General features: G+C 45.3%; 1 protein-coding gene across 2 annotated transcripts; it reads right to left on the bottom strand.

The window, feature by feature from the left end:
• Window positions 1-7112: 7112 nt before the first annotated feature.
• LOC125507971 (FBD-associated F-box protein At5g60610) lies at window positions 7113-9150 on the bottom strand. 2 transcript variants are annotated; one of them, XM_048672516.2, is made up of 3 exons: window positions 8007-9149; window positions 7770-7904; window positions 7113-7679 (listed from the first exon to the last, which is right to left on the bottom strand). In XM_048672516.2, the coding sequence occupies exons 1-3, from the start codon at window positions 8895-8897 to the stop codon at window positions 7323-7325; spliced, it is 1383 nt and encodes a 460-aa protein (XP_048528473.2). In that variant the 5' UTR covers window positions 8898-9149; the 3' UTR covers window positions 7113-7322. The 2 variants fall into 2 exon arrangements, with proteins under 2 accessions (XP_048528473.2, XP_048528472.2); XM_048672515.2 differs by having other exon boundaries at window positions 7770-9150.
• Between the last annotated feature and the right edge of the window lie 135029 nt (window positions 9151-144179).

The following is a 144179-nucleotide window of genomic DNA, read 5'->3' as shown; positions in this document are numbered from 1 at the left end:
ATCGCGAGGGTGTGAGATTGGTGAGTCCCCGTGACTCACAGATACTTCCAAACCAGCTTGCAGGTGCCGATGAGTTCATGCAGATGACGCAACCAAGCTTAGGAGGAGCTCGATGAAGATCTTGGCCTTTGTGTTGATCCCTTTCCAGTTGATCAGTAGTGGAGCCTAGTTGGGGTCGATCGGGGACCTTGTCGCTTTTGGGGTTCTTCTTTTATTTTGGTTCCGTAGTCGGACCTTGATTGTATTTGGATGTTGTAATGTTGTATTCATGTATTTGTGTGAAGTGGCGATTGTAAGCCAACTATGTATCTTTTCCCCTATTGTATTACATGGGTTGTTTGCGAAGATTACCTCACTTGCGACATTGCTTTCAATGCGGTTATGCCTCTAAGTCGTGCTTCGACACGTGGTAGATATAGCCGCATCGAGGGCGTTACAGAAGCTCTCCCTCGACACTCTGCAGGATCGTGAGTTCGTGGGACGTCACCAAGCTGAACGTGTGCAGATCGCGGAGGTGCCGTACTTTTGGTGCTAGGATCGGTCGATTGTGAAGACGTACGACTACATCAACCGCTTTGTCATAACGCTTCCAATTACGGTCTACGAGGGTACATAGACAACACTCTCCCTCTCGTTGCTATGCATCACCATGATCTTGCGTGTGCGTAGGATTTTTTTTGAAATTACTATGTTCCCCAACAATAGTATGGTACTGCTGCAACTACAAAGCCTGGTCAAGAAGGGTACTGCTGCACAAGAAGGCCCCTGCCAAGAGGGTGCCAACCTTAAAGGTCAGAGTCTCAACTGCTGAAACATCTAAGCCAACTGGAGAGGCTGCTGGAGAGGGAAAGAAGAGGAATGAGAGGGTCAAGAAGATAACTGCCAGAGTGCTTAGTAGATCCTCCATAATGAGAGAGTCAGAAGAAGATGAAGAGGATGCTGCACCAGCACCCAAGTCTCAGAAGCTCATGGGAGATGCAATCAAGTCAGGGGCTGCAACATCAAAGCCCAAAATTGCTCCCAAAGCAACAGCTCAAGCTCATAAGCCTTCTAAACCCAAGAGAAGCACCGGAAACATTCCTGCTGAAGAAAAGAACAAGGCACCAGTGCCTGAAGCTGAAGAAGAAGATGCAGAAACCCAAGTGCTGAGAAAACTGAAACCAAAGATTTCAGAACACAATGACACTCATCCAGTGGCTGAGGACATGAACATCAGAAAGGATGCAGGATTGAGACTTTGGAGGCAGTCTGATCCATATGTTGTAAGAAGGAGAACTACAGTGGACTATAGGTTCCACACCAAGGAACAACAAGATTTCTATGAGACCATTCTGCTTGACAAGAAGCCAATTGTCTGTGATATGAAATGGGTCGATTGGGAATTCATTGATGAGAATGAAGACTTCTTCCCAGGTAAACATGAAAGCTTCAAAGCTTGTGGAGTTGATGAGTTTGTGGGTCAAAAGTTGACCAAACGGAATGATGAACTCATTATGCAGTTCTACTCCACTACTCATTTCTATCCAGATGGCAGAATCATGTGGATGTCTGAAGGTACGAGGTACCAATCAACTATTGATGAATGGGCCAAGTTGATCAATGCCCCAGAAGAGCAAGAAGATGATCTGGATGTGTATGCCAAAAAGAAGAAGGACCACAACTTTATGGCAAACATGTATAAGGAGATCCCTGACAAAGCTTTGGAGACACACAAGTTTGGATCTGTGCACTATTTGTTGTCTGGTCTGCCTACTATGAACACCATCTTAAGGCATACTCTTTTACCCAAATCTGGAGATCACAAGATGATAAGAGGACACTCCATCAACTTGCTGCAAATCTTTGATGTACCACAAAAATTCAAGGTCATGAGTCTGATTGTGGAGACAATCAAGAGGATAGCTACTAACCAGAAAAGATCTTGTGGGTATGCTCCACGCATTCAGGTGCTCATTAACTCAAAGATGGGCACATGTACTTACTTGTTGGACAAGGAGCATTTACCCTTGCACCAAGATTTTGAAGATAACACAGTTGTGATGAATGAGAATGAACCTTCATCAGCACAAGCATAAGAGAAGAGAGCTAAGGCAAAGACAGAAAAGGCTGCAAGGATGCCAAGTGCTAAGGAAGCATCTCAGGTATTCTTAAAGAGCAAACAAGATCAGCTAGGTTATCTAATTCAGGCAACATTGAGGATTGAGAAGGGCTTGGCCACCCTGACCCAGAATTAGGAGAGCTTGGAAAGGATTGTTGAGACAAAATTGTATGATCTTGACCTCAAGGTGACTGAGATATAGAGTGCAGTCGAGCAGCTCTAGGAGGAAGCAGAGGAGAAGAGAGGGAATGCAACTACGGATTCTTTTCAGTGTGTGCCAAGGAGTCAGAGGTCAGCTGCAGTGCCAGTATCAGATACAAGAGCTACTTCATCTACACCAGCAGCGACAGCTTCAGTGCCACCTCCAGCAGCTGCTCCATCAGCTCCAACCACATCAACTGATGCCTTCGTCCTTGGAGTTCTCTCTACACCACCTCCCGAAGACCAAGCCTGAGAGACGCATAGCACTATGAATTTTCGAACTTTTTGGTAACTTGTTGCCAAAGGGGGAGAAATGTATAGATCATAGGCTTCGAGAGAGAGTGTTTTGCTCATGTGTCTCTCTTGCATTTTGGTTGAACTTTATTGTGTGCCTGTTTGATATTTTATGTCTATGTGAGATACTTGCATGATCATGTGTTTGATCACATGCTACTTTAATGTTTGCTTGGATGACATTATTCTTTATATTCTTATATGATTATTCACTTTGCTTGGTGATGAGTGCATGTTTTAATTTATATCATTTTGAGCGCTCCACCAAGATGTATGTGACATGGAAGAGTGACCCATGATCCTAATCGATTGTACATTTGCATTAAAAAGCAAATCTTAAATAGTGCACAAATTTAGGGAGAGCTCTTGCTTATCACATACTTCTCAAAGCGACGATGTATTTAAATCTTATTATCATTTGTCGAAGCTTTGATCTATATGTTGTCATCAATTACCAAAAAGAGGAAGATTGAAAGTGCCACTATCCCTGGGTGGTTTTGGTAATTATTAACAACATATAGCTCATTGAGCTAATGCTATTTCAAGATAAATATTTAAGGAAAGTTCAATGTTTGGCATGGCATGGATTAGGATTGTGGACCCCTCAAAATGCTAAGGACACATATTGGCTCAAGCTCAAGACTCTACATTTTACTTTTAGTGATCCAAGATCACATTGAGTCCATAGGAAAAGGCAATACTATTAAAAGGGGATGAGGTGTTGCTTAATGGCTTGCTTGCTCAAAATGCTTATTGATATGCTCCAAAAACCCTTAACCACCTTCTCATATCCACATATGTCCCAAACCAAAAATCAAACTCGGCCCCACCAAAAATGTTTCATCCGGCGCCACCGAGTTCACTTGAGATAGTCACTGCCACAAACCCTAGTCACTTCGGTCTCACCGATAGGGCTCTCGGTCTCACCGAGATGGGATTGCAAACTCTCTGTTTACCTTCGTAACGTTTCGATCCAACCAATATGAGCAATCGGTCCCACCGAGTTCGCAATGCAAACTCTTTGTTTCCCTTTCGTAACGTTTTGGTCTCACCGAAATGAGCGATTCGGTCCCATTGAGTTTTCCTAACCAACTCTCTGGTTAGCTTATTACCAAAATCGGTCCCACCGAGTTTGTGTAATCGGTCTCACCGAGATTACGTTATGCCCTAACCCTAATGAAATCAGTCCCACAGAGTTGACATGTCGGTCCCACCGAAAAACCTAACGCTCACATTTTGAACTAAATTGGTCTGAACGAGTTTTCTGATTCGGTCCCACCGAGTTTGGTAAATTGTGTCTAACGGTTAGATTTTGTGTGGAGGCTATATATACCCCTCCATCCTTACTTCATTAGTAAGGAGAGCCATCAGAACGTGCCTACACTTCAGCATTCATTTTCTGAGAGAGAACCACCTACTCATGTGTTGAGACCAAGATATTCCATTCCAACCATTTGACTCTTGATATCTAGCCTTCCCCAAGTTGCTTTCCACTCAAATCATCTTTCCACCAAATCCAAATCTGTGAGAGAGAGTTGAGTGTTGGGGAGACTATCATTTGAAGCACAAGAGCAAGGAGTTCAGCATCAACACACCGTCTATTACCTTTTGGAGAGTGGTGTCTCCTAAATTGGTTAGGTGTCACTTGGGAGCCTCCGTCAAGATTGTGAAGTTGAACCAAGGAGTTTGTACAAGCAAGGAGATCGCCTAGTTCGTGAAGATCTACCCTAGTGAGGCAAGTCCTTCATGGGCGATGGCCATGGTGGGATAGACAAGGTTGCTTCTTCGTGGACCCTTCGTGGGTGGAGTCATTCGTGGACTCGCGCAACCGTTACCCTTCGTGGGTTGAAGTCTCCATCAACGTGGATGTACGATAGCACCACCTATCAGAACCACGCCAAAAATCTCCTTGTCTACATTGCGTTTACTCCCTCCAAACTCCTTCCTTTACCTTCATGTGCAATGTTTTACATTCCGCTGCTATACTCTTAGACTTGCATGTGTAGGTTGATTGCTTGACTTGTGCTAAGTTGTTAAAATCTGCCAAGACTTAAAATTGGGAAAAGGCTAGATTTTTATTTAGTCAAGTAGTTAATCACCCTCCTTTAGACAAACTTTCAATCCTACACCAGGCTTCTCGGTTTCCTTTTTTAGCATTGCATGAGAGTTGATGGTTCCAACCGTACAAATGCACCTACCCAAGGATTGAAATCACACATACAAAATAATAGCCTAAGGCCCCGTTTGGATGTTTGTTTTGAGACTCGGATTTTGGAATTGGTGTTGGGCCTCCCGAATATGACTATTTTGATGGCCTCTAAATTGAGATGTCGAAATGAATCTCAATACCAACCGATATTGAGAAACACTACCATATTGCTTCTTCTTGAGCTTCCGTTGATTTTTCCCTTGAAGAGGAAAGGGTGATGTAGCAAAGTAGAGATAAGTATTTCCCTCAGTTAAGAACCAAGGTATCAATACAGTAGGAGATACAAGCAAGTCTCTAATATATGCACCTATACAAACAATCAAACACTTGCACCCAATGCGATAAAGGGGTTGTCAATCCCTTCACTGTCACTTGCAAAGGTGAGATCTGATAGAGATAAGATATAAAAAAATACTAAAACATAAAACAAAATAAAAGTAAATAAATTTCAACAAGATATTTTTGGTATTTTTGGTTTATAGATCTGAAAATATATGATGAAAAATAGACCTGAGGGCCATAGGTTTCACTAGAGGCTTCTACATTTTTATACATCAGGACATTTTTTGATACACATTTTACATTTTTGAAATAGATGATTACAATTTTAAAAATTGTGTTTGATAACTACCTTTTCCATACACAATCTACATTTTAAGCATATATCAGGAACATATTTTTTAATTATATGTTTTTATGTTAAGAATTTTTAATACACGTCCTACATTTTTTGTGCACACCAAGAACCATTTTTTTTGACCCGTAACATTTTCTAAAGAATTTTTTAATATAGATTTTCAACAATTTCCTATAATATGTATGACCCTGTCGGCCTCGCTCAGGCCAAAGAGGACCTTTTAGGTCTTCCTTAGGCTTGCACACTCATCAGCGGAATCGTAATCAGCATCGGCGCCCTTCGATGATGCTACACTCTTACTTAATCTACCATTCTTTGAGCTTTCACAACCCTTCGATCTGTTATGAGCTTTTTTGCTTGGCATAAAGTCATCGTCGCCGCTCTCACTTTCTTCTACGGCCACCCCTGTCAGATGCAACATGAGCCTTGCCTCAGTCCTGACCTCGTTTGCTTGGCATAAAGTCATCGCCGTCTTCACTCACTTTCTTTGAGCTTGCGCCACTCCTCACCGATGCTGCACTCTATCGTGGTGCTCGCTCAGCTGGTATAGGGCTCCAGAGAGACTTCATCCACCAAAAGTTGAAGATATTCTTGTTAAAAAATTCCGTGTCCTCGAGGTATCTCTGGAAAATACAAATAACAATGAAACAAAATTAGAATGACGAACAAATGGTCTAACTAGGTGCAATCTGAAATATCAATTACCTTAACATGGTCATCATATTGCTTCTGCTGAAATTTTATTTTTGGACACTCGGTAAGAACAGGTGATCCAAAACCCCGGCTTTCATGTATTTGAGTTTAACAATCCAATCCCACCTTCCACGCAACCGGAAAAAATCTTGTTGAATTTCCTCTTGGTTCCTTTCATGGAGCTTCTCTGGGAGCCCGGGCCTCAAAAAACACTTATCCAACTCTGTCATATGGCTATCATTACTAACTAATTCTTCAAAACGCACACCTCCCAAACTAGGCATCTGCATTCATGCAACATTGCACAAAATCAAATGAGACATCAGTGGAGTAAAACCACAGGGTGAGTGGCTTGGTGAAGTCATCAACAATTAACCAGGTCTTATATTGTAGGGCAGAGGGAGTGGCAGCTAAGATCGACGGCGTAGACATACACCTGCCTTGTTTAAATGACACAAGGTATCATAGTCATATATATAAGCATACAATCAAGAGGTCTCGAGCCTGCTGTTTCTGTCATGGCTCAGATCAAATCAGGTGCAGATAGTATACATGACAAAGGTACATTGCATGGAACCATTTGAGTATCTTCTGAAGGATACAACAAATGATGATCTGCAGCGGCTATTGAGAGTGTTTCAGAATCATCCAAATCCTGCTGCTAACAGTAATCTATCTACAACATATTGTTTCAGTTTTTAAACAAAGTTCCAATTTAGCAGCAAGTCTTCAGATTTCTCATCTCGAGCATATAATGAGTTCGAAAATATGTGCCAAGTATTACTCAGATAATGGTATTCAAAATCATTACAACAATCAGCAGAGTTGAACTTTAATGGTAAGATTTACATTCAGCATAGAGTTCAGTGATTCACTGTTGAGCAAACGATAACTTCAACAGCACTATTCAGGGAAATCAGGCAAGTATTCAGTGTTGACAGGCAACAAGAAAGAGACTCGGAGAACAATGCCATAAAACATAATGTGAAATAACACCAACACCGGAGTTAATGTAAACTAGCACAGGGTTGCAAACATGTGGCCCGTCTGACAAAAGTATCATAAACAATAGTCTCTCGAATTCTACTAAGGTACCAGATGATACAAACTCAAAAGGTACTACAAACACGCTAACCACTCAGGTTTGACAACACACAAAATGAAATAGGCCAACCGGCGAGAACAAGTAGCTACATATGTGCAAATGGATCAGTTAAATCCAAATCACCGATATGCTTGATATCATAAGAACTGCGGACACAACTACCAGTTCTAAAATGAAACTGAGCATCTCTGGAAACCCTGTTCTCTAGCTCAAGCTTCCTGCGTTGTTTTGCCAAGAACTTCTCATTGTTATTCCTGGTTGTGATGCCAAGTGTCACTGACTCTAGCACTTTCGCATTCAATACAAAGAATGTAAGAAAGTTAATTTGCGACTTCTTCCCCCGGTATAGTTGTAACACTAACGTCTTCAGACTCATGTCAAAACATTTTAACAGATTCCGGTGTTTACGACGCCACAAATTCCCCGGTCTTGATTGAAATGACTGAAATAACATACACAAATAATCAAATCAACAAGTTCAGACCAAAAGTAGATCAAAAAGGTTGCTGAACTATCAATGAAGAAACATCACCTGAATGTACAACTTCTCCAAGCACGGAAAGCATCTCATCAATTCAATAACAGTATCCAAACTAAGATTGTGCATATCAAGAGCCAAAATCTTGACAGTTTGTACCACTGTTATCAGGTTATCAACACACAATCCCTTTATCAAGTATGAAAGCCACAATATTAGGCCAGTGCACAGGTCAGGTGATAGGCAATTTTTCTGCGCATAGAAATGCAACTGAGAAGCCATAGGACATACCTGAATAACAGTGGAGCCAATCATGAGTCTGGACAATTCACCTGACCTGCACTTATCACTAATGAAGCCTAAAGTCTCCAGTTTAGGAGCTGCGAGTACGGCTACCTGCAGAATACTGCCCCTCTCAAAGAGCAGCCTCACAAGACAAGGAGCTTTCTCAATGACGATTTGTTCAAGCAGCAGTGACTCTATCCGTATCCCATATTCTCTCACAGCCATGCATCTAATAGTTGGGGAGTTTATTCGGATGCGGCGGAAGCCAGAGCACATGTCAATCAGCAAGCACTCGAGAGCTGGGCACCCGGCAATCAGGCTATGCAGCGAGCTCTCCGAGATCATGACATTTACAAGACCGAGCTGCTTAAGCAAGGGGAAGTGAAGGTGGAGCTCATGGAAGTTGACGTCCGAGAGGTTGCATCCACCAATGTTGGCAACACGGAGGGTGGGCGAGAAGCGGAGGATCAATGCCCGCTGTGGTTTCTCTAACAGATGGTTGATGAAATCAAGCTCCTCAAGGTTGTCCAGAGCGGCGGATCGGAGGCAAGCTTCCACGGTGTCTGCTGGTATCCAGTGGATGCAGGTGTTGATGTAGAGACGACGGCCGGGTCCCCGGTGGGAGGAAAGGATGCGGGAGACGACGTCGGAGCGGACTTCATTCCTGCCGGCGGTGAGCTCACGGCAGTCGAGATTAAGAGGGGCGGAGAGCCAGAGGTCGCGCCACCGGGACGCGAGGATTCGGGTGCGGGCGCCTTCCTTGGTGGGGAGGAGGGAGATGATGTCGCCGAGCACGGCGTCGGGGAGGGCGCTGATGTAGTCGGCGCATCCTCCGTCTTCTTCCACACCGGGCGAGGCCGATCTCCTCCGCTTCGGGCTAGGACCCGCCGCATCCATTTGCACGAGGCGCACGGGAGGCTAGGGTTTGCTTCAGTCGAGACTCGAGGGGGTCAGTGTTGGGGGAGAAGGAGCGCGTGGGGGCTCCAGGCATGCGGATAGGAGTCGTCGGAGCCGGCCGAGCAAGGGAGGAAGAAGTGGGAGGCGGGGGTGTGGAGGCCGCCCGCCGGCGGTCTGCTTGGGTGGAAACGGAAGGGGACGGGCGAGAGTAGTCGAGAGGCGGAGAGGAACGGGCCCGCTTCACTGGAAAGGCCCAAAACATGCATTTCTCTTCTGATTACCAGTAAGCGTCTCGATCAATATTCTTTTCAGCGATACACCTACTGCGACAAATATTTAAAGATCGAATGAAAAATTCACAGAAATTGAAAATAATAGTCATCATATACAACTCGTTATGATGTCATTTGGGTAACAATGAAAAGTAGTACCCAGGATACACCTACTGGAAGGTCGATAGCGCACGTCCTTTTTCTTCGAGAATACGTCAATAGCGTATCATTCAGCTGTGCATCAAAGGGGATAGCTCACGATAGCCACGTTGTTTGCTTTTGTTTCACTGGTAGGCTTTTCTTCCCATACACGTTTCTTTCTTTTTTGTCTTTCTGTCTCTTTCGTTTTTCCTCCTCTCAACTAGGTTGCGGCAGCCGCCGCCGCCGCCCCATCGCCCCTCTGGCGCTGCCGACCGGAGAAAGGCCTGCTTCTCCTCAGGGTCTTCACTTTTATGGCTAATCCGATAGGAAGGGCGGCGCTGCTCCTCCCCCGACAGCAAGGCGGGTGTCCCGCGCGCTCGCCAGCGAGGGAGAGGCCGCCACCTCTCCTCACCTCCTCCCAGGTTCCCAGCTCGAGCGCCACCGTGAGCTCACCGGAGGCCAGCGCGGCCGTGCCGCCCACCGACTCGGAGCCGCCGCCGCCGCCGTGGGAGCCCGTCGGCGGGGCGCGCGTCGATCTGCCGCCCAACCCGGAGGACGCGCTCGAGGTGTTCGTCGACGGCCATACCGTGCGGATCCCCAATGGCTTCTCCGTTCTCCAGGCCCGTGAGGTCGCGACATCGACATCCCACGCTTCTGCTACCACTACCGCCTCTCCATCCAAGCATGGCGAGCCTCCCCCTCCGAGGTCCTGGCTGCTGGCCTCCTAGCACGGTGGACCTCCCCCATCTTCATTCTCTGATTTAGAGGCTGCAGCTTCCGACACTCCGATCTTCTGCAGCGGCTGGCGGTCGTGTCAACTCACTGCTTATCTCGTCCATCTCCAAGCCTCCAATATGGTAAGTCCTCAATTCCTCTTCCTCAGTTCCTCATGTTGTCAATCTATCGTGGTTAGATTGAGTTTCAAAAAGGAAAAGCCTTGTGTTGACTGAGATTCAAAATGAAATGGAAAAAGCTTGGTTCAATTTTGGTTGACGTGGTTCCTTACATGTATTCATGGGTAGATATAACTTAAATGTATGTTTGTTTTTTTACAATAGCAGGCTAGCAAGATATATTTATCAGGATCAGTGCCTAATATGCATTATGGATGTTTAAATTTGATTGTCGCTGGGTGCTGTAGCATGTAGACTGAAGTCTGAAATGTTGTTCTTATGTATTTTGGGTGACGAATTTGATGCTTATGTTAAATTTTTGGGGGTTTCTTGGGGGAAGAAAATAGTGGAAGTTAATTTATTGGCATCAGTTAGCAGTTAGCACTGCTGGTTTAGGATCTTCATCGTGAACGTCTTTAGCTAATGGCTTTGCTATTTGATCATGGGGAGAGTGCCAGAGAGCATAATATTAGGCTTCTTCTTGGGATAATAATAGTAACATGAGTTTGATCTTATTTGCATGGCAAATGATGAGTGCAAGGAAGGAAAGGTGCACATGATCAACGCTGAAGATGTCTTCAAGGCGCTCTATGAGATTGAGTTCCCAGAGTTTGTTGAGCCCCTGAGAACTGCATTGTAAGGTCAGTGTTGTTGTCTACTTGTCTCCATTCTGTTAGTCTGTTACTCTTGCTCAGTTGTGTCCATCAAAGATACATTCTTTGGGTTTAGATGCTGCATGGATAAGTAACTCTATGTGACAATGCAAATGAAGGTGAAGTGGCAAAGTCCGTTGATTATTAGTGAGAATCTGGGAGCATAAATAGATAGAAGTTGCTAACAACAATGGAATTTTATTGTCTCTTTATATCCTTATGAACGAGGGGTTGTGTGAATTTTGAAATTCCTTTGGCTGTAGAGAATAGCTATTGTATTTACACACAATTGTTATAAAATGGGAGGATAAATAAATAGTGAACAACAATGCAATTCTATTGGCTCTATATCCTTATGAATGTGGTATTACATTAATTTCGGATTCCTTCGCCTGTGGCGAGTAGCTTTTGTATTAGGACACAATTGTGATAAAAGAACATTCAGATTTATTCTATTGCACTCAACTCTTTCTGCAATTTCAAAAGCAAAAAATGAAGCCTGGAGCATAATGGAGGAAACTAGATAAAAAACAGTACCGCAGGAGCAAAACGGTGCAACGGATGATGCCAACGTGGATGAAGATTAACTTCTTTGACCTTGTGGTAGGCTGAATCCGAATCACATTAATGGGTGACCTTTCTCGTGATCCTTTTTCTGAAACCATTAGACAATGACTTAGACTGACATTTTGGTAGTTGTGTAAGCTGAAACATGATGCTAAGCTGAACAATTACTGTCTTTTTTCTTTGCATGAGATCACATTTTGGTAGTTGCAAAGCCTAAACCATGATGCTTTTTGTTGCTTCTGTAGTCTCTAAGGAAGTTGTAAGATAATGTACTTAAGCTAAGTTTCTTCTGTTTCAATAAAACACAGGTTGGTAGTTTCATAACTTGAACCATGATGTTTTCTTGCCACTGCTGTAGTCTCTAATGGAATTGCGAGATAATTTAGTTAAGATAATCTCATTGGTCTGCATTACTCTCAAAAAATCAGAAGAGCCATTTAGAAAAGGTAGGGTACTATTATACATTGATCATGTAATGTATAGATTAAGACACAACTAACAAAAAATATAATTGTGACACTTCAGACTTGCAGAGTTTTTTGTTGTTGAAATTTCGTCCACATGAGGTCGTCCTCCTCTCTGGTTTTGCTGATTCCGACGGCGTCGGCTAGACCTACAGGTTCTCGCCCTCTCACCCTGATCTGCACTTCCTGTGAGTTCCCTTTTATTTCGTCTCTCATCATCTCCACATGATTCTCGCATATCGTTGTATTAGCTTGAGTTTGTGGTACCTGCAATTTATACCGAAACTTAATCTTGAGGCCAGGATTCCATGCCCTTTTCACTTGAGCTGATTTACCGCTTAATATTTGATGTGTCATGCATTCTTTTGATTGAAATTTATATTTTTTTATGACGCCATTGGCAATTCAGTACCAATAATAGGAATTTACTTTGCAGGATATCTGTGGCATTTGTTCTTATTAGGGTGTCAATGCTGGCGATGAAAAGATTATTAATGCTCTTATTTGGGTGTCAATGCTGGAAGCTGCTCATGAGAAATGTAACTTGAAGGTCCTCTACAGTTCTATATTTTTAGAACTTTGGTTTTAATTAAGAACAATAGGAAGTGATTCCATGCTTGTACTTGACTTCATGTGCTTCCTTGGACTTGATATCTCCTGTTTTTATTGTGAGAGTAATTAGTCGCATTATATATCACAAGGAATTCTACTAACCATGTAAAAGTCATAATGACAAATTGAGTACAGATCTATCTGAATTGTTTTGGACACTAATGTTGTTTCTAAGGTTACATCTTCACCATCAGTCTTATCAAAGACAGGTTTCCTGTCAACTAGATACTTTTAACTTCTATAGATTATATCATGGTCGCAGAGAATAACTTCAATAATTATATCTTGTATTCATTTATAGTTGTGTAAAATGCTTGATTTTACCCCCTTTCTTGTGAAAAATGGTTTGCTTGCAGAATCTGCCCATTATTAAGAAAATGTCTTATGTTGATAGGTAAGTTCAAAGTTAGTTAGAGATATATCATTGCTACCTTTACCTCCTTGTACACCTCCTTTGATTTTGCATCCTATTACAGTTGTTGTTTAAATTTTGTAGCATGTTGACTTATACTGTTATACAATACAAGACATACTTACCAAAGATTTGATACACATGAGCTAATTGTGTGACCTCTTCCCTAACATTTTGACACACACAAGCTAATTCTGTAGCAGGAGCTAATTCTGTAGGATGACCTCTTCCCTAACATTTTGATACAAATGTTCACTTTCAGGTATAATATATCTATTCAATGTCGAGCCTCTGTCCCCCTCTTCCAAAAGTTTGCTTGATCGCGCCCGCGCCATGGCCGCCGAGCTCCTTTTTGCTCCACCCGCCAACCATATCGGCCGATGAGGCGGATTGCCTCAAGGCGGTGGACCATGGAGGCAAGGAGGTCATCCATGGTGTGTGCATCCCCGACATTCGCTCATATTTTCCTCCTCCGCTTCACGGACCCCGGGGACTCGGGCATGGCCGCCGCCACACCCCCGCTCCCGCTGACCTTGAACTGGCGGTTCTGTTTCAGTTTTGCGTTGTCTGATTTTGGTTCCGACGATTCTTGAGTAACCTGAATTCACTTCTTCCAAGGGGTGACAGTCAGCTGCTTGACATGAATTTTGACACTGTATGAGAGTCATCCTTTGCAACAACTGATAGCTATATTCTTGATACTAATCTATTACTGTATCAACAACATGAATGGATCAAATCAAAATCTTCTTTCAAGAGTAAATGGTGCTTCTGTTGCATCTTGAGAAAACAACAATTACAGTATTGATAAAGAAACCAACTCATCTGAGATTAAATCAGCAAATAAGGTAGCATGTCCTCTAATTAGGTTTTTGTTCTCCAAGTTTCTTTCAGCCAATTCTTTACCTTGTGCTTTCAGGTTTCAAACAATATTTATGGTTGTTCGGATGAAAAGAATTGGCAAGCATGATTTTCCTTGTCCTCTCAATAATATGATACAACAACCGAATAATTGTGCTCGTGAAACAAGAAAATGACCAAAAGCTAGCATCACAGTTTATGAACCTGACATGGGTGTCTATTTAACTTCTGATATGAGTTCTTTTGTTCGGCTATATTCTTCTGCAACAGTCACTACAGGAACAAATCATCTTGTTCTTCTTTTGGAAAGTTATATGGTCAACTGGTGCATATTTATTGATCTTTCAATTTGTTACCAGATACTTATGCCACTTCCGGCAAATCGTTTTCCGAAACTGAATCAAGTGAGATCAATACTGAGTACAAGAAGAAAAGAATTCCATTGGTTTCTACATCATTACTACTTTTACTGGGTGTGAAAGCGGCAAGTGTTCCTTCATGCCATTTTTTTTGCTTCCCATATTGTGGACTACTTTATTTCAGCAGAAACATTAGTTATTAACATCAACTTTTCCCATGTATTTTAAAACTAATTGATTTCCCTTCATCAAAAGCGAACAATTGAGGGCTCTTCTATTATCAAGCTGCTCATGTTTTGTGCCAAGAGTTGCAAGTTAACTTATTAATAATTGGATACAGGCATATCTTAGATTTTGAGATTGGACAAAATACTGAATCAAATGGTAACTAGAGGAAAACAATTGCTCCAGATACATCATCTTTTTCTTCACCTCATCTGGTCTTTCTTTGAGATGGCGTTGTCAAGATTACTCTTGCGCTATTTTTCTAGATCTTGCTATTTCTCTGCTTCTGTGCATGAACCAAAACATGTCCAGTATTTTGCATGCCTTTGCTTGCTATACTAATATGCAGGTTTTGTGAAATGATGAACAAGACCTCTTCTTTTCAAATTATATGCTAGAGAGTACTCATTGAATTTATAAAGATGAAGTGTTTGTAAAATTGCTTAATATCTTATGTCTTGCTTGTGCAGTTGAGGATGGTTCGGAGGGCACCAGGAGAGAGATCGTATCATATTTCCTGTCAGCTGTGCTCTGGATCTTCTCCTATTCATATAAGTAACAACACATTCCTATGAAGGAATTCATATAGCTTACATTTCATTGCATCTCCTTTGTCATTTTTAATTGGTTGCAAAAAATTGTTTCTAAGACAGGCCGGTTACTATAATTAATTGAAGCAGAGTTCTTGCTTGATAATTGATGGTGATGGTGTTATATTTTTAACCACTTCCGCTTATCTACACTGTCACGTTAATAACTACAGCAACTTGGTTAGTGCGCACAGCAACGCCTCAAGAGGCGCCACCAGGTGGCGTCCCAGCCACTAGTTAACGTACAAGAGATGCATGAGCTAGATGTGTGCATCCACACTCAGCCAACATCCCTTATAACACACACAAATTATTCTAAGGCTACTCTCTCACAAAATGCGTTAAACCATCAACTTTGACACCGGCTTGTCTTCATTGTTGTACTACTCTCAAGATGTCATCGGCCAACTCCGACGGGGTCCTCTACTGTGTCATCCTGTTAATCACACGCGCGTTTCGTTGTTTCTAGAGCTCCCAAGCAACCAACATGACAAAGGTATCGAAGCCCCTCTTCAAACCCCTAGCCACACTCCTCCTGGTCTCGATCCATCAATCCAGTAAAGTATCTTGTACATCCAGAGTCCTGATGCTCAAGTGTAGTGCATTGAAGCAAACGTGCCACACCTCTCGTGCATATCCACAGCGAACCAGAATATATTCTGCATTGTCTTCTTCCTGAAAGCACGTGTAGCAAGCCGAGGGGTGATCTTGAAGGCCATGCTTGGCACGGCGGTCCGACATCCACATACGGTGCTGGAAAACCAACCACACAAAGATCTTGCACTTGAGAAGTGCCCAACTCTTCCAGATGCAAGATGCATATGGGGCCCTGACATCGCCGAGGCAAAACCATTGATATGTCGAACTAGCCGAATACGAACCAGAGGGGTCGGCCGGCCAAGAGAAGGTATCCGGCGCACTGGTATCTCTCTGAACGGTACTAATAGCCAGATTGAGGTGCACTAGCTGTAGGTGACCCACAAAAGTGAGCTCCTCGACAACACCTTGTAGCCATCTTCCGTTGTCCATACCCTCCTTGACCGTACGTCTATTTCTGGTGCGCGTATCTACTAGAGCGTGAATCATCGGTGCTATGTCGGCCGCTGCAAATCCGTTGATCCAACGGTCCCTCCAGAATAAGACCTTAGTGCCCTCCCCTACCTCGATCTTGAACATATTACCAAAAACTGCTCGAGCATCCTTATCATCGATCATGTCCAGGCCCTGCCATGGTCTCTCCGGAACTGTGCGCTTCAGCCATTCCCACCTGACCCTAAGGGCAAGGCCCTGCAATTTTAGGTTTCTAATGCCAGGCCCACCGAAGCACGTCGGCTTGCATACCGCGCTCCAGGCTACCATGCATTGTCCTCCGGAGGCCTTCTCCTTACCTGCCCAGAAAACGCCCTCATCCATTTATCCAACTCTTCAAACACCCATGCCGGTGCGTCTGTGATCATGAAATGATGGATTGGTTTCGCAGCGACCATGGACTTTACCAACACTAGATGACCCGAACGCTGTAACAGGCCTCGTTGCCACTCGGGGGCACTCTTCTTCACTTTCTCCAGCATAGGCCGCCAGTCCGCCCTTTTGAGCTGATGTATGGCGAGCGCACGTCCTTTGCCTTCGCATCGCACCAAACTAGCCCATCCCCCTTCTTCCATCTCGTCTAGAACTAGCAACACAACATGCGTCGTCGCTGCAAAAGCATCACGGCCGCCGCCAGAGCAAAAAGCATCGCGGTCGCCACCGCTGAAGCTGCACCGCAGCATCTGAAGCCACTGTTGAGCACTACATTGCAGCACCAGAAGTCGCCGCGAGTGCTCCATTGCATCACCGAGCTCCAAGGCCACGGCAAGGGACGACTGGCGAGCGCTGCATCGCAGCCGGCGGCGGCGATGGTGCATCGCAGCATCTGAAGCCACCGGAGACCGCTCTGTTGCAGCACATGGAGCCGTCGCGAGCGTTCCATTGCAGCACCAAGCTGTGAGGCTGCAGCGAGGGACCACCGGCAAGCGGTCCATTGCAGTAGCTCTGAGATCCCCCCTCGACAAGCAGCAAATGGTGACCATGCAAATTGGCGAGCTCTTCCTTTGGTTGCAGCAGGAGCCACCTTCCTGAAGCACCGGCGGAGCACCAGCGACCCTCCGTCCGTTGCAGCAGCACCACGCAACCCCATTGCAGAGCCGGTGATCTCCTACAGCAGCGTTCGCTCCAGGCCTTGCAGCGGGCATCGCCTCCTTGAAGGAAATATGCCCTAGAGGCAATAATAAAGTTATTATTTATTTCCTTATTTCATGATAAATATTTATTATTCATGCTACAATTGTATTAACCAGAAACATGATACATGTGTGAATACATAGACAAACATAGTGTCACTAGTATGCCTCTACTTGACTAGCTCGTTGATCAAAGATGGTTATGTTTCCTAACCATAGACATGAGTTGTCATTTGATTAATGGGATCACATCATTAGGAGAATGATGTGATTGAGTTGACCCATTCCGTTAGATTAGCACTTGATCGTTTAGTTTATTGCTATTGCTTTCTTCATGACTTATACATGTTCCTATGACTATGAGATTATGCAACTCCCGTTTACCGGAGGAACACTTTGTGTGCTACCAAACGTAACAACGTAACTGGGTGATTATAAAGGTGCTCTACAAGTGTCTCCGAAGGTACTTGTTGAGTTGGCATATTTCGAGATTAGGATTTGTCACTCCGATTGTCGGAGAGGTATCTATGGGCCCACTCGGTTATACACATCACTATAAGCCTTGCAAACATTGTAACTAATGAGTTAGTTGCGGGATGATGTATTACGGAACGAGTAAAGAGACTTGCCGGTAATGAGATTGTAGCAACCAGACCTCAAACGGTCCGATCTCTGTGCTACAGTGTCATCCCTGGATCAGTAATGCCGACACACACAGTACTTGAAGGATTTATAACAGAGTTGCAATCACACACTTATTACAACGAGTGTCTCAAAAGAGAACTTATTACAAATAATATGGCTTAAGGCCATCTAATAACGATAACAGTGGAAGGCTTGGAAGATAAGTGAGTCCATCAACTCCAACGACATCACTGAGTATAGAACCACGACCTAAAGGCACCTTACTCGTCGTCTGAAAAGTCTGCAACATGAACGTTGCATCTCGAAAACGGGTCAGCACATGGAATATGCTGGCAATGTAACACATAGAAAGTAATGAAAGAATAAAGCTATACTACATGCATATATGGCTGGTGGAAAGCTCTATGGTTACAGTTTTTGCATGAAGCCAATTTTTCCCTACTGCAAAGGAATAAATTTTTATTTAACTATCATGGTGGTTGTTGAACATTGAGAAGATAGACATCCTCTCAATCCCAATTAAGCATTAAAATTGAAACCCAACAATATTAATTAAAGTAACATGATGAGATTCACATGATAATCCAAGTACTAGATACTCAAGACGTCCATAACCGGGGACACGACTAACCATGATTAGTTTATACACTCTGCAGAGGTTTGCGCACTTTTCCCCACAAGATCTCCTCCATTGCGATTCTCGCACTACATGATGTTTGAGAAACGGATGACCGAGACATAGTCTTTCAGAAGCGCTAGCACCTTACGATCGGGTAGACAGTACCAACCTACATCCCCTACATCTTCTAGTCTACCACCTACCACTGTAAGAGTTCGCACGACTTAGTCAACTATGCTAGAGCCCATAGTAGCTTGTGGCTGCACACGGAAGTTTCTAGTACGAATAATCTCATGATCCCTTTGAGCCTGGGTGGCGGTCCATAAAGAAAAACAGGCAATCGCTGGAATACCCAGGTGCCTCAGTCCACCCAGATGTGTGTTTAAGTTTCCACCTTAAATAAACCATTAATTTATCAATATCACACATGTCATGGATACACTTTCCCAATCCACGTCTATTAGCATAGCATGGCATAACAAGCAAACATAGAAGTAACTCCCAAGGGTTTGATAATGAAACAGGTAATAGGTACTACCTCATCTACTTCCCAAAACCCACATATTAATCAGATCCTAATCATGCAATTGTTTGAGGATTGATCTAATGCAATAAAAACTGGGTAGTAAAGAGGTATGATCAAAGTGTTACTTGCCTTGCTGATGATTCGCGAAACCTATAGATTCAAAGTAGCAAGCGGCGCACTCCGGGTACTCTATCGCAAACAAACAAGTATACAATAAGTACTCATCTAATGCATAGTTAAAACTCAAATAAGAGATCTAACCAGAAAGTTCAACTTAAGAACTCCGGTTTGCAAAAAGAATCAAATCGAACGAAGCAACGAAAGTCAAACGGCGAAAGAAACAAACTTCGTTTACTAATATGAATCTAAGTCAAATTTTACAGAAGCAAAATCTTGTTTGAGTAGGTTAAACGGAAAGAGGGTTTCGAGACGAAACTCCAGGCGCTTGAATCGCCTGATTCCGATAAATGGGCGAAAAGTTATACTAGAACGAAAATCGGATCAGAAATCGCGATCAGAAATAACCGTGGAAAAATCCGAGAAAAAGAAAAACTGACGAACAGATTAACGAACGAACGTTCGTTAACTGAAACTAAACGGCGAATTCGTCCGTTAAAACGAATGAACGGGCAAACACTCACTAAATAAATAAACCGAAAAAATGATCTATTTCTAAAAAAATGAATCTAGGGTTTTCTAGAAACAACCGGATCGGTTTCTTTAGAAAACCGGGGCGGCGGGGCGGCTACCTCGGCTCGGCTCCAGCGAGGCTCCGGCGGGGTTCTGGTGCGGCGGCGGGGCGGCGTGGGGTGGCGGGGCTGCGACGGATGCGGCTGCTGCTGCTATCGGCGGCGGGGCGGGTCGGGTGGCGGGGTGGGGAAGGCGGCGGTGGTATTTAAGAGGGGGGGGGGGTGGCGGCTTGGGGGAGGGGGCAAGGCGGCGGCGCGGAGGAGTCCGGCTCGGACTTGGAGTCTGGGTCGGTGGCGGTGCGGCGGCGCGGGCCAGCCTGGCTCGGCTGGCCTAGTCGGGCGTGGAGATTTTTTTAAATAATCACGCCGAACTAAGAAAAATCCTAGAAAAATAAATAAAAATCTAAAAATGCCAAAACAAATTTTCACCGTCTAAATAAAATATTTAGAATAATATGAACATTTTCTTGGCCCTAAAATGCAGTTTTGAAAAACGTGCAATTTTTCCCAAATTCAAATAAAATAGCAAAAACTTCAATATAAATCTGATTTGATTTTTTATTAAATCCTCAATATTTCTTTATTTTGGGAAAGTCATTTTATTCCCTCTCACTTATTTTTATTATAGAAATAATTGAAGATAAAATAAATAAAATCACTGATCCTATTTTCAAAATTTGTGAAAACTCAAATATGAAAATAACGAAATCCCCAACTCTCCCCGAGGGTCCTTGGGTTGCGTAGGAATTTCTAGGATCAAACCAAAGCAAGAAAATATGATATGCATTGATGATCTAGTGTATAACATTCCAAATTGAAATTTGGGATGTTACAAACCTACCCCCCTTAAGATGCATCTCGCCCTCGAGATTCGGGTTGGCTAGAAAATAGGTGAGGGTGGTCCTTCAGCAGATCTTCCTCTCGCTCCCAGGTGGCTTCATCCTTGGTGTGGTGGCTCCACTAAACTTTGCAAAACTTGATAACCTTGTTGCGGGTGACTCGGCTGGCATACTCAAGAATCTTGACTAGTTTCTCCGCACGGCGATGAAGGTGCCGCATGGGGCGGGCACGCCCGCAACAACAGTGCCAAGCTTGCACTGGAAGAACTCTCCCCACAGTTCAAGGGTGGGGAGGACGCCAAGAAAACCCTCACACAGGGTGACGAAGGCCGACAGCAGCATCACTGCGTTGGGAGTGAGGTGATGCGGATGGAGATGATAGAATTCGAGGAAGGACCGGAAGAACCCGCTCGCCGGCAGGCCGAAGCCGCGCAGGCAATGCGAGCGAAAGATTACCCGCTCGTCCTCTTCCGGTGCCGGCGAGATCTCCCTCTCCGACGCGAGACAGACCCGCACGTAGTCCGCGCCCGGCAGCCGCCGCGTCGGCGGAGAAAGTCGACGTGGTCATCGTGGACATTGGAGCCGTCCCAGGAGCTCGACAGCGCCATGAGAATGGCGCGGCGACGAGAAAGATGCGGCGACGGAGAGACACATGACCCTGCCGCGGCAAAGCAACGGCGAGCCAAGGAGGTTGGTGGAAGAGCCGGGCAGCGGCGGTGAGTTGTGGCGACAAAGAAGAAGAAATGGAAGGGACGGGGCGAGGGCGAGCGTGCGAGCGTTTGACGCTCCCCCTCCTCCCCCCTACTTATAAGCCTCGTACGACGAAGCCGAGGAGGCGAGGTATGGGGGAACGTGGGATTAACTGCGCCCACTCCCCCACGTCCTGAGCTTGTTGCGCTTCCACGGCGTGTGGCAACCGCCGCAGGGAGGTGCGCGGTCCGCCCGGGCCGCAGAAGATCCGAGCATGGGTCGTGGCCCGGTAGTGGCGGGCCCCGGACTGCGGCGGCGTCCCGTCGCGCGCGTGGGCTGGCAGGCCCGTCCAGCCACTGGGTGCCACGTGGCACGCGGGCGGCGGGCGGTCAGCCCGCAGCCTAACTCGCGCGCCGCTTGGTTCTCGCCCACGAACTTCGACGCCCTCCAGAAGACGACACACCTAATCAAAGTCTGCTCCGGCTCCTCAAGACATGAAGCTGTTTGATCTTCTCGACTCCTTTTTCTGCCTCGGAGCCCAACCAGCTTCGGGGACCACTGACGGAGTAAATGACCATGGGTAGCCTAGCCGGCTCCCCCTGGCACTTCATAAAAATTATAGGCCAATCGAGCCTTCAAGCTTCCAAGACGTGGGGCCGCCTTCCTCCAGCCAACTGCCCCTCAGGCCGGCTGTGCGAAGGCGACCTAGGCCTAAAAATCTCCAAGAAGAAAGCCCCGAGAGGGCCGGCTCCATGAAGCCGTCCACCAGAAGGCCGACTCCAAGAAGCCGCCCCCCCTCAGCAGGCGGCCCAGATCGTGCGCTCAAAATCTACACCCACATAACGGCGATGAGACGGGGCGTGGCAGCAGGGAAACCTGCCACCCCCGAATCCCGGAGCACGCCTGGCCACAGTACGCCGTACGGGCGGCCATCACCCGTTCGGCGCGGCACTGTTGCCATATTTCCATGATGTCACCCACGGCGAGCCGTCAGTATGACCCATGGGCGGCGGGTCCCATCCGTCATGGAGACACCCGAAGGCGGCCGGGCCACCCCCAGTCGGCCTGGGGTACGACCGATTCCCAGTAGCCGGCCAGTCCACTCCCTCGAAGGAGGCGCCCCATTAAGGAGATAAGACAAGGTAAGGCTACAATGATAAGCCGCCCGGCGGCGGCATTGTAGCCATGCTTGCCAAGATGAAGCCCTCGCCACTAAAGGCGGGGCCACAGTAACCAGCCCCCGACAGAGCCCTCGAGCGGTGGGGCCGGCTTGTCAACCAGAGGACCGGCAGCCGGCGGGGCCCACCAGTCGGCGGGCCCCACCAGTCGGCAAAGAAGCCGGTGGGCATAGACTCAGACGGCTGGGGCCCATGCCCAGTTGGATTACCATTGTACCCCTGGGGGGTAGGCCTATATATACCCCCAGGGCTCCCATGTAGGGAGATCTCTCTTTGGATAGTTTTTAGACACCACAAGGAGAAGAGGAGCGGGCTGGCCTTGCCCTCCTTCATCCTTTCACCGAACAGCTCAAGGAGCATCCTGTAGCTACCCGTCGAGATAGTGATCATGCGGAGACCCCGCAGAGTAGCATTAGGGGTGTTATCTCCACGGAGAGCCCTGAAGCTGGGTAAGATTCGCCGGCGTGCATGTCTTTGCCTTATCCCGTTTCCAGGCACCGGCGGTGTTTTATTGGCTCCCACAATGATAAGCCATCCATTGGCATATGTCGCACCAACCACCCGGCACTTACTAAAGTCATCCACATACTAGCCAACTGTCCGTCCTCCTTGGCGCAAGTTGCGAAACTCACGCTTCTTCATGGCCATAGCTCCTGCTGAAACATGGGTAGTACGGAAAGCCTGCTGAAACTGATCCCATGTGACAGTGTCGATAGGATAAGTGGCTGTGAAATTCTCCGACCATGATGCTGCTGGTCCATCCAACTGATGTGCGGCAAAGCGCACCTTCTCGGCATCAGTACATCCTGTAGTGGTTAACTCCCTTCCAATCTTGCGGAGCCAATCATCTGCTACTATAGGCTCGGTGCTACTGGAGAATACCGGCGGATTCAGTCTAAGGAAATGGATTAAGTGATCAACAGGTGGTGGTGGTGGTGGTGGGTTGTTGTTGTTCCCCTGATTCTGATTCTGGACTAGCAATTGCATCAAGGCATTCTGCTGCTGGATTAACTGAGTAAGCTCCAGTGGGAAAGCAAATCCATTGTCACGTCTCGGAGGCATCTGAGGGTTTAGAAAAGATGAGAATGTAGAATAGAATGAGGTCTAGAGAGAAAAACTAACCAAATGCACATGAGACGAATGCAAACAAAATCACTTCATTCAAATCAAACAAGGCATAGAACGGTCTATCTATCGTTACAAAAGTGCTCAGGCTATACTAGATACATGGGGGAATGCTACTACTGTTATGGTGGTCAACTAGAAAAACTGCTCCGATGAAGACTCCATGATATCAGCTCCAGCTTCATCAACATAGTCATCATCGCTATCGTCTGGGTCCGAGTCAGTGTCATTGATGATGATGTAGTTCTCTGGACAAGTGCAATCTTCGTCTTCTCCTCCAGTCGCGGGAAATCCCATGAATACTTTTAGCTTCTTCTTCAGATCATCGTTCTTCTCCACGAGTGTTGCTATTTCCTCCTCATATCCATCGCGTGTAGAGTTGAGTTCTTCTTCCAGCTCCATGATCTTGGTCATGGCCTTCTTCAGGTCTATCATGCCTGCGCACATCTAGTTCTCCTGGCGTCGAATGTGCTGGTTTAACTCCTGGATGAAAGCTACAATTGATCTATCCTTCCTGGTGCTGATCATCTCCCATTGCTCATCTCGGCGCCCACAAATCTGGTAGACAGTACCCTTGAGATCCTTGTGGTAGACTTCTCCAATGCGTCCCATAGTGATGTGGCCTGCCATGCTCTTTCCTAGACTCCAAGTTGGTGCATCAAAGGAAAACTCTATGGGCTCGGTGACTAGTACGAACGTCCTTCCTGGAACTTGAACTTGAATCATCCAACACTCCTCTTCAGGTAAAGTGGCGTTGTAGGTTCCGGTGAAGCTTGGTACTCCGATGTTCAGGTATCTAGTGACTTCCTTCAAGTGACGTCCAAAGGGTGTATCTTCATCCGGTTGCATGAACTTGTTCCTTACATCCGCCATCCTAAAAGAGTAGAAAAGATGAGGAGTTAGAAATGAGAAGAGTGAGTAGTGATCTAGGGCTTTAGGTTAGTGGTCGTGTCCTACAATCAGCGTGTGCTCTGATACCATCTTGTAGCGACCAGACCTCAAACGGTCCGATCTCTGTGCTTCAGTGTCATCCCTGGATTAGTAATGCTGACACACACAGTACTTGAAGGATTTATAATAGAGTAGCAATCACACACTTATTACAACGAGTATCTCAAAAGAGAACTTATTACAAATAATATGGCTTAAGGCCATCTAATAACGATAACAGCGAAAGGCTTGGAAGATAAGTGAGTCCATCAACTCCAACGGCATCACTGAGTATAGAACCACGACCTAAAGGCACCTTACTCATCGTCTGAAAAGTCTGCAACATGAACGTTGCAGCCCGAAAACTGGTCAGCACATGGAATATGCTGGCAATGTAACACATAGAAAGTAATGAAAGAATAAAGCTATACTACATGCATATATGGCTGGTGGAAAGCTCTATGGTTACAGTTTTTGCATAAAGCCAATTTTTCCCTACTGCAAAGGAATAAATTTTTATTTAACTAACATGGTGGTTGTTGAACATTGAGAAGATAGACATCCTCTCAATCCCAATTAAGCATTATCATTAAAACCAAACAATATTAATTAAAGTAACATGATGAGATTCACATGATAATCCAAGTACTAGATACTCAAGACGTCCATAACCGGGGACACGGCTAACCATGATTAGTTTATACACTCTGCAAAGGTTTGCGCACTTTTCCCCACAAGACTCAATCTCCTCCGTTGGGATTCTCGCACTACATGATGTTGAGAAACGGATGACCGAGACATAGTCTCTCAGAAGCGCTAGCACCTTACGATCGGGTAGACAGTACCAACCTACATCCCCTACATCTGCTAGTCTACCACTGTAAGAGTTCGCACGACTTATTCAACTATGCTAGAGCCCATAGTAGCTTGTGGCTGCACACGAAAGTTTCTAGTATGAATAATCTCATGATCCCTTTGAGCCTGGGTGGCGGTCCATAAAGAAAAACAGGCAATTGCTGGAATACCCAGGTGCCTCAATCCACCCAGATGTGTGTTTAAGTTGCCACCTTAAATAAACCATTAATTTAACAATCTCACATCTATCATGGATACACTCACCCAATCCACGCCTACTAGCATAGCATGCCATAACAAGCAAATGTAGAAGTAACTCCCAAGGGTTTGATAATGAAATAGGTAATAGGTACTACCTCATCTACTTCCCAAAACCCACATATTAATCAGATCCTAATCATGCAATTGTTTGAGGATTGATCTAATACAATAAAAACTGGGTAGTAAAGAGGTATGATCAAAGTGTTACTTGCCTTGTTGATGATCCGCGAAACCTAGAGATTCAAAGTAGCAAGCGGCGCACTCCAGGTACTCTATCGCAAACAAACAAGCATACAATAAGTACTCATCTAATGCACGGTTAAAACTCAAATAAGAGATCTAACCAGAAAGTTCAACTTAAGAACTCCGGTTTGCAAAAAGAATCAAATCGAACGAAGCAACAAAAGTCAAATGGTGAAAGAAACAAACTTCGTTTACTAATCTGAATCTAAGTCAAATTTTATAGAAGAAAAATCTTGTTTGAGTAGGTTAAACGAAAAGAGGGTTTAGAGATGAAACTCCAGGCGCTTGAATCGCCTGATTCCGATAAACGGGCGGAAAGTTATACTAGAACGAAAATCGAATCAGAAATCGCGATCAGAAATAACCGTGGAAAAATCCGAGAAAAAGAAAAACTGACGAACAGATTAACGAACAAACGTTCGTTAACTGAAACTAAACGGCGAATTTGTCCATTAAAACAAACGAACGAGCGAACACTCGCTAAATAAATAAACCAAAAAACTGATCTATTTCTAAAAAATAAACAAATCTAGGGTTTTTCTAAAAAAACTGGATCGGTTTCTTTAGAAAACCGGGGCGGCGGGGCGGCTATCTCGGCTCGGCTCCGGCGAGGGTCCGTCGGGGTTCTGGTGCGGCAGCGGGGCGGCGTGGGGTGGCAGGGCTGCGGCGGCGGCGGGACGCGGCGGCTGCTGCTGCTGCTATCGGCGGCGGGGCGGGTCGGGTGGCGGGGTGGGGAGGGCGGAGGTGGTATTTAAGAGGGGGGGGGGGTGGCGGCTTGGGGGAGGGGGCAAGGCGGCGACGACGCGGAGGAGTCCGGGTCGGCGGCGGCGCGACGCGGGGAAGGCGGCGGCGGCGCGGGCCGGCCTGGCTCGGCTGGGCCTTCGGCCCAGTCGGGCGCGGAGATTTTTTTAAATAATCCCGCCAAACTAAGAAAAATCCTAGAAAAATAAATAAAAATCAAAAATGCCAAAACAAATTTTCACCGTCTAAATAAAATATTTAGAACAAGATGAACATTTTCTTGGCCCTAAAATGCAGTTTTGGAAAACGTGCAATTTTTCCTAAATTCAAATAAAATAGCAAAAACTCCAAAATAAATCTTATTTGATTTTTTATTAAATCCTCAATATTTCTTTATTTTGGGAAAGTCATTTTATTCCCTCTCACTTATTTTTATTATAGAAATAATTGAAGATAAAATAAATAAAATCAATGATCCTATTTTCAGAATTTGAGAAAACTCAAATATGAAAATAACGAAATCCCCAACTCTCTCCGAGGGTCCTTGGGTTGCGTAGAATATTTAGGATCAAACCAAAGCAAGAAAATATGATATGCATTGATGATCCAGTGTATAACATTCCAAATTGAAAATTTGGGATGTTACAGAGATTGAACTAGGTATTGAGATACCGGCGATCGAATCTCGGGCAAGTAACACACCGATGACAAAGGGAACAACGTATGTTGTTATGCGGTTCGACTGATAAAGATCTTCGTAGAATATGTAGGAGCCAATATGGGCATCCAGGTTCCGCTATTGGTTATTTACCAGAGAAGTGTCTCGGTCATGTCTACATAGTTCTCGAACCCGTAGGGTCCGCACACTTAACGTTCGTTGACGATATAGTATTTATGAGTTATGTATGTTGGTAACCGAATGTTGATTCGGAATTTCGGATAAGATAATGGATATGACGAGGAACTCCGGAATGGTCCGGAGATAAGGTTTGATATATGGGATAATAGTGTTTGGTCTCCGGAAGGGTTCTGGAATTCACCAGAAGGGGTTCCGGATGTTTCCCGAAATGTTTGGGTACGAGAACACTTTATTTGGGACAAAGGGGAAAGCCCACAAGGTTTTTGGAAAGCATAAAAGGAAGTTTTGCGGAATCCAAGGGCAAGATGCCAGGGTCCCTGGCGTCTGGGTCCAGACGCCGAGAACCCTGGCGTCTAGCCCTCGAGTCTGAGAAGGACTCTTGCCTTTCGGGTGAAACTGACTTTGTGGAGGCTTTTACTCCAAGTTTCGACCCCACGGCTCAACATATAAATAGATGGATAGGGCTATCACCCAAGACACATGAAGAAACACCAAGCCATGTGCCGGCAACCCCGTCCCCTCTAGTTTACCCTCCGTCATAGTTTTCATAGTGCTTAGGCGAAGCCCTGTGGAGATTGTTCTTCACCAACACTGTCACCACACCATCGTGCTGCCAGAACTCATCTAATACTTCGCCCCTCTTGCTGGATCGAGAAGGCGAGGACGTCATCGAGTTGAACGTGTGCTGAACGCGGAGGTGCCGTACGTTCGGTACTTGATCGGGACGGATCGTGAAGGTGTACGACTATATCAACCGCGTTGATAAACGCTTCCGCTTATGGTCTACGAGGGTACGTAGACAACACTCTCCCCTCTCGTTGCTATGCATCACCATGATCCTTGCGTGTGCGTAGGATTTTTTTTGAAATTACTACGTTCCCCAACAGTGGCATCAGAGCCTGGTTTTATGCGTAGATGTTATATGCACGAGTAGAACACAAGTGATTTGTGGGCGATACAAGTCATACTGCTTACCAACATGTCATACTTTGGTTCGGAGGTATTGTTGGATGAAGCGACCCGAACCTACATTACATGTACGCTTACGCGAGACTGGTTCTACCGACGTGCTTTGCACATAGGTGGCTGTCGGGTGTCAGTTTCTCCAACTTTAGTTGAAACGAGTGTGGCTACGCTCGGTCCTTGAGAAGGTTAAAACAACACTAACTTGACGAACTATCGTTGTGGTTTTGATGCGTAGGTAAGAACGATTCTTGCTCAGCCCGTAGCAGCCACGTAAAACTTGCAACAACAAAGTAGAGGACGTCTAACTTGTTTTTGCAGGGCATGTTGTGATGTGATATGGTTAAGACATGATGCAATATTTTATTGTATGAGATGATCATGTTTTGTAACCAAGTTATCGGCAACTGGCAGGAGCAATATGGTTGTCGCTTATTGTATGCAATGCAATCGCCCTGTAATGCTTTACTTTATCACTAAGAGGTAGCGATAGTCATAGAAGCATAAGTTGGCGAGACGACAACGATGCTACGGTGGAGATCAAGGTGTCGTGCCGGTGACGATGGTGATCATGACGGTGCTTCGGAGATGGAGATCACAAGCACAAGATGATGATGGCCATATCATATCACTTATATTGATTGCATGTGATGTTTATCTTTTATGCATCTTATCTTGCTTTGTTTGACGGTAGCATTATAAGATTATCTCTCACTAAATTTCAAGAAAAAAATGTTCTCCCTGAGTATGCACCGTTGCAAAAGTTCTTCGTGCTGAGACACCACGTGATGATCGGGTGTGATAGGCTCTACATTCAAATACAACGGGTGCAAAATAGTTGCACACGCAGAATACTCATGTTAAACTTGACGAGCCTAGCATATGCAGATATGGCCTCGGAACACTGAGACTGAAAGGTCGAGCGTGAATCATATAGTTGATATGATCAACATAGTGATGTTGACCATTTAAAACTACTCCATCTCACGTGATGATCGGACATGGTTTAGTTGATTTGGATCACGTGATCACTTAGATGATTAGAGGGATGTCTATCTAAGTGGGAGTTCTTAAGTAATAGTGATTAATTGAACTTAAATTTATCATGAACTTAGTACCTGATAGTATTTTTCTTGTCTATGTTGATTGTAGATAGATGGCCCGTGCTATTGTTCCGTTGAATTTTAATGCGTTCCTTGAGAAAGCAAAGTTGAAAGATGATGGTAGCAATTACACGGACTGGGTCCGTAACTTGAGGATTATCCTCATTGCTGCACAGAAGAATTACGTCCTGGAAGCACCGCTGGGTGCCAGGCCTACTGTAGATGCTGCTGATGATGTTAAGAACGTGTGGCAGAGTAAAGCTGATGACTACTCGATAGTTCAGTGTGCCATGCTTTATGGCTTAGAACTGGGACTTCAACGAAGTTTTGAACGTCATGGAGCATATGAGATGTTCCAGGAGTTGAAGTTAATATTTCAAGCAAATGCCCGGATTGAGAGATATGAAGTCTCCAATAAGTTCTATAGCTGCAAGATGGAGGAGAATAGTTCTGTCAGTGAACATATACTCAAAATGTCTGGGTATCATAATCACTTGACTCAACTGGGAGTTAATCCTCCTATTGATAGTGTCATTGACAGAGTTCTTCAATCACTGCCACCAAGCTACAAAAGCTTCATGATGAACTATAATATGCAAGGGATGAATAAGACAATTCCCGAGCTCTTCGCGATGCTAAAGGCTGCGGAGGTAGAAATCAAAAAGGAGCATCAAGTGTTGATGGTCAACAAGACCACCAGTTTCAAGAAAAAGGGTAAAGGGAAGAAGAAGGGGAACTTCAAGAAGAACGACAAACAAGTTGCTGCTCAAGAGAAGAAATCCAAGTCTGGACCTAAGCCTGAGACTGAGTGCTTCTACTGCAAACAGACTGGTCACTGGAAGCAGAACTGCCCCAAGTATTTGGCGGATAAGAAGGATGGTAAGGTGAACAAAGGTATATGTGATATACATGTTATTGATGTGTACCTTACTAATGCTCGCAGTAGCACCTGGGTATTTGATACTGGTTCTGTTGCTAATATTTGCAACTCGAAACAGGGGCTACGGATTAAGCGAAGATTGGCTAAGGACGAGGTGACGATGCACGTAGGAAATGGTTCCAAAGTCAAGGTGATCGCGGTCGGCATGCCACCTCTACATCTACCTTCGGGATTAGTTTTAGACATAAATAATTGTTATTTGGTGCCAGCGTTGAGCATGAACATTATATCTGGATCTTGTTTGATGCGAGACGGTTATTCATTTAAATCAGAGAATAATGGTTGTTCTATTTATATAAGTAATATCTTTTATGGTCATGCACCCTTGAAGAGTGGTCTATTTTTGTTGAATTTCGATAGTATTGATACACATTCATAATGTTGAAGCCAAAAGATGCAGAGTTGATAATGATAGTGCAACTTATTTGTGGCACTGCCGTTTGGGTCATATTGGTGTAAATCGCATGAAGAAACTCCATACTGATGGACTCCTGGAATCACTTGATTATGAATCACTTGGTACTTGCGAACCATGCCTCATGGGCAAGATGACTAAAACGCCGTTCTCCGAAACTATGGAGCGAGCAACTGATTTGTTAGAGATCATACATACTGATGTATGTGGTCCAATGAATGTTGAGGCTCGTGGCGGGTATCATTATTTTCTCACCTTCACAGATGATTTAAGCAGATATGGGTATATCTACTTAATGAAACATAAGTCTGAAACATTTGAAAAGTTCAAAGAATTTCAGAGTGAAGTGGAAAATCATCGTAACAAGAAAATAAAGTTTCTATGATCTGATCGTGGAGGAGAATATTTGAGTTACGAGTTTGGCCTACATTTCAAACAATGCGGAATAGTTTCGCAACTCACGCCACCCGGAACACCACAGCGTAATGGTGTGTCCGAACTTCGTAATCATACTTTACTAGATATGGTGCGATCTATGATGTCTCTTACTGATTTACCGCTATCGTTTTGGGGTTATGCTTTAGAGACGGCTGCATTCATGTTAAATACGGCACCATCGAAATCCGTTGAGACGACGCCTTATGAACTGTGGTTTGGCAAGAAACCAAAGTTGTTGTTTCTTAAAGTTTGGGGCTGCGATGCTTATGTGAAAAAGCTTCAACCTGATAAGGTCGAACCCAAATCGAAGAAATGTGTCTTCATAGGATACCCAAAGGAAACTGTTGGGTACACCTTCTATCACAGATCTGAAGGCAAGACTTTTGTTGCTAAATTTGCATCCTTTCTAGAGAAGGAGTTTCTCCCGAAAGAAGTGAGTGGGAGGAAAGTAGAACTTGATGAGGTAACTGTACCTGCTCCCTTGTTGGAAAGTAGTTCATCACAGAAACCGGTTCCTGTGACACCCTACACCAATTAGTGAGGAAGCTAATGATATTGATCATGAAACTTCAGATCAAGTTACTACTAAACCTCGTAGGTCAACCAGAGTAAGATCCGCACCAGAGTGGTATTGTAATCCTGTTCTTTAGGTTATGTTACTAGACCATGAAGAACCTACGAACTATGAAGAATCGATGGTGAGCCCAGATTCCGCGAAATGGCTTGAGGCCATGAAATCTGAGATGGGATCCATGTATGAGAACAAAGTGTGGAATTTGGTTGACTTGCCCGATGATCGGCAAGCCATTGAGAATAAATGGATCTTCAAGAAGAAGACTGACGCTGACGGTCACGTTACTATCTACAAAGCTCGACTTGTTGCGAAAGGTTTTCGACAAGTTCAGGGAGTTGACTACGATGAGACCTTCTCACCCGTAGCGATGCTTAAGTCCGTCCGAATCATGTTAGCTATTGCCTCATTTTGTGATTATGAAATTTGGAAAATGGATGTAAAGACTGCATTCCTGAATGGATTTCTGGAAGAAGAGTTGTATATGATGCAAACTGAAAGTTTTATTGATCCAAAGGGTACTAACAAAGTGTGCAAGCTCCAGCGATCCATTTATGGACTGGTGCAAGCCTCTCGAAGTTGGAATAAATGTTTTGATAGTGTGATCAAAGCATATGGTTTTATACAGACTTTTGGAGAAGCCTGTATTTACAAGAAAGTGAGTGGGAGCTCTGTAGCATTTCTAATATTATATGTGGATGGCATATTATTGATTGGAAATGATATAGAATTTTTGGATAGCATAAAAGGATACTTGAATAAGAGTTTTTCAATGAAAAACCTCGGTGAAGCTGCTTACATATTAGGCATCATGATCTATAGAGATAGATCAAGACGCTTAATTGGACTTTCACAAAGCACATACCTTGACAAAAATTTGAAGAAGTTCAAAATGGATCAGGGAAAGAAAGGGTTCTTGCCTGTGTTACAAGGTGTGAAGTTGAGTAAGACTCAATGCCCGACCACTGCAGAAGATAGAGAGAAAATGAAAGATGTTCCCTATGCATCAGCCATAGGCTCTATCATGTATGCAATGCTGTGTACCAGACCTGATGTGTGGCTTGTTATTAGTTTAGCAGGGAGGTACCAAAGTAATCCAGGAGTGGATCACTGGAAAACAGTCAAGAACATCCTGAAATACCTGAAAAGGTCTAAGGATATGTTTCTCATTTATGGAGGTGACAAAGAGCTCATCGCAAATGGTTACCTTGATGCAAGCTTTGACACTGATCCGGACGATTCTAAATCGCAAACCGGATACGTATTTATATTGAATGGTGGAGCTGTCAGTTGGAGCAGTTCTAAACAGAGCGTCGTGGCGGGATCTACATGTGAAGCGGAGTACATTGCTGCTTCGGAAGCAGCGAATGAAGGAGTCTGGATGAAGGACTTCATATCCGATCTAGGTGTCATACCTAGTGCATCGGGTCCAATGAAAATCTTTTGTGACAATACTGGTGCAATTGCCTTGGCAAAGGAATCCATATTTCACAAGAGAACCAAGCACATCAAGAGACGCTTCAACTCCATCCGAGATCAAGTCCAGGTGGGAGACATAGAAATTTGCAAGATACATACGGATCTGAATGTTGCAGACCCATTGACTAAGCCTCTTCCATGAGCAAAACATGATCAGCACCAAGGCTCCATGGGTGTTAGAATCATTACTGTGTAATCTAGATTATTGACTCTAGTGCAAGTGGGAGAGTGAAGGAAATATGCCCTAGAGGCAATAATAAAGTTATTATTTATTTCCTTATTTCATGATAAATATTTATTATTCATGCTAGAATTGTATTAACCAAAAACATGATACATGTGTGAATACATAGACAAACATAGTGTCACTAGTATGCCTCTACTTGACTAGCTCGTTGATCAAAGATGGTTATGTTTCCTAACCATAGACACGAGTTGTCATTTCATTAACGGGATCACATCATTAGGAAAATGATGTGATTGACTTGACCCATTCCATTAGCTTAGCACTTGATCGTTTAGTTTTTTGCTATTGATTTCTTCATGACTAATACATGTTCCTATGACTATGAGATTATGCAACTCCCGTTTACCGGAGGAACACTTTGTGTGCTACCAAACGTCACAACGTAACTGGGTGATTATAAAGGTGCTCTATAGGTGTCTCTGAAGGTACTTGTTGAGTTGAGGTATTTCGAGATTAGGATTTGTCACTCCGATTATCGGAGATGTATCTCTGGGCCCACTCGGTAATACACATCACTATAAGACTTGCAAACATTGTAACTAATGAGTTAGTTGCGGGATGATGTATTACAGAACGAGTAAAGAGACTTGCCGGTAACGAGATTGAACTAGCTATTGAGATATTGACGATCGAATCTCGGGCAAGTAACATACCAATGACAAAGGGAACAACGTATGTTGTTATGCGGTTCGACCGATAAAGATCTTCGTAGAATATGTGGGAGCCAATATGGGCATCTAGGTTCCGCTATTGGTTATTGACCAGAGAAGTGTCTCGGTCATGTCTACATAGTTCTCGAACCCGTAGGGTCCGCACGCTTAACGTTCGTTGACGATATAGTATTTATGAGTTATGTATGTTGGTAACTAAATTTTGATTCGGAATTCCGGATAAGATCATGGACATGACGAGGAACTCCGGAATGGTCCGGAGGTAAAGTTTGATATATGGGATAATAGTGTTTGGTCTCCGGAAGGGTTCCGGAATTCACCGGAAGGGGTTCCGGATGTTTCCCGAAATGTTTGGGGTACGAGAACACTTTATTTGGGCCAAAGGGGAAAGCCCACAAGGTTTTTGGAAAGCGCAAAAGGACGTTTTGCGAGGTCCAGGGGCCAGCGTCTGGCCCTAGAGTCCGAGAAGGACTCTTGCCTTTCGGGTGAAACCGACTTTGTGGAGGCTTTTACTCCAAGTTTCGACCCCAAGGCTCAACATATAAATAGAGGGGTAGGGCTAGCACCCAAGACACATCAAGAAACACCAAGCCAGTGTGCCGGCAACCCCATCCCCTCTAGTTTATCCTCCATCATAGTTTTCGTAGTGCTTAGGCGAAGCCCTCCGGAGATTGTTCTTCACCAACACCGTCACTACACCTTCGTGCTGCCGGAACTCATCTACCACTTCGCCCCTCTTGCTGGATCGAGAAGGCGAGGACGTCATTGAGCTGAACGTGTGCTGAATGCGGAGGTGCCATACGTTCGGTACTTCATCGGGACGGATCGTGAAGGTGTACGACTACATCAACCGTGTTGATAAACGCTTCCGCTTACGGTCTACGAGGGTACGTAGACAACACTCTCCCCTCTCGTTGCTATGCATCACCATGATCCTTGCGTGTGCTTAGGAATTTTTTTAAAATTACTACGTTCCCCAACACTCCCTGCATGGCCATTGCAGCACCCCAGCATCGCCCCAGGCTATTCGGCGCTGCAACACTGGCGACGAGCCCCTTGTGGAAGCATCACGTTCGTGAAGGATATATGCCCTAGAGGAAATAATAAAGTTGTTATTTTGTATTTCCTTATATCATGATAAATGTTTTTATCCATGCTAGAATTGTATTAACCGGAAACTTGATACATGTGTGGATACATAGACAAAACACCGTGTCCCTAGTAAGCCTCTACTAGACTAGCTCGTTAATCAAAGATGGTTAAGTTTCCTAACCATAGACATGTGTTGTCATTTGATGAACGAGATCACATCATTAGGGGAACGATGTGATGGACAAGACCCATCCATTAGCTTAGCATGTTGATCGTTCAGTTTTATTGCTATTGCTTTCTTCATGTCAAATACATATTCATTTGACTATGAGATTATGCAACTCCTGGATACCAGAGGAATACCTTGTGTGCTATCAAATGCAAAACTTAATTGGGTGATTATAAAGATGCTCTACAGGTATATCCAAAGGTGTTTGTTGGGTTAGCATAGATCGAGATTAGGATTTTTCACTCCGAGTATCGGAGAGGTATCTCTGGGCCCTCTCGGTAATGCACATCATAATAACCCTTGCAAACAATGTGACTAATGAGTTAGTTGCGGGATGATGCATTATGTAATGAGTAAAGAGACTTGCCGGTAATGAGATTGAACTTGGTATGAAGATATCGACGATCGAATCTCGGGCAAGTAACATAGCGATGACAAAGGGAATAACATATGTTGTCATAACGGTTCGACCGATAAAGATCTTCATAGAATATGTAGGAACCAATATGAGCATCTAGGTTCCGCTATTGGTTATTGACTAGATAAGTGTCTCGGTCATGTCTACATAGTTCTCGAACCCGTAGGGTCCGCCTGCTTAACGTTCGATGACGATTTTGTATTATATGAGTTATGTGATTTGGTGACCGAATGTTGTTAGGACTCCCGGATGAGATCATGGATATGACGAGGAGTCTCAAAATGGTCGAGAGGTAAAGATTGATATATAGGACGATGGTATTCGGACAACGGAAGTGTTTCGGGATGCACTAGGTACTTAAAGGGTCACTGGAAGGGGTTCCGGGCACCCCCGGCAAAAGATATGGGCCTTATGGGCCAAGAGGGGAAACACACCAGCCACAAAGGGGCTGGTGTGCCCCCATATGGGCTTGCCAAATTGGAGGAGTAAAGGGGAAGAAGGAAAGGAAAAAGGGAATAAGATCCCCCTCCCCCCTCTTCCCTTCCTACTCCGAATAGGAATAAGAGGGGGGAGGCCGAATCAGGAGGCACCCAAGTAGGATTCCTCCTACTTGGGGCGCCCCTTGTCTGCCTCTCCTCCCCTCCAACCTATATATATGAGGGGGGGGGGGCACCGCTATAACACACGAATCATTGTTAGCCGTGCATGGCGCCCGCCTCCACAGTTTACGCCTCCGGTCATATTCACGTAGTGCTTAGGCGAAGCCCTGCGCGGATCACTTCACCATCACCATCACCATGCTGTCGTGCTGACAGAACTCTCCCTCGGCACTTTGCTGGATCAAGAGTTTGAGGGACGTCATCGAGCTGAACGTGTGCAGAACTCGGAGGTGCCGTACGTTCGGTGCTTGATCGGTTGAATCGAGAAGACGTTCGACTACATCAACCACATTAAGCTAACACTTCTGCTTTTGGTCTACGAGGGTACGTGGACACACTCTCCCCCTCTCGTTGCTATGCATCTCCTAGATAGATCTTGCGTGCGCGTAGGATTTTTTTTGAAATTGCATGCTACGTTCCCCAACAGTGGCATCCGAGCCAGGTCTATGCGTAGATGATATGCACAAGTAGAACACAAAGAGTTGCGGGCGGTGATCGTCATAGTGCTTACCACCAATGTGTTATTTTGATTTGGTGGTATTTTTGGATGAAGCGGCCCGGACCAACCTTACATGACAATGTTCATGAGACCGGTTCCACCGACAGACATGCAACTAGTTTTGCATAAAGGTGGCTGTTGGGTGTCTGTTTCTCCAACTTTAGTTGAATCGAATTAGACTGCGGCCGGTCCTTGTTGAAGGTTAAAACAACAAACTTGATAAATCACCGTTGTGGTTTTGATGCGTAGGTAAGAGCGGTTCTTACTAGAATCCCGTAGCAGCCACGTAAAACTTGCAACAACAAAGTAGAGGATGCCTAACTTGTTTTTGCGTAGGGCATGTTGTGATGTGATATGGTCAAGACATGATGTGATATACATTATTGTATGAGATGATCATGTTTTGGAAAAGTTATCGGCAACTGGCAGGAGCCTTATGGTTGTCGCTTTATTGTATGAAATGTAAACGCCATGTAATTGCTTTACTTTATCACTATGCGTTAGCGATAGTTGTAGAAGCAATAGTTCGCGAGACGACAACGACGTTACGATGGAGATCAAGGTGTCAAGACGGTGACGATGGAAATCATGATGGTGCTTTGGAGATGGATATCAAAGGACCAAGATGATGATGGCCATATCATGTCACATATTTTGATTGCATGTGATGTTTATCTTTTATGCATCTTATTTTGCTTAGTATGGCGGTAGCATTATAAGATGATCCCTCACTAAAAATTTCAAGGTATAAGTGTTCTTCCTGAGTATGCACCATCGCGACAGTTCGTCGTGCTGAGACACCACGTGATGATCGGGTGTGATAAGCTCTACCTTCACAGACAACGGGTGCAAGATAGGTTTGCACATGCGGAATACTTAGGTTAAACTTGACAAGCCTAGCATGTACAGACATGGCCTCAGAACACTAGAGACCGAAAGCTCGAATGTGAATCATATAGTAGATATGATCAACATAGAGATGTTTATCATTGAAGGCTAATCCATCTCACATGATAATCGGACATGGTTTAGTTGATTTGGATCACATAATCATTTAGATGACTCGAGGGATGTCTATCTTAGTGGGAGTTCTTAAGTAATATGATTAATTGAACTTAATTTATCATGAACTTAGTCCTGATAGTATTTCCATATCTATGTTGTAGATCAATAGCTCGCGATATAGCTCCTATATATATTGATATGTTCCTTGAGAAAAGTTGAAAGATGATAGTAGCAATGATGTAGACTGGATCCATGATCTGAGGATTATCCTCATTGCTGCACAGAAGAATTATGTCCTTGATGAACCGCTAGGTGACAGACCTATTGTAGGGGCAGATGCATACGTTATGAAGGTTTGACAAAGCTCGGTATGATGACTACTTGATAGTTTAGTGCACCATGCTTTATGGATTAGGCTCGGGACTTCAAAAACATTTTGAACGCGACGGAGCATATGAGATGTTCCAAGAGTTGAAATTGGTATTTCAGACTCATGCCCATGTCTAGAGGTATGAGACCTCTGACAAGTAGTTTTCCTACAAGATGGAGGAGAATAGCTCAGCTAGTGAGTATATGCTCAGAATGTCTGGGTACTACAATCGCTTGAATCAAGTGGGAGTTAATCTTCCAGATAAGATAGTGATTGACAGAGTTCTCTAGTCACTATCACCAAGTTACTAGAACTTCGTGATGGAGTATAATATGCAAGGGATGATGAAAATGATTCCCAAGCTCTTCGCGATGCTGAAATCGGCGAAGGTAGAAATCAAGAAATAGCATCAAGTGTTGATGGTTAACAAGACAACTAGTTTCAAGAAAAAGGGCAAGGGAAAGAAAGGGAACTTCAAGAAGAATGTCAAGCAAGTTTCCACTCCCGTGAAGAAGCCCAAAGCTAGACCCAAACCTAAAACTGAGTGCTTCTACTACAAAGGAAATTGTCACTGGAAGCGGAACTGCGCCAAAAACTTGGTGGATAAGAAGGATGGCAAAGTGAACAAAGGTATATTTGATATACATGTTTTTGATGTGTACTTTACTAGTGTTCATAGTAGCCCTTGGGTATTTGATACCGGTTTAGTTGTTAAGATTTGTAAATCGAAACAGGCGTTGCGAAAAGAACATATACTAGTTAAGGGCGAGGTCATGATGTGTGTTGGAAGTGATTCCAAGGTTGATAAGATCACCATCGCACACTCCCTTCACCTTCGGGATTAGTAATGAACCTAAAATAAATGTTATTTGGTGTTTACGTTGAGCATGAATATGATTGGATCATGTTTATTGCAATACGGTTATTCATTTAAGTCAAAATATAATTGTTATTCTGTGTACATGAATAAAAACCTTCTATGGTCACACACTCAATATAAATGGTTTATTGAATCTTGATTGTAGTGATACACATATTCATAATATTGATGCCAAAACATGCAAAGTTGATAATGATAGTGCAACATATTTGTGGCACCGCCGTTTAGGTCATATTGGTGTAAAGTGCATGAAGAAACTCCATGCGGATGGACTTTTGTAATCACTTGATTACGAATCATTTGATGCTTGCAAACCATGCCTCAGGGGCAAGATGACTAAGACTCCGTTCTCTAGAACAATGGAGCGAGCCGCTGACTTATTGGAAATAATACATACCGATATATGCGGTCCGATGAGTGTTGAGGCTCGCGGCGGGTATCGTTATTTTCTTACCTTCACATATGATTGGAGAAGATATGGGTATATCTACTTTATGAGACACAAGTCTAAAACATTTGAGAAGTTCAAAGAATTTCATAGTGAAGTGGAGAATCATCGTAACAATAAAATAAAAGTTTCTACGATCTGATTGTGGAGGCGAATATTTGAATTACGAGTTTAGCCTTCATTTAAAACAATGTGGAATAGTTTCACAACTCTCGCCACCTAGAATACCACGTCGTAATGGTGTGTCCAAACGTCGTAACCGTACTTTTTATTAGATATGGTGCGATCTATGATGTCTCTTACCGATTTACCACTATCGTTTTGGGATTATGCATTAGAGATAGCTGCATTCATGTTAAATGGGGGCACCGTCTAAATCCATTGAGACGACACCGTATGAACTATGGTTTGGCAAGAAACCTAAGTTGTCGTTTCTTAAAGTTTGGGGTTGCGACACTTATGTCAAAAGGCTTCAGCCTGATAAGCTTGAACCCAAATCAAAGAAGTGCATCTTCATAGGATACCCTAAGGAAACAATTGGGCACACCTTATACCACAGATCTGAAGGCAAGATCTTTGTTGCCGGGAATGGAACCTTTCTAGAGAAGGAGTTTCTCTCAAAAGAAGTGAGTGGGAGGAAAGTAGAACTTGATGAGGTAATTGTACCTTCTCTCGAATTAGATAGTAGCTCATCACAAGAAAATTGTTCCCGTGATGTCTACACCAACTAGAGAGGAAGCTAATGACAATGATCATGCAACTTCAGATTAAGTTACTACCGAACCTCGTTGGTCAACCAGAGTATGATCCGCACCAGTGTGGTACGATAATCCTATTCTGGAAGTCATGTTACTAGACCATGACGAACCTACGAACTATGAGGAAGCGATGATGAGCCTAGATTCCGCAAAATGGCTTGAGGCCATGAAATCTGAGATGAGATCCATGTATGAGAACAAAGTATGGACTTTGGTTGACTTGCCTGATAATCGGCAAGCCATAGAGAATAAATGGATCTTAAAGAGGAAGACATACGCTGATGGTAGGGTTACTATCTAGAAAGCTTAACTTATCGCAAAAGGTTTTTGACAATTTTAAGGTGTTGACTATGACGAGATTTTCTCACTCATAGCGATGCTTAAGTCTTTCCGAATCATGTTAGCAATTGCCACATTTTAAGAAATCTGGCAAATGGATGTCAAAATTGCATTCCTTAATGGATTTCTTAAAGAAGAGTTGTATATGATGCAACTAGAAGGTTTTGTCGATCCTAAAGGTGCTAACAAAGTATGCAAACTCCAGCGATCCATCTTTGCACTGATGCAAACATCTCAGAGTTGGAATATATGCTTTGATAAGGTGATCAAAAGCATATGGTTTTATACAGACCTATGGTGAGGCCTGTATTTACAAGAAAGTGAGTGGGAGCTCTGTAGCATTTCTGATATTATATGTGGATGACATATTGTTGATTGGAAATGATATAGAATTTCTGGATAGCATAAAAGGATACTTGAATAAGAATTTTTTAATGAAATACTTCGGTGTAGCTACTTATATATTGGGCATCAAGATCTATAGGGATAGATTGAGACGCTTAATAAGACTTTCACAATGAACATACCTTGAAAAGATTTTGAAGAAGTTCAAAATGGACCAGTCAAAGTAAGGGTTCTTGCCTGTGTTGTAAGGTGTGAAGTTGAGTAAGACTCAAAGCCCGACCACGACAGAGGATAGAGAGAGAGAGAATGAAAGTCATTACATATGCCTCAGCCATAGGTTCTATAAAGTATGCCATGCTATGTACCAGACCTATTGTATACCTTGCCATGAGTTTGTCAAGGGAGTACAATAGCGATCTAGGAGTAGATCACTGGACAACGTCAAAATTATCCTTAGAGGACTAAGGAAATATTTCTCGGTTATGGAGGTGATAAAGAGTTAGTCGTAAAGAGTTACGTCGATGCAAGCTTTGACACCAATCTGGATGAATCTGAGTCTCGATCTGGATATATTGAAAGTGGGAGCATTTAGCTAGAGTAGCTCCGTGCAGAGCATTGTAGACATAGAAATTTGCAAAATACATACGGATCTGAATGTGGCAGACCCATTGACTAAACCTCTCTCACAAGCAAAACATGATCACACCTTAGTACTCTTTGGGAGTTAAACACATAGCGATGTGAACTAGATTACTAACTTTAGTAAACCCTTTGGGTGTCAGTCACATGGCGATGCGAACTATGGGTGTTAATCACATGGTGATGTGAACTATTGGTGTTAAATCACATGGCGACGTGAACTAGATTATTGACTCTAGTGCAAGTGGGAGACTGAAGGAAATATGCCCTAGAGGCAATAATAAAGTTGTTATTTTGTATTTCCTTATATCATGATAAAGTTTATTATTCATGCTAGAATTGTATTAACCAGAAACTTGATACATGTGTGGATACATAGACAAAACACCGTGTCCCTAGTAAGCCTCTACTAGACTAGCTTGTTAATCAAAGATAGTTAAGTTACCTAACCATAGACATGTGTTGTCATTTGATGAATGGGATCACATCATTAGGAGAATGATGTGATGGACAAGAATCATCCGTTAAGTTAGCATAATGATCATTAAGTTTTATTGGTATTGCTTTCTTCATGACTTATACATATTCCTTTGACTATGAGATTATGCAACTCCCAAATACCGGAGGAATACCTTGTGTGCTATCAAACGTCACAACGTAACTGAGTGATTATAAAGATGCTCTATAGGTATCTCCGAAGGTGTTTGTTGGGTTGGCATAGACCAAGATTAGGATTTGTCACTCCGAGTATCGGAGAGGTATCTCTAGGCCATCTCGGTAATGCACATCATAATAAGCCTTGAAAGCAATGTGACTAATGAGTTAGTTGCGGGATGATGCATTACGGAATGAGTAAAGAGACTTGCCAGTAACGAGACTGAACTAGGTATGAAAATACCGACGATCGAATCTCGGGCAAGTAACATACCGATGACAAAGGGAATAACGTATGTTGTCACAATGGTTTGACTGATAAAGATCTTCATAGAATATGCGGGAACCGATATGAGCATCCAGGTTCCGCTATTGGTTATTGACCAGAGAGGTGTCTCGGTCATGTCTACATAGTTCTTGAAACCGTAGAGTCCGCACGCTTAACGTTCGATGACGATTTTGTATTATATGAGTTATGTGATTTGGTGACCTAATGTTGTTCGGAGTCCCGGATGAGACCACGGATATGACGAGGAGCCTCTAAATGGTCGAGAGGTAAAGATTCATATATTGGACGATGATATTCGGACACCAGAAATGTTTCGGGGGTACCGCGTGCAGATCGGGTCACTAGAAGGGGTTTCGGGCATCCCCCGGCTACTACATGGGCCTTAATGGGCCAAGAGGGGGACAGACCAGCCCCTAAGGGGCTGGTCCGCCCCTCCCATATGGGCTGGCCAAATTGGAGTAGAAAAGGGGAAGGAGGAAATGAAAAAAGGGAATAGGATTCCCCCTTCCCCCTCTTCCCTTCCTACTCTGAATAGGAATAGGAAAGGGGGGAGGCCGAATTGGGAGGACCCCAAGTAGGATTCCTCCTACTTGGGGCGCCCCCTTGGCTGCCTCTCCTCCCCTCCAACCCATATATATGAAGGGGGGGGCACCGCTAGAACACACACCAACAATTGTTAGCCGTGTGCGGCGCCCCCTCCACAGTTTACGCCTCCGGTCATATTGTCGTAGTGCTTAGGCGAAGCCCTGCGCGGATCACTTCACCATCATTGTCACCACGCCGTCGTGCTGACGAAACTCTCCCTTGACACTTTGCTGGATCAAGAGTTCAAGGCACGTCATCGAGCTGAACGTGTGTAGAACTCGGAGGTGCCGTATGCTCGGTGCTTGATCGATCGGAACGAGAAGAAGTTCGACTACATCAACCGCGTTGTCAAACGCTTCCACTTTCGGTCTACGAGGGTACGTGGACAGACTCTCCCCCTCTCGTTGCTATGCATCTCCTAGATAGATCTTGCGTGAGCGTAGGAAAATTTTGAAATTGCATGCTACATTCCCCAACAGTGGCATCCAAGCCAGGTTTATGCGTGGATGATATGCACGAGTAGAACACTACGAGTTGTGGGCAATCATAGTCACACTGCTTACCACCAACGTCTTATTTTGATTCCGCGGTATTGTTGGATGAAGAGGCCTGGACTAACCTTACATGACCACGTTAATGAGACCGGTTCCACCAAGAGACATGCAACTTGTTGCATAAAGGTGGCTGGCGGGTGTCTGTTTCTCCAACTTTAGTTGAATCGAATTTGACTGTGGCCGGTCCTTGTTGAAGGTTAAAACAACAAACTTGATGAACCATCATTGTGGTTTTGATGCATAGGTAAGAACGGTTTTTGCAGGGCATGTTGTGATGTGATATGGTCAAGACATGATGTGATATACATTATTGAATGAGATGATCATGTTTTGTAGAAGTTATCGGCAACTGGCAGGAGCCTTATGGTTATCGCTTTATTGTATGAAATATAATCGCCATGTAATTGCTTTACTTTATCACTATGCATTAGCGATAGTTGTAGAAGCAATAGTTGGCGAGATGAAAACGACGCTACGATGGAGATCAAGGTGTCAAGCCGATGATGATGGAGATCATGATGGTGCTTTGGAGATGGAGATCAAAGGCACAAGATGATGATGGCCATATCATGTCACATATTTTGATTGCATGTGATGTTTATCTTTTATGCATCTTATTTTTTTAGTACGGCGGTAGCATTATAAGATGATCCATCACTAAATTTCAATCTACAAGTGTTCTCCCTGAGTATACACCGTTGCGATAGTTCGTCGTGCCGAGACACCACGTGATGATCGGGTGTGATAAGCTCTACGTTCACATACAACGGGTGCAAGACAGTTATGCACATGTGGAATACTCGGGTTAAACTTGACGAGCCTAGCATGTATAGACATGGCCTCGGAACACTGGAGACCGAAAGGTCTAACGTGAATCATATAGTAGATATGATCAACATAGATATGTTCACCATTGAAAACTACTCCATCTCACGTGATGATCAGACATGGTTTAGTTGATATGGACCACGTGATCATGTAGCGACCCGACTGGAATGGATCAAGTCTACTGTGCTCCGGTGTCATCCCTGGATCAGTAATGCTGACACCACACAGTACATCGAAGGATTTATAGCAGAGTGGCAATCACACACTTATTACATCGTTGTCTCAAAGAGAACTTATTACAATAAATATGGCTTAAGGCCAACTAATAACGATAACAGCGGAAGGCTCGGAAGATAAATGGGTCCATCAACTCCAACGGCATCACTGAGTATAGAACCACGACCTAAAAGCACCTTACTCGTCGTCTGAAAAGTCTGCAACATGAGAAGTTGCAGCCCGAAAACGGGTCAGCACATGGAATATGCTGGCAATGTAACACATAGAGAGTAATGGAATGAAACAACTATACTAGATGCTTATATGGCTGGTGGAAAGCTCTATGGTTATAGTTTTGCGTAAAGCCAGTTTTTCCCTACTGCAAAGGAATAAATTTATTTAACTATCATGGTAGTTGTTAAACATCGAGAATGGTTGACAGCATTCCGATCCCAATTAAGTAATTAAAACCCAACAACATTAATTAGAAGTAACATGATGAGATTCACATGATATTCAAGTACTAGATACTCAAGTTGTCCATAACCGGGGACATGGCTAATCATGATTAGTTTGTACACTCTGCAGAGGTTTGCGCACTTTTCCCCACAAGACTTGATCGCCTCCGTTTGGTTTCTTGCACTACATGGTGTTTGAGAAACGGATGACCGAGACACAGTCTTTCAGAAGCGCTAGCACCTTACAATTTGGGTAGACCGTACCACCTACATCCCCTACATCTGCTAGTCTACCCTGTAAGAGTTCGCCCGACTTAGTCAACTATGCCAGAGCCCATAATGGCTTGTGGCTGCACACGGAAGTTACTAGCATGAATGATCTTATGATCCCTTTGAGCCTGGGTGGCGGTCCAAAAGAAAACAGGCAAGTCCTGATAGACATCAGGTGCCTCAATCCACCCAGATGTGTGTTTAAGTTGCCACCTTAGATAAACCATTAAAAATTAACAAACTCACATCTGTCATGGATATCACTCACCCAATCCACGTCTACTAGCATAGCATGTCATAATAAGCAAACATAGAAGTAACTCCCAAAGGTTTCATAATAATACAGGTAATAGGTACTACCTCATCTACTTCCCATCCCACAATTTAATTAGTTCCTAATCATGCAATGTGAGAGGATTGATCTAATGCAATAAAACATGGGTTGTAGAAAAGGTATGATCAAAGTGTTACTTGCCTTGCTGATGATCCGCGATACCTAGGGTTTTGAAGTAACAAGCGGCGCAATCCGGGTGATCTATCGCAGACAAAAAACAAGCACACAGTAAGTACTCATCTAATGCACAGGTAAAACTCAAACAAGAGAACGAACCAGAAAGTTCAACTTAAGAACTCCAGTTGCAAAGAAAGAAAGAACCGAACAGACGACGGAAAAAAAAACGGCGGAAGAAAACAACTTGGTTCTAGCAAGTTGAAACTAGGTCAAATTTTACTGTAGCAAAGGCTTGTTCAAGTTGATTAGACGGAACGGCAGTTTCGAGACGAAACTCCAGGCGCTTGAATCACCTGATTCCGATAAACGAGCGGGAAGAAATACTAGAACGAAGATCGGATCTGAGATCGCGATCGCGGAATAAATCCGACGAAAAGAAACGACGAACGGTTAAATGAACGGGCGTCGTTAACCGGGGAAAATCGGTGATCACGTTCGTTGAGACGAACGGTCCGAAAGAAGAACGAAAACCGATCTAGGGTTTTCGGAAAAGAACCCGAAAAGAAAAACCGTAAAGAAAACGGAAAAGAAACGGAACGGTTCTTTTAAGAAAAACCGAACCGGGGAAAAGAAAAAAAAGAGGCGTGGCGCGGGGCTACCTTGGGAGGCGGGGCTCCGGGCGGCGGCTAGGCGGCGGCGGCGGGGCTGGCGTGCGGCTCGGGGCAGGAGGCGGCGGTGGCTGCGGCTTGGGGTGGAGAGGGGGGGTGTTGGTATTTATATAGGTGTGGGGGGGTGTCTTGCTTGGGGAAGGGGCAAGGGGAGGCGGCGACGGCTTGGAGTCCCGCTGGGACTCGGCCTGGTGGCGGGGCTGGCGGCTGGCGCGCGCGGCTGGGCCGGCCTTGGCCCAGGCGGCTGGGCCTGCGTCCCCCTTTTTTTTAAATAGTTCCGCGCGCAGAAAAACAAAGAAAAAGAAACTAAAAGAACTCCGAAAAATCTAAAGTAAATTTTCCCCGACTCCTACAAATGAGCCGAACAAAATGAACTTTTCTCCGGACCTAGATGCAATTTTGGAAACACGCATTTTTCCCTATCCAAATAAAAAGCAAACAAAACTCCGGCAAAACCAAAATTTGATTTATTCATTAAATCTTCATTTTTCCTAAATTTGGGAAAGTCATATTATTCCCTCTCTCATATTTTTGATATTGGAAAAATAATTGAAGATGAAATAAATAAATCAAATGATCCTCTTTTCAAATTTGAGAAAACTCTCAAATGAAAATAACGAAATCTCCAACTCTCTCCGTAGGTCCTTGAGTTGCGTGAAATTTCTAGGATCGACCAAAATGCAAGAAAATATGATATGCATGATGATCTAATGTATAACTTTCCAAATTGCAAATTTGGGATGTTACAAACCTACCCCCCTTAAGACGAATCTCGCCCTCGAGATTCGGGTTGGCTAGAAAATAGGTGAGGGTGGTCCTTGAGCAAATCTTCTTCTCTTTCCCAGGTGGCTTCATCCTGTGAGTGGTGGTTCCACTGAACTTTGCAAAACTTGATAACCTTGCTGCGGGTAACTCTGCTGGCATAATCGAGAATCTTGACTGGTTTCTCCTCATATCTTAAGTCATCCTTCAACTGAATCTCTTCGAGTGGCACGGTATCTCTTAGCGGTACCTCCGCCATCTCGGCATGACATTTCTTCAGCTGAGAAACATGGAATACATCATGAACTCCTAACAGTTCCTCTGGTAATTCCAACTTATAAGTGACTTCTCCCATACGTTGCAAGATCCTGTACGGTCCAACGAAACGTGGTGCTAATTTTCCCTTAACTCCAAAGCGCTTAACTCCTCGAAGTGGGGATACTCGAAGATAAACTCTGTCTCCGGTTTCGTAAACTGTCTCCTTGCATTTAGAATCTGCGTAGCTCTTCTGCCTGGACTGGGCTACCTTGAGCCTATCGCGAATCAACTTAACTTTCCGTTCAGACTCCTTAATCAAATCTGGTCCAAAGAATTGACGGTCTCCAACTTCGTCCCATGACAACGGTGTCCTGCACCTCCTTCCGTATAAAGCTTCGAAAGGTGCCATCTTCAAACTGGTTTGGTAACTGTTGTTATAAGAAAACTCTGCATACGGCAAGTTATCGTCCCAGCTAGATCCATAATCTAGTGCACAAGCTCTCAGCATATCTTCCAAAATCTGATTGACTCTCTCGGTCTGTCCATCTGTCTGCGGATGAAAAGCTGTGCTGAACTCTAGTCTGGTTCCTAAAGTTTCATGCAACTGATTCCAAAACTTTGAGGTAAATTGGGTTCCTCTATCTGATACAATACTCCTCGGAACTCCATGCAAACAAATGATCCTAGTCATGTATATCTTTGCCAACTTAGCACTGGTGTAGGTGGTCTTAACTGGAATAAAATGTGCTACCTTTGTCAAACGATCAACTACTACCCATATCGAGTCATAGCCGGCTTTCATCCTGGGTAGTCCTGTGATAAAATCCATGCCTATCTTATCCCACTTCCATTCGGGTATCGGCAATGGTTGTAACAATCCTGCTGGCTTCTGATGTTCTGCCTTTACTCTCTGACAAACGTCACAAACTGCTACATATGCTGCAATATCCCTCTTCATTCCGGTCCACCAGAATGCTTCCTTCAAATCCAAATACATCTTGGTATTCCCTGGGTGAATCGAATACGGTGAATCATGTGCCTCGTGCAAAATCAACTTCCTGATCTCCGGGTCATTGGGCACATAAACACGGTCCTCAAACCATAAGGTATCGTGCTCATCCTCACGAAATCCCTTTGCTTTTCCTTTGCTCATTCTCTCTTTTATAGAAGCAATCTCCTTGTTAGATTTCTAAGCTTCTCTGATTTTATCCATCAATGTTGACTGAATCTCCAATGCTGCTACATAGCCTCTCGGAACTATTTCCAAACATAGCTCACGAAGGTTTTCTGCTAACTCCTTTGGTACTTCTCCCGTCACTAGGGTGTTGACATGGCTCTTACGGCTCAATGCGTCAGCTACTACATTAGCTTTTCCGGGATGGTAATGCAATCTCATATCATAATCCTTGATGAGCTCCAACCATCTCCTTTGTCTGAGGTTCAACTCCTTCTGCGTGAAAATGTACTTCAAACTCTTGTGATCCGTGTACACCTCACAATGATTTCCAATGAGTAAATGTCTCCACGTTTTCAATGCATGCACTACGGCTGCTAACTCCAAATCATGCGTGGCATAATTCAACTCATGAGGCTTCAGTTGCCGTGAAGCATACGAAACAACTCTCCCTTCCTGCATAAGCACTGCTCCAAGTCCTCGACGTGAAGCATCGCAATACACCTCATAATCCTTGGTCTGATCTGGCAAAATCAATACTGGTGAGGTAACCAAGCATTTCTTCAATTCCTGGAAACTAGCCTCACATTCCTCAGTCCAATTGAACTTAGTATCCTTCTTCAACAATTCAGTCATAGGCTTTGCAATCTTTGAAAAGTTCTCAATGAATCTCCGGTAGTATCCTGCGAGTCCAAGAAAACTCCGGATCTCTCCAACTGTCATTGGTGATTCCCATTCGGTTACGGTCTCAACCTTAGTGGGGTCAACTGCTATACCTTCTCCGGATATAACGTGTCCGAGGAATCCAACTTCCTTCAACCAAAACTCACATTTGCTGAATTTGGCGTATAACTGATGTTCCCTTAGTTTCTCCAAAACCAAACGCAAATGTTCCTTATGCTTCTCTTCATTCTTTGAATAAACCAGGATGTCATCAATGAACACTACGACGAACTTATCCAAAAACTCCATAAACACTTTGTTCATCAGGTTCATAAAATAGGCAGGTGCGTTAGTCAATCCAAATGACATAACGGTATACTCATACAGTCCATATCTCGTGGTGAATGCGGTCTTAGGTATATCCTTCTCTCGAATCTTCAATTGATGGTACCCTGATCGCAAATCGATCTTGGAAAACACTTTAGCTCCTTGTAAACGATCAAACAGATCATTAATCATTGGTAGTGGGTACTTATTCTTGATGGTTACTTCATTCAATCCCCGATAATCTACAACCATCCTTAATGATCCATCCTTCTTTTCCACTAGAAGTACGGGTGATCCCCAAGGCGAAGAACTTCGGCGAATGTAACCTTTATCCAATAACTCCTTAATCTGATTCTTAATTTCCACCAAATCCTTTGCTGGCATCCAGTACGGTTGCTTCGATATTGGGCCTGTACCTGGCAATAACTCAATCAAAAACTCAATGTCTCTATCCGGTGGCATGCCTGGTAATTCCTCAGGAAATACATCAGGAAAATCCTTCACCACTGGTACTTCTTCCTGCACAACTCCTGTTAAAGAATTTACTTGTGTCCTGTTTGGCACATGCCGGGATACATACTTGATCCTTCTTCCTTCGGGTGTGGTAAGCAAAATTGACTTACTAGCACATTCAATGTTCCCTTCATACTTCGATAACCAATCCATGCCTAATATCACATCCAATCCTTGAGATTCCAATACTATTAGGTCTGAGGGAAACACATAGTTACCAATCCTTAATGGTAACCGATCACACCATCGTCTAGCCATATATTCTGCTCCTGGTGAGCTTACTAACATGGGTGACCTAAGGGCTTGGGTTGGCAGGTTATATTTATCCACAAATCCCCTTGATATGTATGAATGCGATGCACCAGTATCAAAAAGAACGAGTGCGGTAAATGTCTTAACCAAAAACTTACCGATTACTGCATCAGGCTGATCTTCAACCTCCTCCACATTAACGTGGTTCACCTGTCCTCTATTGAAAGGGTTTGGCTTCTTCCCAGAGCTTCCATTGCCATTTCCATTCTGGCCTTCGGGACACTCATTGGCATAATGTCCGGTCTTGGAACACTTGAAACAAGTGACTTGACTCAGATCTCTCTTGGTTGGGGTCGATGGGGTGGTCCGGTTCTGGCCGTTGCTTCCTCCGTTCCCATTACCATTATTGTGGCCATTATGGTTGTGCGAGCTACCTCCTCCATGGGTGTGCTGAAACTGAAATACCGGTTTAGGGGTAAAACGGGGCTTCTGCTGGGCTCCAGAGGTATACTTCCCCTGTCCATACTTCCTCTTACGGTTCTCAATCTGCTGTTGCTTTCCTTCAATCATGATGGCATGATCTACCAACTCCTGGTAGTTGTTGAAACTTGCTACCATCAATTTCATGCTTAGTTCATCATTCAGTCCTTCCAGAAACTTCTCCTGCTTAGCTGCATCCGTAGCAATGTCATCTGGGGCATAACGTGCTAACTTGCTGAAGTCGTCAATGTACTGGCCAACTGTCCTTCCTCCTTGGCATAAGTTGCGAAACTCACGCTTCTTCATGGCCATAGCTCCTGCTAAAACATGGGCAGTGCGGAAAGCTTGCTGAAACTGATCCCATGTGACAGTGTCAACTGGGTAAGTGGCTGTGAAATTCTCCCACCATGCTGCCGCGGGTCCGTCAAGCTGATGTGCGGCAAACTTCACTTTCTCACCATCTGTGCATCCTGCAGTGGTTAACTCCCTTCCTATCTTGCGGAGCCAATCGTCCGCTACTATTGGCTTGGTGCTACTGGAAAACACCGGCGGATTCAGCCTAAGGAAACGGGCTAAGTGGTCAACAGGTGGTGGTGGTGGTGGTGGTGGTGGGTTGTTGTTGTTGTTTTGCTGGTTCTGGACTAACATCTGCATCAATTGAGTCTGCTGCTGGATCAACTGAGTGAGCTCCGGTGGGAATCCATTGTCACGTCTCGGAGGCATCTGAGGGTTTAGAAGAGACGAGATTTAAGAATAGAGTGAGGTCTAAAGAGAAAACACTACCCTTATGCACATGAGCAAATTCACACAAAATCACTTCATTCAATCAAACAAGGGCTTACAATCGGTCTAAAACTATCATAAAAGTGCTCGACTATTGTGTTTACATGGGGAGAAATGCTACTACTATCTGGTGGTCATCTAGAAATTTGAACCGGTGGAAGACTCCATGATATCTGCTCCATCTTCGTCTTCAAAGTCGGGTTCACTTGGATCCGAATCGGTGTCGTCGATGATGATGTAGTTGTCCGGACATGCGACGTACTCGTCTTCCTCCTTGGATGATAACTTCTTCTTGAGTTCTTCAATCTCCTGCTTAAGATCACCATTGTGTCTTGCTAGAGCTACGATCTCGTCCATGTAGTCCTTGCGTGTAGACTTCAGTTCTCCTTCTAGCTCGATGATCCTTGCCTTCGCATTCTTCAACTCTATCATATCATTGCACATCTGGTTCTCGTGGCGTCGAATGTGCTGGTTTAACTCCTGGATGAAAGATGCAATGGATCTATCCTTCTTGGTGCTGACTAACTCCCATTGTTCATCTCGGCGTCCGCAAATCTGGTAGATAGTGTCCTTGAGGTATTCTTGATAAACTTCTCCAATGCGTCCTATGGTGATATGAGCTGCCATGCTCCTTCCCAGACTCCAGGTTGGTGCATTGAAAACACTATCTATGGGCTTCGTGATTGGTGCGAATGTCCTTCTCGGAATGTGAGCTTGAATCTTCCAGCGCTCCTCTTCAGGCAGAGTGGCGTTGAAAGTTCCCGTGAAGCTGGGTAATCCAATGTTCAGGTACTTGGTGACTTCCTTCAAGTGAAATCCAAAAGGTGTGCCTTCATCCGGTTGAGCGTACTTAATCTTCGCGTTCGTCATCCTAATAGAGTAGAAAAGATGAGGAGTTAGAAAATGAGAAGAGAATGGTGTTCTATGGCTTTAACTTAGTGGTCATGTCCTACAGTCAGCGTGTGCTCTGATACCATCTCTGTAGCGACCCGACCCGAATGGATCAAGTCTACTGTGCTCCGGTGTCATCCCTGGATCAGTAATGCTGACACCACACAGTACATCGAAGGATTTATAGCAGAGTGGCAATCACACACTTATTACATCGTTGTCTCAAAGAGAACTTATTACAATAAATATGGCTTAAGGCCAACTAATAACGATAACAGCGGAAGGCTCGGAAGATAAATGGGTCCATCAACTCCAACGGCATCACTGAGTATAGAACCACGACCTAAAAGCACCTTACTCGTCGTCTGAAAAGTCTGCAACATGAGAAGTTGCAGCCCGAAAACGGGTCAGCACATGGAATATGCTGGCAATGTAACACATAGAGAGTAATGGAATGAAACAGCTATACTAGATGCTTATATGGCTGGTGGAAAGCTCTATGGTTATAGTTTTGCGTAAAGCCAGTTTTTCCCTACTGCAAAGGAATAAATTTATTTAACTATCATGGTAGTTGTTAAACATCGAGAATGGTTGACAGCATTCCGATCCCAATTAAGTAATTAAAACCCAACAACATTAATTAGAAGTAACATGATGAGATTCACATGATATTCAAGTACTAGATACTCAAGTTGTCCATAACCGGGGACACGGCTAATCATGATTAGTTTGTACACTCTGCAGAGGTTTGCGCACTTTTCCCCACAAGACTCGATCGCCTCCGTTTGGTTTCTTGCACTACATGGTGTTTGAGAAACGGATGACCGAGACACAGTCTTTCAGAAGCGCTAGCACCTTACAATTTGGGTAGACCGTACCACCTACATCCCCTACATATGCTAGTCTACCCTGTAAGAGTTCGCCCAACTTAGTCAACTATGCCAGAGCCCATAATGGCTTGTGGCTGGACACGGAAGTTACTAGCATGAATGATCTTATGATCCCTTTGAGCCTGGGTGGCGGTCCAAAAGAAAACAGGCAAGTCCTGATAGACATCAGGTGCCTCAATCCACCCAGATGTGTGTTTAAGTTGCCACCTTAGATAAACCATTAAAAATTAACAAACTCACATCTGTCATGGATATCACTCTCCCAATCCACGTCTACTAGCATAGCATGGCATAATAAGCAAACGTAGAAGTAACTCCCAAAGGTTTCATAATAATACAGGTAATAGGTACTACCTCATCTACTTCCCATCCCACAATTTAATTAGTTCCTAATCATGCAATGTGAGAGGATTGATCTAATGCAATAAAACATGGGTTGTAGAAAAGGTATGATCAAAGTGTTACTTGCCTTGCTGATGATCCGCGAGACCTAGGGTTTCGAAGTAACAAGCGGCGCAATCCGGGTGATCTATCACAGACAAACAACAAGCACACAGTAAGTACTCATCTAATGCACAGGTAAAACTCAAACAAGAGAACGAACCAGAAAGTTCAACTTAAGAACTCCGGTTGCAAAGAAAGAAAGAAACGAACAGACGACGGAAAAACAAACGGCGGAAGAAAACAACTCGGTTCTAGAAAGTTGAAGCTAGGTCAAATTTTACTGTAGCAAAGGCTTGTTCAAGTTGATTAGACGGAACGACGGTTTCGAGACAAAACTCCAGGCGCTTGAATCACCTGATTCCGATAAACGAGCGGGAAGAAAGACTAGAACGAAGATCGGATCTGAGATCGCGATCGCGGAATAAATCCGACGAAAAGAAACGACGAACGGTTAAACGAACGGGTGTCGTTAACCGGGGAAAATCGGTGATCACGTTCGTTGAGACGAACGGTCCGAAAGAAGAATGAAAACCGATCTAGGGTTTTCGGAAAAGAACCCAAAAAGAAAAACCGGAAAGAAAACGGAAAAGAAACGGAACGGTTCTTTTAAGAAAAACCAAACTGGGGAAAAGAAAAAAAAGAGGCGCGGCGCGGGGCTACCTCGGGAGGCGGGGCTCCGGGCAGCGGCTAGGCGGCGGCGGGGCTGGCGCGCAGCTCAGGGCGGGAGGCGGCGGTGGCTGCGGCTTGGGGTGGAGAGGGGGGGGTGTTGGTATTTATATAGGTGGGAGGGTGTCTTGCTTGGGGAAGGGGCAAGGGGAGGCGGCGGCGGCTTGGAGTCCCGCTGGGACTCGGCCTGGCGGCGGGGCTGGCGACTGGCGCGCGCGGCTGGGCCGGCCTTGGCCCAGGCGGCTGGGCCTGCATCCCTTTTTTTTAAGTAGTTCCACGCGTAGAAAAACAAAGAAAAAGAAACTAAACGAACTCCGAAAAATCTAAAGTTAATTTTCCCCGACTCCTACAAATGAGCCGAACAAAATGAACTTTCCTCCGGACCTAGATGCAATTTTGGAAACAGCATTTTTCCCTATCCAAATAAAAAGCAAACAAAACTCCGGCAAAACCAAAATTTGATTTATTCATTAAATCTTCATTTTTCCTAAATTTGGGAAAGTCATATTATTCCCTCTCTCATATTTTTGATATTGGAAAAATAATTGAAGATGAAATAAATAAATCAAATGATCCTCTTTTCAAATTTGAGAAAACTCTCAAATGAAAATAACGAAATCTCCAACTCTCTCCGTAGGTCCTTGAGTTGCGTGAAATTTCTAGGATCGACCAAAATGCAAGAAAATATGATATGCATGATGATCTAATGTATAGCATTCCAAATTGCAAATTTGGGATGTTACAGATCATTTAGATGACTCGAGGGATGTCTATCTAAGTGGGACTTAAGTAATATGATTAATTGAACTTAATTTATCATGAACTTACTCCTGATAGTATTTGCATATCTATGTTGTAGATCAATAGCTGATCGCTCTCTAACTATAGTGCCAGAAAAGCTTATGTCTGCTAGGACTACGTTGGTATTTCCCAAAAGATGAAGGGATGATGGATGATGCAGCACAACGACGGTAGGTATTTCCCTCAGTGAAGAAACCAAGGTTATCGAACCAATCGGAGAACCAAGCAACACAACGTAAACAACACCTGCACACAAATAACAACACCTTGCAACCCGACGTGTTAAAGGGGTTGTCACTCCCTTTCGGGTAATGATGCCAGAAAATTGTATTAGATTGAAATAATAGATCACAAATAATATAAAGTGCAGCAAAGTATTTTTGTATTTTGGTTTAATAGATTTGAATAAAATGCAAAGGAAAAGTAGATTGCAAGCTAATATATGAGGAAGAAGACCCGGTGGTCGTAGGTTTCACTAGTGGCTTCTCTCGAGAAAGATAGCAAATGGTGGGTAAACAAATTACTGTTGGGCAATTGATAGAACCTCAAATAATTATGACGATATCCAGGCAATGATCATTACATAGCCCTCACGTCTAGGATTAGTAGACCGACTCCTGCCTGCATCTATTACTATTAGTCCACACATCGACCGCTATCCAGCATGCATCTAGTGTATTAAGTTCATGGAAAAACAGAGTAATGCAATAAGAATGATGACATGATGTAGACAAGATCCGTTTATCTATTGCGTAGATACAGATCCTGTCTTTTTATCCTTAGTAGCAACGATACATACATGTTGGTTTCCTTTCTGCCACTAGGATCAAGCACCATAAGATCGAACCCACTACCGGGAAGCTCTTCCCATTGCAAGATAAATAGATCAAGTTGGCCAAACAAAACCCAAATATCGGAGAAAATACGAGGCTATAAGAGATCATGCATATAAGAGATCAAAGAAACTCAAATAACTTTCATGGATATAAAAAGATATGATTGATCATAAACTCAAAGTTCATCAGATCCCAACAAACACACCGCAAAAAGAGTTACATCATATGGATCTCCAAGAGACCATTGTATTGAGAATCAAGAGAGAGAGAGAGATGAAGCCATCTAGCTACTACTACGGACCCGAAGGTCTACAAAGAACTACTCACGCATCATCGGAGATGAAGGAAATATGCCCTAGAGGCAATAATAAAGTTGTTATTTATATTTCCTTATATCATGATAAATCTTTATTATTCAAGCTAGAATTGTATTAACCGGAAACTTAATACATGTGTGAATACATAAACAAACAGAGTGTCACTAGTATGCCTCTACTTGACTAGCTCGTTAATCAAAGATGGTTAAGTTTCCTAGCCATAGACATGAGTTGTCATTTGATGAACGAGATCACATCATTAGAGAATGATGTGATTGACATGACCCATCCGTTAGCTTAGCACTATGATTGTTTAGTTTATTGCTATTGCTTTCTTCATGACTTATACGTGTTCCTATGACTATGAGATTATGCAACTCCCAAATACTGGAGGAACACTTTGTGTGCTATCAAACGTCACAACGTAACTGGGTGATTATAAGATGCTGTACAGGTGTCTCCGATGGTGTTTGTTGAGTTTGCATAGATCGAGATTAGGATTTGTCACTATGATTGTTGGAGAGGTATCTCTGGGCCCTCTCGGTAATGCACATCACTATAAGCCTTGCAAGCAATGTGACTAATGAGTTAGTTACGAGATGATGCACTACGGAACGAGTAAAGAGAGTTGCCGGTAACGAGATTGAACTAAGTATGATGATACCGACGATCGAGTCCCGGGCAAGTAACATACCGATGACAAAGGTAACAACGTATGTTGTTATGCGGTTTGACCGATAAAGATCTTCGTAGAGTATGTAGGAACCAATATGAGCATCCAGGTTCCGCTATTGGTTATTGACTAGAGATGAGTCTCGGTCATGTCTACATAGTTCTTGAACCCGTAGGGTGCGCACGCTTAATGTTCGATGACGATATGTATTGTGAGTTATGTGATTTGATGTACCGAAGGTTGTTCGGAGTCCCGGATATGATCATGGACATGCTGAGGTGTCTCGAAATGGTTGAGACATAAAGATTGATATATTGGAAGGTTATGTTTGGACACCGGAAAGGTTTCAGATAGGTTCGGGCATTTTCTGGAGTACCGGGGGGTTACCGGAACCCCCCCCGCCTTCATGGGATTTAGTGGAAGATAGGAGGAGGCAGACAAGAGGAGGGGCGCGAACCACAAGCCCAATCCGAATTGGGGAGGGGGGCCGCCCCCTTTCCTTCTTCCCCTCTTCCCTTTCCTTCCCCTGTTAGTTGGCCTAGGAAAGGGGGAACCTACTCCTAGTAGGAGTAGGATTTCCCCCTTGGGGCGCGCCCTATGAGGCCGGCTGGCCCCCTCCTCCACTCCTTATATACGGGGGAGGGGGGCAACCCATAGACACACAAGTTGATTTCTTAGCCGTGTGCGGTGCCCCCCCTCCACAGATTTCCACCTCGGTCATATTGTCGTAGTGCTTAGGCGAAGCCCTGCGTCGGTAACTTCATCATCACCGTCAACATGTCGTCGTGCTGACCAAACTCTCCCTCAGCCTCAGCTGGATCTAGAGTTCGAGGGACGTCACTGAGCTAAACGTGTGCAAATCGCGGAGGTGCCGTGAGTTCGGTACTTGATCGGTTGGATTACGAAGACGTTCGACTAGATCAACCGTGTTACTTAACGCTTCCTCTTTTGGTCTACGAGGGTACGTGGACACACTCTCCCCGCTCGTTGCTATGCATCTCCTAGATAGATCTTGCGTGATCATAGGAATTTTTTTGAAATACTGCGTTCCCCAACAGAAGCATCCGAGCCAGGTCTATGCGTAGATGTTATATGCACGAGTAGAACACAAAGGAGTTGTGGGCGTGGGTATATATACATATTGCTTGCCGTCACTAGTTGTTTCTTGATTCGGCGGTATTGTTGGATGAAGCGGCCCGGACCGACATTACATGACTGCATTCATGAGACTGGTTCTACCGATGTGCTTTGCACGCAGGTGGCTGGCGGGTGTCTGTTTCTCCAACTTTAGTTGAATCGGATTCAATGAACAGGGTTCTTTCTGAAGATCAAAAAACAATCACTATACCATGTTGTGGTTTTGATGTGTAGGTAATATCGGTTCTTGCTAGAAGCCCGTAGCAGCCACGTAAAACTTGCAACAACAAAGTAGAGGACGTCTAACTTGTTTTTGCAGGGCATGTTGTGATGTGATATGGTCAAGACGTGATTATATAAATTGTTGTATGAGATGATCATGTTTTTTAACACAATTATCGGCAACTAGCAGGAGCCATATGGTTGTCGCTTTATTGTATGAAATGCAATCGCAATGCAATTGCTTTACTTTATCACTAAGCGGTAGCGGTAGTCGTAGAAGCCATAGTTGGCAAGACAACAACGATGCTTCGATGGAGATCAAGGTGTCAAGCCGGTGACGATGGTGATCATGACGGTGCTTTGGAGATGGAGATCAAAGGCATGAGATGATGATGGCCATATCATACCACTTATTTGATTGCATGTGATGTTTATCCTTTATGCATCTTATTTTGCTTAGTACGGCGGTAGCATTATAATAGGATCTCTCACTAAATTTCAAGGTACAAGTGTTCTCCCTGAGTATGCACCGTTGCTACAGTTTGTCGTGCCGAGACACCACGTGATGATCGGGTGTGATAAGCTCTACGTTCACATACAATGGGTGCAAGCCAGTTTTGCACACGCAGAGTACTCGGGTTAAACTTGACGGGCCTAGCATATGCAGATATGGCCTTGGAACACTGAGACGGAAAGGTCGAGCGTGAATCATATAGTAGATATGATCAACATAGTGATGTTCACCATTGAAAACTACTCCATCTCACGTGATGACCGGACATTGTTTAGTTGATATGGATCACGTGATCACTTAGATGATTAGAGGGATGTCTATCTAAGTGGGAGTTCCTAAATAATAAGATTATTTGAACTTTAATTTGTCATGAACTTAGTACCTGATAGTATTTTGCATGTCTATGTTATTGTAGATAAATGGCCCTGCTGTTGTTTCGTTGAATTTTAATGCGTTCCTAGAGAAAGCTAAGTTGAAAGATGATGGTAGCAACTACATGGACTGGGTCCGTAACTTGAGGATTATCCTCATTGCTGCACAGAAGAATTACATCCTGGAAGCACTGCTAGGTGCCAAACCCGTTGCAGGAGCAACTCCAGATGTTATGAACACCTGGCAGAGCAAAGCTGATGACTACTCGATAGTTCAGTGCGCCATGCTTTACGGCTTAGAACCGGGACTTTAACGACGTTTTGAACGTCATGGAGCATATGAGATGTGATACATCCATTTTGCATCATGCTTTTATATCGATATTTATTGCATTATGGGCTGTTATTACACATTATGTCACAATACTTATGCCTATTCTCTCTTATTTTACAAGGTTTACATAAAGAGGGAGAATGCCGACAGCTGGGATTCTGGGCTGGAAAAGGAGCAAATATTAGAGACCTATTCTGCACAGCTCCAAAAGTCCTGAAACTTCACGGAAGTCATTTTCAGAATATATAAAAAATACTGAGCGCAAGAAGTTCCGGAAGGGGGCCACACCCTGCCCACGAGGGTGGGGGGCGAGCCCTACCCCCTGGGTGCGCCCCCTGCCTCGTGGCCCCCCTAGTGGCCCTCCGATGCCCATCTTCTGCTATATGGAGTCTTTCGATGAAGAAAAAATTATAAGCCAGCTTTCGGGATGAGACTCCGCCGCCACGAGGCGGAACCTTGGCGGAACCAATCTAGGGCTCTGGCGGAGCTGTCCTGCCGGGGAAACTTCCCTCCGGGAGGGGGAAATCATCACCATCTTCATCACCAATGATCCTCTCATCGGGAGGGGGTCAATCTCCATCAACATCTTCACCAGCACCATCTCTTCTTAAAACCTAGTTCATCTCTTGTATCCAATTCTTGTCTCTAAGTCTGGGATTGGTACCTGTGGGTTGCTAGTAGTGTTGATTACTCCTTGTAGTTGATGCTAGTTGGTTTATTTGGTGGAAGATCATATGTTCAGATCCTATATGCATATTAATACCCCTCTGATTATGAACATGAATATGCTTTGTGAGTAGTTACGTTTGTTCCTGAGGACATGGGAGAAGTCTTGCTATTAGTAGTCATGTGAATTTGGTATTCGTTCGATATTTTGATGAGATGTATGTTGTCTATCCTCTAGTGGTGTTATGTGAACGTTGACTACATGACACTTCACCATTATTTGGGCCTAGAGGAAGGCATGGGGAAGTAATAAGTAGATGATGGGTTGCTAGAGTGACAGAAGCTTAAACCCTAGTTTAAGCGTTGCTTCGTAAGGGGCTGATTTGGATCCACATGTTTCATGCTATGGTTAGGTTTACCTTAATACTTTTGTTGTAGTTGCAGATGCTTGCAATAGAGGTTAATCATAAGTGGATTGCTTGTCCAAGTAAGGACAGTACCCAAGCACCGGTCCGCCAACATACCAAATTATCAAAGTACCGAACGCGAATTATATGATCGTGATGAAACCTAGCTTGGCGATAATTCCCATGTGTCCTCGGGAGCGCTTTTCTCTATATAAGAGTTTTTGCAGGCTTGTCCTTTGCTACAAAAGGTATTGGGCCACCTTGCTGCACTTTATTTACTTTTGTTACTTGTTGCTCGTTACCAATTATCTTATCACAAAACTATCTGTTACCTACAATTTCAGTGCTTGCAGAGAATACCTTGCTAAAAACCGCTTATCATTTCCTTCTGCTCCTTGTTGGGTTCGACACTCTTAATTATCGAAAGGACTATGATAGATCCCCTATACTTGTTGGTCATCTAGACTCTTTTCTGGTGTCGTTGCCCGGGAGTGAAGCGCCTTTGGTAGGTGGAATTTGGTAAGGAAAAATTTATATAGTGTGCTGAAATTTACTGTCACTTGTTACTATGGAAAGTAATCCTCTGAGGGGCTTGTTCGGGGTATCTTCACCCCGACCAGTAGAGCAAAGAGTTCAGGGTATCTTTGGGTATGATAGAAAAACTGCTAGCTAATCCTTTTGCAGGAGACGGAACAATGCATCCTGATGAGCACCTAATATATGTGGATGAAGTTTGTGGATTATTTAAGCTTGCAGGTGTGCCTGATGATGTTATTAAGAAGAAGGTCTTCCCTTTATCTTTGAAGGTAGATGCATTGACATGGTATAGGCTATGTGATGATATGGGATCATGGAACTACAAATGATTGAAATTGGAATTTCATTAGAAGTTTTATCCTATGCATCTTGTTCATCGTGATCGCAATTATATATATATATATATATATATATATATATATAATTTTTGGCCTCGCGAAGGAGAAAGCATCACTCAAGCTTGGGGGAGGCTTAAATCAATGTTATATTCATGCCCCAATCATGAGATCTCAAGAGAAATAATTATTCAAAATTTATATGCTCGGCTTTCTGATAACAATCGCACCATGCTCGATACTTCTTGTGCTGGCTCTTTTATGATGGAGACTATTGAATTCAAATGGGATTTGTTGGAAAGAATTAAACGCAACTCTGAAGATTGGGACCTCGACGAAGTATGACACCTAAGTTTGATTGTGTTAAATCTTTTATGGATACCGATGTTTTCCGTAAATTTAGCACTAAATATGGACTTGACTCTGAAATAGTAGCTTCTTTCTGTGAATCTTTTGCTACTCATGTTGATCTCCCTAGGGAGAAGTGGTTTAAATATCATCCTCCCATAGAAGTAAAAGTAGCTGCACCTATTAAAGTTGAAGAAAAGACTGTCACTTATAATGATCCTACTGTTCCTACTGCTTATGTTGAGAAACCACCTTTTCCTGTTAGGATAAAAGATCATGCTAAAGCTTCAACTATGGTTCATAAAAGCAATATTAGAACCTATACACCTCCTAAGAAAGTTAAAGTTGAACCTAATATTGCTATTGTTAAAGATCTCTTGTATGATAATATTGATGGGCATGTTATTCATTTCTGTGATGAGACTCCTAGAATTGCTAAACCTTGTGCTAAAGATAAACATAGACCCGTGGTAGGCATGCCTATTATTTCTGTTAAAATATGAGATCATTGTTATCATAGATTATGTGATATGGGTGCCAGTGCTAGTGCTATAACTATTGACTTATACAAAGAAATTATGCATGATATTGCACCTGCTGAATTAGAAGATATTGATGTCACAATTAAACTTGCCAATAGAGATACTATTTCACCAATGGGGATTGTTAGAGATGTTGAAGTCTTGTGTGGGAAAACTAAATATCCTGCTGATTTTCTTGTTCTTGGTTCCCCAAAAGATAGCTTTTGTCCCATTATATTTCGTAGACCCTTCTTAAACACTGTTAATGCTAAGATAGATTGCAAAAAGATGTTGTTACTATTGGTTTAGGTGATATGTCTCATGAATTTAATTTCTCTAAATTTCGTAGACAACACCGTGAAGAGGAATTGCCTAGTAAAGATGAAATTATTGGTCTTGGTTCTATTGCCGTGCCTCCTAGTGATCCTTTAGAACAATATTTTCTAGACCATGAAAATGATATGTTTATGAATGAAAGAGGGGAAACAGATGAAGTATTCTTTAAACCGGAACCCATCCTGAAACACAATTTGCCTGTCGAAATCCTAGGGGATCCTCCTCCACCCAAGGGTGATCCCGTGTTTGAGCTCAAACCGTTACATGATACTCTTAAATATGCTTATCTTGATGAGAAAACGATATATCCTATTATTATTAGTGCTAACCTTTCAGAGCATGAAGAAGAGAGATTATTGAAAACTCTGAAGAAGCACCGTGCTCCTATTGGATATCCTCTCGATGATCTTAAGGGCATTAGTCCCACACTATGTCAACACAAAATAAATTTGGAGAAAGATGCCAAACCAGTTCGCGATCACCAATGACGGCTGAATCCTAAGATGAAAGAAGTGGTAAGAAAGGAGATACTAAAGCTCCTTGAGGCAGGTATAATTTATCCCGTTGCTGATAGTCAGTGGGTAAGTCCTGTCCATTTTGTCCCTAAAAAGGGAGGTATTACTATCGTTCCTAATGATAAAGATGAGTTGATTCCGCAAAGAATTATTACAGTTTATAGGATGGCAATTGATTTCCGCAAATTAAATAATGCTACTAAAAAGGATCATTACCCCTTACATTTATTGATCAAATGCTAGAAAGATTATCCAAACATACACATTTTTGCTTTCTAGATGGTTATTCTGGTTTCTCTCAAATACTTGTGTCAGCTGATGATCAATCTAAGACCACTTTTACTTGCTCATTTGGTACTTTTGCTTATACACGTATGCCTTTTGGTTTATGTAATGCACCTACTACCTTCCAAAGATGCATGATGGCTATATTCTCTGACTTTTGTGAAAAGATTTGTTAGGTTTTCATGGACAATTTCTCTGTCTATGGATCCTCTTTTGATGATTGCTTAAGCAACCTTGATCAAGTTTTGCAGAGATGTGAAGAAACTAACCTTGTCTTGAATTGGGAGAAGTGCCACTTTATGGTTAATGAAGGTATTGTCTTGGGGCATAAAGTTTCTGAAAGAGGTATTGAAGTTGATAAAGCTAAGGTTGATGCTATGAAAAGATGTCGTGTCCCAAGGACATCAAAGGTATAAGAAGTTTCCTTGGTCATGCCGGTTTTTATAGGAGGTTCATTAAGGACTTCTCAAAAATTTCTCGGCCTCTGACTAATTTATTACAAAAATATATACCATTTGTTTTTATGATGATTGCATAGAAGCATTTGAAATACTTAAGAAAGCATTGATCTCTGCACCTATTGTTCAGCCACCTGATTGGAATTTACCCTTTGAAATTATGTGTGATGCTAGTGATTATGCTCTAGGTGGTGTTCTAGGACAAAGAGTTTATAAGAAATTAAATGTTATTCAATATGCTAGTAAAACTCTAGAGAATGCTCAGAGAAATTATGCTACTACTGAAAAGGAATTCTTAGCAGTTGTATTTGCTTGTGATAAGTTCAGACCTTATATTGTTGATTCTAAAGTAACTATTCACACGGATCATGCTGCTATTAAATATCTTATGGAAAAGAAAGATGCTAAACCTAGACTCATTAGATGGGTTCTCTTGCTACAAGAATTTGGTTTGCATATTATTGATAGAAAGGGAGCTGAGAACCCCGTTGCAGACAACTTGTCTAGGTTAGAGAATGTTCTTGATGACCCACTACCTATTGATGATAGCTTTCTTGGTGAACAATTAAATGTCATAAATGCTTCTCACACTGCTCCATGGTATGCTGATTATGCTAATTACATTGTTACTAAATTTATACCACCTAGTTTCACATACCAGCAAAAGAAAAAGTTTTTCTATGACTTAAGACATTACTTCTGGGATGATCGACATCTTTATAAAGAAGGAGTAGATGGTGTTATTAGACGTTGTGTACCTGAGCATGAACAGGAACATATCCTATGCAAGTGTCACTCCGAGGCTTATGGAGGACACCATGCTGGAGATAGAACTGCACATAAGGTATTGCAATCCGGTTTTTATTGGCCTACTCTCTTCAAGGATGCCCGTAAGTTTGTCTTATCTTGTGATGAATGTCAAAGAATTGGTAATATTAGTAGACGTCAAGAAATGCCTATGAATTATTCACTTGTTATTGAACCATTTGATGTTTGGGGCTTTGATTATATGGGACCTTTTCCTGCCTCCAATGGATACACACATATTTTAGTTGTTGTTTATTACATTACTAAGTGGGTAGAAGCTATTCCAACTAGTAGTGCTGATCATAAAACCTCTATTAAGATGCTTAAAGAAGTTATTTTTCCAAGGTTTGGAGTCCCTAGATATTTAATGACTGATGGTGGTTCACATTTTATTCATGGTGCTTTCCGTAAAATGCTTGCTAAATATGATGTAAATCATAGAATTGCATCTCCTTATCACCCGCAGTCTAGTGTCCAAGTAGAATTGAGCAATACAGAACTCAAATCAATTTTGCAAAAGACTGTTAATAGATCTAGAAAGAATTGGTCCAAGAAACTTGATGATGCATTATGGGCCTATAGAACTGCATATAAAAATCCTATGGGTATGTCTCCGTATAAAATGTTTTATGGAAAAGCATGTCACTTACCTCTCAAGCTAGAACATAAGGCTTATTGGGCTATTAAAGAGCTCAATTATGATTTCAAACCTGCCGGTGAGAAGAGGTTATTTGACATTAGCTCACTTGATGAATGGAGAACCCAAGCCTATGAGAATGCCAAATTATTTAAAGAAAATGTCAAAAGATGGCATGACAACAGAATACAAAAGCGTGAGGTTAATGTAGGTGATTATGTATTGCTATACAACTCTCGTTTAAGATTTTTTGCAGGAAAACTTCTCTCTAAATGGGAAGGTCCTTATGTTATCGAGGAGGTCTATCGTTCCGGTGCCATAAAAATCAACAACTTCGAAGGCACAAATCCGAAGGTGGTGAACGGTCAAAGAATTAAACATTATATCTTAGGTAATCCTATAAATGTTGAAACCAATGTTATTGAAACCGTAACCCCTAAGGAATACATAAGGGACACTTTCCAGAATGTTTCAGACTCCGAAAAGGAATAGGTATGTGGTACGGTAAGTAAACCGACTCCAAAACAGTTCTAATGGCAATTTTCTTCCGTTTTGGAATATTTAGAAAAATAGAAAAATAAGAAGCAGTCCGGGAAGGACACGAGGGCTCCATGAGGGTGGAGGGTGCGCCCTACCCCCCTGGGCGCTCCCCCTACCTCGTGGGCACCTCATGTGATCTCTGGACTCCGTTTTCTTGCACGTTACGTATTTTGGTTGGTAAAAATTCATTATATAATCTCCTGGAGGTTTTGACTCCCATATCACGCAAATATCTCTCGTCTTTGTTTCGAGCTATTTTTTCTAACAGATCTAGGTCGTCAAGTCGTCTTCAAGTGCTCCCAAGGACAAGTTTTTCGAGAAGGTCATCAACCGCTACCTCGCGGAAGTGCTCCAACACCCTCAAACCATTGAGTTTCATGAGGGGGTGCTGCACATCCGTGATGTTGAGGGACCAAGGAGGACCGGAAGCACGGAGGCAAGGCTCGAGGCATTGGAGCAACAAGTTTTCAAGTGTCAGGAGATGGTGGAGTGTGGACTTGATTCCAATCACATTATGATCATGGAGTTCACCAACAACCACAAGCTGGACGTCAAGGACATTGGGGAGGCCATCTTCGAGCTTCATGAGAAAATCGAGCACCTCCAAGCCCAGATCTATGACCTGCAAAATCAAAACTGTGAGTATGAATATAGATTCAAGAGGATGAGTTTGGCTGCAGATTTGAGGTTTCAGGAGACTCGATCATCCTTCTATGATGGTGAGCCTATGCCTTGGAAGAGGGACGACAAGCCTACGCCATCAACAAAACCATCAACTCCTTCACCGGAAAAAGAGATATAATCACATGGGTATGGGCACTCCCCTTGGCAGCTGCCAAGATTGGGGGAGTGCCCTAGTATCGTATCACCATCACTTTTACCTTTACCATTTTTCTTAGTTTGATACTTTTGGTAATATCTTGATCTAGTAGAATAAAAGTTCTTAGTATGATCTAGTTGTGAGTTTTGCTTTATGATCCTTCTATGTAATCGAGTCCGTGAGCTATTTATAATAAAGATTAGTGTTGAGTCAAGGGCTTGATTATTTTGCCATAATCTTGTGTGAATAAAAGAAAAGAGAAAAGAATAAAAAGAAATAAAAGAGATCATATGGATCTTATGGAGAGTAATGAGCTCACATAGAAAGATTATGATGAATAAAAGTTGTTGAGAGTTGACAAACATAGTTTTGGTCATCATTGCAATTAATAGTAAGTAATAAAGAAAGAGAGGTCTTCACATATAAATACACTATCTTGGACATCTTTTATGATTGTGAGCACTCATTAAAATATGACATGCTAAAGAGTTTACGTTGGACAAGGAAGACAATGTAATGGGTTATGTTTTCTTACATATGAGATAAATTATATTGTCATGGATCATCCAACATGATTGAGCTTGCCTTTCCCCCTCATGCTAGCAAAATTCTTTGCCCCAAGTAGAGATACTACTTGTGCTTCCAAACACCCTTAAACCAGTTTTGCCATGAGAGTCCACCATACCTACCTATGGATTGAGTAAGATCCCTCAAGTAAGTTGTCATCGGTGCAAGCAATAAAAAATTGCCCTCTAAATATGTATGACTTATTAGTGTGGGAGAAAATAAGCTTTAGATGATCATGTGATATGGAAGAAATAAAAGCGACAGACTGCATAATAAAGGTCCATATCACAAGTGGCAATATAAAGTGATGTTCTTTCGCATTAAGATTTTGTGCATCCAACCATAAAAGCGCATGACAACCTATGCTTCCCTCTACGAAGGGCCTATCTTTTACTTTTATCTCCTACCTTGCATAAGAGTCATGGTGATCTTCACCCTTCCTTTTTACATTTTATCTTTTGGCAAGCACAACATGTTGGAAAGATCTTGGTATATATGGCTAATTGGATGTGAGTTTTCATGAACTATTATTGTTGACATTACCCTTGAGGTAAAACGTTGGGAGGCAAAACTATAAGCCCCTATCTTTCTCTGTGTCCGATTAAAACTCCATACCCATAAGTATTGCATGAGTGTTAGCAATTGTGAAAGACTATATGATAGTTGAGTATATGGACTTGCTGAAAAGCTCTTATATTGATTCTTTCCTATGTTATGATAAATTGCAATTTCTCCAATGACTGAGATTATAGTTTGTTAGTTTTCAATGAAGTTTATGATTCATACTTGAAATTGTGATTGAATTTTTACTCTAGCATAAGAGATCATATGACAGAAATTATTTAAGTTGCTGTTCTAAGAATGATCATGATGCCCTCATGTCTGTACTTTACTTTTATCGACACCTCTATCTCTAAACATGTGGACATATTTTTCGATTTCGGCTTTCGCTTGAGGACAAGCGAGGTCTAAGCTTGGGGGAGTTGATATGTCCATTTTGCATCATGCTTTTATATCCATATTTATTACCTTATGGGCTGTTATTACACATTATGTTACAATACTTATGCCTATTCTCTCTTATTTTACAAGGTTTACATAAAGAGGGAGAATGCCGGCAGCTGGGATTCTGGGCTGGAAAAGGAGCAAATATTAGAGACCTATTCTGCACAGCTCCAAAAGTCCTGAAACTTCACGGAAGTCAATTTCAGAATATATAAAAAATACTGAGCGCAAGAAGTTCCGGAGGGGGCCACACCCTGCCCACGAGGGTGGGGGGGGGGCGCCCCCCCTGCCTCGTGCCCACTGGTGGCCCTCCGATGCCCATCTTCTGCTATATGGAGTCTTTCGATGAGGAAAAAATTATAAGCCAGCTTTCGGGATGAGACTCCGCCGCCACGAGGCGGAACCTTGGCGGAACCAATCTAGGGCTCTGGCAGAGCTGTCCTGTCGGGGAAACTTCCCTGTGGGAGGGGGAAATCATCACCAACGATCCTCTCATCGGGAGTGGGTCAATCTCCATCAACATCTTCACCAGCACCATCTCTTCTTAAACCCTAGTTCATCTCTTGTATCCAATTCTTGTCTCTAAGTCTGGGATTGGTACCTGTGAGTTGCTCGTAGTGTTGATTACTCCTTGTAGTTGATGCTAGTTGGTTTATTTGGTGGAAGATCATATGTTCAAATCCTATATGCATATTAATACCCCTCTGATTATGAACATGAATATGCTTTGTGAGTAGTTACGTTTGTTCCTGAGGACATGGGAGAAGTCTTGCTATTAGTAGTCATGTGAATTTGGTATTTGTTCGATATTTTGATGAGATGTATGTTGTCTCTCCTCTACTGGTGTTATGTGAATGTTGACTACATGACACTTCACCATTAGTTGGGCCTAGAGGAAGGCATTGGGAAGTAATAAGTAGATGATGGGTTGCTAGAGTGACAGAAGCTTAAACCCTAGTTTATGCGTTGCTTCGTAAGGGGCTGATTTGGATCCACATGTTTCATGCTATGGTTAGGTTTACCTTAATACTTTTGTTGTAGTTGCAGATGCTTGCAATAGAGGTTAATCATAAGTGGGATGCTTGTCCAAGTAAGGATAGTACCCAAGCACCGGTCCACCCACATACCAAATTATCAATGTATCGAACGCGAATCATATGATCGTGATGAAACCTAGCTTGACGATAATTCCCATGTGTCCTCGGGAGCGCTTTTCTCTATATAAGAGTTTGTTCAGGCTTGTCCTTTGCTACAAAAGGGATTGGGCCACCTTGCTGCACTTTATTTACTTTTGTTACTTGTTGCTCGTTACCAATTATCTTATCACAAAACTATCTGTTACCTACAATTTCAGTGCTTGCAGAGAATACCTTGCTGAAAACTGCTTATCATTTCCTTCTGCTCCTTGTTGGGTTCGACACTCTTACTTATCAAAGGACTACGAGATCCCCTATACTTGTGGGTCATCAAGATGTTCCAGGAGTTGAAGTTAATATTTCAAGAAAATGCCCGGATTGAGAGATATGAAGTCTCCAATAAGTTCCACAGCTGCAAAATGGAGGAGAATAGTTCTGTCAGTGAGCACATACTCAGAATGTCTGGGTACCACAATCACTTGACTCAGCTGGTAGTTAATCTTCCGGTTGATAGTGTCATTGACAGAGTTCTTCAATCACTGCCACCAAGCTACAAAAGCTTTGTGATGAACATAATATGCAAGGGATGGATAAGACAATTCCCGAGCTCTTCGCGATGCTAAAGGCTGCGGAGGTAGAAATCAAGAAGGAGCATCAAGTGGAAGAAAGGGAGCTTCAAGAAGAATGGAAAGAAAGTTGCTGCTCAAGTGACGAAGCCCAAGTCTGGACCTAAGCCTAAGACTGAGTGCTTCTACTGCAAAGGGACTGGTCACTGGAAGCGGAACTGCCCCAAGTATTTGGCAGAAAAAGGATGGTAAAGTGAAAGGTATATTTGATATACATGTTATTGATGTGTACCTTACTAATGCTTGTAGTAGCGCCTGGGTATTTGATACTGGTTCTGTTGTGAATATTTGCAACTCAAAACAGGGGCTATGGATTAAGCAAAGATTGGCTAAGGACGAGGTGACGATGCGCGTGGGAAATGGTTCCAAAGTCTATGTGATCGCCGTCGGCACGCTGCCTCTACATCTACCTTCGGGATTAGTTTTAGACCTGAATAATTGTTATTTGGTGCCAGCGTTAAGCATGAACAATATATCTAGATCTTGTTTGATGCGAGACGGTATTCATTTAAATCAGAGAATAATGGTTGTTCTATTTATATGAGTAATATCTTTTATGGTCATGCACCCTTGATGAGTGGTCTATTTTTACTAAATCTTGATAGTAGCGACACATATTCATACTATTTAAGCCAAAAGATATAAGTTTAATGATGATAGTGCAACTTATTTGTGGCACTGCCGTTTAGGTCATATTGGTGTAAAGCGCATGAAGAAACTCCATGTTGATGTGCTTTTGGAATCACTTGATGCTTGCGAACCATGCCTCATGGGCAAGATGACTAAGACTCCATTCTCCGGAACAATGGAATGAGCAACAGACTTAGTGGAAATAATACATACTATTGTATGCAGTCCGATGAGTGTTGATGCTCGTGGCGGGTATCATTATTTTCTGACCTTCACAAATGATTTGAGCAGATATGGGTATATCTACTTGATGAAATATAAGTATGAAACATTTGAAAAGTTCAAATAATTTCAGAGTGAAGTGGAAAATCATCGTAACAAGAAAATTAAGTTTCTACGATCTGATCGTGGAGGTGAATATTTGAGTTATGAGTTTGGTCTTCATTTGAAACAATGCGGAATAGTTTCACAACTCACGCGACCTGGAACACCACAGCGTAATGGTGTGTCCGAACGTCGTAACCGCACTTTATTAGATATGGTGTGATTTATGATGTCTCTTACTGATTTACCGCTATCGTTTTGGGGTTATGCTTTAGAGACGGCTGCATTCACATTAAATAGGGCACCATCGAAATCCGTTGAGACGACACCATATGAACTGTGGTTTGGCAAGAAACCCAAGTTGTCATTTCTTAAAGTTTGGGGCTGCGATGCTTCTGTGAAAAAGCTTCAACCTGATAAGCTCGAACCCAAATCGGAGAAATGTGTCTTCATAGGATACCCAAAGGAGACTTTGAAGGATATATGCCCTAGAGGCAATAATAAAGTTATTATTTATTTCCTTATATCATGATAAATGTTTATTATTCATGCTAGAATTGTATTAAACGGAAACATAATACATGTGTAAATAAATAGACAAACAATATGTCACTAGTATGCCTCTACTTGACTAGCTCATTAATCAGAGATGGTTAAGTTTCCTAACCATAGACAAAGTGTTGTCATTTGATTAATGAGATCACATCATTAGGAGAATGATGTGATTGACTTGACCCATTCCGTTAGCTTAGCACACGATCGTTTAGTATTCTTCTATTACTTTCTTCATGACTTATACATGTTCCTATGACTATGAGATTATGCAACTCCCGTTTACCAGAGGAACACTTTGTGTGCTACCAAACGTCACAATGTAACTGGGTGATTATAAATGTGCTCTACAGGTGTCTCCAAAGGTACTTGTTGGGTTGGCGTATTTCGAGATTAGGATTTGTCACTCCGATTGTCGGAGAGGTATCTCTGGGCCCACTCGGTAATGCACATCACTATAAGACTTGCAAGCATTGCAACTAATGAGTTAGTTGCAGGATGATGTATTACAGAACGACACTACAAAAAAAAGACACATCCGTGACCCGAACGAAATTTTTTTCTGTCATACATATGACACTTCTATGACGATAATTGTGACAAAACCCGGTATCATCATAGATGTGGTGGGCTCCTACTTCTATGACAAAAAATCATGGCAGAAAATGGGCTTTTCGTCCTGGGCGGGCCGGAGACGCAGCTGCATGACATTCTGTGGGCCGTCCATGACGGAAAAAACCATGGTAGAAGCGAGGGGGAGGAAAATTTCGGGGAGTTCCCGGTTACGGTGGGAGGTCGGGGGCCGAGCGATGCGCGTTTCTCTCGTACACGTACGCGCGTGTGTGTGAGGCGTTGGCTCTAACTGAACCCGAGCGAGGCGTTGGGCTCTAACTGAACCCGAGCGATTGCACTGCAGGCTACACGTTACTGAACCCGAGCGATCGATCGATGGCTATTAACTAAACCAGATCGAGCGATTCCTTTGCTATTGCTGCTAACTGAAGCCGATCGATGGGATGAACAGTGAGCGTTGCGGGGGGGGGGGGGGAGGGTTTGGATGAACAGTGAGCAGTGGCGTTGCCTCTGGATGAACAGGACCCCGTGGTGTGGTGGAGGTCTGGATAAACAGTAGAGGTGGAGGGGTGCCTGTGGAGGGGTGGATGAACAGGACCCCGTGGTGTGGAGGGGTGGTTGAACAGGACCCCGTGGTGTCGAGGTCTGGATGAACAGTAGACAGTGGAGGGGTGCCCGTGGAGGGGTGGTTGAACAGGACCCCGTGGTGTGGTGGGCTGGATGAACAGTAGACGGTAGAGGGGTGGTTGAACAGTAGTGGTGGAGTAGCGCGCGGTGGAGGCTGGATGAACAGGAGCCCGTGGAGGCTGGAGGAGGTCGACGGTGGAGATGAACAGTGTCCCGTGGAGTCCCGTTTTGTGGTACGCCACACCCCTCACGATGAACAGGACCCCCGTTTCGACCGTAGCGCTCCAACACAAGTCCGTTTCATTCGTTTTGTGGTACGCCACACCCCTCCCGATCAATAGGACCCCCGTTTCGACGGTGGGAGGTCCGTTTCCTCCGTTTTGTGGTACGCCAGACCCCTCCCGATGAACAGGATCTCGTTTCGAACGTGGCCGGTCGAACACAAGGCCGTTTCCTCCATTCTGCGGTACGCCAGGCCTCGTTTCCATCGCATGTTCCGTCCAAGCCCTCCCGATGAACACGACGCATTCCATTGCCTCCCCATGGACACGATGCATTCCGTTGCCTCCCCATGAACACGACGCATTCCATTGCCTCCCCATGAACACGACGACGATGCTGTTTCTCCGTTCCGACCCAGCCATGTACACGATCCCTGGCCGTACATATGCGCGAGTAGTCGTTCGAGACCCCGCCCGTATGTACACATACGTGGCCGTATTTTCTTTCTTGCACCCTGGCCGCTGTACGTACGTGTAAATGCTACGTGCGCGCCTCTGCTACAACACGTGCGCGCCTCTACATCGACCAGTATGTACGTACACGTCCGCGACCAGAATGATAACGCTACGTACGCTTCGACCAGGTGGGTCCCGACTGTCAGGAACTTCCTTGCCTGCGAAGATGTAGCTGGTCGGTCCCAGCAGTCAGGGGGCAAATTGTTTTTTTTGCCCAGACGCACTTCCTTGCGTGCGAAGATGTAGCTGGTGGGTCCCAGCAGTCAGGGGGAAACGTTTTTTTTCACGAAATACAGTGGCCCGTTCGGTGGGTCCCAGCTGTCAGGTGGATGAATCATTATTTTCTGTGTAATAAGGAGGCACTTCCTTGCTGCGGCCATGGACCCAGATGTCAGCCTCTCCACGTATAGTCCACGTCCGATGGAAGTTGTTCCTTGACCATGTTGACCACGCCGCGCCGAGAGCACCAGGGCGGTGGACGACGGCGAAGCCTAGGAAGGGGACGACACGGAGGCAGGGAAGACTCGATAGTTGTTTCCCACGCGGAGGGGAGTACGACTGTACGAGGGTTTACTGGTTCGTCTACCATCGCCGGAGAATAACAGCAGGTGTGGGTGAGTAGAGGGATGGCTAGGCCAGCGATGGGAGTATGGTCGGGTGGTGAGGCCTGCGCGGCCGGAGGAGGAGGGAGCAGGCAGTCCCGCCGACGCTTGTTTGAGCGGCTGGAGCAGGAAGAGCAGAGATTGAAGAAGCACGACGGCCGTTGGATGGACATCCAACAGTCAGTGCTTCTGCGTCAACCTTTTTTTAGGAAAGCCTCAAATCTGTGGAAAACAGCATACAGCCCATCTGCCATTATTTCTAATAATTTACAGCCCATTTGCTAATTCTTAAGGTTTTTTGGAGCCCATATTCTTTTTTGTTAGCATTACAACCCATATTGTGGCAACAGTTAAAAAATTATATGAAATTTTGCATATTTTGGTGCGGTCCGAACTGTTTTTAATCCCGAAATTTCGATTCACATTCAAATTGATTTTAAAAATAAATGTATATCAATATAAAATCCAACAAATTCTCCATGCATAAAAATTAATGTAATTTAAAATCTTGAAATGAAAAAAAAGATATTTGAAACTAATTGCCGGTTTGATGTGTTTTAAAAATGTACAACCCATTTCTCATTACTGATGGGCCATTTTCTCGGCCAGCCGAATGAAAGCTCTCCTTGTCTTGAAAGATTTGCAGCCCAACAGGCCTGACAAAGTGACTTACCTAGCAAATCACAAAAAACTGGACTGTGGCCGTGGACCCAACTGTCAGCCTCTCCACGTACAGTACTCTTCCGATGGAAGTCGTTCCTTGACCACATTGACCACACCGCGCGGAGAGCACCACGGCGGTGGACGACGGCGAGGCCTAGGAAGGGGACGACGCAGCAGTGTAAGCCCGCGCAGAGAGGACTAAGAGGGTTCACTGGTTCGGCTGCGGTGTGAGGCTGCCGTCGCCGTAGGGCCTGGCCAGCGGTGGGAATAGTAGGGGGCGGTGAGGCCTTTGCGGCAGCACAGCCGGCCACGGGAGGCAGGAGCATGCGCCACGACCGACGCTGCTTTGGGCGGCTGGAGCAAGAAGAGCGGAGGTTGAAGAAGCACTACGGCCGTTGGATGGACATCGTACGGTCACTAGAGCTAGAATCGTTCATATTGACTAAGTTGACAAAGCCCTTCATCCCCGTCAACTTAGTAGGCCCACAAGTCAGTCTCCCAGCAAGGTGGGTCCCAGCTAGCCGGGGGAGTATTCATTTTTTTGTGCGTAATAAGGAGGCACTTCCGGTGGATCCGAGCTGACAGCGGGGGAACGTTTTTTTCGTGAAATACGGTGGCCCGTCCGGTGGGTCCCAGCTAGCCGGGGGAGTATTCATTTTTTTGTGCGTAATAAGGAGGCACTTCTGGTGGATCCGAGCTGACAGCGGGGGGAACGTTTTTTTTGTGAAATACGGTGGCCCATCCGGTGGGTCCCAGCAGTCAGGGGGAAACGATTTTTTCGCAAAATACTGGTGGCCCGTCCGGTGGGTCCCCGCTGTCAGGTGGAGGAATAATTATTTTCCGTGTAATAAGGAGGCACTTCCTTGCGGTTGCCGTGGACCCAGCTATCAGCCTCTCCACGTACAGTACTCTTCCGATGGAAGTGGGTCATTGACCATGTTGACCACGCCGCGCCGAGAGCACCAGGGCTGTGGATGACGGCGAGGACTAGGAAGGGGATGACTCGGAGCTGGGGAAGACGCAGCAGTGGATGCCCACGCGAAGAGGAGTACGAGGGTTCACTGGTTCGGCCGCGGTGTGAGGCTGCTGTCGCCGCAAAATAACATGGGGTGTGGGTGAGTAGAGGGATGACCTAGCCAGCGGTGGGAGTAGTAGGGTGTGGTGAGGCCTCCGCGGCATCACAGCCGGCCACGGGAGTCAGGAGCACGCGGCACGACCGGCGCTAGTTTGGGCGGCTGGAGCAAGAAGACTGGAGGTTGAAGAAGCACTATGGACGTTGGATGAACATCGTACGGTAACAGGATCTAGAATCGTTCATATTGACTAAGTTGACAAAGCCCTCCATCCCCGTCAACTTGCTAGTCCCACAAGTCAGCCTCCCACTATGCTGGGTTCCAGCTGGCAGGGGGAATATTCATTTTTTGTGCGTAATAAGGAGGCACTTCCTTGCGTGCGAAGATAGCTGGTGGGTCCGACATGTCAGCAGGGGGCACTTTATTTCGCGAAATACAGAGGCCCTTCCGGTGGGTCCCAGATGTCAGGTGACCCAGCTGTCAGCCTCTCCACGCACAGTCTACTTCCGATGGTGTCGTTCGTTCACCACGTTGACCATGCCGCGCCGAGCGCATCCAAGGTGGTGAACGACGGTGAGGCCCCGGACAGCAACGAGCCGGAGATGGGAAGACGTGGGAGTAGAGTCGCAGACAGTGAGGTGTACGAGGGTTAACTAGTTCTAGTGCGGTGTGGTTAGGAAGTCGGTGGAGAAGAACAGGAGGTGTGGAGGGATGGTCTGGCCAACGATGGAGTAGCGCTTCATAGCGAAGCGTGCTAAGCAGAGCCTCCAAAAATGTGGCACGTATTCAACCCATTTTTTCAGAATTTACAGTCTTTTTTTTGCGTGGTAGAATTTACTGTCAATTTGATCTTTTTTTTGAATTATAGCCATTAGCTGGGCTGGGTGAACAAATAATGTAGCGTCCATGCGGCCCGTTTATTTTATTTCCTAAAAAATTACAGGCCATTTGCACTTTCTCGAAATACACGATTTTGGTGGGCTAATTCTAATTATAATGTTGGGTTGGGCCAACAATGTTATCAAAAAATAAAAAGGGGCTGAGCATTTTGTTATAAATATATTTAAATAATAAGTGATATTATTACATTCGTCCTTAAATTTACCAAGCTTTTGTACACAATCACTAGGATTTTCGTGCCAAAACAATCCAGGATTTTATTTGTTAAGAAACTATTTTTATAAGTTGATAAGATGTGGGATATTAGTTTCTTACATATGTAAGTATCTATTAAATATATGATGACAATAAAAATAATATATAATAACCTATAAAATATTTTTTTTTAGAAAAACAAGGAGCATCTCCCCGGTTCCATTGCTGAGAATGAAACCACAACATATTCTGATACAGCAGCTCAAAGAGCAGTTCGAAAGCAAAGGTAGAAAAGCTACAAACTAGGGGGGTGGATGAACAAGTTCTCTGAATAACACAAATCACCCGAGCGGTGCCAAAGGCAGAGTGGATAGAGCACTCAAATGACACAAGGAGGGTCCAGCGAAGCCTTCATGGTCTTCAGCCGAGGGGCCGTGTCAGCCTGCGGCGACTAGTAAGCAAGCGGAGACACCGGGCTGGAAGGGGTAGCATGGTGGATGTCCCTCTTTTTCAGCGCCAGGTGCCCATCATCTTCATCAGAGATCTTGAGACGAGCCCACGGGTCCAGCCCCAGAGCAGGTCGAGCCTTGTTCAGCCACAAGTGATCGCCAATGGTTTCTAGAGGGATCTTGTTAGGGTTTCCACGAAGCTCATCAACTTGTCCTTGTCCGATCCGGAGGAGAGAATCGCCCAGTTCCTCACCATGTTCCTGATCAACCTCAAGACCTGTGGAATGGAAATCTAGGATGTGTTGCTGAAAATCATAGCATTTCTATATTTCCAGAGGCACCAAAGGACAGCTGAGCTAACAGTGTTTAAAACTGAGCACTTTTTGGTAGAAATCCAGAATCTGGCGACAGATTCGAAGGATGAGCCAATCTGACTAGAGAAATATTCCTCAATGTGGGCCCAGAGATGTTTAGCAACTATACATTCAAAAAATAGGTGAGAACAAGACTCTTGTTCCAAGCAGTAAACACAACCAAGGAGTTTGATGATGTGTCTCTTCCTAAGGTTATCCTTAGTCATCAATTTGTTTTTGGAGAGAAGCCAGAGAAATACATGAATTTTAGGGGGAACTCTCAATTTCCAAATAGCAAGGATAAACATGGGTTGAACCCCTCTAAAGTTGATAACATGATAGAGGGAGCTGGAGGAATACTTCCCCTTATTGTCCAGCTGCCAAATCAGGGCATCTAGCTCGGCAGTAAAGGTAATGCTTTTGGCAATTTCCTCCAACTGGAACCATTGTTCCATGAGACTATCACTGAAGTTCCTTCTAAAAGAGAGTTTTAGGCATTGACCGTCCCAAACTTCATTGACACTTTTGTTAAGCTCATTGCGAACAGAGTAAATAGGCCAAAATTGGACTGCTAGGGGGGATGTGCCAAACCAAGTATCTTCCCTGAACCTGGTTCTGCTCCCATCCCCTATGTTCCATTTGTAGCCAAATTTCACAGCATGCACAATAGATTTTAATCCTTTCCAGAATCTAGAGGTCTTAGGGTTGGAGGAAGGGACAAAAATATTAGGTTTATTTCCTAGGTATTTATGGGCAATAAGAAGCTTCCAGGGTTTCAGGTCTGCCTCATAGAATCTTTTAATCCAAGACCCTAGAAGACAGATGTTAATTTCTTGGAGGTTAGGTATGCCTAAGCCTCCAAAATCTTTTTTCATAGAGACTAGGCCCCAATTAGCAAGGTTTAGCTTCCTATTTCCCTCAAAATCATTCCACAAGTAATGAGACATCTGAGAATTGATGAGGTTCACTGCCCATTTAGGGAACTTGAAGAAGGAGAGGAGATACACTGGAATGCTAGCCAAACAAGCTTGTATGAGGATCAATCTACCTCTGTAAGAGAGACGTTTGACCCTCCACCCAACAATCCTTTTAATGATTTTATCCAGAAGAGGTTGGATATCCTCTCTCCTCAGTTTATCATAGTGGAGAGGGATACCTAGGTACTTAATGGGGAAGTTACCTTTATTACAGACTAGAATAGAGAGGAAGTCAGCTAACTCCCGATCATCCATGTTGATAGGGATGAGTTCACTTTTAGAGTAGTTGATTCTAATGCCCGAGACTTGTTCAAACCAGGTTAGAATAGTTTTCAGATTGCTAGCATTTGTGGAGTAATTGTCTAAGAAAAGGATGGTATCATCTGCATATTGAAGGCAGATGATGCCACTAGGGAAGACCTCATGACAGAGCCCTGCAATCAGACTATGATCAGCAACTTTGCTCAGCATTTTAGTAAGAACGTCCACTACTAAATTAAACAAAAGTGGGGAGATGGGGTCACCTTGCCTAAGGCCTTTGCCAGCAAGGAAAAAATCACTTTCACAGTTATTTAACTTGATCCCAACAGATCCCCCATGAGTAAGTTGCTGGATCCAACTCTCCTCTATGAAAGGCTTGGAAAAGATCTAAGAGATCATTTATCACCAAGTCCCAAAAATGCTGGTAAAACAAGAAGGGAATCCCATCAGGACCAGGAGCCCCATCAGGATAAGAGCTAAAAATGGCTTTCTTCACCTCTGTCTCTGAAAAAGGGGCTTCTAGCAGCTCATTTTCAGCAGGAGAGACTTTTTCAGAAGCAGAGAAAAAATTGTTTTGTAGAGAGAACCCATAAGGGTTTTCTTTCTTAAACAGGTTTTTGTAGAAGTCACTAGCCACTTTCAGCATCTCATCTACCTTAGTAGCAGGGCCATTAGGGCCATAAAGGGAGTGAATGAGGGTTTTCCTCCTCCTCTGGTTAGCTACCGCATGGAAGTAAGCAGTTTTTCTATCACCCTACTTAATGTTCCTATCTCTAGATCTTTGTTTGGCTTTGATTTCTTCTTGAAGCCAAATTTTCTTGAGCTCTCCATGGACAAAGTTTAATCTATTAGTCTTAGCCTCAGAGAGGTCAGTGGTTTCTGCCTTAATATCTAGAGAATCAAACTCAAGGAGGAGAAGCCTTTTGTATCTTCTAAGATTAGCTTCCTCATTGGAGTTCCACCCTTTGGTAGTTCTTCTAAATCTCCTGATTTTGATCTGCCAATTTTCTATGGGGCAACTGCTCCCAGTAGGCTCATTTCCAGATTTTCCTGACTAGCTAAGTAAAATATTCTCTAAGCAACCACCACTTTTCAAATTTAAAACTATTGCTCTTTGTAGTTTGGTTAAGACCAAAGTTCCAGAGCAAAGGAGTGTGGTCACTACCACATCTGGGCAGAGCTCTACAACTAGAAAGGGGAAAGAAACTATCTAATTCTGTGTCACAGAAAATTCTGTCAATGTTGGACATAATCCTGGAGCAGCACTTCCAACATATCTAGCAGAACTGTGGGTTTTCCTTCTGACAGGGCAATTCTCAACTTTATGGGTAACCATTTTGTAGATAAAACAACTCTTGGGCTTAACACATTTATACAAATGATGCCCTGGTTCCCCACAGTTGTACCAGATCACCTCAGAGTATGCCATAAGGCCCGAAGCAGGGGCATGAGCAGTTTTCTGGATGTCCTATCTCTTCTTTTGCTGATTCTTGCCTTGAGATTTCCCACTAACCTGAGAGTCAGAACCACCAGCAGATTGATCTTGGGAAATTATAGGAGCCTGCCCAGATTGTGCCCCCATTTGGGGCGGAGGTAGGCCGTACCACTGCCCAACCGGCGCTCCCCCCATTGTGATAAGGGAAATTCATCGGAGTTCCTAGTTCCTTCTCATCCTCTAGCCAGATGTTGTCTCTCAGGAAGCAGAAATAACCACCATACAACTCAATTGAAGCAGATTGCAAGCCTAATTTCAATCTTCTGCAGGTTTGGGGGAGAGGTAAGGTAGGGGATCCACCTGCTCCGGCTCCGGTGGCGTGCTGGTGGGCAGGAGTCCAGTCAAGCATTCCCATCTCGCAGCACGGCGTGGATCTCCTGAATTCACTTCTCCTTTCGCCCATCGAACGAACGCAATGGGCGGCTCACTGGGGTGGGGCATCCTGTGCTTCTTCGAGAAATCTCCTTCGAAGTAGATTCGCAGGGCTAGATTCAGCAACTCCCAATCCACATGATCCTTGCACATCCGAGCATACCTGTGCGAGTGAGAGAACGGATTCGGTCCCTCCTCGGCTTCCTCCCTCACAGCTTCCTCCTCTGCTTCCCTCCATTCGCGCGTGCACTGGGTCCAGGAGAGAGCGTTGTCGCAGATCCGCATCGCCTGCTCCCTCCATCTCCTCCCTCGAGTCTCCCGCAGCACCGCCGGCGTGACGGAGTCGAGCGACTGGAGCATCCGCGGGAAGGCTTTGTAGACATGTGGGTGATGCATCTTGTACATCTGCCCGTGTTCCAGCCATTCCCCCGTGGATATGGCTGGCGACTCCATGGGGCGCGCGAGCGGACTTGCTGAGGGGGGCAGGCGTGCCCGGAGTCAGGAGGCGGGGGTGACGGCGAGATCTATTTGCCAATTACTCCCTCATTTTTGGTTTATAGGGCTCAATTCAAAAATCTCACCAACCAAGGTAGATGATGAATGGTGGAATACTTTTTGTAGTTTGCAAAAGCACCTAATTAATGCACTTGTTTTCCTCAAAAAAATATGTTTATCAATGCATAAATTGCAATGCATGCATGCATAAAGTACATGCATTGGTCAAATTTCTCTTAATACTTGCATGCAATGATTTAATGCACCTTGGAATCTCAACATGTGATGGAAAACAACCAAATTGAGCCTTATAAAATGGAAAAACTAAAATTTTGAGATAAGCCCTATAAAACGAAAAGGAGGGAGTATGTGAACTAAACAGTCAACCTATAAAATAATTTAAATATATATAATATAGTTAGAAGGGAAACATAAGTTGGACCTGGTGTTCCTATTCTTATATAGAAAAATAGAACAGACCTCTATGTTTTCTTCAAAAAAATACATAAATTGGGCTGCCAAAAATAAAACCTCGGATGGGAGGTCCATAGGCCGGTCGATACATGACGGCCCTAAGAAAATACAAACATGCCTATGGACCTCCCATCCGAGGTCGTAGGTTGCGCATGTTAAAAATGAAAGCCTAGATGGGGCAGCCCAAAACCACGTCCAATACTTGCCAAAACTTCGTCTCTCGTTTTCTCTGTGTTTCCCACACTCGACATTGTGTGGGCATTTTGACTGTGCATCATATGAAAATGTGCTATGCATGATTTTTGATCAGCATGATGTTAACTGGCTGGTAGTTCCATTTTCGACCATGAATAAAACTTCCAACATGATGTTAACCCTGTTTGAAAAGGCCGTGTTAATATAAATGCTCTGCCTCTGAAAGTTGCAGTTTCTTATCTGAAACTGAACTTGCAGTTTCTTATCTGAAACTGAAACTTGCAGTTTCTTCTTTGAGAATCAAATTGTCTGCACTTTTATACTCCTATGAAATTACATTTTTTTAAGTGCTAAAAATAGATCTCTAGAATTCATAAAATAATTTATATGCTCAATACTACAAATCTGAAATTCAAAAGACATTCGTATCTGAAAGTACTCTCAAAATACACAACACAAAACACAATTCACAACCTGCAAATACTGACAACCCTAAGCTCCTCCTGACAATTCACAACCTGCCTGACAATTGGGCTGGGGGGGGGGCAGCCCCCTCCTATTCCTTAGTGGTAGACAGCCGCCCCGTGAGACGATGTGAACGGCGAGGGAGACGATGGCGGGGAAGCATCGTCGGGCCAACTGCTTTTCTCCTCTTGCAGTTGGGTTCGGTCGACGAAGACTCCATCGGCTCGCTCTGGCGGGACACCCTCACAAACGACACCCTGTAGATGCTCGATCCTTCAATCTCTGGTGGATGCTCCATCTGGGATTGATACTCCCACTACCACTCCCTCACGATAGGATTCGGTGAATCTGTTTGCTCCATGGCCCAGAGGAGTAGCTCTATGTACTCCGGCGCGACTCCCTCTGGGAGTATCGCCGCCTTTTCACTCTGTTGCAGATATTTGGCCATGGATGTCGCCGTCGCCGCTAGTTGGTCCTTGTTGTCAAACCAAGACTGTATCTCCAACATCCTAGCTAGCTTCACAGGGTCACCGTATGCGATCCTCACGTATCGGTTGTACTCCTCCATCGATCTACTTCTCCACAGCACCTTCACTCGCCGGTGGTGGTTTTTGAATGGAAGAGAAGAGGAGCAGCGCTGGTTTTGGATTAGAATGGGAGAGGAGCGACGCTGGTTTTGGACTGGAATAGGAGAGGAGGGGCGGTGGTTTTGAAATGGAAGAGGAGAGGAGCGGCGCTGCATTTAGATTGGAACAGGAGAGGAGCGGCGGTGGTTTAAGAGGAGAAGAGTGGAAGTGCGGCGCTGGTCTTGGAAGTATTTTTTTGTTGTTTCGCGTATTTTGGGTCAAAGTTTGACCACGTATTGTATTTGACAAGCAAAATGTGAATGCATGTCACCAAAAATTGTATTGTTTGGTTCGTATCTGAATGTACTTTCAAATTATACTCCCTCCATTTTTGTATACAAGGCCACAAATTCATATTACAGGTACCAAGGTAAAATTCAATGCTATGTTTAAGTCAATGTTGCAAGCTAGCTTGTCACCTTGATTGTCGTGTTAATTAATGTGGGTTTTCTCTCCCAAGCACAACAAGCCAACCTCTTACTCCTCATTGGTTGATTAATCTTGGGAATGCAAGCTAACCTTCTCACTCCCGCTTGCAGACAAGGGATATTAATGTCCTCGGGTGCTAGTACGAGGCAAACGCCATCAATTTTGCCTCGATTAATGTTAGTGGCCTTGTATAGTTGCAAATTGTAATTTTGATAGTGGCCTTGTATACAACGTATAACATATATTTATGTGCGAAAATCAAGGTCAATTATGACCCAGAATAAAAGGGAGACTAGTTAATGTGGGGTCACTTTCTTAATTGAAGGGTAAATTGATTTTGATTTTGATCCAGTCAGAGCGCGCCGGCCCTCTCGTCCAATCCTAAATCGCTGCCGCATGCTCCTCTCCCTCTTCTCCATTGCAAAACCACCTCCTCTCCTCTCCATCATCTCCATTCCAAAACCACCATCTCGCCTCTCCCTCTTCTCTATTGCAAGACCACCATCTCTCCTCCGTTTTCTAGACGCTTTGCTCCATGGCGCAGGCGCAATCCATGGATACAAAATTAGTATACTGTATACTATTTAAAAGTTGAGGGCGGGGCTTTTCCTGCGCGGTAGGCGGCGGGGCAGTTCCGCCTAGTCGGTTTGACAGAGACGCGAGAAGACGAGGGTGTAGGCTGCTGCACACGTAGGGCTGGTGATTTGACAGCGAGTTACTGCTGGACAGGTGGGGCCCCGTGATTTGACTTGCCATTATCATTTTAACTGCGGCGCTATGACCGACGTGAGTCTCCCAGATTCCTGACCACCTCCATACATGTGCCTCTCCCAATGCTCCACCATGTAGTAGAGGCTGGCTCTTGCATGAGAGCCCACTTCTCCACTTTTTCCTTGCCTCTCTTTCCTCCACATATGCAAAAATGCCATGTAAAGCGCACTATTGTACTTACTTTTACTTGCTCCTACAGGTGCTTAAGCTTGCCACATAGGCATAAAGTCTGATGTGGCAAGTTAATCAAGAAGAGAGAGAGACTAGTTTGGTGACCCAAGGAAGAAACGGTGCTAAGCGCGTGTACCTAGGTGAAAAGACAATTTTGAGTCTATAGCTAATTAAATGAAGCAAACTTAGCAACACCATTTCATTGGAAGAGGTCACTCCTTGGCAAATGCAATAAATACGCGCGCTTAGCACCGTTTCTTCCTTGAGTACGAAGAAAGAGATAGAGAGGAGTAAAAAAATACACTTATAGCCAACCTTGTTGTAGTATGAGTGACTAAGTGATGACTATGTATGACATGCCAACATCAGATAGCCTAACACACCGTGTTAAATCTCCAAGGGCGCGACCACGAGCGATGCAACGGTCATGCTAGGCGCGACCATGGTACGGGCTGCTGGCAGCCCTTGGATCTGAGATCAAACGGTCGCATGCTAAGTTGCTGAAAATATGCAGAATAACCCTCCAGGATAGGATATTCACCCATAGGTCTAGAATCATGCCATGCAACCGTTCGATCTCAGATCTAAGGGCTCTCAGAAGCCCTTATAATGGGAGAATGGAAAGCCACTGCCCTGCCGTTCGCACGCTGGCAGTTTGCTCCTGCTCGTCCCCGCACGTCCTTCAATACTACGGCGGTTCGCTCCTAGTCATCTTGTCCATTCACATGACGGTAGTTTCAGTAATCCTAACCCTCCTCCCAAACCCATGGCGTCCCAAATCTCCACGATCGGCGGTGAGTATAAGGTTAGAACCATCACCGGCGATGAGTTCGACGTCATCTACTCCCGTTCTTCCGCGACGGTGAAAGGATGCCTTTCTCGCTTTAGACGCATGTTCGAAAACTCATATGATGAGTGGGTCGCTGGGCTAGATGTTGAGTACACCACAGTCCTGGGACGAGAGAAGGATCTAAAGGACGAAGAGAGGAAGAAGCCCGCCGTGATCTAGGTTTGCGTACATAACGTTTGCTTGGTCTACCACATATGCCATGCCAACGTTGAGTGCCAGGATTTTAAGAACTTCCTCGAGAGCAACCTAGTCTAATTCGTTACTGTAGACTTTGGTAACGACAAAGAAGTCCTGCATCGAATAGGCCTCGTTGTAGGCAACACCTTCGACCCCTAGATGAATCGGCTGGTGTCCTCTCGTCAGCCTTCAATGCTGACCCTGGCAGGAGCCATGGTTCATCCTTCGTACGGTAAACTGGAGAAACCTCATTACACGTTTCATCGTCATGCATGGCAGCGGAATGTACTAGATATAGACCACATCCACTACGCTGCAATGGATGGCTACCTTTGCTTCAATATCTACAAGGGTTGGATGAAGAGCAACAGCCAAGTGTGCGGTTCAAGCAAAGAAGTATCGGCCAAGAGGAAGAGGGACAAGGATGAAGTCGAGGACATGGACGAGGACTCCGAGTAAGGTGGCAGTGTCGTTGCTCATGGTGGTTCTAATGCAGTGTCTACCGGAATAGTTGCAAAGTTTAATTTCAGGTGTGCTTAATTTAATTTGAGGTGTGTGTTGTGCTAAGCCCCCAGCAGAACTATGTTATGTTTCTTCTCGTTACTTTAACTCTTTAGTACGTACATACTAGTATTTCTTACATTTCATCTTTTAGTTGGTATAGTACTACCACTCGTTTCTTCACATTATATACGTACAATATATATGTCCAACATCATATAGCCAGAAGTTTAGTTGTCAAAGAATTTCAGGGTGCTTAGTTTTGTCAAAGAATTCCAGGATGCTTAGAGGGTGCTTGGATCCAAGGGACTTATTTTAGTCTGACTAAAAATAGTCTCTTTAAGAGGCAAAAGTTCCAAGCACCCCTGACTAAAGAGGGGCTAAAACTAGTCTTTAGACTAAATCTTTTTAGTCAGGGGTACCCCTACTAAGATGTGGATTAGTCCTCTCTCTACTCATTTAACTCCTCTCCTTTAACACGGGCGAGTTCTGGATTGGAGGGTTTGGAGGATAATAAATGCTCATTAACTTGATTTTAGCCTTTTTAGTATTTGGATCCAAGCATGGGTGAGGCTAGCATGTTTTAGTCCCACTACTTTTAGTCATGGGACTAAAACGTATCCAAGCACCCTCTTAGTTTTATTTGAGGGGTGGGTTGTGCTGGACAACATTATTGTGACTAGCCTTTTTAATAGTACTATATGCATAATTTGGCGATGACCGCTCTCTATATGTACCACCCTTTTTTTAATTTCAAGTTTTGCTCCATGGCGCAATCCATCGATACTACTGCTGTACAAAAGTATACATTTTTGAAAAGGCTAGAGGGCGGGGCAGTCTAGCTTGGTCGGTTTCACGAGAGGCGAGGGCCTTTGTGATTTGACGGCTCATTACTGCTGGAAGGCGGGGCCTTGTGATTTGACTGCTCGTATAAATGCGCCGACGACCTGATTGAGGAGGAGCAAAGAACCGTGCGGTATACTCAAGTTTTCCACTGGAGTAGTACTGCGACGGAGGAGCACGAAACACGGCAGCCCAGTGCCATATGGCGATAAAAAATGATCTAATTTGCTAGTCATCTCATTGTTAGCATTGTTCTATTCATTCCCTCAAAAAAACATTGTTCTATTCATGCCTCGCAGAGAACGTGACACGTGCGGTGAAACACCCGAATCAAAAGATGAAACATAGGAGCAAAAGAAGAAGGAAGATTATCACCCCAAATGATCTAATTCGCCGCGGAGTCATAACTGCTTCTTCATCGCCTCCATGACCTCCATCTCCTTGCGCGTCTCCTCCGCCATCTTCATCATTGTGTCCATGATGTGGCATTTCTCGATGCAAGCCTTCATCATCTGTTCCACGGCCATATTACGTACCTTGACAACAGCTGGGTGCTCGATGCGGAGCTTCGCCAACTCTTCCTTCTGTTCCATGGCGAGGGCCTGCAGCATCTTCATCGAGGAACTACTATTCTCATGCAGCTTCTCCCAACCGGCGTTCTTCTCCTTCAACAGGTCGATCTCGTGGCAGAGCTTCGCATTATCCTCCCGAAGTCGCAGGATTTTGCCGGTCGCCTTCTTCTCCGAGGCAATGCTCTTCTTCAGCAGCATCACCAAGCCGGCGGTCGACTCCCCCTGCTGATTGAGCTCAGCGGGCATGTCATCGAGGCTCTCCTTCAGCAACTCCATCAAGCCTTGGATGAACTCCTTCTGCTTATTGAGCTGATCGGGGATGCCGTCGAGGGATAATGACTCCAGCTCCGTCGGCTCGGCATGTTCGCCTCCGCGGCTAGGGCGCTCCTGGGAGCCATTGCCTTCCCGTGAGAGATCTTTCGAGGTCTATGCGTGGCAGCGAGCCCTCTCCTTGTTTCATGCAGCCTTCATTGCCGCTCCCTTGTTATGAGTAGTTCTCGACCTAGAGCTCTGCTCACCGGCCATGGCAACGACAGACAAAGAAGAAGCACTTATGAGGAGGAAAGGTAGAGTGATTTTCGGTTAGATAGTTCCCCTTTTTATAACCTAAGTACTAGCACTAGTACTAATACCTGCATAGTGGGAACACGTTCAGGTTTGGTACGTACTACTAGTAGGTGTGAGCAGGATTTCGAATGTGATGGGAACAAGGTAAACATTAATTGATGGTTTTGGTTTCGAGGCCCGAAACGGCTCCCGATGAGTTTAGCGGAACATAAATTTCAAGTACTACACTGCTCAAATGCGTAAATATTATGTTACTGTCAAAAGTTGGCACAAAATACAAAGGAGACCAATGGAAGTACTACTAGCAACCCACGATTTAACTACTCGCATGCGCGCAGTGGAGTAATAATGTCTTTCTTCCGCCCTCACGTCCACTCAATTTGCATGCGCTGTATTAATTGACCATCAATGAAGTGAATGACTTTACACGCGTCAAATTATCACATGGGGGTGGATCTTGGTACAAAATTGCGTCCGCCCGTGTACCCGTGTGTGCGTGTGAGGAATGAGTGCGTGCATGGCGTGCGTGCACATCTTCGCTTCATGCATGTACCGCCAGTATGCCTCAGGGAGAACGAGTACATTCTTCTGGAACCAGCAGCACGTCACTGTGATCAATCCACGCAAGGAGGTCGCGACAACACCTACACATGTGCCACGTGGCTTCATGAACTGTAAGAGAGACACTCTGTAGCGTGCCATTGGTATTCTAATTTACGGGTTTTGCACATACTCGAAGTACTAGTAAGGTACACGTGCATTGCACGCATCATATTTTGCAACCAAATTATGAATAAATACCACACTATAGCATGTAAGCTCTGAGTCATATATGCTTGATGTAGCCCTTCGTTTAATTCTTATAGTTCATCTCATTCAAAATCAATTAGTTTTTATAAAAAAGCTAAGAACGCGGGAATAGGAAAAACATGGGATTATAGTGGGATGTCGTCTTGAATCCTATACGATTGTACGAGTGTTTGATTGTGCATAGAAAAAACGCAGAATTCTTTCAAAGAGGTTTTAGTGGATGGGATGTTTCCTATGAAATCTAGTGCAAATGAATCATATGGAAAAATTCCTATGGTTTACAATCCTACGAATCAAACAACCAAGATAGGAAAAATTCCTAATGATTAGAATCCTCCAAAATTCCTTTGAGAATCCTTTGGATCAAAGAAGCCCTTAATCTATTTTATGATTCATGGAATTGTGCGTTGTAAAGCATAAAGTAAAAACAAATAATGGCAATTCAACTAGAAAAAAGTTTGGGCAGTTATGGTACGGAAGATTCTAGAACAAAAGAGAACCACTATTGTTTTGAGGTTTGTGCATTATGCTTAAGTTCAACCATGGAGTCTGCTAGATTGTACATGTGGCAAAATCCGGTGGGGTGCTAGAAGATGGTGCGAGGGGCCGAGTGGAGGGAGACTATGAAGGAATGCACAAGTGCGAGATTGATATTTAGAGAGAGGGGGCGAACACGTGCGCTGATGCGCGCAGTGGCGGAGCCATGAAAAATAAATGAGCTAGGGGGCCAAGCATTGCTAATCCTTTATGAGGAGGGTCAATTCATGAACTTAAACCATTTTTAGCAGCAATTGTCTAATGATCACATTCATATTAGCCTTGATATATAGTGATGTTAGGGGAGGGGGGCGGAGGGGGCAGGGCCCTTACTGCCCCTGTCTTTGCCATTGTGCACGCGTCTGAAGATGAAGCGGAAGGCATGGATGATGAGAGGGGGACGTTGGATACATAATTAATGTGGGTGTATTAGCTATATATGTTAATCCTATATAGAGAGGTATAGATTGATCGATGTGGACGTGGGAAAGAGGGTGAGACCTCACTGGATATATCGATTGATCGGTTTGTGTGGAAAACTATGAAAGACCTAGCTATATACACACATACATAGAGGAACATCGATCGTTGCGCATGCACGCATGAGAGATAAAGAATGCCCGATATGATGGAGAGGGGGATGTGTGTTGGTGTGTGCCTTCATGGGAGACCGACCTGAAGAAAAAGATTGCATGCGTGCGATGGATAATGCCGACTGGTAGTGTGTGTGCATGCATGCACGAGAGAAAGTTAGTGGTACAATTATAAAGAGAAGACTACTGTGTGGGTGTAAAAGAATAGCTGAATAGGTGAGGTCACAATCAATGTAAAGTTGAATTCAAATATTTGAATAAGAGATCCTAATGTTTGAAACCCATGCATGCATGAATATAACGGAGATCTGCGCGGTGTGGTTTGGAAACAAGCATGTTGTAATGTATACACATTGAACAAGGTCAGACTGATTTGAATTTGAGATACCGATGGCAGACATCATTTGGCCACGTCGCATCCGTGCATGGACACACTATTCTAATTGGAGATGATGGGCGGCTTTTGCATCACATATCTATATCTATACCCCTATATATATATTTTATATTATATATTTTTTATATTGTGTGCGGCTAACTTTAACTTTGAAAGATGGTCGTTGGATGAGGCGAATCTGATGGTACAAAGATGGTAAATTTGAGCACTACTGGCCGTTGGATATCATCTAGATTCCACCAGATTTCGCCACATGTATAATCTAGAAGACTCCATGGTTGAACTTAAGCATAATGCACAAACATCAAAACACAAGCACTTCTTATTTGTTCTAGAATCTTCCGTATCAGAATTGCCCAAATGTTTTTCTACATGATTTGCCATTATTTGTTTTTACTTTATGTCTTACGACGCACAATTCCATGAATTTTAAAATAGATTACCTTTCTTATAAAAACTAGATGATTTTGAATGAAATGAACTATAAGAATGACGAACATCTACATCATGCATATATGACTCAAAGCTTGCATGCTATAATGTGGTATTTATTCATAATTTGGTTGACAAATCTCATGCGTGCAATGCACGTGTACCTTACTCTAGTCTAAATGGTGTTTGTGTGTGTGTTGTGCGTGTTGAGGTGCAAATTGTCTTTTTTGGGTACACGTTAAGCCTGTTCTTCCGAAATTTCAAGCCGCGCCTTGTTATGCCGAAAATTCAAGCTAGCGTCTCTGTCTATCATGCCACGAAACTCCCGCCTCTTCAACCCTCACCTTGTTAGCCCGAAATATTTAAGATATATCTTTGTCTCGTTGTGCTCCGACAACTCCCTCCATCTCACCCCGCGCCTTGCTATTCCGAAATTACAACGCGCGCGAAAACTCCCACCTCCTGTGAAATCCCGACACGCGAAATGCCCGTGGTACCCCTGAACCGAAAGAACTACCTCAAATCGGTGGGGGTACTTCCGTAACTTACCCCACATTTTGGACGAGCGCGTCTCTAAGCCATGGTTCCCCACTACCATCCCATCCGCCCACCCATTCGTGCACCGAGGCCACGAAAACCCGCGACGAAACCCCACACCCTGCTTCGTCCGCCACCCAGCCGGAGCCTCTTCCCCGACGACGTCGTCCATAGCAACACCTCAACGTCCCTCATCCACCGTACTGGATGAGGATCCATCGTCGATCTCATCGTCCTACCGGTTCAGCCACCCCGTCCTCCACCTCCAAGGAGCTGCCCCGACGTTCCCCTCGTCTTTCGTGCCACCTCCATTCCCACATCGTCGTCTTCACCTGCACCACCGGAAGAGCATCATTATCATTGTTTCCTCGGATGAAGCTGCGGCCTAATCGGCGCCACCAAAGAGGTTGTACACTAATCGCCGCATTTTCTTCTTGATTCGATCTCACGGTGCTGCCGACACTCGGTCCCGAGCCGACATGGCGCGGCTCCATCCAGGGCGGCGTTGCCGGCCACTTCCTCCACGACGTCGCTCCCTCGGCGGCAACGTCCACATCAGTAGGACCTGCTGCTGCTTTAGCTCTCGCTCGCGCTGCTGCTCTGCTCTTGCTCTTGGTCCCCTGCTTGGTCTGCTCTTGCTATTGCTTTTGTTCACGCTGCTGCTCTCTCTCTTGCTCTTGCTTGCGATGCTGCTCCGATTTAGCTACACTTCACTCCGATGCCGCTGGGGTGAAGGAAGAACCAGCTGTAGCGGGGAGGGGGGCTCACCGAAGAGGTACCCCACTATCTATCTTAGGGTTCAGGATGGGGGCGGTGGTCGCCGGCGGTGGCGGGGCATTGGCGGGGCGGTGGCGTGGGGATCGCCGGAGAAAAAGCTCGGCAAGGGGGGGGAGGGGGGCTAGAGGGATGGCCGGGGTGGCGGTGGACCGGCGGTGGGGAGTGTTTTTGGGGCGGGCGGGGTGGCGCACCGCCGTCCGCGGGCGGTGGGGGGCTTCTGTTTGGCCGGCTCTGGGGTGGAGGTTGAAGATGAACCGAAGGCCCTTGATTTCGTATCCAACAGCTGCAAAATCGACTGACCAGAGATGAAAAAGTCAGTCGACCGACGTGTAGCCTCACCTTGCTAGTGCGTTCAGTTTCGACATCAAAATTCAGTTTCGACAGCAAAATTCAGTTTCGACAGTTATGTTCAGTTTCGACAGTTAAGTTCAGTTTCGACAGTTAAATTCAGTTTCTACAGTTAAGTTCAGAGATGAGCGGCTGATGTATTTTACATTTAGCACTTTGTGGTTATGTATTTTACGTCATGTATTGGAGATGCTATTAGAATTCCACTCAGGTTAACGTTGTTCGTTGTCTCTCTTGTCCTACTTTAGCCTCGGCGTCGTACAACTCACCGGAGCTGCTCCAACGACGAAACCCTCCATCACAGCGGAGCAGTACCTCGGGCTCCATCTCCAGACGCCTAAGATCTTCTTCCCCTCCTCCGACAGCCAAGTCAGCCGGAGCATCCTCACCGGCCAACCCAATCATGCTAAGATCGACATGGCTTCGCTAAAGAGGTTGTACACTTGTTGCATCTCTTTTTTACTCTACATGTTATATATATTGTCCACTGAGCACTTGTAGTAACGGGAAATACGATTATTTTATCCTACTATATGACAAGCAGTGAGGTACCAGGCAACTTAGCTATCCGTGCTGGACTCTCTTGAACGCCATCATTATTTATCTCTGCGCATTTGAGCTGTGCATTTGTCGATGGGCCTGGGAGTTGAGATAGTATGGCAGTGGCCTGGGTCCAAAGTAATAGAAGTAGCACAAAAACATTTTTTTAGTGTAGGATTTTCCTTGCTCAAGCCTGCCTACTAGAATCGCCAGTGCTTGAAAGGAAAAGTGAGTGAAAAACATCGGAATTGGAAAGTTTCCTATGGTACTACTTTTCATGAATTTGGTGCAAAGAAATGGAGCGAAGGAAAACTGTAGGATTTGTTCCTTTAGTGTCTCCTTGAAAGAAAAAATCGTAGGAATTCTAATTTCCACTTCTCCTCCTTTTCATATTCCTATTCATCAAGCACAAGACTAAGAGATAGTAGCATAATAGCATTTTAACCGTACATTTTCTTGTGGTTTGACTTAATCTCACCCTGTTTTTTTGCATCCTGTGATCTTCCAATTGTTGTGAATCAAACACCCAGATTGGCAGAAATCCTATGTTTTTAAATTCTCTATTTTGCACATGCATTCCTATCCTATTCCTGTCTATTTCCTATCCCTGCATTTTTAGAATCCTCAAATTCAAACAAGCCCTTACTCAATTACTTCTGTTACAGATATGTAACACCCCGGATGTAATTTACCTTATATGTATCCCAACTCTTGCCGTTTCCGGCCTAAGTTATTTTATTTTCCTCGGTGTCGGGTTTTTGTCTTCGTGTGTTGTTGCCTTTGTCATGCATCTCATATCATGTCATCATGTGCATTGCATTTGCATACGTGTTCGTCTCATGCATCCGAGCATTTTCCCCATTGTCCGTTTTGCATTCCGGCGCTCCTATCTCCTCCGGTGCCCCTTTCTACCTCTTTTCGTGTGTGGGGATTAAACATTTCCAGATTGGACCGAGACTTTCCATGCGGCCTTGGTTTACTACCGGTAGACCGCCTGTCAAGTTTCGTGCCATTTGGACTTCGTTTGATACTCCAATGGTTAACCGAGGGACCGAGAAGGCCTCATTTGTGTTGCAGCCCAACACCCTTCCAATTTGGCCCAAAACCCACCAAAACCTCTCCCATCGTCTAGACCATTCGATCACGATCGCGTGGCCGAAAACTGTGCTCAATTTGGAGCCTTCTAGCTCCTCCTACCTATAAAACTAGGTCTTCCCCGAAAATTTTCGGGTCTCCCCTACCCTAAACCTAGATCCTCTCCCTCTCGCCGCGCCGGACACGTCCGGTCCGGCCGGACACGTCCACTCCGCCCCGCCGCCGCCACGTGGCATCACCTGGTTCTTCCCGCCCGGCGCCCACATCACCGCGCCCGCCGAAGCCCGCCGCGGCCCATGGCTGGCCCGCCCGCGCCCGCCACCGGGCCAGAGGACCGCGACCCCGCCGCCTTCGTCCTCGTCCTTGTTCGCCGCCTAGGACGCCGGCGCTCCCCCGCCCGTCCGCCTCCCTCACCCGTCGCCGCCGCACCGGGCCGGTCGCTGCTCCACGCGGGCGAGCAACGCCGCACCCAGCCGGCGCCGCTCCGGCACCGCCTCGCCTCGGCGTCTGCACCTGGAGGCCGCCCGCGCCTCCCTATCGCCAAGTCCGGCCGCCGGGGACCCCAAGCTCCGGCGAGCTCGAGCGAACTCCGGCGACTCCCTCCTGCTACAGTGCGCTCGGATCCGATCCAGATCTGGAATCCGCGAGGGTTGACTTTTCATCCCCGAACCCTAATTTTTTGCAAACTTAGTCATGCTATAACTCTGCATCCGTAGCTCTGATTCACGCGTGTAGAATATCAGAATGTTCGTCTCGACGAGTACATCATTTCATCTCATTGCATTCTTTTTATTTGAGCTCATCTTGATGCTTGAAATGCTGTTGGAAGAGGGCAACATGATGAATTTGTCAGATCTGTTTCAGCAAATAGCTATTTGTCATTTTTGCCATGATTAATGTGTGCATGATATGATCTTGAGCTCTACATGTGTTTTGTTATATGCCAGGCCATGTTTACAGAGGTGCTTGCCATGTATTTTTGTGACATTTGTGGTGACTAGCACAAGCTTGCAAAGTAGCGTATTCGGTTATGCTGATTTCAGGGACTTATAATTTCACTAAGTCCTTGTCCTGATTTTGTCGTTATGCCATATGTTCATGTTGTTTCCTAGTGATCCGTGCCTCTTTTGATGATGATCAGTAAGGATGTTTTGTTAACATTGTGGTGCTCTATCCATCCGTGTCTTTGTTTGCATTTATGGAGCACCCTAGCGTGAGTCAATCGGGCTCTACTTTTGCTATAAAGTGAATCCTGCCAGATTGTTGACATGATTAGCGATTTTGCCGAGGATGTTGCTATTGATCCGTGCATGCTATGTTGTTGTTCTTTCCATGTCTAGCTTCTATGTTATGTATTCTTGATGGGTGTATGTTTAGTTTGTCATGCGATGCTCTGTAGTGAGTGCATCGAGCTCGTAAACATGCCTACTCGTTAACTGATTTGCATGCTCTAGTTTTTCACTAAGTCTGAGATCTGTTTATGTTTTTGCCATGTTCATATGGTTGCAATTGTATTTTATGATCCCATTTGGCTCAAGGTCACTAAGGGACTTTTGTTAAGTGCTTTGAGTAGCTTCATGCCATGCCTTGCTTTGCCGTTTTAAGTTACTGTAGCATGTAGTTTCCATGCTCTAACATGTGCTTCCTGATGATAAATTCCAGACTTGTGTTAATTTCACAAAGTCTGAAACCTGTTATCATTTGCACTTTTGCCATGCTTGTTTGAACCTGTTAATGGATGAATTAGCCGTAGCTCAGTGTTCATCTTTTGTCAAGCTTCATGAGTGGATCCCTGCCATGTATTTTGTTGTCATGTTTGTGTGTTGTAGCATATTTATCTTGTTGCATTTAGTTGGTCACTTGCCGTTTATCACAGACCGGTGCCATATTTGTTTTGCTTGCCATTTCCAAACCGTGCATCCGATTCCGGTGATCTTTATATCGATTTCGACCGAAATCACCTCACCTTTCCAGTGGCACTCTTGGATTTCCAAGTACCGATTCATCATGAACCGGTGCTAAAGGCCCACCACGTGGCATGAGCTCGCATCATGGTATGGGGGACCTTTAGTACAGGTTGGTAACACCAACCGGTACTAAAGGTTTTTTTTTGAAAATTTTGAAAAAAATGGTTTTTTTTAGTTTTTGATTTTCTGAATTATTTGATGATTTAGTCTCTAATCACCCCTCTTAACTGCTCAAAGTGTGGATCACTCATTCGAAATCGTCTAACTTCCCGACCGGTCACCCATCCTCTCACTCCCCCAGCTTGAGCATGCTTAACTTTGGAGTTCTATTCCCCCTACTTTCCAAGTCTGCACTTGTTGTTTTTCTGACAAATGTAAGCTGTCAATCCTATTAACCCTCAGCAGTTTAGCTTGAGCATTATGTCACACGTTTCACCGTTTGAGTTTGAAACTATTATTCTAAAAACAGTAATTATTTAGTAACACTAATATTTTTTAAATAAGTTTGACCATAGTTTGACCACAGTTTGACCATAGTTTGACCAGATTTGACCAAAATTCAAAAAACTGAAATAATTATTTAGTAACACTAATATTCTTGACTAATTATGTAGTAACATTAATGCTTTTTGAATAAGTAGTTTGACCATAGTTTGACCAGATTTATCCAAAATTAAAAAAAACTGAAATTTGGGCATATCTTTTTTTCCTTTTGGAATTTGAGGATTCGAAAAAATTGCAAACAGGCCGTAGGCGGTCAAAATCGGATGCCGATTTTCGTGCTGAATTTTTTGATATATTATACGTTTTTTTTTCCGACATTGTATTCAAAAGTTATAGCCGTTTTTACATTTCCCTACACTTTTTGCAAAACATGTCCAAATTTAAGTTTTCAAATTTTCCTAACTAGTAGATGAGTAATATAACTACCTCTCCAAGGATTTTATTTTTTGAAGTTTTTATCATTTTCTTTTGATTTTTTCAAAAATGAAATGGCGATACACGGGAGGGGGGGGTAGAGTTTCAAAATTGCCTTATAGTCCAAGTTTGTGTCTCCAACCGGGACTATAGGTCAGACCCCTTTAGTCCCGGTTCATGGCACGAACCGGTACTAAAGGTTAGCCCTTTAGTACCGGTTTGTGCCATGAACCGGTACTAAAGGTGATCGTGGGGCCCCGGCCTGACGCCAGCCTGCCACCACCCCTTTAACACCGGTTCGTGGCACGAACCGGTACTAAAGGTTCAACACGAACCGGCATTAATAGTACTGGATCAAAATCAAACCGGGACTAATGTGTCTCACATTAGGTCCTTTTTCTACTAGTGCTTATATCTACATTACAAAAAAAGACACTTCCGTGATGATACGTGTTTGTCATAGTAGGTCACGTTTTCTATCATGCATGTACATCCATGACGATTTTATGATAGAATCAAGATAGTCATACCTGTGCTGTCGTAGAAGTGTTCCATGACATTACCAAAATTATCATCATGGAAGTGTCCACTTCCATGACGATAAATCGCGCGTCACAGAAGTGCTTTCGTCAAGGGTGACCAATACGTGGAATCCACCATAACGGGTTGCCGTTAAGCTATCGGGTCCGGTTTTGGATCCGATAACCCATTACCAACCCGGACCAATGGGAAATTTCCATGTGTAAAATTCTGATTGGCCGGAGAAACACGTGTCAGCTCGATAGTGGGCCAGATAGGCGCCTATGATATGTCGACACGTGCGACGACCCACCACTGGACCATTTAGCTTACAAAATTCGGCCCGTTTCACTTGGTCAAAAGTTAGCGGGCTGTCCCATGAAAAGCATGTTAGTGATCTCTTCGCAAATAGCCCATTTTACGGCCCGGTAACTCACGACCCGTTAGGGCCTACCCGAAATCAGCCCAACAACGTCATGTGGGCCGTCGAATATAACACTAGCCCGTTTCACTTTCGGCCCATGTATGGCCCACGACGTCTTTCGGCCCATATGAGGCCTTCATATTTTTAGGCCCTTTAGAGGCCCACGGTGACTCTAGCCCATAATGAATAGTAAATTTCTTTGTACCCATTAACGGCCCATGATTCACATGGGCCGTTTCCAGCCCGTGTTAGCTTTCGGCCTACTGACGGCTCATACGTTCTTGGGCTCCTTTCCGGCCCTCGATTACTTCCAGCCCGTTACTGGCCTATTCCCCTAATGTGCCAAATTCGGCCCATGGCAAGAGTCGGCCCGTTTCTGGCCTTTTAACCTGTTGCGCCGTTTCCAGCCCGTCCTATATTCTAGCCCATTAACGACCAGTTATGCCTGTGACAGAATTAAGCCTTTGCTGTCCTTCGGCCGGTTAATGGCCCGTTACTGTGCTGGTCTGATACCAATTACGCCCGTTTATGGCCCATGTTGACCCATTTATCTGACGGCCCAAGGCCCATCAATTCTACGGCCCTATTGGAGGCCCATTTATCGACAGCCCATAGGAGGCCCATGGATCCTACGGCCCGTAGCAGGGTCAAGGTTACCACGGTGCGTATATGGCCCATGGTTGTTGCGGCCACTAGCAAACCAGGGAAAAAGAAGACTAGGAAATAAATAAGCTATTGAGGTGATTGCACAGATTACATCCGTTGGGCATCAAAGATCGCCACCAGTGCAAATATAGGGAACACCCTACACTATACAAAAATGGCTTGTTGTTTTCTTCAGCCGGTGGCCGCATGTTAAGAACAATTTTTGTATCACAACAAATCAAATTACAACTATAAAACAAAAGGAAGGTTGGCATAAAAGCTAACAGTCTGGCAAATAAATGCACCACCGGAAGTTCAGAAGCTTAGTTCATTTGACCCGACTGTTACATTTTCTTGTTGTATTGTCCGATGGAGCACCATAACCTTCACCTTCATTTCTCCTAGGCTCCTGAACAACATAGCAAATGTCTGATAGTCTGGTTTCAAAACCATGCATATCTTGATGACATCAAACAATGTATGTCCTTGTTTCATAAAGGGTCTCTGTTAGGGAATGGACTTGTGTCTGGAGCGCAGATATAACATTGTTTTGAGCTTGCATATCTTGATCATGAGGCAGTTGGGACGAGATTGCCTTAACAACCAACCTAGTATTACGCAAGAACGTGCTTTTGGCATTGTTAGTGGACATGTACTGACCCACTGCATCAAGAGCTAGCATTGCGGTTATAGTTTCCTCGCCACCTTCAGAAGGTGGCGGTTCCACCATTTTTTCCATAGCTTGCTGAAAAATTGAGTTTTTACATTAGTAGTACCAGAACTGAAGATATTAAGGAGGCAGCAAATCCAAACAAAATAGCTTTGGTCTATATACATAACTTATTCTGGTGAACCCATGTAAAATATTAGTTGTATTTTACTGCAAAGTACATAATAAAACCAGGTTCCAAACATATGACCATGTACCATGGCTAATGTATTATCTATTTCTTCATATTGTATTGACAACTAAGGATAAAGAGACAAAGTTTATAATACGGTAAGCATAGTATAACATCATTCATACCACAAAACAACTGAGAACATACAAACAGGCAATTGTAGCGTTGTGTGGGCAAGTCCAGCACGTAACTAGATTACAGGTCAAGATCAAAGGAACATCACTCTTCTCTTTTAAACCTTGTAAGGTGCAATGATACACTAAGACAATTGTGTACAAATTAAAAAGAGTAATAGACATTGGCTACAAACCATGCAGTTGAAGGCATGAGTCAGAGTAAGTAGTAGTTAAAAGGCGTGAGGATTAAGGACTTACAATAGTGGCTTTGACTGGTGTAGTCATGCCCTTCGTCTTGCTGGTGTGACAGTCCTTGAAGATTTCCATAGCATTTGGTTTAGGTACTTTTTGGTCCTTGCGGGCTTTCCTCTGCATTTGGAACAAGTCAATATAGATCTAATAATATGGTACAGGGAAAAGAGTGAAACAGCAGCTAATTACAAGAGCCTCACATTGTGCAATATAGCTATGAGATCCAGTCGTTTGTTGGAATTTCAGTTTTGGACGGTTGGCCTTGTTCTTTGAACAGTTCACCTACAAGAAGATAGATTTGTGTGGCACATGCGTAAATAGGACTTCAACATGTGATCTGATCACATATATATAATGTACGTGATACTTCAGATTAGACCAGTGTTTAACGAGGCCTCTCCAGTCTTCATCCGATATATTTTCCACTGGAGATGTTTGGGCAAGTTCACTGTTAGCCTTGCCTTCAAAGTGAGTTTTCCTCATGTTATACCGATACTGTCGCAGAGCAGACTTGAAAACATGGGTGCAAGCTTGTCTGGTTGCATCATCTTGGCTATCCAACTTGAACCTGATCTGTTAAAAATTATGGGAGTCTCTTATCAGCAATCTAGAAAGTATGGGACATAGCAAGACGATATTACTAGTTTCCATACATAACCATACTTACAGATAAAAGGTCGAGGAAGGTGTTGAACTGGGTTTCGTCTTTGTCATTCCTGTACTGAATCCATGTTCGGAGGATACGTACATGACACCTAACGGCAACCGCTGCCTCTGATACTGCTGACTCTGTAGCATCACGTGGCCTTTTTAAACCTGCCTCAACACGGATCCCCATTCTTCCTCCTGTAGATTTAGTTAACCTATCGAGCATTATCCCTGATGTTTGTTTCCTCTTACGCCTAGGTGCTAGTCCAACAGCGAACATAGGAAGTGTTAGTGTACATCAAACTATGAGACTACATATAAAGAAGCATGCAACTGTAACTTGACTCCAGCAACCACCTTCTTCCTGTTGAAGCTCACAAAGTTCATCTGATCTTGCCAACTCATCTTGTGTCAAGAGTGCTTTGGAAGTAGTGTCAGGTGGCAAGGGAGCTTGGGAACATGCTGCTAGCTGAGTTGACCAACGAGTAAATCATGAAGCTGGTGGTACGGTGGAAGGTGTTGCAACAACTAGGGTTGTCTCTGCTTGTTTGGTGGCAGCTATTTGTTTCTGTTTGGCTTGTTCTGCAGCTCGTGTAGCACGATACCCTGTTTGTACAATTTTCCGCTGGACTTTGACCTTCTATTGCACCATCGGTACCGGCAGAATCTATAGGATTCTTCCGCTTCCCTTTCCCTGTCAATCTGTGTTGCTTCCTCTTTCTCTATGCCATGTTAAGTCAAGCCGACAAGAAGATTGAATAACAATTTAGTTCTTCAGAACAAATTGATGCGTGATACAGACGAACTGAACTTTGATGTTAGACAACCACATGATAGGAGGATGTAATATGTACGAAAATAGGACAGCATGAGATAACCAGAACTATGATGTGTAAAATAAGTAGAAGACATTTCACTAAATTAGAAGCAATGCAATGGAAGGTAGACACCATATGAAAGATGCTACAAATATCGCTCTGCAAAGTTAACAGTGTCTCATCATAAATGGCGTTTAAACAAATGTGAAGCAGTACAAGAAATAAATCATATGCAAGATGCAAACAACATCACACTACCAAGTTAAAGGTCTCTCGTCATTAGTGCCATTGCATATTCACAACTTATGATGTGTAAACTAAGGAGAAGGCATTTCAACAAATTAGAAGCAATGAAAGCTAGACACCATATGAAAGATGCAACGAATATCACTCTACCAAGTTAAAAATGTCTTGTCATAAGTGTCATTTCAACAAATTAGAAGTAGTACAAGCTAGAAAAGAATGCGAGATGTAACCTATATCACACTCCCAAGTCAAACGTGTCTTATGGTAAGTGATTGTTGCAGGTTACACAATAGTAGTACTTTGATGCAAGAACATGGTGTGATAGACATATATTGTATGTTCTAGAAAGAGGAACATGTGTCTTATTCACAAGTATAATGTGTAAAGTAAGCAGATGGGATTCAACAAAATTAGAAGCAATACAAGCTAGACATCATAAATAACATGCAACCACATATAACAGTGCCAAGTTAGAGGGAGCACCTGTGATGGTGCACTAGGGGAGACGTGCTCTTCATCAACACAACTACGTTGAGTGTCTATGCATGTGTTGTCTTGGAAATCATCTTGGGGGGATGGGGGAGTAGAATCTATAGAGGCCCTCAGTTTGGAAGGAGGACCTTTATCCGCTGCCTTGCTAACTTCCTTCCGCTTTATTGATTTTGAATTGTCAAGTAAAACTGACAAGAAAAAGCAATAAAATTCACTCTTCAAAACTCATTCGTGCATGATACTGACAATCACTACTTTGATGTAAGGCAAACACATGATACTAGGATGGAATAATACGAAAAATAGGAGGCATGGCATATTCACAACTGTTTGTGTAAACTAAGCAGAAACCATTTCAACAAATAAGAAGCAATGCAAGCTAGACACCACATGAAAGATGCAACCAATATGACTCTGCCAAGTTAAAAGTGTCCCATCATAAATGGCATTTCAACAAATTAGAAGCAGCGCATGCTATAAATCATATGAAATATGCAACTAATATCACACTACATATACTAAAGGTGTCTCGTCATATTGATTGATGCGGGATACAAAAAAACAATAGTTTTATGTAAGGACATGCTTAATAGACAGATGTACTATGTACTAAAAACAGGAAGGCATGTTACATTAACAGGTATAATGTATAAACTAAGTAGAATAGCACATGAAATTTAACCAGATTGGAAGAATTACTATCTAGACACCATATGCAACATGCAACCACATATCACGCTGCCAAGTTAGAGCAAGCACCTGCGATGCTAGTGTAGGGGAAATGCGGTAATCAACTATAGAGCTACGTTCACTATCTTCATCTAGCCTTGTTGTTTCTTGAGAATCATGTGGGGAGGCTGACGCTGCAATCTTTAAATGAGGATCTATTCTCACAGTAGTCCACTAGCCTGACTGCCTCATCATAAGTGATTGATGAGGGATACACAAGAACATTGGTTTGATGTAAGAACATGGTTAATAGACAGATGTACTAGTATGTACCAAAAACAGGAAGGCATGTCAAATTCAAAGGTATAGTGTGTAAGCTAAGCGGATGAAATTTAACCAAATTGGAAGGAATACAAGCTAGACATCCGGCTGGAGTGGTGAGCATGATCATCTAGGACCTGAGAGCCTGGTGGGAGGCGGGCTGCTTCGCCACCATCATGGCTTTTTAGTTGGCTTCCAGGTGATGCCTGTCTATGCTGGGCTTGTTACTGGCTCGGCTAGTGCCCTGACTAGCTATTCGACTTCTGGTGCTCCCGGGATGGTGGTTCATGTAAAAATATCTTTCCTTATCTTAATAAAGACCGACTTCGGCCTTTTGAATACAAGCTAGACACCATATGCAACATGCAACCACATATGACACTATGAAGTGAAAGCAGACACCTATGATGGTGGTTCATTGGGAGCGAGATTGTCAACTCCAGAGCTACGTTTACCATCTCCATCTGCTGACACTACACCCTTTAACTTGCTGAAACGTGTCTGGCCTACCCGCGTACAAAGCTGGAGCGACTTCTCTCTTTTCTTTTTTGCTTTTGTGAAGGCAGAGTCTGAAATACCCTTGCATAAAAACACAATAGTGAGAGTATGGGTGAAGTGTGTGCAGAACTAGTGCACTGTAAAAGTAGCATATAGCAGGTGGCTGAAAAATAAATGACATGAGACATATGATAGCTCTACAACATTGCATGGAAAACAATATTATATTCTACGCCGTATGATTTTGTAATATACGAGCACAGGAAATGCAGGTACTCCTCCAGCACACCACCACATATGGTCCTATCAAGATAACAGTCGACTGAAAATAAATAGGTCAGTCGATTTTTTTATGAACCGTCCGATCTATAAGGAACGGGAAGATGGCCTTCGTCTACCTCCCGCAAGTCACTGTTGACGATCTTTGTCGAACCGCCAGTGACCACCGACCCAGACCCCTACCTCCGCCTCCCCGCCCTCCCCTCAACCTCACACCACCGCCGTGCTTGGCAGCGCCCCCAGGCCATCCCTTTAATCTCGGCCGACCTCCAGATCGGCCGCCAGTAGCTCTAGGCCCCACACGCCCCTAAGATAAACATCGAGGCACTGCTTCCCCAGCGTAATAGGCGGACTAGCGCCTTTTACACTGGGGAATGCTTCCGTTAATTGGGAATCAACTGACCAGGAATTGAAATCCAGGGGGGCAACATGCCTCTAGCTAGGTGCATCACGAGTTACTAGGAACATCTAGTATCAAGAAGGAGCGGTCAACTAGTGTCTTCTGTGTGATGAATACCATGCAAGTAGACACGTAAGATTTGCACGAAGAAGGGAAGAGGAGTAACATTTTCGGTTGCCGGTGTCGTCGCCTCCACATGTTGCGCCGATCTTCTTCTTTTTGCCGGGGAAACCGATGTTCTAGAGGAGGGTGCAGGGTTGGACGAACCCATGGCCAAATTGTTGACTCTGTTGCTGTGGCCGTGTGTCGGCGGAGGGGAAGCAAATCCGAGGCGGCGAAGGACGACGTAGGAGGAACAACTCCGGTGCGGTGGAGGGTGGCGAAGTTGGAGCGGCAGCGGTGAGGCGCATAACGGCGTGGTTGAACTGGCTCGGGTACGGACGGCTCGGCCTCGGCTTCAACTACTAGCCGTGGAGGGCGTTGTGGTGGACAACGACGTCGGGGTATCGGCTCCGGCGTGATGGAAGGAGGGCGGTGGTTGATGGGTGGAATGGGGTGGCGGACGGAGGACGTCGGGGTTTCACCGCTGGTGGAGAGGTAGTTTTTGCGGCCACGGAGTACAAATGGGGAATCGGACGGGTGGGCGAGGGGGGGGGGGGAGGGGGGAGAACCATGTTTCGGTCTGGGACACGTTTGTTTTTGGCTTTTTTGAACAGAAGATGGGACGCGCTTGTTTGAAATTTGGGGAAGTACAAACTTTGCCCCCTCTTAAATTTCGGACCTACCGTGGGCCGGGGGTAGGATGGTAATCCCAAGTGTCCCAAATTGTGGGCGGGAGCGATTTCGGCCGCGTGCATGTGTGCTTAGGCGGACATTGTGTATGAATATTTTTCAGAGGTAGTTGCATGGCGTCTAGATGAAGCTACAAACCTACCCCGGTTTAGACCTTTGGACGTCGGGCTGGTAGGTTTCACGTGTCGGAGTTAGAAAAGTCATTTCCTTCTACTACCAAACATTGGTCTCATGCGGTTTCGGGCGAGTAGAGGCTCTTTTGGCGCTTCGTTCGAAATTTTGAAACAGAAGCATTCACGTTTAGAGTACTCTTGAACTTTGAGGATTGACCTAAACAGACAACGTTAAATTTGACCTTGTCTGTTAGAAAACCTCATTAAATTATCCACTTCTTTTTGAAATTTTAACACTTGAAAATCTTATAACTACGATGATTCTGGAATGGAGGAGCTAAATTTGAATCTATTTTGTACACGACTATATATGCTATTATGTACAAAATCAGAGCAAAGATTGGTGCCCCCATAATTTAGGTATGATTTACAAATGCCATGATATCGAATTCAAATAATTGAATGGACTTCATGTTGAATTTGATTTTCTTAAACCACCCGAAGTTGAATTCAAATGTATGTTGGTTCATAGCTAGCTATTTATAATGTTCATTGTGTCACTTTCGTATGTATAATGTGCTTTACACACACAACATGAACCATACTCATGTTTATATTCGATTGCTAAAGTGATGCATTGTCTGGAGTTCAAAATACTAACTATGTGGATCAATTATGTTGAATAATAACAAAGACATGCTCAAATTCGATAGAATCTAGATGTCTGATGGATCAATGATCGTTCCTTACGCGAATTGCAAATATCACGATGCCATCCTAATATTTGGATACAATTTATATCTTTAATCAATGTGTACATCAGTCTTTTACGTGTAGTTTCACTCTCCATTGGTGGTCTCTCACACATGCTCACACACTCTCTCCCGAGGTGTCTTTGTTGTAGACATGCTCTCAATATAACCCTCCCTCCCTCTCGTAACCATTTATGACTGTTTTCACTAACCTTTATCATAAGCACTCTTCCTCTCACAAGCATACACACGCACAATCCCCATCAACCCTTTCTATATACATAGACCTACCTACGTGTCTCCTGTATGCACATTATCTTTAGGCCTGTCTCTTGTAACATCCCAAATTTGCAATTTGGAATGTTATACACTAGATCATCATGCATATCATATTTTCTTGCATTTTGGTTGATCCTAGAAATTTCACGCAACTCAAGGACCTTCAGAGAGAGTTGGGGATTTCGTTATTTTCATAGTTGAGAGTTTTCTCGAATTTGAAAAGAGGATCATTTGATTTATTTATTTCATCTTCAATTATTTTTCCGGTGTCAAAATAAATGAGAGAGGGAATAATATGACTTTCCCAAATTTAGGAAAAATGAAGATTTAATAAATAGATCAATTTGGTTGCCGGAGTTTTTTTGTTTGCATTTTATTTGGATAGGGAAAAATGCGTGTTTTAAAAATTGCATTTTAGGTCCGGAGAAAAGTTCATTTTGTTCGACTCATTTTTAGGAGTCGGGGAAAATTTACTTTAGAATTTTGGAGCCCGTTTAGTTTTCTTTTCTTTTGTTTTTCTGCGCGCGTAACCGTTTAAAAAAAAAGAGGAACTCCCGCCAGGCCAGCCGGGCCAAAGGCCCAGCCAGCCGGCCACCGCCCCAGCCTCCCTGCGCGCCGTGTGCCAGGCAAGGCAGGCGCCAGCCGCCGCCGCCTCTTGCTCTAGCCGAGTCCCTCCCTTTCCTTTGTTTCGTTTTCCTTTTTCCTTTCTTTTTCTTTTCCCCTAACCCAAGTTTTCTCCTCCCCTCCCCAATATAAATACCCCAACACCCCCCTCTAAACCCATCAAATCAAACCCCAAGCCCTCCACCGCACCCCACCCCGCGCCCTACACCGCCACCGCGCCACCCCACACCCGCGCCGCCGCCCTTGTGCCCTAGCGCCGCCGCCGCACCTTGCCCACGCCGCCGCCGCCCTACGCCACGCCGCCGGAGCCTCTCGCCGGAGACCTCGCCGGCGGTTGCCCGCGTCTCTTTTCCTCGGATTGTTTTCTTCTAATCGTTCCGATTCTTTTCTTCTCCTCTGATTCGTTTTCTAGATCGGTTTTTCGTTTTGGTTTTCTTCTCCGAAACCCTAGATCGGATTCGTTTTCTTTTCCAATTTAGTTGCCTTTGGACCGTTCGCCGGACCGTTCATCCTAACAAACGTGATCACCGGATTCTACTAGGTTAACGAACGCCCGTTCGTTTAACCGTTCCTCTCTTTCTTTTCGTCGGATTTATTCCGCGATCGCGATCTCAGATCCGATCTTCGTTCTAGTCTATCTTCTCGCTCGCTTATCGGAATCAGGTGATTCAAGCGCCTAGAGTTTCGTTTTGAAACCGCCGTTCCGTCTAATCAACTAAAACAAGTTTCAACTTGCTAGAACCGAGTTATTTTCTTCCGCCGTTTGTTTTCCGCTTCTTTGTTCGGTTCGTTCTTTCTTTGCAACCGGAGTTCTTAAGTTGAACTTTCTTGTTCGTTCTCTTGTTCGAGTTTTACCTGTGCATTAGATGAGTTCTTATTGTGTGCTTGTTGTTTGTCTGTGATAGATCACCCGGATTGCGCCGCTTGTTACTTCGAAACCCTAGGTCTCGCGGATCATCAGCAAGGCAAGTAACACCTTGATCATACCTTTTCTACAACCCATGTTTTATTGCATTAGATCAATCCTCTCACATTGCATGATTAGGATCTAATTAAATTGTGGGATGGGAAGTATATGAGGTAGTACCTATTACCTGTATTATTATTATGAAATCTTTGGGAGTTACTTCTATGTTTGCTTATTATGCCATGCTATGCTAGAAGACGTGGATTGGGTGAGTGATATCCATGACAGATGTGAGTTGATAATTTTAATGGTTTATCTAAGGTGGCAACTTAAACACACATCTGGGTGGATTGAGGCACCTGATGTCTATCAGGACTTGCCTGTTTTTTTTCGGACCGCCACCCAGGCTCAAAGGGATCATAAGATCTTTCATGCTAGAAACTTCCGTGTGCAGCCACAAGCCATTATGGGCTGTGGCATAGTTGACTAAGTTGTGCGAACTCTTACGGGGTGGACTAGCAGATGTAGGGGTTGTAGGTGGTACGGTCTACCCCACATGTAAGGTGCTAGTGCTTCTGAAAGACTGTGTCTCGGTCATCCGTCTTCTCAAACACCATGTAGTGCGAGAAACCAAACGGAGGCGACCGAGTCTTGTGGGGAAAAGTGCGCAAACCTCTACAGAGTGTAACAAATTAATCATGATTAACCGTGTCCCCGGTTATGGACGACTTGAGTATCTAGTACTTCAATATCATGTGAATCTCAACATGTTACTTCTAATTAATATTGTTGGGTTTTAATTGTTCACTTAATTGGGATTGGAATGCTGTCAACCATTCTCGATGTTTAACAACCACCATGATAGTTAAATAAATTTATTCCTTTGCAGTAGGGAAAAATTGGCTTTACGCAAAACTGTAACCATAGAGCTTTCCACCAGCCATATATGCATATAGTATAGCTGTTTCATTCCATTACTCTCTATGTGTTACATTGCCAGCATATTCCATGTGCTGACCCGTTTTCGGGCTGCAACTTCTCATGTTGCAGACTTTTCAGACGACGAGTAAGGTGCTTTTAGGTCGTGGTTCTATACTCAGTGATGCCGTTGGAGTTGATGGAACCATTTATCTTCCGAGTCTTCCGCTGTTATCGACACTAGATGGCCTTAAGCCATGTTTATTGTAATAAGTTCTCTTTGAGACAACGATGTAATGAGTGTGTGATTGCCACTCTGCTATAAATCCTTCGATGTACTGTGTGGTGTCAGCATTACTGATCCAGGGATGACACATGAGCACAGAGCGCTTGATCCATTCGGGTCGGGTCGCGACAGAGATGGTATCAGAGCACACACTGACTGTAGGACACGACCACTAAGTTAAAGCCATAGAACACCATTCTCTTCTCATTTTCTAACTTCTCATCTTTTCTACTCTTCTAGGATGACAAACGCGAAGATTAAGTACGCTCAACCGGATGAAGGCACACCTTTTGGATTTCACCTGAAGGAAGTCACCAAGTACTTGAATATTGGATTACCAAGCTTCACGGGAACCTTCAACGCCACTCTGCCTGAAGAGGAGCGCTGGAAGATTCATGCTCACGTTCCGGGAAGGACATTCGCACCAATCACGAAGCCTATAGATAGTGTTTTCAATGCACCAACCTGGAGTCTGGGAAGGAGCATGGCAGCTCATATCACCATAGGACGCATTGGAGAAGTTTATCAAGAAGACCTCAAGGACACTATCTACCAGATTTGCGGACGCCGAGATGAACAATGGGAGTTAGTCAGCACCAAGAAGGATAGATCCATTGCATCATTCATCCAGGAGTTAAACCAGCACATTCGACGCCACGAGAACCAGATGTGCAATGATATGATAGAGCTGAAGAATGCGAAGGCAAGGATCATCGAGCTAGAAGGAGAACTGAAGTCTACACGCAAGGACTACATGGACGAGATCGTAGCTCTAGCAAGACACAATGGCGATCTTAAGCAGGAGATTGAAGAACTCAAGAGGAAGTTAGCATCCAAGGAAGAAGACGAGTACGTCGGATGCCCGGACAACTACATCATCATCGACGACACCGATTCGGATCCAAGTGAACCCGACTTTGAAGACAAAGCAGGAGCAGATATCATGGAGTCTTCCACCGGTTCAAATTTCTAGATGACCACCAGATAGTAGTAGTATTTCCCCATGTAAACATTATAGTCGAGCACTTTTGCGATAGTTTAGACCGATTGTAAGCCTTGTTTGATTGATTGAAGTGATTTTGTGTGCATTTGCTCATGTGCATAAGGGTAGTGTTTTCTCTTTAGACCTCACTCTATTCTTAATTCTCGTCTTTTCTAAACCCTCAGATGCCTCCGAGACGTGACAATGGATTTCCACCGGAGCTCACTCAGTTGATCCAACGGCAGAATCAATTGATGCAGATGTTCGTCCAGAACCAACAGAACAACAACAACAACCCACCACCACCACCACCTGTTGACCACTTAGCCCGTTTCCTTAGGCTGAATCCGCCGGTGTTTTCCAGTAGCACCGAGCCAATAGTAGCAGACGATAGGCTCTGCAAGACAGGAAGGGAGTTGACCACTGCAGGATGCACGGATGGTGAGAAAGTGAAGTTTGCCGCTCACCAGCTTGACGAACCCGCGGCAGCATGGTGGGAGAATTTCACAGCCACTTACCCAGTTGACACTGTCACATGGGATCAGTTTCAGCAAGCTTTCCGCACTGCCCATGTTTCAGCAGGAGCTATGGCCATGAAGAAGCGTGAGTTTCGCAACTTACGCCAAGGAGGAAGAACAGTTGGGCAGTACGTTGACGAATTCAGCAAGTTAGCACGTTATGCCCCAGATGACGTTGCTACGGATGCAGCTAAGCAGGAGAAGTTTCTGGAGGGACTGAATGATGAACTAAGCATGTAGTTGATGGTAGCGAGTTTCAACAACTACGAGGAGTTGGTAGATCGTGCCATCATGATTGAAGGAAAGAAACAACAGATTGAGAACCGCAAGAGGAAGTATGGACAGGGGAAGTATAACTCTGGAGCCCAGCAGAAGCCCCGCTTTACCCCTAAACCGGGATTTCAGTTTCAGCACACCCATGGAGGAGGTAGCTCGCACAACCATAGTGGCCACAAGAATGGTAATGGGAATGGAGGAAGCAACGGCCAGAACCGTACCATCCCATCAACCCCAACCAAGAGAGACCTGAGTCAAGTCACCTGTTTCAAGTGTTCCAAGACCGGACATTATGCCAATGAATGTCCCGAAGGCCAGAATGGAAATGGCAATGGAAGCTCTGGGAAGAAGCCGAACCCTTTCAATAGAGGACAGGTGAACCACGTTAATGTGGAGGAGGTTGAAGATCAGCCCGATGCAGTAATCGGTAAGTTTCTGGTTAAGTCATTTACCGCACTTGTTCTTTTTGACACTGGTGCATCGCATTCATACATATCAAGGGGATTTGTGGATAAATATAACCTGCCAACCCAAGCCCTTAGGTCACCCATGTTAGTAAGCTCACCTGGAGCGGAGTATATGGCTAGACGATGGTGTGATCGGTTACCATTAAGGATTGGTAACTATGTGTTTCCCTCAGACCTAATAGTATTGGAATCTCAAGGATTAGATGTGATATTAGCCATGGATTGGTTATCGAAGTATGAAGGGAACATTGAATGTGCTAGTAAGTCAATTTTGCTTACCACACCCGAAGGAAGAAGGATCAAGTATGTATCCCGGCATGTGCCAAACAGGACACAAGTAAACTGCCTAACAGGAGTTGTGCAAGAAGAAGTACCAGTGGTAAAGGATTTTCCTGATGTATTTCCTGAGGAATTACCAGGCATGCCACCGAATAGAGACATTGAGTTTTTGATTGAGTTATTGCCAGGTACAGGCCAAATATTGAAGCAACCGTACCGGATGCCAGCAAAGGATTTGGTGGAAATTAAGAATCAGATTAAGGAGTTATTGGATAAAGGTTACATTCGCCCAAGTTCTTCGCCTTGGGGATCACTCGTACTTCTAGTGGAAAAGAAGGATGGATCATTAAGGATGGTTGTAGATTATCGGGGATTGAATGAAGTAACCATCAAGAATAAGTACCCACTGCCAATGATTAATGATCTGTTTGATCGGTTGCAAGGAGCTAAAGTATTTTCCAAGATCGATTTGCGATCAAGGTACCATCAGTTGAAGATTCAAGAGCAGGACATACCTAAGACAGCATTCACCACAAGATATGGACTGTATGAGTATACCGTTATGTCATTTGGATTGACTAACGCACCTGCCTATTTTATGAACCTGATGAACGAAGTGTTTATGGAGTTTTTGGATAAGTTCGTTGTAGTGTTCATTGATGACATCCTGGTTTATTCAAAGAATGAAGAGGAGCATAAGGAACATTTGCGTTTGGTTTTGGAGAAACTAAGGGAACATCAGTTATATGCCAAGTTCAGCAAATGTGAGTTTTGGTTAAAGGAAGTTGGATTTCTTGGACATGTTATATCCGGAGAAGGTATAGCATTTGACCCCACAAAGGTTGAGACCGTAACCGAATGGGAAGCACCAACAACAGTTGGAGAGATCCGGAGTTTTCTTGGACTCGCAGGATACTACTGGAGATTCATTGAGAACTTTTCAAAGATTGCAAATCCTATGACGGAGTTGTTAAAGAAGGATACTAAGTTCAAATGGACTGAGGAGTGTGAGGCTAGTTTCCAGGAGTTGAAGAAACGTTTGGTTACCTCACCAGTATTGATTTTGCCAGATCAGACCAAGGATTATGAGGTGTATTGCGACGCTTCACGTCGAGGACTTGGAGCAGTGCTTATGCAGGAAGGAAGAGTTGTTTCGTATGCTTCACGGCAACTGAAGCCTCATGAGTTGAATTATGCCATGTATGATTTGGAGTTAGCAGCCATAGTGCACGCATTGAAGACGTGGAGACATTTCCTCATTGGAAATCATTGTGAGGTGTACACGGATCACAAGAGTTTGAAGTACATTTTCACGCAGAAGGAGTTGAACCTCAGACAGAGGAGATGGTTGGAGCTCATCAAGGATTATGACATGAGATTGCATTACCATCCCGGAAAAGCTAATGTAGTAGCTGACGCATTGAGCCGTAAGAGCCATGTCAATACCCTAATGACGGGGAAAATACCCCAGGAATTAGCAGAAAACCTTCGTGAGCTATGTTTGGAAATAGTTCCGAGAGCTATGTAGCAGCATTGGAGATTCAGTCAACATTGATGGATAAAATCAGAGAAGCTCAGAAATCTGACAAGGAGATTGCCGCTATAAAAGAGAAATTGAGCGAAGGAAAAGCTAAGGGATTCCGTGAGGATGAGCACGATACCTTATGGTTTGAGGACCGTGTTTATGTGCCCAATGACTCAGAGATTAGGAAGTTGATTTTGCACGAGGCACATGATTCACCATATTCGATTCACCCAGGGAATACCAAGATGTATTTGGATTTGAAGGAAACATTCTGGTGGACCGGAATGAAGAAGGATATTGCAGCATATGTAGCAGTTTGTGATGTATGTCAGGGAGTAAAGGCAGAGCATCAAAAGCCAGCAGGATTGTTACAACCATTGTCGATACCCGAATGGAAGTGGGATAAGATAGGCATGGATTTTATCACAGGACTACCCAGGACAAAGGCAGGCTACGATTCGATATGGGTAGTAGTTGATCGTTTGACAAAGGTAGCACATTTTATTCCAGTTAAGACCACTTACACCAGTGCTAAGTTGGCAAAGATATACATGACTAGGATCATTTGTTTGCATGGAGTTCCGAAGAGTATCGTATCAGATAGAGGAACCCAATTTACCTCAAAGTTTTGGAATCAGTTGCATGAAACTTTAGGAACCAGACTAGAGTTCAGCACAGCTTTTCATCCGCAGACAGACGGACAGACCGAGAGAGTCAATCAGATTTTGGAAGATATGCTGAGAGCTTGTGCACTAGATTATGGATCTAGTTGGGACGATAACTTGCCGTATGCGGAGTTTTCTTATAACAACAGTTACCAAACCAGTTTGAAGATGGCACCTTTCGAAGCTTTATACGGAAGGAGGTGCAGGACACCATTGTCATGGGACGAAGTTGGAGACCGTCAATTCTTTGGTCCAGATTTGATAAAGGAGTCTGAACGGAAAGTTAAGCTGATTCGTGATAGGCTCAAGGTAGCCCAGTCCAGGCAAAAGAGCTACGCAGATTCTAAACGCAAGGAGACAGTTTACGAACCCGGAGACAGAGTTCATCTTCGAGTATCCCCACTTCGAGGAGTTAAGCGCTTTGGAGTTAAGGGAAAGTTAGCACCGCGTTTCGTTGGACCATATAAGATCTTGCAACGTATGGGAGAAGTCGCTTATAAGTTGAAATTACCAGAGGGACTGTCAGGAGTTCATGATGTATTCCATGTTTCTCAGCTGAAGAAATGTCATGCCGAGATGGCGGAGGTACCGCTAAGAGATACAGTACCGCTTGAAGCGATTCAGTTGAAGGACGACTTAACATATGAGGAGAAACCAGTCAAGATTCTCGATTATGCTAGTAGAGTTACTCGCAGCAAGGTTATCAAGTTTTGCAAAGTTCAGTGGAACCACCACTCAGAGGATGAAGCCACCTGGGAGAGAGAAGAAGATTTGCTCAAGGACCACCCTCACCTATTTTCTAGCCAACCCGAATCTCGAGGGCGAGATTCATCTTAAGGGGGTAGGTTTGTAACATCCCAAATTTGCAATTTGGAATGTTATACACTAGATCATCATGCATATCATATTTTCTTGCATTTTGGTTGATCCTAGAAATTTCACGCAACTCAAGGACCTTCGGAGAGAGTTGGGGATTTCGTTATTTTCATATTTGAGAGTTTTCTCAAATTTGAAAAGAGGATCATTTGATTTATTTATTTCATCTTCAATTATTTTTCCGGTGTCAAAATAAATGAGAGAGGGAATAATATGACTTTCCCAAATTTAGGAAAAATGAAGATTTAATAAATAGATCAATTTGGTTGCCAGAGTTTTTTTGTTTGCGTTTTATTTGGATAGGGAAAATGCGTGTTTTAAAAATTGCATTTTAGGTCCGGAGAAAAGTTCATTTTGTTCGACTCATTTTTAGGAGTCGGGGAATTTTTTTTAGAATTTTGGAGCCCGTTTAGTTTTCTTTTCTTTTGTTTTTCTGCGCGCGTAACCGTTTAAAAAAAAAGAGGAACTCCCGCCAGGCCAGCCGGGCCAAAGGCCCAGCCAGCCGGCCACCGCCCCAGCCTCCCTGCGCGCCGTGCGCCAGGCAAGGCAGGCGCCAGCCGCCGCCGCTTCTTTCTCTAGCCGAGTCCGGCTAGGGTTAGCCCCCTCCCTTTCCTTTGTTTCGTTTTCCTTTTTCCTTTCTTTTTCTTGTCCCCTACCCCAAGTTTTCTCCTCCCCTCCCCAATATAAATACCCCAACACCCCCCCTCTAAACCCATCAAATCAAACCCCAAGCCCTCCACCGCACCCCACCCCGCGCCCTACACTGCCACCGCGCCACCCCACACCCGCGCCGCCGCCCTTGTGCCCTAGCGCCGCCGCCGCACCTTGCCCACGCCGGAGCCTCTCGCCGGAGACCTCGCCGGAGATTGCCCGCGTCTCTTTTCCTCGGATCGTTTTCTTCTAATCGTTCCGATTCTTTTCTTCTCCTCTGATTCATTTTCTAGATCGGTTTTTCGTTTCGGTTTTCTTCTCCGAAACCCTAGATCGGATTCGTTTTCTTTTCCGATTTAGTTGCCTTTGGACCGTTCGCCGGACCGTTCGTCCTAACGAACATGATCACCAGATTCTTCTAGGTTAACGAACGCCTGTTCGTTTAACCGTTCCTCTCTTTCTTTTCGTCGGATTTATTCCGCGATCGCGATCTCAGATCCGATCTTCGTTCTAGTCTATCTTCTCGCTCGTTTATCGGAATCAGGTGATTCAAGCGCCTGAAGTTTCGTTTTGAAACCGCCGTTCCGTCTAATCAACTTAAACAAGTTTTTGCCCCGGTAAAATTTTACCTAGATTCAACTTGCTAGAACTGAGTTGTTTTCTTCCGCCGTTTGTTTTCTGCTTCTTTGTTCGGTTCGTTCTTTCTTTGCAACCGGAGTTCTTAAGTTGAACTTTCTGGTTCGTTCTCTTGTTCGAGTTTTACCTGTGCATTAGATGAGTTCTTATTGTGTGCTTGTTGTTTGTCTGTGATAGATCACCCGGATTGCGCCGCTTGTTACTTCGAAACCCTAGGTCTCGCGGATCATCAGCAAGGCAAGTGACACCTTGATCATACCTTTTCTACAACCCATGTTTTATTGCATTAGATCAATCCTCTCACATTGCATGATTAGGATCTAATTAAATTGTGGGATGGGAAGTAGATGAGGTAGTACCTATTACCTGTATTATTATTATGAAACCTTTGGGAGTTACTTCTATGTTTGCTTATTATGCCATGCTATGCTAGTAGACGTGGATTGGGTGAGTGATATCCATGACAGATGTGAGTTGATAATTTTAATGGTTTATCTAAGGTGGCAACTTAAACACACATCTGGGTGGATTGAGGCACCTGATGTCTATCAGGACTTGCCTGTTTTTTTTCGGACCGCCACCCAGGCTCAAAGGGATCATAAGATCTTTCATGCTAGAAACTTCCGTGTGCAGCCACAAGCCATTATGGGCTCTGGCATAGTTGACTAAGTTGTGCGAACTCTTACGGGGTGGACTAGCAGATGTAGGGGTTGTAGGTGGTACGGTCTACCCCACATGTAAGGTGCTAGTGCTTCTGAAAGACTGTGTCTCGGTCATCCGTCTTCTCAAACACCATGTAGTGCGAGAAACCAAACAGAGGCGATCGAGTCTTGTGGGGAAAAGTGCGCAAACCTCTGCAGAGTGTAACAAACTAATCATGATTAGCCGTGTCCCCGGTTATGGACGACTTGAGTATCTAGTACTTGAATATCATGTGAATCTCAACATGTTACTTCTAATTAATATTGTTGGGTTTTAATTGTTCACTTAATTGGGATCGGAATGCTGTCAACCATTCTCGATGTTTAACAACCACCATGATAGTTAAATAAATTTATTCCTTTGCAGTAGGGAAAAATTGGCTTTACGCAGAACTGTAACCATAGAGCTTTCCACCAGCCATATATGCATATAGTATAGCTATTTCATTCCATTACTCTCTATGTGTTACATTGCCAGCATATTCCATGTGCTGACCCGTTTTCGGGCTGCAACTTCTCATGTTGCAGACTTTTCAGACGACGAGTAAGGTGCTTTTAGGTCGTGGTTCTATACTCAGTGATGCCGTTGGAGTTGATGGACCCATTTATCTTCTGAGTCTTCCACTGTTATCGACACTAGATGGCCTTAAGCCATGTTTATTGTAATAAGTTCTCTTTGAGACAACGATGTAATGAGTGTGTGATTGCCACTCTGCTATAAATCCTTCGATGTACTGTGTGGTGTCAGCATTACTGATCCAGGGATGACACCTGAGCACAGAGCGCTTGATCCATTCGGGTCGGGTCGCGACATCTCTCACGCATTGTCTCACACCTCTCTTCCTAATCGACGAGTATGATTCTAGCAGTGCATTCTGTAGGATGCCCCTTAAAGTTAGGTTGGATGAATAGTAATATCAGAGATAAGGGGTTACCATAGTCCGAGAACCTAGGGTTACAAATCCTAGCCGGCTTTGTCACTGGACACAGAGTCCTTCACAATTCTGCTATCTTTGTCTTGTACGACTAGTCATCCATGGGTCTCCCTAAATGCGTCACGGGCCGACCAATGTGGCGCAGGATGGAACCGAACCAAGGGCCTCACCTCGACCCACCAGACCTCACGCGGTGACACACCCTCCGCCCCCAGGTCTCGTTATCTTCTCACACCCACACATACCAACAGAGACACCACACAAAAAAAATCTCCTCGTGCCTCTGTCCCCCCTTGCATATACACACTCAAGGGAATCTCTCGCCGTGACATCATATTCGTCTCTCTCTCTCTCTCTAGACATCTCTCATTTCTCGTGCTATCTCTCCCACGCCCCCTCCCCCCGCTGGCCCCTCTATCCATGGCTCTCTTGAATATGTAATACACACACATACCTCTCTAGGCCCTGCCAAATACATCAAATACACATTCACACATGTTACATCACGTACCCCATTGATCTAAAAAGCCCTCTCTTCACGTTTATTTCGCATACAACATTCCTTTTGAATAAAGTGTGGCCAATTTTTTTTAGAATTTCTAAATATATACAACATTACAAAGTTATATGGAGGAGTATGAACGTTAATTTGCATTGCATGGTGCCCACAATGATATTTATTCCGCATTGTGAACTTTTATATTTTTATACTATATATAAAGTTAGTCATAATAAAGAGAAATGAAGAGCATCTCTCTCTTCATTGCATACACCCCCTCTACGCCCCTTTCATGTACGCACACAAACTATCTCCAGGTCCTCTAAAAGTAAGCCCCCAGCACATTCACGCATGTTTCATCTTTCTCTCATGATATATACAGTGAAGATCATTGTATTTGAATCGAAAGCACGATACGTACATGGGACTTCAGAGTCCACTCATTACGGTCACCATTTATGTTTTGTGGTTATTATACAGTCATGAGCTCACCGTACAGCTTTGTATTTGCTCAAGACACGACTAGTTGACCATTTAAACGCTCCACGTGGCATCTCTAGTGTTGCATCACATTATCTCACTACCATTGGGCCCACCTGTCGGCTTGTATCTACTCTACATCTACATCTACACTCTTATAACTACACTCTTATAAAAAACAGAGTTGGTGATGATGGTGTGCCTGCCATCCTGCAATATAGGCCGTCCGATTTATATCCGAAGGATAGGAAGGAAACTATGCAATTTTGCAAAAAGGCACCCACACACCTCTCCACATTTGCAAATAAGGCCTTCCCTCATTCATCCTTTTCTCTCACAAGATAAACTAGTCATACAAATGCATCTTGATGTTACGTGCAACGCACGGGCATCTTGCTAGTAAGAATGAAAACAAACGACAAAAAAATATTGGACAGTCGTTCGAAGTCATGACTGCGGGCACAGCGGACAAGGTGGCCTTGTATTGGTATGTTGAGTCGTCTGTTTTAACACACAAGAGCTGGTGTGGTGATTATACACACACACAAGCATGCACACTAACTGCATGCACGCAACACTCACACAAACACATGCAGCCACACACACACGCAACACTCACACGTACACACGCAGCCACACATGCACGCAACACTCACACGCACACACGCACGCATGCATGCACACACCACACGACCAACACACACTCTCATGCTCAAGTGCTCAACCTACATGTGCATGCGCACACATCATGCCCTGATAGACACAAACACAACCAGGTGATTCCCGCGCATGGGTTGGAGTCTTGTCGCACCTGCGTAAATTTGTGTTTATCTGACCTTTTTCCTATACGAACTGACAGGTGGGACCCACAAGGAACGTGGTCAATTTAACTAGTCAACATGGTGCCACGTAGACTATTTGGCCGGTCAACAGAGTGCAATCTGATACTGAACGGTGAGCAAGTTACCGTATAATCACCGCAAAACGTATATAGTGACCGTAATGAGCGTATTCTGAAGTTCGGTGACCGTATTATGCTTTCTGTCTATAGGCCCTCCAAAACTACATCTCTACACGTTCTCGCATGTTACGTCTAACAACTATGCAATATAGCACTACACTCTAACACAATAAATCATATGTGTTTTTAGTTTTACTGGATATCATATTGTTACTTAATTATTCAGTTTTCATACATTAAAATTGCCTTTGAAATGTATGGCTAGTATCATCTACCGCGGGGGAAAAATCCCTCCCTTTCCTGTTTAATCGGGTTTGTATCGATGGATCGTGCGAAACAATAAAACTATAGTACTATACAGTACAAGTGATGGTTCACTGGGCCGCCGTGTCGTGTACTCCTCCATCGTAAGAGTGGAGCACTCGCTTCCATAAAATTTCTAGTCCCTTTCGCCGACATGTGGGACATCAAGCTACCGGGTCCACGTGCCATACCGAAATACAGTGCAAGGCAGCAGGGGTGAAGCACCCCAGTCATGGCGCCGACGTACTAATGAGCAATGAGGCGTCAAATCACAAAGCTGCACCTTTCCCGCAGTTAAGTTGGAGGGACAAAGTAATAATAATGCTAGTAAAAAAAGAAGTTGGAGGGACGAAGTAACCATCATTTCACTCCTTGCTGAATTCGCTTCTCCCTCATCTTCTTCAAGTTAACCATGTGTTGCTTCTACCGTTGTTCTGCCTCATGTGGGACGCGGATCGGCTTGGTAAAGCACTGACATGTGGGACTGCATATTAGCAAACTGTCAGGCCAACGTCCTCTAAAAATAAGAAACCTCCCCTGCCATCCGCGCGGCAAAATCACCTCCTTTTTACTAATCTTGATTCCATAATTTTTTAGATCAATATAATTGAGATTTGTATACATAGCACACAGGAGCAAAACCAAGTGGTACAATTAAGGGCATCCACAATGTGTAGCCAAATGTGAAAATAGCTTTTGTCATCGATGGGAACCATTGTGGACGGTGCTACCAAAGCCAAAAAGATGGAACCGAAGCTCCCTGATTGATTGATTAAAGGAATAGAAAAATGCAACGTCTCTCCTATTTATCCCGTGCTTGGACGCATGTACAATATAGAGAACAGAGTCTACTCCCCTGTCCCTTCTATCACAAATCACAAAAGAAGTGAGGCGTGAAATCACAAAGAACGGACGAAGCAACCATCATTTCACTCTTCGTTGACTCCGCTTCTCCATCGTCTGCTTCGAGAAACCACCTCACCGCACTAAGCTGGACGGACGACGCTATTATTTACTAGTAGTACTAGTACATTTACGCGTCCTTTGGTTCAATGGACTTCTTGGATGCAAATAAGGCGGTTGTCTCGGCTTGCAGGCGGCACTTGCGAACGACTTACCGTGGTCTCCCTCAATGGTGTTCTCCGTCGAACGCACTTCGCCAAACCACAACGTTCGAGATATCGTCGACGTCACCGCAATGGGGAAGGAAGTCAAATAGTTACTACCTCCATTTTTTGTACACAAGGCCAGTATATCAAAATTACAATTTGCAAAAGGCCGCTAACACTAATCGAGGCAAAATTAATGGGGTTTGCCTCGTACTAGCAACCAAGGACATTAATATACCCTCGCATGCATGCGGAAGTGAGAAGGTTTGTTTGCATGGCGCTGCATTAATCGAGCGATGAGGAGCGAGATGGTTAGCTCTTTGGGCTTTGGAGAAAAAAATATGCATTAATTGACACGTCAAACGAGGATTTGTATCGATTAATCCCGCGAAGGAAAACCCCGCCTTTCTTTTTTCACACTAGTACTCCTAGTACGTATGTACTTATCCTGTTTGGGTCTAGGCCTTGCATTGCCATACTTCGCCACACATTTTTGCCAAGCTTGCCAAAAGTTTTCAAAATGAAATGGAGGTACACTTGCGCACGGCTGTCGCGGTCGCACCGCACCGTCACACGGTCGCTCCTGCCCGCCGCGGTCGCACATGTCGGCATTCTGGGAACGGGGGTCCCCAGACATGCCTGCTTGCGGCCTGCGGCGTGCCCCAAGTGGGGGGCCCAGCGCGGCCCATCTTCATCAGCTCAAGCTCAAGACCCTCGCGAGGGGCCAAGCCTTGCGGGGCGGACGACAGAAAGCTTCCTCAGAGGCAGCCTCATCAGGCAGGCTTGCGAGGAGGCGGAGAGATCAAGGCAGGGGTACCTCGCGAGGAGCCTGTGACGCAAGCCATGGCGATCGAGACCAGGCGGGCGCCGGCCTGCGCAGTGTCCTTGTTTCCCCTTTGGTGCAAAGGGGGCAAGCATAGGCCAAGGCATTGGGCAAAGGTTACCATTCCGGTGCAACGAGACCAAGACCAGCAGAGCGACAGGACAGAGGTCACCGTGGAGCCCAAGACGGCGTCATCACCAGAGCTTTTGGCAGCCGAAGACCACCTTTGGTCAGGATAACTTGTACTAGATGTTCCCCTTCAAAATGGCCAATTGTGGGCACCCTTCCAGCTCATTATTTGGGGAGAGGCCTAGGGCCCCTATAAATAGAGCTAGCCACCACAGAAGGAAGGAGACACCCAGTGGGGATAAAAGAGAGACGGCTAGAGATCTGATAGAACCTTAGCAGAGAGAGAGGGAGAGAGAGACGACTGAACTCACCCAAGCAGTTCATCGCACCAGCTCAAGAACACCTCTCGCGAGGCCGTTCTTCCCTTGTACTGTTCATCATCAGCCCCCGAGGCAATCCACCACACCACACACTGGAGTAGGGTATTACACCACAACGACGGCCTGAACCAGTATAAATCTTGTGTCCCTTGTGTTGTTCGTTGTTTCCAGCTTAGATCACGCGAGGAGATTGGACGTAGATTGGTAGGGGAGAGATCTCCACACACATCCCAGTGTTCGAACCTCAAGGGTCTGCCGGAACCCGAAATCCAACATTTGGCGCGCCAGGTAGGGGTGCGCCGGAATCTTTCTTCCGCTGTTCGTGTGTGATCTTTCGTCGTGTCCATGGCTGACGCTCATCGGGCTGGCGCCGAGCGCCGGGCTGCTCTTGCCACCCGTGTCGCCCAGACGGCGCCCGTCGGCGGACGCCCTCGTCATTCCTCGTCGCCTGCCGCCAACGCCGCCACCGGCCCAGCGGGGAACGAGCAGCAGGCCTCGTCCCAGCATCCTTCGGTACGGCGGGAAGGCCGCACCGCCACACCATCGCTAACTCCAGCCGCTTCATCGTCCCACGCCCGTCGCGCCCCCACGGACGCGCACGCCGCGCTGCTCCTGGCAAGAGAGCTCCTGCACTACCGCCCCGTCGACGACCTCTACAAGGATTGGCTCGCCCGCATCACTAAGCTCGTAATCGCCGCAGGGGGCTCCCCCTTGCCATCCTTCTCACTGCCTCGCCCTCCATTCCGCGCAGGAGGCGAGGATCAGGAGGTGCCTCCACCACCTCCTCCCCAAGAAGGCGCCCTGGCTCCAAGGGACGTAGCCCAGGGCGAGACCCTCCGCGTCCGGCGCCTGTGCAGCAAGAAAGGAGCTGCCAAGAGATCCCTCGTCCCCAAGAAGGTGCTCGCATGCTCCCAGCGCCGGCGTGCCAAGATCGCGTCCCTGCACCTCCATGCCAAGACCCCCGCGCTGCTCCAAGCGGCGGCTGATACGTCTCCAACATATCTATAATTTTTGATTGCTCCATGCTATATTACCTACTGTTTTGGGCAATATTGGGATTTAATATCCACTTTTATATTATTTTTGGGACTAACCTATTAACCGGAGGCCCAGCCCAGATTTGTTGTTTTATGCCTATTTCAGTGTTTTGAAGAAAAGGAATATCAGACGGAGTCGAAACGGAACGAAATCAACTAGAGAAGTTATTTTTGGAAGGAAACACACCTGATGGACTTGGACCCCACGTCAGAAGATATGAGAGCTGCCCACGAGGGTGGGGGCACGCCCAACCCCCTAGGGCGCGCCCCCCTGTCTCATGGGACCCTCGTGGCTCCCCGGACGTACCTCCTGCACCCATATATACCTACGTGAACTAAAACTTCGAGAACGCAAGATAGATCGTGAGTTCCGCCGCCAGAAGCCTCCGTATCCACCGAAAACCAATCGGGATCCTGTTCTGGCACCCTGCTGGAGGGGGCAATCCTTCTCCGGTGGCCATCTTCATCATCCCAGTGCTCTCCATGATGAGGAGGGAGTAGTTCTCCCTCGGGGCTGAGGGTATGTACCAGTAGCTATGTGTTTGATCTCTCTCTCTCTCTCTCTCTCGTGTTCTTGAGATGATACGATCTTGATGTATCGTGAGCTTTGCTATTATATTTGGATCCTATGATGTTTCTTCCCCCTCTTCTCTCTTGTAATGAATCGAGTTTCCCCTTCGAAGTAATCTTATCGGATTGAGTCTTTAAAGACTTGAGAACACTTGATGTATGTCAAGGTGACCAACTTGCGGGTTCAGGAACCTATGCATAGGCGTTGGCAGACGTTTTTGTCGTGATTCTCCGGTAGATCTTTGGGGGACTCTTTGAGGTTCTATGTGTTGGTTGAATAGATGAATCTGAGATTGTGTGATGCATATCGTATAATCATACCCACGGATACTTGAGGTGACATTGGAGTATCTAGGTGACATTAGGGTTTTGGTTGATTTGTATCTTAATGTGTTATTCTAGTACGAACACTAGAGCTGTTTGTGACACTTATAGGAATAGCCCAACAGATTGATTGGAAAGAATAACTTTGAGGTGGTTTCGTACCCTACCATAATCTCTTCGTTCGTTCTCCGCTATTAGTTACTTTGGAGTGACTCTTTGTTGCATGTTGAGGGATAGTTATGTGATCCAATTATGTTAGTATTGTTGAGGGAACTTACACTAGTGAAAGTATGAACCCTAGGCCTTGTTTCAACGCATTGCAATACCGTTTACGCTCACTTTTATCATTAGTTACCTTACTGTTTTTATATTTTCAGATTACAAAAACTATTATCTACTATCCATATACCACTTGTATCACCATCTCTTCGCCGAACTAGTGCACCTATACAATTTACCATTGTATTGGGTGTGTTGGGGACACAAGAGAGTCTTTGTTATTTGGTTGCAGGGTTGCTTGACAGAGACCATCTTCATCCTACGCCTCCTACGGATTGATAAACCTTAGTTCATCCACTTGAGGGAAATTTTCTACTGTCCTACAAACCTCTGCACTTGGAGACCCACAACGTCTACAAGAAGAAGGTTGTGTAGTAGACATCAAGCTCTTTTCTGGCGCCATTGCCGGGGAGGTTAGCGCTTGAGGTATATCTTTAGATCTTGCAATCAAGTCTTTTAGTTTCTTGTTTTATCACTATTTTAGTTTATAAAAGAAAACTATAAAAAATGGAATTGAGTTTGTCTCATACGCTTCACCTTTTTAATATCTTTCGTGAGTATGATGGAAAGGATAATTGTGCTCAAGTGCTAGAAGAAGAAATCTATAAAATGTTTGGCACTAAATATTTGAATGATGAGCGTGATTGCAATGTTGTTAGTATGAATTCCTTGAATATCCATGATGCTAATGATATGCAAAGCCACAAGCTTGGGGAATCTATGTTTGATGAAGATGATATTTTTTGTCCCCCAAGTTTTGATGAGAAAATTTATTATGATGAAAGCATGCCTCCTATCTATGATGATTATTGTGATGACACATATGCTTTAAATAATAATAATAACCATGAAACTTATCATCTTGATCTTAATTTTCAATCACATGATAGTTATTTTGTTGAGTTTGCTCCCACTATTATTCATGAGAAGAATTTTGCTTATGTGGAGAGTAGTAAATTTCCTATGCTTGTAGATTATGAAAAGAATGCTTTAGGTGCTGGTTATATTGTTGAATTCATTCATGATGCTACTGAAAATTATTATGAGGGAGGAATATATGCTTGTAGGAATCGCAATAATATCAAGTTTCCTCTCTATGTGCTTAAAGTTTTGAAGTTATGCTTGTTTTGCCCTCCTATGCTAATTGATTATTGTTCCCACAAGTTGTTTGCTCACAAAATCCCTATGCATAGGAAGAGGATTAGACTTAAATGTTCTAGTCATATTCTTCATGATGCTCTCTTTATGTTTCAATTCTTATCCTTTATGTGAGCATCATTGAAATCATCATGCCTAGCTAGGGGCGTTAAACGATAGCGCTTGTTGGGAGGCAACCCAATTTTATTTTAGCTCCTTGATTTTTGTTCCTGTTTAATAATAAATAATCCATCTAGACTCTGTTTAGATGTGGTTTTATGCTTTTAATTAGTATTTGTGCCAAGTAGAACCTTTGGGAAGACTTTGGGAAAGTCTTGTTGATCATGCTGTCAAAAACAGAAACTTTAGCGCTCACGAGAATTGCTGCAATTTTTATTTGGGGAGTGATATTTAGTTAATTATTTTTGCAGATGATTAATATATAAATTAGTCAGGTCCAGAAGTTTATTTGAGAATTTTATGAGTTCCATAAGTATACGTTTGATCCAGATTACTACAGACTGTTCTGTTTTTGACAGATTCTGTTTTTCGTGTGTTGTTTACTTATTTTGATGAATCTGTGGCTAATAAAATAGTTTATAAACCATAGAGAAGTTGGAATACAGTAGGTTTAACACCAATATAAATAAATAATGAGTTCATTACAGTACCTTGAAGTGGTGATTTACTTTCTTATACTAACGGAGCTTACAAGTTTTCTGTTAAGTTTTGTGTTGTGAAGTTTTCAAGTTTTGGGTAAGGATTCGATGGACTATGGAATAAGGAGTGGCAAGATCCTAAGATTGGGGATGCCCAAGGCACCCCAAGGTAATATTCAAGGATATCCAAGCGCCTAATCTTGGGGATGCCCAGGAAGGCATCCCCTCTTTCGTCTTCGTTCATCGGTAACTTTACTTGGAGCTATATTTTTATTCACCACATGATATGTGTTTTGCTTGGAGCGTCAATTTATTTTGTTAGGATTTTCTTGCTGTTATTTAGAAAAATTTTCTGCATCTTTTATTTCAATAAAAGTGGCATTAATATTCTTTACTATGCCTATGTTACAAGTATACATGTTGCTGTTTGAAAACAGAAAGTTTACCGCTGTTGCAATAATTCCCTAGAAAAGTCAGAATGTGATAAAATGTTGAAAACTTTTGCATATTAAGATCTGATAAATTTAATACATTGGGAATTTATTTCATAATTTTTGGATCTAGTGAAGTATGGATGTTGCAGCATTCTTTACAGACTATCCTGTTTAGGCAGATTGCTGTTATGTTTGCATTGTTTGCATATGTTTGCTTCTTTAATGATTCTATTTGAGGATAGGACTATTAAATATGCAGAGACATTTAGTATGCAATGCTGAATAATAATTTTAGTGATTTGCTACAGTAGAGTATGATAAGGTTTTGGCAATGGTTTATACTAACTTATCTCACGAGTCCTTGTTGAGTTTTGTGTGGATGAAGCTTTTGAGATTTAGGGAAACCGTGATATGAGAGGAATTAAGGAGACACAAAAGCTCAAGCTTGGGGATGCCCAAGGCACCCCCAAGATAATATTTCAAGAAGTCTCAAGCATCTAAGCTTGGGGATGCCCCGGTTGGCATCCCACCTTTCTTCTTCAACAATTATCGGTTGGTATCAGTTGATCCTAAGTTTTTGCTTCTTCACATGATGTTTGCTATTCTTAGAATGTCATTTTATTTTGCTTTGCTTGCTGTTTGAATAGAATACCAAGATATGAAATTATTAAATGTTAGAGAGTCTTCACATAGTTGCATAATTATTCAACTACTCATTGATCTTCACTTATATCTTTCGGAGTAGTTTGTCATTTTCTCTAGTGCTTCACTTATATCTTTTAGAGCATGGTGGTAGTTTTATTTTGAAGAAATGGATGAAATCTAATGCTTCACTTATATTATCTTGAGAGTCTTAAATAGCATGGTAATTTTCTTAAAATCCTAATATGCTAGGTATTCAAGAATAATAAAATTCTCTTATGAGTGTGTTGAATACTAAGAGAAGTTTGATACTTGATAATTGTTTTGAGATATGGAGATGGTGATATTAGAGTCATGCTAGTTGAGTAGTTGTGAATTTGAGAAATACTTGTGTTGAAGTTTGTGATTCCCGTAGCATGCGCGTATGGTGAACCGTTATGTGACTAAGTCAGAGCATGATTTATTTATTCATTGTCTTCCTTATGAGTGGCGGTCGGGGACGAGCGATGGTCTTTTCCTACCAATCTACCCCCCTAGGAGCATGCGCGTAATACTTTTCTTTGATAACTTCTAGATTTTTGCAATAAGTATATGAGTTCTTTATGACTAATGTTGAGTCCATGGATTATACGCACTCTCACCCTTCAACCTTTGCTAGCCTCTCTAATACCGCGCACCTTTCGCCGATATCATACACCTACCATATACCTTCCTCAAAACAGCCACCATACCTACCTATTATGGCATTTCCATAGCCATTCTGAGATATATTGCCATGCAACTTTCCACCATTCCATTCATCATGACACATTCATCATTGTCATATTGCTTAGCATGATCATGTAGTTGACATAGTATTTGTGGCAAAGCCACCATTCATAATTCTTTCATACATGTCACTCATGAGTCATTGCACATCCCGGTACACCACCGGAGGCATTCATATAGAGTCATCTTTGTTCTAGTATCGAGTTGTATCATCGAGTTGTATCATCGAGTTGTAAATAAATAGAAGTGTGATGATCATCATTCAATAGAGCATTGTCCCAAAAAAGGGCCAAATAAATAAAAAAGGAAAGGCCATAAAAAAAGAAAGGCCAAATAAAAATAAAATAAAATAAAATGGACAATGCTACTATCCTTTTTCCACACTTGTGCTTCAAAGTAGCACCATGTTCTTCATATAGAGAGTCTCATATGTTGTCACTTTCATATACTAGTGGGAATCTTTCATAATAGAACTTGGCTTGTATATTCCAATGATGGGCTTCCTCAAAATGCCCTAGGTCTTCGTGAGCAAGCGAGTTGGATGCACACCCACTAGTTTCTTTTGTTGAGCTTTCATACGTTTATAACTCTAGTGCATCCGTTGCATGGCAATCCCTACTCACTCACATTGATATCTATTGATGGGCATCTCCATAGCCCGTCGATACGCCTAGTTGATGTGAGACTATCTTCTCCTTTTTGTCTTCTCCACAACCACCATTCTATTCCACCTATAGTGCTATATCCATGGCTCACGCTCATGTATTGCGTGAAGATTGAAAAAGTTTGATTTAAATATTTTGTGTGGTGAAGATGGAGCATAGCCAGACTATATGATTTTGTAGGGATATCTTTCTTTGGCCATGTTATTTTGAGAAGATATAATTGCTTTGTTAGTATGCTTGAAGTATTATTATTCTCTATGTCAATATGAATTTTTGTCTTGAATCTTATGGATCTGAATATTCATATCACAAGTAGGAAGAATTACATTGAAATTATGCCAAGTAGCACTCTGCATCAAAAATTCTTTTTTATCATTTACCTACTCGAGGACGAGCAGGAATTAAGCTTTGGGATGCTTGATACGTCTCCAACGTATCTATAATTTTTGATTGCTCCATGCTATATTATCTACTGTTTGGGGCAATATTGGGCTTTAATATCCACTTTTATATTATTTTGGGACTAACCTATTAACCAGAGGCCCATCCCAGATTTGCTGTTTTATGCCTATTTCAATGTTTTGAAGAAAAGGAATATCAGACGGAGTCCAAATGGAACGAAATCAACTGGAGAAGTTATTTTTGGAAGGAAACACACCTGATGGACTTGGACCCCACGTCAGAAGATACGAGAGCTGCCATAGAGGGTGGGGGGCACGCCCACCCCCCTAGGGCGCGCCCCCTGTCTCATGGGACCCTCGTGGCTCCCCTGACGTAACTCCTGCACCCATATATACCTACATGACCTAAAACTTCGAGAACGCAAGATAGATCGGGAGTTCTGCCACCAGAAGCCTCCGTAGCCACCGAAAACCAATCGGGACCCTGTTCCGACACCCTGCCGGAGGGGGCAATCCTTCTCCGATGGCCATCTTCATCATCCCGGTGTACTCCATGACGAGGAGGGAGTAGTTCTCCCTCGGGGCTGAGGGTATGTACCAGTAGCTATGTGTTTGATCTCTCTCTCTCTCTCTCTCTCTCTTTCGTGTTCTTGGGATGATACAATCTTGATGTATCGCGAGCTTTGCTATTATATTTGGATCCTATAATGTTTCTTCCCCCCTCTTCTCTCTTGTAATGAATCGAGTTTCCCCTTTGAAGTAATATTATCGGATTGAGTCTTTAAAGACTTGAGAACACTTGATGTATGTTAAGGTGACCAACTTGCGGGTTCATGAACCTATGCATAGGGGTTGGCACACGTTTTCGTCGTGATTCTCCGGTAGATCTTTGGGGCACTATTTGAGGTTCTATGTGTTGGTTGAATAGATGAATCTGAGATTGTGTGATGCATATCATATAATCATACCCACGGATACTTGAGGTGACATTGGAGTATCTAGGTGACATTAGGGTTTTGGTTGATTTGTATCTTAAGGTGTTATTCTAGTACGAACTCTAGGGCTGTTTGCGACACTTATAGGAATAGCCAAACGGATTGATTGGAAAGAATAACTTTGAGGTGGCTTCGTACCCTACCATAATCTCTTCGTTCGTTCTCCGCTATTAGTGAGTTTGGAGTGACTCTTTGTTGCATGTTGAGGGATAGTTATGTGATCCAATTATGTTAGTATTGTTGAGGGAACTTACACTAGTGAAAGTACGAACCCTAGGCCTTGTTTCAACGCATTGCAATACCGTTTACGCTCACTTTTATCATTAGTTAACTTGCTGTTTTTTATATTTTCAGATTACAAAAACTATTATGTACTATCCATATACCACTTGTATCACCATCTCTTCGCCGAACTAGTGCACCTATACAATTTACCATTGTATTGGGTGTGTTGGGGATACAAGAGACTCTTTGTTATTTGGTTGCAGGGTTGCTTGACAGAGACCATCTTCATCCTACGCCTCCTACGGATTGATAAATCTTAGGTCATCCACTTGAGGGAAATTTGCTACTGTCCTACAAACCTCTGCACTTGGAGGCCCAACAACGTCTACAAGAAGAAGGTTGTGTAGTAGACATCAGCGGCACGTGGTAATCCCCAGGAACAAGCCCAGTACCAGCAAAAGGCACCGATGGCCACAACAGGCTGCCGTGCTCTCACCCCCGAGCTACGCGGCGTCGCATGGTTAGGCAAGTTCAAGACCGACCTGCCCCCTCGCTACGATGGCACGGCAGACCCCGCGGAGTTCCTATAGCTCTACGAGCGATGCATAAAAGCCGCCAACGAAGACGAAAGGGTCATGGCAAACTGGTTCCCCATGGCTCTCAGGGACGGAGCCCGCACCTGGCTCCTGAACCTGGCTCCTGGCACGATCTCCTCCTGGGACGAGATGCGCACTCGCTTCATCGCCAACTTCCAGGGCACTCACGACCGGCCCCTGGCCGTGAGCGATCTACATCGCATCAAGCAGCAACAAGGGGAAACCCTGCAAAAATACATCCAGCGCTTCAACGCTCGCCTCAAGATCCCCAAGGTGTCTGAAGAAGCCATCATCTCGGACTTCTCCGATGGCGTATGCGACATCAAAATGAAGGAGGAGCTAGCAATCCATGAAGACCTGTGCACATCCCTGGAGCTGTTCAACTTGGCGACCAAGTGCGCCAGGGCTGAGGAAGGGCGCCTTTCCCTCCTCGAACTCTCGACTGCCGACCCAGAAGAGAAGAAGCCCAATGCCAAGGACATGAAGCGCAAGGGGGCTGCCGTGCTTGCAGCGGAACCAGACACCAAGCGAGGCAGGGATCAGCCTGAGTCATCCAAGGGCGGCCGGTACTGCGTGTACCACGACCTCCACACCCACAACACCAACGAATGTCAAGAGCTCAGGGCCGTGAGTGATGGGCGTGTCGGCCGACGCCCCGAGCGCAACGACAGGGGCTATGGCCGAGGAGGAGGAAGAGGTGGTGGACGATGGAAAGACCGTGGCCCTCGCCAAGGGTGGCGTGACCGACCTCGCAAGGATCGCTGGCAGGACCAGCCTCGCGAGGGAGGCTGGAGAGATCAGCCTCGTGAGGATCGCCCGCACGGCAACGCAGGCCTTCCTCCTCTGCCGCCACCGCCAAGGAGGAACGAAGACCAACATCAAGACGAGGGAGCTGGGGGCTACCAGGAGCCGCGCGCGATCGCTTGCATCTTGGGTGGCACGCAGGCCCCGGCCTCACAGCGCATCTTCATGCAGTTTGCTCGCAAGGTGAATGCAGTCCTCCCCAAGCTTGAGGCCACGTGCCCTCTCAGGTGGTCCATGTGCGCTATCACGTTCAGCTTAGCGGATCGGCTCAAGTGCGCGGCAACGGCCGGGGTCCTCCCGATGCTTTGCTCCCCAGTCATCAGCAATGTGCAGGTCACCAGGACCCTCATTGACGGCGGAGCAGGACTCAACGTCCTGTCCGTCGAGGCGTTTGACAATCTCCAAGTGTCGTACGATCAGCTTCAGCCAACCAAGCCATTCTCAGGAGTCACTGATGGTTCCACTATTCCAACAGGGCAGGTTCGCCTTCCAGTCACCTTCGGGCAGCGCAACAACAACCGCACCGAGCTCATCGACTTCGACATCGCCCACATCCGTCTGCCATACAACTCCATCCTCGGGTACCCAGCCCTGGCCAAGTTCATGGCAGTGAATCACCATGGATACAATGTCCTCAAGATGCCAGGAAGCGGTGGTGTCATCACCGTACCCTGTGAAGAAAGGGACGCAGTGTGTTCACTTGAGCGTGCGTTCCAAGCCGCAGCAATCGAAGACCCGGACCGCAGGAACGGAACACTTCCCGAGGCGACCCTTAAGAAGAAGAAGGTTTCGCCTGGGCCAAGCCACAAGGAGGCAGGTGCCTCCGGAGGTGTTGCATCAGGATCTGCGCCCAGTGAGGGAGCGCCACCCTCCCTCACATAGGAAGGCGCGCCCGGCGCCCTCCTCAGGCAGGGCTCGGGGGCTCTTTCTTGGAGATTTACCGACTTTGCCAAGGTCGCGAGGGAGGCGCTCAGGCACCACTTGGAGGGGGTGCTTCCAGGCATGTTTCCCTCCGGAAGGTACAAGGCAAGGAAGACCAAACCCACAGGAGTTCATCGCAAGGAGCACCCAGGAGCTACAGGAGTCGAGAATCATGCGCGGCAGCCGCCGCTTGCCCACTGTGGCCCCACATCTAGGCGAGGATGGTGGGATGCGCCTCTGCGTCGACGTGCCAGGGCTCAACCGAGCCGCGTCTCAGGAGCGCCTCTGGCCTTCGCGCGTGGGGCGTTGCGAGGGTCCACCTCACAGCTACGTTCGCATGCCTTTCAGCCTGCCGGAAGCGGTCGCCACTCATCAGCGCCTGCCGGGGAGCATTCTGGAGGCTCGGGAGGTCACGCATTGTGCGGTCCTGGCGAAGATGGAGATGGCCCTCGGAGACCTGCCTGTGCCCCCGAAGCCTCCCAAGGCTCCTGGGCCTGGGGGCTCGTGAGGGTCGACGCCTTCATCGCGCATCACCCGCTTCTTCAAGACCACTCCATCTTCAACGGCACCAGGTGACATCTTTCTAAGTTCCGTTTTTAGCTGGGAGCGCCCACAGGGCCGCATCATTCCCAGGTCGCGTGGGTCTGTCCCTGCGGCATGTATCCGTTTTGCTTATGCTCTTTACTTACCTTGTTGGGGGCGCCCCTTGGGCTGCATCATCCCCGAGCTACTTGGGCCTGGCCCAGCGGCGTTTGCTTTTCCCGTGTCTACTTAAAATGAATTTGCTCTTTCGCGCTTAATTGTCACCTGCTGCTTATCGCGGACTTTTCCACTTTCATGCAAAGCGCTTGCACGTTAAAAGGGGGGTACCTGAGCATCGCGACTCATGGGCTCCTACTGGCTCTCCAGCCCTCACCCCCTGGCCTTGACCCACGGCATCGCGACCTGTCATACCAGCGGTGGCTGAGCTCGCTCGAGAGCCGGGACCTGAGGACGTAGAGAATTTGCATTCTAACTACCCTGCAGGAACACACCATTGATAAAGGCCCAGAGCCAGGTGCAACCCGCCTCGAGGTAGGGCCTCGTGAGTCCCGCGCTGGCTCACGAGTGCCCAGATACACCTCTCCTAGCCCTACAGTGCCGGCCACATGTCAGGGCGGGGTTGTACATGCCCCGGGAGCCCCCTCCCACGTACCAATGGAAGCACCATGCTCCGCGCTGGCTGACGACACTGCCGAGGAGCGGCTATGCCCGTACACATACGGAAGCGCTATGCTCCGTGCTGGTGATAAACAACTGAGGGCGGCCTATGGCCATACCAACCTCAGGGAGCCCAGAGCTCAGTGTCCGGCACCATCGCAACGCCTCCCCTCGGGAGCGCTGCGCGAGGGGGATGGACACAGGGGCTACGCCCGGGTCTTGCCCGGGCGCACGCCACCCAGCTAGGTCCCTCGGACCTGGTCGTCACGCGCCCCTCCCCGAGCGGAGCCAAGGTATGGAAACCTGTTTGAACATCAAGGGGGACTCCTGAGCATCGTGACTCAGGAGCCTAACTTACCCCGTAGCCCCTCACTCCTTAGTTCCATCCTGGTTTCTGGTCGGGGCTAACGCTGGGCGAGGTATGCACGGGGCCAGGCCCTGCCGACGCAGAACGATCAATCCGCTCCTTGTTCCCCCCTTTCCTACTTGTTGCTTGTGCGTCAAGGGGGACTCCTGATCATCGTGACTCAGGAGCCTAACTTGCCACATAGCCCCTCACTCCTTAGTCCCGTCCTGGTTTCTGGTCGGGGCTAAAGCTGGGTGAGGTATGCGCGGGGCCGGGCCCTGTCGACGTAGAGCTCGAGAAAGTAGGGGAGAAAAATGCAAATTCTAGGAAATTCAAAGCAAATATTACAAGCCATAGATTGTTTCACGACGTCAAACACAAGTTTAAACGCCTCCGCGAGGCATGGTGCATGTTGCAGGAATAAAAACAGGACAGAAGCCGCGAAGGGATCACTCTCCAGTTGCGCTGGGCGACCCCGCCTCCTGGGGCCGCGAAGCTAGCGGCACCGCGCCCGGGCAAGACGCTGAAGGCGTGGAACCTCCCCGGCAAAGCTTCGGCTTGGCCTTTCACGGCAGCAGCGGCAAGGTCGCCGCTCATGGGTTCCAGCAGGCTATCATAGTCGATGTCGGGGTCGCGCAGGTAGAGGTGGCTGAGGACATGCATCAGCGTCGCAGAAGACAGGGCACGCGCCTCGGCCTCGGCCATGGGGCCAAGGTCGTCTACAACATCTTCAAGCGCACGGACTAGGAAGGGAAGCAGCTCGGCGGGGCCGTCCTCTGCACCATCCAGCGGCTCCTCCAAGCCGCTCTCCTAAAGCGTCTTCAGCGCGGCACGAGCCCTCTTCTCCATCTTCGCAAAGGCCATCCGATCCTCCGCCAGGACCTTCGCCTTGGCGTCTAGCTCGGTCCTCTCCGCCTTCAGCGACCGCTCCAGCGTCTCCAACCGGCCGTGGCGGTCATCATGCTTGACGTCCCGGTCCTTGACGGCAGCCTCCCGAGCCTTCATCTCCTTCTCTTTCTCCTGGCGGCTGTGGACCTCCTTGGCGAGCTCGTCGCGCAGGCCTTGCAGCTCAGTCTCCAGCGCCTCGCAGCGAGACTTGGCAGCCTCAGCGTCGCCCAGGGCAGCGTCGCGAGCGGCCTTGGCTTGGTTGGTAGCCAGCTTCTCCCCCTCGGAGGCCGCCACGGCTTGGCTCAGCGCTGCTCGGACGGAGGCAGCGGAACGGGCCCAACCAGAAGCTAACTCCAGGCGCCCGGCCGCTAGGCGAGGGTCCGCTCTTAGAAGATCCACCCGCAGCCAGCTCAGTTCGCTGGCGACCTGGTCCAGGACTGCGGCAGAAGGAACAAGAGAAGCAGGAACCGGCGGAGCAGGCGAAGAAGACGGCAGCGTGATCACGGCGTGGCAGGAAGGAACCCCCTAGGCCTTGGCTGGCCCGGTTGCAGCATCGAGCGCAGTCGACTCCAGGGTCAGCGGAGCCACGGGGGCTGACTCCTCGCCGAGGCGTCCCAGTTGGCCTCGCGAGGACGACCGGGCAGGGGAGGCGCGAGCCGCGCCGTCTTTCCCCTCAGTGGACGAAGGCGCCATCCCGGCAAGTGGACTCGCCCCAAGCGGGGCCGCAGAAGCCCCTTTCAACCTCTTCGCCGCAGGCGCCAGCCTGACAAAAGAATATGGACGTCAAGCCTCAGCGGCAGAAAACAAGCAAAGCATGAATCGAGCACTTATTGGTCGTCGCTCGCGGACCCAAGCAACCTCCGGCCGAACTTGAAGCCCGAGAGCCTGCAGCTGGGGTCAGCCTCGGGAGGCCCGGAAGCAGAAGGCACGTCAGGAGGGCTGGAGCTGGCCTCGGATCGCTCAGTGACCAGAGCAGACCCTGGGGGAACCAGCCCCGACCTGTCCTTCCTCACGACCAAGGGAGAGTTCTCCCCTCCTCACCTGGCGCCGGCCTCGTCATCGTCCGGCATGTAGCAGAGGACCTGGGACCTGCGCCGAGGTAAAGACTCCCTTGACTCCTCGCCAGTCGCCTCAGAGTCAGATTCTTCTTCCTCTGCCTCTTCTTCCCCCTCACTCTCGCTGGAGCTGTCGGAGGACACGTTCACCATCGCCAGTGCCGCAAGAACCTCGGGAGCTTCCGCGGGCACCAGCCCATCGCCATTAAAGGTGGGCATGGCGTTCACCACCTGCTGCCAGTCGACGCGAAGGAACAGGGGGACGCGGGCGCCCACCGGCTTCGCCACGTCTCCCCCAACCAAGGAATGGAGGGCCGCGACCAGATTCTCATCGGTCAGGGCCTCAGAGCTTAGGCGCAAGGCGGCGTCCACTTCCCCAAGCCTCCACAATGGGAGCGAGTGCTCCTGGAGTGGAGCCACCCGGTGCTCCAAGAACTCCCTCAGGAGAGTGGCTCCAGTCAGCTTCGCCGTCCCCAAGTTGCTCGGCCTCAGGTCCGCGTTCATCCGCTTCAGCACCGCCCTCGCATGGGGGTCGACGAGCTCCGCGCAGGACCAGGCGTCGACAGCTTTAGGCTGCCCCGTAGGCAACACCAAACGGGGGTGGAGGCGCCCGACGTCCACCATGACCCACTTGCTCCGGAAGCCTTCGATTCTCTTTCCAGGCTTCGAGATAGCATTGGAATTGGAGTATGCGATGAAGCTCGCACATGCGAAGACATGGCCACCAGAAACCCGGAGGGAAAAATAGGGGCGCAACAAGGCCACCGAGGGCTTTACCCCGACATGAGCCTCACAGTAGTAAGCAAAAATTGCTAGGAGAAGAACAAAGTTGGGGTGGAGATGCAGGGCCTGCAAGTTGTACTGGCGGAGAACAATAAAGAAGAACTCAGAGAAAGGAGGCACCAAACCGGCGATGATGGCACTCACAAAAAGCGGATAGAAGGTGCTCCCCTACTTTCAGGCTGGTCGGAGCTGGCCTTGAGCACAGTTGCCCCCTTGCTGCCCTGCGCCATAGTCATCAGGCGCGTGAGGGCGAGGTTCTTCTCCTGCAAGTTCGGGGAATCCAGGACCGGCGAGTAACAGGCCTCGGTCGGAGACTTGCGAGGGGCCATGGCGTGCCAGGCGAGAAGGATTGAGACAGATCTGGAGGATTTCAGAAGCAAGAAGGGGGAGAGCGAGAAAGGGGGTCTGGGGCGAGGCGAACGAGAACAAAGCAAGCAAGTCTGGCCCGGGCACCTCTTTTGTCAGATGGACAGTTGCCGAAGCGTCGTGGGAAGCGTAGACGCCCACGTCCAGTCAATCGCCACGCGGCGCCCAAGGCCGCAGGCTGTTGGGGCCCGCAGCGCTTCGCGCTTGCCCCTTCGCTTCCCTGCTAGGCCAAGCCCGGGCGCGCCTTGGGCCCGGGGGCTACTGGCGGCGTTCTGGGAACGGGGGTCGCCAGACTTGCCTGCCTGCGGCCTGCGGCGTGCCCCAAGTGGGGGGCCCAGCGCGGCCCATCTTCATCAGCTCAAGCTCAAGACCCTCGCGAGGGGCCAAGCCTTGTGGGGCGGACGACAGAAAGCTTCCTCAGAGGCAGCCTCATCAGGCAGGCTCGAGAGGAGGCGGAGAGATCAAGGCAGGGGTACCTCGCGAGGAGCCCGTGACGCAAGCCATGACGATCGAGACCAGGCGGGCGCCGGCCTGCGCAGTGTCCTTGTTTCCCCTTTGGTGCAAAGGGGGCAAGCATAGGCCAAGGCATCGGGCAAAGGTTACCATTCCGGTGCAACGAGACCAAGACCAGCAGAGCGGAAGGACGGAGGTCACCGTGGAGCCCAAGACGGCGTCATCACCAAAGATTTTTGCAGCCGAGGACCACCATTGGTCAGGATAACTTGTACTAGATGTTCCCCTTCAAAATGGCCAATTGTTGGTGCCCTTCCCGCTCATTATTTGGGGAGAGGCCCAGGGCCCCTATAAATAGAGCTAGCCACCACAGAAGGAAGGAGACACCCAGTGGGGATAAAAGGGAGACGGCTAGAGACCTGATAGAACCCTAACAGAGAGAGAGAGGTGACTGAACTCACCCAAGAAGTTCATCGCACCAGCTCAAGAACACCTCTCGCGAGGCTGTTCTTCCCTTGTACTGTTCATCATCAGCCCCCGAGGCAATCCACCACACCACACACTGGAGTAGGGTATTACACCACAACGATGGCCCGAACCAGTATAAATCTCGTGTCCCTTGTGTTGTTCGTTGTTTCCAGCTTAGATCACGCGAGGAGATTGGACGTAGATTGGTAGGGGAGAGATCTCCTACGCACCCCAGTGTTCGAACCTCAAGGGTCTGCCGGAACCTGAAATCCGACAGCACCGCACCCTCACACAGTCGCTCCTACACACCGCAGACCCAATTAAGCGAATGCACCCTCACTGACATGTGCTACCGCTGACAGATAATTTTTGTTCATAAATTATGTTTATCCAACCGCATGTTGGGGTGGATCCGTACGGCCCGTGCGGTGGTCTGTTGGGGAAGAAGAAGAGGTGAGGAAGAAGGGTTAGGAGACGTAGGATATTTATCCAACCGCCTAAAATGGTAGACTGGCCCAAATGATGAAAGTCAGGCGACTTGCATAACAATATTTGTTTTTACACATCAAAAGATCCCTAAAAACAACAACAAAAAGAAAAACTATCACTGCTCGCGGAATGAGACGGACTCGTCATCAATGGCTGCCGGCGCAAACCAGCCATAGCTGCCGACATGTGTCTCTGCACCATGGTTGTCCTCAGCCTCCAGCTACTCGTTCACGTGGAGCATGCGGGCGCTCTGCACGGATGAGAGCGTCACCCGGTTCAAGTCGAGGACGTCTGGTTCCCCCTACAGGAGGGCCTCTATGGTAGCGGCATCCGTTTGCTCCGCGTCGAGTTGAGCCTCCGCCGCCCGATTCAAGTCCAGGATGTCCGGTTCCGCCTGCAGGAGGGCCTTGATGGCAGCAGCATCCGCACGCTCCGCGTCGAGTTGAGCCTCCGCCGCCCGGTTCAAGTCCAAGACGTCCGGTTCCGCCTGCAAGAGGGCCTCGATGGAAGCGGCATCCGCGCGCTCCGCGTCGAGTTGAGCCTCTGCCACCCAGTTCACATCCACGACATCCGGTTCCGCCTGCAGGAGAGCCTCGATGGCACCAGCATGCACGCGCTCCGCGTCGAGTTGAGCCTCTGCCTCCCGGTCCTCCTTTAGTATCGCCAGGTTGAACCGCTGGTCTGCCTGCACCATGGGGGACCCGGACGCCGGCATGAAGTCAACATCCATCGTCTCATACCCATCGGGGGCCTTCTGTGCCGCGACCTCCGCCATGAACATTGGATCGGTTTCCTCCTCGTCATAGCTTGGCTCTAGAGAACTCGAGGATTTGCCCGCCGCAAAGCGAGCTTGGGAACAGAGGTCTCTGGCGCTGACCGTCGCTGCGATTTCTGCGCGGCGCTCCGGCGCCAACATCTTGTAGTACGTGATCTTGCGGCGCACCATGGCTTTTCGGCAAACTAGGGGATGCTTGATGCGGGCCAGGGGATCAAAAGGTGGGGGAATGGGCTAGAGAGGAGGTGGGGTTTTGGGGCAGTGGCTGGTGTAGGCCGACCAGCGATGGTTCTGGTCTGAATAGTGGTTCCGGTGACGGCCGGTCAATCTGTTTTGACTTACATCGCTCTTGTCGCGTTCGCGTTGCACCCCGGCACGCTGGACCCTCTACGTCGTTCACCGAATGGAACGCGCTTCGTATTGCATTTTCGCTCGCTTGTGGGACTGCAATTGAGAGCAAACCAACGTCCCTCCCCCTCCCCTCCCGCGTCATTTATACTACCACTCCCTCTATTTTATGCAGAGTAAATAAAAACACAGGGAGTATACTACGGATGAGGATCCCCTGACGTGACCGAACCCATTAAGTAACTGACATGTGGGGCCTAGCAAGCGTGGGATCTGCCAGTAAGTGACCAAAAGGGAGGGTAAGGCATGGATACCTACATCAGAGGATCCACTTCCACTACTACTCCCTCCTTCCATCTACAGGGCCTAATGCATTTTTCGAGGCTAACTTTGACCAAATGTTAGAGTAATAATATATTGTAACGCCCTCGATGCGGCAATAGCTCCCACGTGTCGAGGCACGACTTAGAGACATAACCGCATTGAAAGCAATGTCGCAAGTCAGGCAATCATTACAACATCCCATGTAACATATAATAAAAGGGGGAGATACATAGTTGGCTTACACTCGCCACGTCACATCAAAGTACATAAATAACATCCATCATACAAACACTCATGGCCCGACTACGGCGCCAAAATAGAAGAAAACCCAACATGCGACAAGGCCCGAATCGATCCCCAACTAGGCACCACTACTGATCATCGGGAAAGGAAACATAATAACGCTGAGAGTCCTCGTCGAACTCCCACTTGAGCTCGTACTCGTCAGCTGGAGTGAAATCACCTGGACCTGCATCTGGAGTTATAGTATCTGTGAGCCACAAGGACTCAGCAATCTCGCACCCTCGCGATCAAAACTATTTAAGCTTATAGGAATGGATGAGGCAAATATATGTGGAGCTGCAGCAAGCGACTAGCATATATGGTGGCTATCTTATTCGCAAAAGAGAGCAAGAAGAGGAGGCAAAGCACGAGCGAGAATCTAGAAGGATAACCTGCGCAAACATAACTCCAACACCGTGTCCACTTCCCGGACTCCACCGAGAAGAGGCCATCACGGCAACACACTCAGTTGATTCATTTTAATTAATTAAGGTTTAAGTTATCTACAACCGGACATTAACAAATTCCCATATGCCCATAACCACGGGCACGGCTTTCGAAAGTTTAATCCCTGCAGGGGAGTCCCAACTTAGCCCATGACAAGCTCTCACGGTCAACGAAGGAATAGACCTCCACCCGAGACACACCGATCAGACTCGGTAACCCGGTACAACAAGACAATTCGACAGGTTAAAACAAGACCAGCAACACCGCCCGAATGTGCCGACAAATCCCGATAGGAGGTGCACATATCTCTTTCTCAGGGCACACTCAGATAAGCAATCCGTACAACTAAAACCAGCCCTCGAGTTTCCCCGAGGTGGCGCTGCAAGGGGCTCTAGTTTGGACCAACACTCAGAGGAGCACTGGCCCGGGGGGTAAAATAAGATGACCCTTAAGTCTGCAGAACCCAAGGGAAAGAAAAGGCTAGGTGACAAATGGTAAAACAAATGTTGGGCATTGCTGGAAAAGCTTTAAACAAGGTGAACTATCAAGGGGTTCCCATTATAACCCAACCGCGTAAGGAACGCAAAATCCGGGAACATAACACCGATATGACGGAAACTAGGGCGGCAAGAGTGGAACAAAACACTAGGCGAGAGGCCGAGCCTTCCACCCTTTACCCAGTATATAGATGCATTAAGATAACATAGCAATATAATGATATCCCAACAAGTAAATAAATGTTCCAACAAGGAACCGCCTCCAAACTTCACCTGCAACTAGCAACGCTATAAGAGGGGCTGAGCAAAGCGGTAACATAGCCAATCAACGGTTTGCTAGGACAAGGTGGGTTAGAGGTTGACATGGCAATTAGGAGGCTGACAAGCAAAAGGTAGGCATCGTAGCATTGGCATAGCAAGAGCGAGCAAACTAGCATAGCAAAGATAGTAGTGATTTCGAGGGTATGATCATCTTGCCTGCACAGTTGTCAGAGTTGACTGGATCCTCACAAGCAAACTCAATGGGCTCCTCGGTAGCGAACTCGTCTCCCGGATCTACCCAACAAGACAAACAAGCAACAAGGATACAATCAACCACGTGCAAGACCAAGCAATAAGATGAAATGATGATATGCTATGCGGGATGCGATGCGGGATGCAAAATGCAAGATATGACAGGAAATGCATGAACCTGGCCTCAACATGGAATTCCAAGGGTGCCAATGGATAGAGGGGATGAAATCGCTTGAAAACGATATAAAGATCATTGGAATCGGAGTTACGGTTTGGAAATGGCAAGCGTTTTAAGATATGACACCGGTCTGCGATTTACAGCAAGTAGGCATCTAAATGCAACGAAATGAACATACTACAGCCACCAAACAAGACAAAAAAATATATGGCAGGGATGCCCACAAGATTCTTAACAAAATACTAGCACTGATCCACGGCCAATTCATCCATTATGAGGTTCAAACAAGCATGGCAAAAACGCAAATGCAAAACAGATTCCAGACTTAGTGAAATTAACACTAGTCTGAAATTTCAGATCACGAAGCCCTCTTCGGAGCAGCAAAACAACACGATACATGACCTGAACATGAAAAGTAAGAACATGGCATGGAGCTACTCAACAAGCTTAACAAAAGTCCCAAAGTGACCTGGGGCCAAAAGGGATAACAAAATATATTAACGGGCAGACGAACATAGCTAGAACACAATCAGTTTTCAGACTTTGTGAAATCTGAGACATGCTGAAATATAACTCACGATGGCATGTAAACAAGCTCGATGCACTCACCATGGTGCAAGTCATGGCAAGGCAGGCATACATCCATTGAGAAGGCACAAAATACAATCTATACATGGCAAGAACAATGGCATAGCATGCACGAATCAACTACAACAACGCCGGCAAAATCGCAAACGAGTTGACGATCTGCTCAGATTCTCCATGAAGCAAAAGTAGAGCTCGATTGACTCAAGCTAGGATGCTACATAATTCCAAACAAAGGCTTGGATGGAAAGAGCATAACATGATTAACAAAACTCCTTTACTGATCATCCTCAAAAGATACACGGATCACTAGGAAACAAGCTGAACATATGGCATCATGAACTAAAATATCCCAGACTTAGTGAAAACAACTAAGTCCCTGAAAACAGATTTCCCGGGTGCCTCACTTTGCAAGCTTGCACAAGTCACCACACACATCCTAAAAATGCATGGGTTGCACCTCTGGAAAGAAGACAAAATTCTTAACAAAACATATGAAGGACTCATAGGCATATCATGCACACAATAATCATGGCAAAAATGACAAAAGTCTAAGATGAACTAGCAGATCTGACAATTAACTCACGAAGCCCTCTTCTAACAGCATTTTGGGCAACAAGATGAACTCAAATGAAAATTATGCAATGGAATTAAATGATTTACTCGTCGAGGCAAAGATTTTGATATATTATATGCCCAAATCGAAGCTACGGATGCAAAGTTACGGTCGGTCAAAGTAGGCATAAAAACTTAGGGGGGAGAGGGAAAAGTCAACCCTAGATATTTTGGATCTCAGATCTGGAACGGTGCACTGTTCATCGGGCGCGCGAACCGAGGTCACCGGAGAAGATGGCCGGGGCGAGGCCGGCCGGTGGAGGAGGGAGGCGAGGCCGGCTCGGGCGGGGGCGGCCGGAGTGGCCGCGGCGCTCGCCGGCGTTGGCGGCGGCCGGAACGGGGCAGCGAGGCGGCGGTGGTGGCGATGGGAGGTGTGCCGCGGCGGCGTGGCGGCGCCGGCCGGCGATGGCGGCGCGGTGGCTGACCGGGGGAAGACGGCGGCGCGGTCGGCGGAGCTGGGGACGAAGGGAGGCGGCGGCGGCGCTCCTCTGGCCCGGGAGAG

This window comes from Triticum urartu, chromosome 5A (genome assembly GCF_056163025.1).
Source record: "Triticum urartu cultivar PI428250 chromosome 5A, HENAU_Tu73, whole genome shotgun sequence".
NCBI classification, from domain to species: Eukaryota; Viridiplantae; Streptophyta; class Magnoliopsida; order Poales; family Poaceae; genus Triticum; species Triticum urartu.
Note: the sequence above shows the minus strand (reverse complement) of the source record. Positions and strands in the feature narration are given on the sequence as shown.

Coding starts and splice junctions, on each gene's coding strand:
- LOC125507971 (XM_048672515.2), bottom strand. CDS start 8,897: ATGGATGCGGCGGGTCCTAGCCCGAAGCGGAGGAGATCGGCCTCGCCC. Junction 7,680..7,769: donor TGGAGAAGTTGTACATTCAG/GTGATGTTTCTT, acceptor ATGTTATTTCAG/TCATTTCAATCAAGACCGGG.